This window comes from Ursus maritimus, unplaced genomic scaffold (genome assembly GCF_017311325.1).
Source record: "Ursus maritimus isolate PB19 unplaced genomic scaffold, ASM1731132v1 scaffold_3, whole genome shotgun sequence".
Lineage (NCBI taxonomy): Eukaryota > Metazoa > Chordata > Mammalia > Carnivora > Ursidae > Ursus > Ursus maritimus.
Genome location: NW_024425563.1, coordinates 60,450,685 through 60,594,863, shown reverse-complemented (window position 1 = coordinate 60,594,863; position 144,179 = coordinate 60,450,685). Strand labels below are relative to the sequence as shown.

Sequence of the window (144,179 nt, the reverse complement as noted above, 5' to 3'; positions counted from 1 at the left end):
AAAAAATTAAAAATTAAAAAATAAAACAACATATGTCTTTGTTCAATTTTTGTTAGTCAAGATGCCCCGAGACCTATAGAGAGAGACAGAGGTGCACCTCCGCGTCAACACAGCACGTCTATTTTTAATTTTTTGAGGAGCCTTCACGCTGTTTTCCATAGCAGCCACACCATTTTGCATTCTCACCAATAGTGTAAAAGCGTTCCAATGTCTCCATATCAACACCAACACTTAATGTCTTTTTAAAATTTTTATTGTAGACATCCTAACATGTGTGAGGTGCTATCCCACTGCACTTTCCTGATGATAGTGGTACTGAGCATCTTTTCATATACCTGTTTGCCGTTTGTATGTCTTCTTTGGAGAGTATATTCAAGTATTTAGCTCAGTTTTTCATCAGGTTATTTGTTGCTGTTTTTATTGAAGTGTAGGAGTTCTTTATATATTTTGGATATTAATCCTTATCAGATAAATGGTTTGCAAATGTTTTCTCCCATTCTGTAGGTTGCTTTTCACTGCATTTCCCATTCCCCTTGACATTTTTTTGCTTTTGTTTCTTGGGGGTTTTTTGTTTTATTTATTTATTTATTTGTTTGTTTGTTTATTTATTTATTTATTTTGTTTGCAAAATTTAAGTAGACTCAATTAGGTAATACCTATGGTCTTGTTCTTTGTCTTTTTCAGAAAAAGTTTGTCTTTTGTATATATTAAAATTTACCCAACATATTTAATGGTTAATTTGTTTTTTTTCTGATTGAGACAAAATTCACATAATTTCACTACTTACCGTGCTGAAGTGTACACCTTAGTGGTTTTTAGTATATTCACAATCTGGTGAAACCATCACAACTATCTAATTCCAGAACATGTCCATCTCCCCGCCAAAAAATCTTGTACCTGTTGGCAGTCAATCCCAATTCTCTCTTCCCATATCCTCTGCAAAAATTAAAGATTTTTTATTTTACGGTCACTGAGTTTGAGAGAGTGTGTTATATAGCATTATTGCAGATAAAGTGACTTAGCCACAGGTCTATAATTACAGTTATGTAATGCATGTCTAATTTGTTTAAATCTAGTGATCATTATGGTCTTTTTCCATAAACTGTTCCTCTTTTTATATTTCTTATCTTGGTTAAGTAATTTTGCATTATCACTGATGTGTTAAAATATCTTGGTGTGACATGAAAGACCTTTGCTAATATAACCCCAAATGATTTTTCTGGCTTTATATATCATAGTATTTCCACTGCTTCCTCACATATATAGACTATATGCCAGCCACACTGTGCTTCTTGCTTTGCTTTTCTCTCCATGTGCCAGTCATTTTAAAAAACAAAAATATTTATATCAGAATTTGAAAAGCAATTTGTCATTTTATTGTACAAAATATTTATTATTAATTTTAAAAAGTTGACATTTTCAATGTATCTCCAACGTAGTTTCTCTTCATTTACAGCGCTAGCTTACCACTCAATAGCATTTAGAATTCTAAAGGTCCTAAAGATCCTCTACTTAATGTTATTGTCAAACAGCACTAAGTTCTAGCACAAGACAAAGAAATTCATACTAGTTTGTCTCCTTATTCCCAAGAACCAGCACTGCTATATTATTTCCACTTAGCCAAACATAGTTTAATTGGTAATTTTCCCTCTTTCCAAGAGGATTTCAAATTCATCGGCATTTTCCAGTAACATCTTGACAAACACATTAAATTCTAGAAATGTGCCAAAAATTTCCTTGCCACTGATCAACAAAAAACAAATCCATGATTCTTATCCACAGATTCCAATGGCAGTAGTTACAATGTATTCGTGGTGGTTTAGGTGGCCATAGGTATCCCAGAAATAGCTTATGACAAATTCTACATACCTTCTGTGCCTTGGTGAAGTGTTGTTTACTTCCTTTACAACCTGGAATATTTTTACTTATTCTTCAAGATTGGCCCAAATGACTTTTCTTGTGACATCACTTCTGTTTTCCTGATAGAGTTAGCCCATCATTCTCCCTGTTTCTCACAGCACTATTGTAATATCTACCACATTATATAGATTTTATTTTTTGTTTTCACGTCTTTCTCCCAAGTAGCCCTTCATTACATAAGGACACTGATCTCAAGTCAATTATCTTTTACTTCCTAGCCCCTCGCACACTGACTGCTGGGACAAGGGTGCCCTTTGCAGCAGCCATGATGCTTCCCTCCCCCTCCACACACATGCAGCCGTCATTTCTGAGCTTTTCTCTCCTAATCCAGAGATTACATTGGCCTGGAGAAAAAAATATTCAATATACTGTTGCCATGGTGGCAAACCTCACCATCTGGCACGTCTGTTGCAGATTGCTACGTATGAAAACACTCTCCACCCAACGTACCTTGACTCCCAGAAAGGCAACGGAAGCAGAGATGTCACAAAAACGTTGCAGTATCCTGCAGAAGACCTCAACTCCAAATGGAAAAAGGAAATCCTGCAACCACCACAATCTGAAATGGAAGTCAACACATGGGAAATAAAGCCTCCCAATTTCAGTTATAAACTGTATACATCTTTGAGATTTCCAGAAAAGCCATCAAGGAGTATTAAGGAAGAACAAGGGAGTGGGGGAAAAAGGTAATTTTTGGGAAACAAGGCTTCACCTACCCAGCATAAGGAATCATCCCAAGAAGGCCAAATCCTCTGAGTTTATAACTACATTCCCACATCTGGAGTCACGTAAAGTGAAGTTAATGTTTGTGAAGAATCGAAAATATCCAAATGGTGTATACCGCAATCCCAAACCACATGACTTTTGACAGGTACAAAAGAGAGTTTGATTCAAAATCGTTTAAAACAGATAAGGAGAAATATATATTATTTTTTATTCATTTCTTAATTATGATTACTAATACATGAGCAAAAAAGGTATGTGCATATAATATGTATAAATCTGCGTCTTTATTTCCCATGGAACAATACAATTCAGAGTCAGCACTAAATGACAGAGGAGAGAGGTAAGACCTTGGTTAATGTTTTTGATGTGGTTTTATCTGCCAGGTGGAAAGACTGACTCTGGGATGAACTTTCTTAGTTTTTAGAACGGTTGGGACTTAGATACGATTGGCAAACAGACCTCAATTGCCAGTTTACAATCTAGAAAGTAATCAAATCAATACATGGAATGAATGGATGAATAAATACAAATTGACAAAGGGGGCATTATGTTACTTTAATGAGTTTTTCTAATGATTAATAATTTGAATAATACGTGAGCAAGAATTAGATTTATAATTTAAAATGGTGGTGGGGAATATATATTTAAAGAAATGCAAATGAGATCAAAATATAATTCCTCTAGAAAATAAACATATTCTCTACTTAGGTCTATAACACATAAATATGACTCTTGCTCAGTAACAAGAGAAGCAATAGCGTTAGTAACACACAAAAAAAATTAGCTACAAAAAAGAATAAATTTATTCTTGGAAAATATAAGAAAGCAGTGAGGAATGTGGTCTTTGAGATCAGATTATCTATGCTAGCCCTCTTATTGCTACTAATTTTGGACAAGTTTTTAAGCCTCTTACTTATTTATCACATGAAATAATACAACTTCATATTCGATATGGTTCTTCTAAGTAAAGCAAGAGATAATTATATACAAAATACTTACAACAGGGTCTGGAATAGCGAGGTATTCAAAGACTGTTAAGTCTTAGGAGGTCTTAAGATAAAAGTTGGAAAATTCAAGAAGACTTGATCCATAAACTTCTTTACTCATTTAGGGCATCTAAACCCTTCTATTTGCAGTCAATGAAGTATGACTTCGTTGAGGGGAAGTCAGTCAAATAGCAAATGTCATTGGTTTATTCAAATATTTCACTAGTTACAGTTACAATTACAAGACTTGAAGTAAGTAAAGTTCAAGGAATGGAGACATTTTAATTTTAGCTGAATTGATTTGTGGTTATGAAAAGGTCAGTTGGAGACTGTGTACTACATTGTGCAACCACCAGATGTCAGTATAATATTTTTAAACTAACAGGGCCTCACCTTTTATTTAATTAAATAGTGAAAAATTTTGTATTAGAGTTTCTTTTGGGACTTTTAATATTTTCCCATTTGCTTCAGTGGGATCTAGAATTACTCACAAAGAAGAGGACCCTGTCTGACTTCTGCCTGAGCTCACCCTTTTGTGCCCCATTGATTCGGCTTTCAAGCAGAGACATTGGTGATTTTTTTTTTTTTAATTAGTTTCTGGAAGTGTATAAATTCTATTTCAGTTCATATTAGTTCATTTAAACCATCTTAAAAAAACTACTTTGTGGTATAGTTTACTGAAAACAGTCAATAATTACTCTATGCCAGTCTCAGTAAATTATTTTAGCTTTGTTAAATATTTTTATACCCCTGAAATAAACCCAGCTCCAGAAATATAACGTGTAACCCTATTTGCATTCGAAAATAAATGCAAATTTTGAATGGATTCCTTTAATTTCATGCTGTTAAAAATATTTCTGACTTAGTCACACTAGGATATTTGAAGTACTCTGTTCCAGTATAAAATGAATTGGTTATACAGTATCTTGAAATAGATTTTTCTTTCAAATTTTCATATGTAAGTTTTAAATGCTATAACAAAATCATCAAAATTGCATTTTGCCAGTGAAATAATTAATACTTGTAAAAATCACATTGCAAATACAATGTCAGTAATAAACAATATTTATTAGTAATAGCACAATCTTCTCCTTACCTATCTACTACCAATATAATTTACCAAACTTTGTGACAACTTGTGAAAGGGACCTTTTTGGATTAGAATTTAAGTCCAGACACTTAACTACAGGTAAGTCACTATCGTAATGTTATGAATATAGCAAAAAATAAACTTTTTGCGTTATCTTAATAGTAATACTTGGGGGCACCTGGGTGGCTCAGTTGGTTGGGCCTCGGACTCTTGATTTCAGCTCAGGTCATGATCTCTGGATTGTGGGATCGAGCCATGCACTGGGCTCCTGACTCAGCACAGAGTCTGCTTGAGATTCTCTCTCTCACTCCCCCTCCCTCAGCCCTCCTCCCCACCCCCGCTAGTGCTCTAAATAAATAAATAAAAATAAAATCTTTAAAAAAATAGTAATACTTGTTAAAACATACAACTAAAATGATGTTTTTTACTTACCACCTTTAATAATATGGTAAATTTTTTTAAATGCCCACTTAATTAACGGAAACAATCCACTTACTTCATCATCTACAACTTCTAATATATTACTGAAGGCTGAGTTTTTAACTCAAAGGGTTCTGTATAGAAAACCAATAGAGCAAGTGCTTAAGAGAACAGACCAGGGAGCAAGCTGCCCCAAGTCACCTAAACTGTCTATCTATTGGTCTACCTATACTATAAATGGGAATGATAATAATTGAATCTATATCATAGAATTGTGAGCATTAAATCTGTTATACATACATAAATCACTTAGTAATATATATATATACAGCACATGTTATCTGGTACATGGACACACACACACAGTTGTTATTATTGTGTTGCCATTTGAATAGTGCTTGTCCAGAGTTAACTTTGTATTACCCAGCATTCCTTATTTGGACAAGGATGATAATACATACATTCTATATTTACATGTTATAATTATAAATCAATTATAAACAAAACAATACAATGTTAATAGTGGTTGTCACTGGGTAGTAGGGTAATTGTTGAATTTTATTTTCAACTCAGCCTTAGACTCTGATCTCAAGAATTGTGTAAGTAAAATTTAAGTAGAATGCAAAATTTGCCATTCAAGTCACAAAGCGCTACTGAGAAGGTTAAAGAGATTTCTGGGGAAATAAAAAGTGGGATGTGAATTGGAGTTTGAAAGATGACATTAATTCCAGTAAAAATGATGGGCAGGATAAGCAAAATTTTATTTGGATTTGCATTATAAATTGTCCATCAATTTCTCTCTCCTGGGCCCTGATCTCTAACTAAATTCTGAGAGATATGAACAAAGACCTGTGTGATTGCTAAGTTTCTCATTTGTCTCCATATCTATAGTACATGGGTGCCACTTGCTGAAAGATGATAAACAGAAGAACAGTATAGAAAGATTTATCACCTACAAGCCTCACGAATGCACCTGGGATTCAAAGCTAACTTTACTAAAAGCCCCGTGGCCCATTAAATCTGCTTCTTTCACAGTGAGCTTGACTCCTTCTCTACAGCTGTTGGGAGATGTCTCCAATACCATTATTTTTTTTTAAAGATTTTATTTATTTATTCGACAGAGACAGAGACAGCCAGCGAGAGAGGGAACACAAGCAGGGGGAGTGGGACAGGAAGAAGCAGGCTCATAGCGGAAGAGCCTGATGCGGGGCTCGATCCCACAACGCCGGGATCACACCCTGAGCCGAAGGCAGACGCCCAACCACTATGCCACCCAGGCACCCCCCAACACCATTATTAACGATTGCTTTAATGCAGGAGTTTTTAATTTGTTAGCGTATATAGGAAATGATAGTATCTTTAAAAGTAAAGCAGAAAGATCTCTGTTTTTTCTTAAAATGCAAACAGTAAATTATCTAGAATTTTGAATCTTCTTTTCTTATTACAAAGGCAGCTGGTATGGTGGATTGAGGCCTGAATATTGTAAGGAATTTTCCCCAAATTTACTCCCACCCCATTTGGAGCAGCCCATTGAGTGAATTGCACTCTGTAAGACCTGACAAGAAGACTTTGTCATCCATTCATAAAAAAGATGTTGAGAAAGCACACTTTTACCATTTGATGGCTCAAATTCTACCCTGGACAAGTAAACTGCTTCGTATCCTTTTACGTCTCAAGACAGCAAGATGTGCATTTGGCATATGGAGCATGTTTTTAAAGCAAAGATTATTAAATAGCAATTAAAAAAAATAAACCACAATTAAAGTCAGTACATGTTTGCTTTCACTGACATCCTTTGTGCCATCTCCCCCAAGAGACACAGAGGCGGCAAAATGAGTACAGTGGATTTAAGGATTGTGTAGAAGAAAAGTTTACCCAAACATGCAAGAACAGGTGGGCAAACACTTCAAGATTTGTTGTTGAACATTTACATTAACTTGTTAGAGTTGCTACTCAAATGATTTTTTCAATAATATGTACTTTATCCTATAGAAGCTGTATCATAAGAACTGTAAATGAAGTATTTGCACGATGCTTAAATCATTTTAAGTGGAGTCTGAGAGAACCCAGTCCCTTGATCAGATACATTATTATTTCTCCAGGTTCAGTGGAATTCTGGAAAACTGCCGGTGACTATGTCACAATTCCAAGTTTCGCCCATATCCTCTCAGACGTGATCATTCTAGAGCATTTCTGCCAAATGCCAAGAGCCAGCATCAGCATCACCTTGCCCAAGGCTCTCTGTGGCTGCTGGAGCTGCCCACAGCAACTTGGAAGTGCTGGGGGTTAATATCTCCCAGAAGCAGCCCTCAAGTGATAACAGAGGTGATTGTTCTACGGTGCTCCCCAGCATTCCCCCAGGGGGCTAAACTCCAGTTGTCCAGTAGCCTTGTGCACTTTGTTGGCTTCCTTCCTGTCTCACTTGCTCACATGCTTACCTTGCCACCATTTCACCTTCACTTGGGGACCACCTATGGTTTCACCAGAATCCTTGCTAAGCGCCTGCTTCTGGGGAAACCTTAATCATGACACCAAAAGGCAGTAGTATAATGATCTTAGAAGGCAGAAAGCCTGGCTTTGAATCCCAGCCTGGCCACGTGATCTTGGGCAGGTTACTCAACCACAGTCTCTCAGTTCTTCACCTGTAAAATGGGAGTAATATGTGCTGTCCTTAGATGCAGACAAGGAGGGGGTCTCTGAATCAACTTATAGCTTCTCTTCAATCTCTTTATGTACTTGTCAATGTCGTCTGTGGGAAGGGGTGGGAGGGCGGATTAATATAGTGAATAGAGTTTGAGTTTTGGATTTGGTCCAAATGGATTCAAATCCTAACCAAATCACCTCTAAATGTAATCTTGGATGGTTTGCTTACGTTTTCTCAATCTTTCTTAGGTTTTAGGAGAGCTAAGTGAAACCGTATATATAAACTGTTGGTAAAGTCCCTCATATCTTCATATCTTCTGGATTGACTTATTGATTATTATTGTTAATGATAATATAGAGATAGGGCTTTGCATAACCATAGAAAAGTTACTTGTCTATGGCTCAGTTTTCTCATCTGTAAAATGACAATAAAAATAGCACCCATTTCATAGAGTTGTTATGAAAAGTCAAAACTTTATAAAATATGTGGATCATAGCAATGACACTGATTACTATACAAGTATTTTATAAATAAAAATTTAAAAACTATACATCTTGCATGTATAAAACCAGTGTCTAGGGACTACTCAAGAGTTGACTGAAAGTAAAGAGAGGAAAAGGGGGTTGGGAATGGGAAGGGGAGAGGGAAAGAGAGAGAGAGAAAGAGAGAGAGAGAAAGAGAGAGAGAGACTCTTTAGTAAGATAAATTTATGGACTTATGTAAATGAGGGGAACCCAGAGAGTGAACAGTCAGCAGACAGCTATCTGTAAGAGGAACAGATTACAGATGAATATGTGAAGAGGAGATCAACGTCCAGAAAATTGTGTTCAAATGGACAAAAACTTATTTTATGTTTGCAAGTGGTAGGTATGAAGTCAACCTTCTATTGACATAGGTTGTAGACTTATTTTTTACAAAGTTTAGAGTGATTGTTTCAAATTGCAAAGATCCTGCTGTGCATAGAAGTGTCGATCACCATAGTGAAAGCAGGGGCTTCTCCTCTATAGATGATTTTGTACTTGAGCTTAGTAATTTAGGGACTCCATGCTCATTACTATCTTGTAGCCGAACACAGGCTCCAATCACAAAGAAAATGACAGGGCAGTCCATCACCAAGTTACTTCAATCAGTTACAGAAAATCATAGACTCCTGCTGGCTGCGGCATTAAGAATTAAGGGCCTCCAGTCTCCACCAGAACCTCGCCCTTCCTAGCTGCTTCCGCTGCAAAGCATCTTCACTTAATTTCAAGAGCAGATCTACCTCAATATTCCACAGGCTTCTTAAAGTAAAAATATTTTAATCCGAAGTCATAGTTTCCTCTTATTTTTTTCCTTTAAAAAATCTTTGATATAGTTAGCAAATTGAACCCTGTGATAGTTCAAGCAAAATGGCTTTATTTTTCTCAACCCCTTCCCCCCCGCTTTTTAATCACTTCATTTGTACCAGCCAACGTCATTTCTGTAACTTCAACTCACATTCAGCCATGAAAAAGCTCAGGCTAGGATTAAAAAGTATGTATGATTGCTACCTCATACCATCCGTAAAGAAATCGATTCATATGGATTATAGATTCAAATGTGAACAACAAAAGCCTGCCCTGGGGTCCGGGGTTTACAATGAGGAAGGGAACATCATCTCCTTTTTTTTTTTTTTTTTTCCCTTTTTTCTCTTTCTACATCTTCTCCCCATCACTCTGTTGCTTCTTGGTCTGCTTTTTATCTCCAAGGTGTTGGTGCCCAAAGGAGAAATGGGAGGGGCAAAAGGGAGGAACAGGGACAAAAGCGTAGGTAGAAGAGATTGCTGTAATCATTGACATCACCTCTGTGGCAGATGTCCGAACTGCGCGATGCTTGTGGAGCCCACGTTGTGCGTTCTTCTTTACCCTGTACGGGGAATCTCATTCTGCGCGGTCATTTGATGAGGACCCACGTCCAGTCTCCCGCCCTCAGCAGTCTATCCCGCTGCCTTGTCTCACCGGAGAACCCAAGTCCCGTGCGGGCAGCCATCTTGGTAGGAGTACCCACGGCGCGGCTGGAGCCTGGCTTCCTTATGAGTCCACTGTGTTCATGGAACATTCCATACAGCCCACCAAATGGTGAGTGTGTGGATGGCCCCATATTTCCTTTCTCCTTTCCTGACACTGTGAGCCATCATCTTTTAATCTCTAGACCCTTATTTATGATCAAATGCACACCCTCTGAAACTGCTGGGGATATAGATGAAACCACCCCTCCACCAGGAACTGCCATACAACGTTGTGCTGAGGGGCACCACAGTGGTCTCTGCATTTTCTACAGCTCAGCTGGAAGCCGTCCGTACCTGCCCATTTCTTCCTCTTGTAGGCAAACGCCATCTCTATTCTCTATAAATGATCATTCTGAGAATATCTGAATTGGCTTTGTGGGGATCACCATCTTTGCTTTCTCACAGGAACCAGAATGGGTACTCTACAATGCTTCCCCTCAAGGATAGTGATCCCTACTTAAAGAAAAAAAAAAAAAAAAGCCTTCAGAGTTTTAATAATTTACTTACTTAATTTGGATGGAATAGAGGATGAGAGTAGCAGGTCTGGCCCACCCACCTTTTAGAAAGCCCTGTGGGAATACATCTTCTAGCAGCTTCTCTCCTTGTGTTTTTGGCTTTGGGGATTTTTCCTTATTTCAAGACAACAGGAAAGATCCCACTTCTCCTTGCTGTTAACACTTGTATTCCTGGCTTCACCTAAGAGAGAAGCCTGGGGCGCACTCCTGTCAAACTCCTCACAGGTCTTTGGCCATTTCCTGAGAGTCTTTCTGCCAACATCTCTCCTAGGCCTTTCCATCCCACCTATCTTATTTGAATACCCCTCATTTACCCAGGGGCTACCACCACCCAGAGCATACCTCTAGCATTACACGCTTGTAGGTGATGTACCACTCTTTTCCCCAACTAGGTAATAAACAACTTCAGAGCCAGGCTTGATTTCATTTTATAGGTAAGTGCCTGGAATGTGGTATTTAAAAAACTTTGCTTAATGAGTAAATAGAAGACAGTGGTTGAGGTTCATTGTGAAGCACCGATATAGATTACTGGAAATTGGACATAAAATGGTCCACTGTAACACTCCTTGGTACCTTCCACCCTATTGCTGCTGATGGAAGGGAGATGTTTAACTCTGTGAGACACAATGTATTTAGGAATCCTTGACTTTGGCATTATCTAGTCATCTTTTATAAATCAAACTCAGAATGTGCAATCACTTTCATAGGCATAGCTTCACTCAGTTCCCTCCTGAGCACACAATGTTTACTTCGGTATCATCATCATCCTCATCATCATGGTTCTAATTTTCTGAACTAGGAAACTGAAGTCCTTACGAGGAACTTACTGTTCACAGCACTTACTCGCCATGATGCTCCAAACACAATGAGCTTCAGACCGCAGTGGCGAATGCACACTTTCTGATAAATAACCCAAAATAAATGTATATGGCCGAGACAGTATAGTTCTCATTCCTGATCATAGTTGGAGTTGTGCTCAACTATTCCTATAGTTAGCATGCTGTTATGAGCTTGGTTTTAGATGAATAACACTATCATAAGATAAGAGGACAGGACAGATGAGCTCTATCTAGTATTTGCTGTCAAGTTTCTGGTCCTGGGAGTAACGTACCAGTAAACCTCACCCATTTATGGCAGCTGAGTCAGGAAATTCTGGTCTTACATTTCTTTTTTGATCATTTAGATAGCTGGTGGACCGAAATAACATACAGCTTTGTGAAATCTCTCCTAAATGAAAGAGATTCATCTTCTGTGCATTTCCTTATGAGAGCATCTATGAATTTTGGTATCATGCTGGATTCTACAGAAACAAGCACTCTCCTGAAGTCATAAGAAAGTTCTAAAACTGTAAGTTTTTCAAACTAAAGTTGCCTAACTTGAAATTGTTTTGTTGCAACATAGATGAGAATACTATTAACAGACTTGTGATTTGTGAAAGTTACATCTTGCACCTTTGAGTGGAAAGCTGATACAATGTGTACTTTCCATTAATGCCCAAAGTTAAGAAATGCTCTAGTCTCAGGGCAGGCTAAGAAGAGGCAGGTAAATGAGAATAATGCTTACTAATTTGACCACCAAGCTTCTCTAACCAGGCATTGTGAGTTTTGTTAGCATCCTTCATATTAACAAGAATTTCCTATAAATAGCATGCATTCTCTTAAAGGATGAATATTATATCTTTGGGGGACCTATAGTTGGTTAAAGATAAAAAAAAAAATTTGACCTAAAAAAATAGAGAACAATGTAGCAACCAGAGATGAAGTAGTTCACATAAATTGGGCACTTTTCTAGTGGGATATTATCCAAAGGCAAAAAAAAAAAAAAAAAAAAAAAAAGAAGATTAATTTGTGGCACAGTGGTGTCTTTCTAAAGTTAAGTTGTTTCCAGAAGTAAATTTTATTTCAGAAATCTTGGGGTGCCAAATGGCCTGTAAACAGTATTATTTCTTAAGGGAAAAAAAACCCCCACAGAAACTCAAGAGTTATATGAATAACTTTGTGTGCATGTTTACAAAGTGGCATGGGGTGAGACAAGACAAATTTACTTTGCATATTTATGGCATATTGAATCAAAATCTGAAACTTTATTTTTCAGCTTTTTCCCAATGTATTTTTTGAAGTTTATTTGACATACTCAAAACATATTAAAAGAAAGAAGATCTCCAACTGACACAAAACATGTCTTTCTTGAGGATTGTTAGGCTTGGAGGATTTATAGTTCTGGGGGGGGAAGGGGTTCTTTCTTTTAACATATTAAAATAATTTTCTAAAATTTTGCTTAAAAATTTTGTGGGAAAGTAAAAAAATGACCTGAAATGTTTCTGTTTCTGACCAAGACTTGATAATTTTCATTTTAAATAAAAAATGAAAAGGCTAGAACCTCATGCCACTCACATTTTTATCAAATGAATTATCCTATCTCCTTTCCAATTTCACTATGGAAACTGATTGGAATAAAGTTAAATAAGGATTTAATAGCTCTGTTTACATAAGCAGCATTAAGTGGAAAGATGAGGCAATGAGTTACATCATTTCCCCAAGGATGTTCTGCATAATTCAGGTTCCCTGGAATTGTAATAGATACTCCATGAAAAGAAAATGTACTCTTTAGAAAAATAGATGTAGCAGATACTGGATTAAATACATCAGACAGGTGAATTTACTCAGGACATGTGAGTAGAAAGGTGGGAATGCTCCAGGGCTCATTGCTTGGCCCCAGTCTCTTTTCTATCTATATGCCCCCTCGGTGATCCCATCCACATGCCTTGTGGGTGGGAGGATGGGGTAACAGGGTGATGGACATTAAGGAGGGCACTTGATGTAATGAGCACTGCATGTTATATGCAACTGATGAATCGCTAAATTCTACCCCTGAAACTAATAGTACACTATATGTTAACTAACTTGAATTTAAATAAAATCTAAAAAATAAATGTCATCTACATGCCTAAGACTTCCTAATATATATCTCTAGCCCTGTCTTCTCTCCTCAACTGGACTTCTCCCCACAATGTCTAATTGCCCTCCCAAACTTAACATGCTCAAAACTGAGCCCTGATATATTTACCGATTCTCTCATAGTCTTGCCTATCTCATTAAAGAGCAACTCCATTCTCCCACTTGCTCAGGCAAGAAATAAAAATAAAACAGAGTTGCTCTATCTCTATTCTTTATTTCACACCACACATCAACAAATCCTGTCCTTTCTACTTCACATTGTACTGTAACCTCAGCTATTCTGCACTGTCTCTAAAAATACACGGCGAAAATTCCCATTATCCCTTGCCTGAATTAGTGCCATAACCTCCTATCTGGGGGCCGCCCGGAGGCCCACGCTTACCTTAGTCCATTCTCAACAGAGCAGTAGAGCTGTTTGACTCTTGTAAAATGCAATTCCTAAAGTGTCATTTTTCTGCTTAAAACTCTCCAGTGTCTTTTACATCTTAAGCCAAAGTTCTCTCAATATCCTGCACGGTCTTTTGCTCTCTTGTCCTGGTTACTTGACTGAACTCACCCACTACTGCCTTCATGTACTCTTCTTTAGCCATTAGGGTCTCCCTACTAACAGGAAAGGCCAGGGTTTTGTCAGTGTTCACTGCTGTGCCCCAGCGCCAAGTACAGCAGCTGATGCGTAGTAGATGCCCATTAAAACTCTGTGGAATAAATGGCTTCACTGGGTAATCTGAGCTGCAGAAGGCATAAATGACCTTGTTGTTGATTCCCACTGGTAGGAGCCAATGAAGCTGAAGTTACCCACCAGCAGTGGAGGCCTACTGGAGTACCTATATATTCCATGCACCTCTTTGCTTCTAGCTTACAATAGGTGGAAAGAACTGATTTCTAAATTAGTATCTTTGCAGAGTAGTATGCACTTACGTTGCTTTGCATTTGTCAGGAATGTTGAAATTTTAAGATTCTTGTTCATTGTACTTGAAATGGAAATACTATCCCTTGAGGTAAGAAAGGAAGCTTTTAGAGAAAATGCGTGCACTTCAGGGATTGCTAAGTCTATTCATCACTGCCTGGCAAACACAGGCTTAGCATTAAGGCTTGCTGGGAATGTTAATGATTAACTGCTCAAAGATGCATGAGAGAAGTGATCTAATTAACATAAATCTCTATGATACTGTGTTCACATCCTTGCAGACAATGGATAAAGGTCACGCCATAAACTCCTGGTTGTATTACTTTCAGCGAGTTGTTTGTGAATTGTGAATTGTAAAGTGACTTTCAGAATGTTGTTAAATTGTGTCCTAGCTGAATTTTAAGAAAAGCATTCTGCAGTTAATTTACAAAAGTCAGACTGTAAAGTTAAACTAATTCAAAGATTGTAAGCATGATAAGAACTTTTTTCTATCAAAGTATCGTTTTTTTGAAAAGTTGAGAAACACTTTCTTTCACGTGTACTGTTAATTGGAATGATCTCTTCTAAACCATATCTATTAAATCATTAGAGGTTTCATTAATGAAGGAGTCAAGAAGATGAGCTGGTTAAAAGATCATTTTAAGACTCGAGTACTTATACACATGTTTCTAAAATGTTGTAATAAGATTCCTAGGTTATTTAGAAAACTGCTTGCTGTCCTTCAGGGCAATAAAGTCATAACCTGTGGGGTTCTGTTTGCTATCAGAAGGAAATGATTTGCACTCCTACTGCAACTAAATCTACCAGTTACCGTGTACCTTTTCAGAGTCCAGGATTTAGTTAACTGTAAATAGTGAATCACACAAGGCTATATTCTCTAGAGCAACACCATCCAATAGAAATAAAATACCAGCCACAGAAGTAATTCAAAAATTTCCAGTAAGCACATTGAAAAAAAAGAAAAAGTCAAAATTATTTTTAATAATTAACTTTATGTAACCTATTATATGAAAACTATTGTCAATTTAACACATAAAATAACAAATTATTAATGAGATATTTTACATTCTTTTTTCCTTACTAAGTCTTCAAAATTTGGAGTCCATTTTATACTTCTAGCACATCTTAATGCTGACTAGCAAGTGCTCAATGACCGCAAATGGCGGGTGTTTACCATATTAGACAGTGTAGTTTTAGATGATTAAATAATCATTGGATGGACTTGTTAAACAGCGCCTCAGGATGATGTTGAAAGGTTGTGCTGTACTGCTTTCGCCTTATTTCCAACTTTTGAGTCTCTATACATAATATTTCCAACCAGGAATTGTAGTCTTTGGCTCCTAGGACATTAAATGATAGCAAATAGAATTTTTCTACAGCATAAGCTAATTTAGTATCCTAAATGTGTTTTTAAAAGTTATTTTAAAGGAGTTTTTGTTCATCATGTATATCATGTTGCTTAAGCTTTTAGCTTAAGATTCTTTACTTTAAATTATAATTGAATTATTCTAACAAAATCTATCACAGCACAGATAACTAAGATGCATACAGGGTTAATGAGAGCAGCTACTCTAAATCTCTTTATATTAGTTACTTAATTTAATTCTTACAAAAATTCTTTAAGATATCATTACCATTTTAGAGATGTGGAGGCTGAGAGTGTTTACCTAACTTGCTAAAGGCCACACGGCTTCTAAGGAGCAGTGGAAATAAAATCCGGCTTCTTAACTGCAAAGCCTGAACTACTAACCACTATGTTATACACAGGGATGACTTCAAAATCAATTATTTCAACCCATATCAATTAAATAACTAAACATTTGTTAAGCAAATTAAAATTAAGGATATGTCATTCTTTCTTTAGACAAGAAAAATTTTTTTTCCTGTTTTCCAGAATGTGTAGGAAGAATCTATACAAAAAAAAAAGTTTCTGTAATTATAGGAACGTATTATTTCTTTAACCTTTAAAAAAATCAATTATGTTGTACGCCTGAAATTAATAACAGTGATAATTATATGTCAATAAAAATAAATTAAAAATTAATAAGGAGAAAAGTTCATATTAAATTTTTTGTAGTGGAATAAAATTCAATGCTTTTGTTCTCTTTCACTCCTACTTTATAGGTTTGGTTTGTAAATTGCTCTTATTTCATAGGAAAAAAGCATAAGAGATTAACTCTGATTCTGATTCTCATTAGCACAAAATACAGTTTGGAAAACATTTTAAATTGAAATGAAAATAGAAAATTGAAATAGAAATGGAGTTAGGAAAAAGGTCCTTGCTTAATGGTTTTTCAAGGCAAAAATATTCTTGACAAAATGCAGCCAATGGAAATAAAATGTGGCTTCATAACAATAGTTTGGCATTTTTTTCTCTTGTCTAATTTTTTGGTTCAATCTGTATAAACTAGAAATTAGCACTCTTCTGTGAATACATGGTAGGAATTACCTGTAAATTTTTCCTTGTCCAGTGCTTTCTAATACAGAAAGCTCCCATCTAGTAATAAAATATATTTGGTGGCAGCTGGTTTATTCAAGTTACTTTTCCATCTTTTACTAATTTGGTCACTTTACATTTTTACTTTATTTGTCCATTTAATTTGGTTTTCTAATGCACTGTTAACTTGTTACCTACAGCATAAGTTGGTAAGTCTCAATATGTCTTTTGTACCTTTAGTTATTTTATCTACTTCATTCTGTGTTTTATTTGTTCCCATTTCCCAAATCGATTTTTTTAAATATATGTCTGGCTTACTGATATTTAGGGAAAAAAAGGAAAAAGAGCTTGCAGTTTTGTAAATCATATCTTTGTCTCCCAGTTCATTTAATGACATTCTCTTTATTATTTCCTTATTCTGTATTTTGTTATTTGTTTATTCTGTTAATCTTTTTCTACGTTCTTTATTTGAAGGCTTATATAATTTATAGGTATAGATATATCTATATATATTTATTTATTTATTTTCTAAATAGTGTTTTCAAAACCATCACATTTATCTCTATACATTGTTGTATTACCTCTGAATTATCTCCGAGGATAAGAAGTACACATTGTATGACAGTTCCTTATGTTTTCTTAGCTCCACTTGCTGCGTTGGTCTGGTGTTTATTTTTTTCAAATACTTGTCCCCTCACAGGGAAAATTGGCTCAATCATCTAAATCTTTTGTATAGCCTATTCATTTCATTCCAGATTCCCTACTAAAGCAAAATACTGTGCGTCTTTTCTAGAGCTGTGACCTTCTTTGATTATTTGGCTATTATACTTACTTAGCTTTCTCAAAGAGTGAGGAGCAAAATATAAAGGCTAAGAACTGAGAAAAGTTTTAAAAATTAAAAGCATATGAAAGGGATACATTCTACCAAAGGGTAACTGAAGATTATAAATTGACCTACCACCAGTCTCCCCAGATTTTAATGTTAAATCTCATAATTTTCGACTATAATAAAAGGAAATTTTAAAAAGAAAAATCATGTTCAGTATGATACTAATTCTGTTTAAAAATCATGTATGCATCCATATAAAGATTTAAAATATATATAAAAATATTTAAAGTTATTATGTCAGAATGGAATCTTTCTTTTTTTTATGTATTTTCTAAATTCCCTTCAATTTATATGCATTACTTTAGCACGTAGAAAAGAAACAATAAATGCCAATTAGGAAATTCTAGTTAAAACCAAGTTAAAATCATTCCTCTCAAAACAAACTTGTATCACAAATTATCCCTTGAAGATTATGGTCAAGTGTGCCTATATATATATATATGTATTTTAGGGATCAAATTGTGTTTTTCTACCTGAGCAAAACTGAGCATTTTTGTATCTGGTAGACATTTATGGATGGAATATTAAACTTTATTATTTTCAGAAGAAGTGTTGAGCCAGACCAAAAACTGAAGAAATTCTCTCAGAGCTTTGGGGAAAAAAATAAAATAAAATAAAATAATATATATATATTTACATATTTTTAATATATAATTATATATATTTTTATATATATATTTTATCTATCTATCTATCTATAAAGAAAAGGGGTGCAAAAATCATTCCTATCTACTGGAAATACTGTAAAACCTACAATTTCAGGGAAAGGCAAAAATATCTAGAAGAGGAAGCTTAACATAAAAACAGTACCAGCCAAATTGCTTAATTCAGACCCATGTGGCAGGAAATGTCATGGCAAGAGATGGTCTAGCCAGCTGATGCAATTTCAGACCAACCATGGAGCTTTAACATTCAAATCAAATGGCCCTGGGCTGGGATAAGCTATTTGGCTTTTTTGGTGGGGGGATTTACTCATCTGAATAGCAAGATGGGACTGTGGACCAAATAATATTTATTTATTTATTTATTTATTTATTTATTTATTTATTTATTTAGTAAATAATAATTTTTTATTATGTTATGTTAGTCACCATACAGTATATCCTTAGTTTTTGATGTAGTGTTCCATGATTCTTATTTGCGTATAACACCCAGTGCTCCATGCAATATGTGCCCTCCTTCATACTCATCACTGGCCTATCCCAATCCCCCACCCCCTCCCCTCTGAAGCCCTCAGTTGGTTTCCCAGAGTCCACAGTCTCACATGGTTCATTCCCCCTTCTGTTTACCCCCCTTCATTCTTCCCTTCCTTCTCCTACCGATCTCCCTGTTATTTCTTATGTTCCATAAATGAGAGAAGCCATATGATAATTGTCTTTCTCTGCTTGACTTATTTCACTTAGCATAATCTCCTGCATTTCCCTCCGTGTTGCTGCAAATGTTGGGTAATTGTTCTTTCTGATGGCTGAGTAATATTCCATTGTATATATGGACCACATCTTCTTAATCCAGTCATCTGTTGAAGGGCATCTCGGCTCCTTCCACAACTTAGCTATTGTGGACAATGCTGCTATGAACATTGGGGTGCATATGGCCCTTCTCTTCACTATGTCTGTATCTTTGGGGTAAATACCCAGTAGTGCAATTGCTGGATCATAGGGTAGCTCTATTTTTAACTTTTTGTGGGACCTCCACACTGTTTTCCAGAGTGGCTGTACCAACTTGCATTCCCACCAACAGTGTAAGAGGGATCCCCTTTCTCCACATCCCCTCCAACATTTGTTGTTTCCTGCCTTGTCAATTTTTGCCATTCTAACTGGTGTAAGGTGGTATCTCAAGGTGGTTTTGATTTGAATTTCCCTGATGGCTAATGATTTTGAACGTTCAGTAGTGTGGCAGGATACAAAATCAATGCTCAGAAATCAGTTGTATTTCTATACACGAACAATGAGACTGAAGAAAGAGAAATTAGGGAATCGATTCCATTTACGACAGCACCAAAGTCATACGATATCTCAGAATTAACTTAACCAGAGAGGTAAAGGATCTATACTCTAGAAACTAAAGATCATTCTTGAAAGACATTGAAGAAGACACAAAAAGATGGAAAAACATTCCATGCTCATGGATCAGAAGAATAAACATAGTTAAAATGTCTATGCTACCCAGAGCAATCTACACTTTCAATGTCATCCTGATCAAAATACCGATGACATTTTTCAAAGAACTGGAACAAACAGCCCTTAAATTTGTGTGGAACCAGAAAAGGCCCCGAATCAGCAAGGGATTATTGAAAAGGAAAAACAAAGCTGGGGGCATCACGTTGCCAGATTTCAAGCTATACTACAAAGCTGTGATCACAAAGACATTGGCCACAGCAACTTTTTTCATGACACATCTCCAAAGGCAAGAGAAACAAAAGAAAAAATGAACTTGTGGGGCTTCATCAAGATAAAAAGCTTCTGCACAGCCAAGGAAACAGTCAAAAAAACTAAAAGGTAGCCCACGGAATGGGAGAAGATATTTGCAAATGACACTACAGATAAAAGACTGGTATCCAAGATCTAAAAAGAACTTCTCAAACTCAATACACGAGAAACAAATAATCAAATCAAAAAATGGGCAGAAGATATGAACAGACACTTTTCCAATGAAGACATACAAATGGCTAACAGACACATGAAAAAAATGTCCAAATAATATTTAAAGTCTTATCCATCTCTCAATTTCTAGCTCTGACTTCACATGTATTTCACTATGAGGAAATTGGCTACCCAATTTATGTAAAGCTACATTTTTGCAGGCACCCTATGCCACAGTATTGTATATGTAGATTAAATATCTGAAGAACAAAAACAAAGCTATAAAATGTAATGTTAGAAGACAATAGGAGAGAATATTGTCAGTTTGGAAAGTTCCACTTAAAAAAAATGTAGACATTTTGTCCCCACCAATAGCTGGGGACAAATTATTTGGAACACATACATGAGAAAATGAATTAATACTCCTATACACCATGACTAAAGAAATATAAGAAAAAACCATACAAAAGATAAATATAAAAATAATATGAAAATAAAAGTTACAGAATACCTATAGATAGCCAAAAAATATTTTTAAAATGTGCTCAACTTCAATGTTAGCCAGGAAATGCAAATTAAAACCAAATGTAATACAATTTCATTCTCATTGGATTTGCAATAATTAAACTGATAGCACTAAGTGCTGACCAGGGCCTGTGAAAATGAATAGTCTTACACAGTTTTTAGAAGAATAACATGGGCATGATATACTTGGAGAATATTTTAGGCCTATCAGATTTTTAAAATAGAAATATAATTTGATCCATTGGTTTTACTTCTACAAATCTATTCTTCAGAAAGAGTGGTTTTCATATGCAAAGTTAGGCACAAAATCCTGTAGGTTTAAGTATTATTTGTAAAGCAAAAAGCCCAGAAAGGTACACCAACGTAAGTTAGGTACAGCAATGTAATGTGCCAGAGATAGTAATTTTTAAATGAGATAAATCTTTATGTACTTCTCCAAAAAACATAGTACATGGTAAGTAAAAATTGCAAGGTAAAACCAAAAGGCATACCACTTTGGTTCATATATGCCTATTTATATATATGTGTATATACGTATATTTGTGTGCTTATGATCATGATGACGATTATGTTGGTATTGATGATGACAGAGCTAATATCTACTGGTCCTTACCCTGTGCTAAGCCCTCCATAGGGACTGACTCAACTAATCCTCAAAAACTACCCTACCAGCTAGGAATTCGTTTTCTCCCTTTTTGAAAGACCACAAACAATTATACCTAAGACACAGAGTAGGTGATGGAACTGGAAATGATTTCAACAGTTTGTCTCCAGAATGTGTATCTCTTAAACCTTTCACTGAAATGCCGTGAACAGGTCCAGCCTGAAACTGGACAGCAGACCGCACAGCCTGGTTGGTGTTGTCAAGCGCTCAGTCGCACAGATGCTGGATTCCCCAGTGAGCCAGCCAGGAACATTTGGAGAGCCCTTGTGATTTTTTAAAGGCCTGGGTTCCTCTTTGTATCCAACAATAAGTAGTTGGATTGCCTCTTTGATGTCTCAGTTAACACCTCTAGGGCATGAAATGGAAAGTTAATGAATATACTAAAGTCCCTATTAGATAAGGAATAGTTTTGGGGGAAAATATGGGCACCTATTGGGTGAGAAGCTTTTTTATCAGAGCCACAGTGGTATCGATCTGAGAATATTAATAATTAAGAACTGAAAGCAGTGAGGAGAAATGTTCTACTTTTGAGTGCAGTTATACAACAGTGGTGAACTGGGGATGAGCCTGTTCACATTCTCACAGTCAGACAATTGCGTTAACAGTCGATAAAGGCCCAGGTGCATAACCTGCTGCTTGTATTTCTCTTTGTGAAAATTTTGAGCAATCAAGACACTATCCAAAAAAACAAAAACAAAAAAACACATTAAATGACATTTTTGTCAGGATTATGTGGAGATTATCAAGCACTTATTTTAGAAAAAAAGAGCAGCGATTTCCAAGGCTAATTCAAACCAGATGCAATTTGAAAGTCAAAATATTTTCCAGTGAGAAAACCGTCTCTTCCAGGGAATTTCAGGGCAATTCAGAATCATTCAACTGTGCAGATCCAAGCTGCATTTTTGCCTCATTCTGTACAACAAATGTGTTTTTTAAACTTCTTTTCAAAGCAATTATTTTGCCAGTGATACATATCTATTGCTGTGTATTTTAATCATTTACTTAAATGTAAATGCTATCCCAGAGCCAATAATAATTAATGTTTACTGGGCACATTCTATAAATGTGCTAGTTACTTGTTATGTATCTTTTGTGTACAATCTAATTTAACCTGTACAACAGTATGCCTATGTTTTTATATGTATGTGAGCAGATGGAGATGTTGAGGAGGATACTAATTTGCCAGAGGCCACACTGCTTATAAATGGAGCGTCGGAAAATAAAATCTAAGTAGCTTTGTTTCTTTTGTAATGCAAAGTCCAGATTCCTAACTATTAATACTCAGTGCCTCTAAGAGTCATAACCATGCAGGGGCAGGAAACAGCCTTCAAGTATCTTTCTCTTTCCTTCCTTCCTTCCTTCCTTCCTTCCTTCCTTCCTTCCTTTTTTAAAAGATTTTATTTATTTGGCAGAGAGAGAGAGAGCACAAGCAGGGGGAACAGCAGAGGGAGAGGGAGAAGCAGGCTTCCCGCCGAGCAGGAAGCCCAACGTGGGGCTCAATCCCAGGACCCTGGGATCATGACCTGAGCCGAAGGCAGCCGTTTAACCATCTGAACCCCCCAGGCACCCCTCAAGTATCTTTTCATCTCTAATTTTATCACTGGAAAACCGACTTTGCTGAACTGTATCTCCTAAACTACTAAGTATTTGACATACTTGTTTTCTATAAAATTTGACACACACACAAAACGGCTTTTTATTTTTCTTTGTAGGTTGAAGAATGTCTTTTCCATGTTTTCCAGGATGGGAGATTAAACGTCAAAGCCAAGATAACTACCATATTTTTTAACGACTGTGGAGGAACATTCCATTTTTTCTTGTATACAAAGCAAAAATACTCAAATGTCAAACTATTTTCCTTTTAGCAAAATAGAACTTTAAACTTTGGAATTCCAATTGCATCTTAAAACTTTTCAACTTCTCTTAGCAGATGGGTTGAGCGCATTCTGCAGAAAAGATTCACTTTTACAGTCTCATAATCCCAAGAGGGAAAGTTGAAAGCGAGAAAAATTGAAAACCTGTCCTGGTCATTCAAATGACACAAAAAAGTTAACCTCCTGATGACCTTTTGAAAGATGTGACCCTTTTCTAAAGAATGAGTTTGGTTTACTTGACATGACAAGTGAAAAAAGCCAGGTGGTTCCATGGTCCTATTGGGAGGCCTGCTTGGCACAGACCTCCAGAGCGGTCCTCCTCATTCTCCCTCAGATTTTAGTACTCATAGCTTGAAATGTTTAAAATTGTCACAAACCTTAACAATACATGTTACTAATTTCCAACTAGTATTTTAATGTAAAAAATCCTCCTTAAAACAAATGATGCAGTTTAAACTGCGCCAATAACATTAACAATTTCCCTCACTAATCTCTTTTCAGCGATTGTTTTCTGCAGTGTGTTTGGGAAACTGCAAACAAACAAACCCAACCCAACCCAACCCAAACCAAACCAAAAACCCTTTCTCTTCCTTTACAAGGTTACTTGATTATAATAAATATTCATTATTTTCTGGTTTAATTTGGAAATTGCTCAATGAGAGGGAAAGCAGGGTCCGTAGACAGAAACTGCCCCACACACACTCAAGAGAGGAAGAAAACTCACCAGTGATTACCACACATAAGAAAAAGCAGCCCAGCCCTGCCAGGTGTTTTGGAAATGAGAGACGTGCCCGGCCATACCTCATCCTGAATGTGGCTGGCCTTTTGGATGGCATCATAAACTCTTCCAAATGTATCCAGCCATGCAGCTCTAGGAGCTTTATTCATCTCATAAATATTTCAGAAGGCATTTATAGCAAAATCATTTTTAAAACCACACAAAGCCCAATCTTATTATTTTTTTAAGAAAAATATTTTATTTTTTTTAAAGATTTTATTTATTTCAGGGAGAGAGAGAGAGAAAGAGCACGAGATGGGGGAGGGTCAGAGGGAGAAGCAGACACCACACTGAGCAGGGAGCCTGATGTGGGACTTGATCCCAGAACCCTGGGATCATGATCTGGGCCAAAGGCAGATGCTTAACAGGCTGAGCCACCCAGGCACCCAGAAAAATGTTTTATAATGGAGAATTGTATCCTTACACAAAAGTTGGCCTAAGAGAATAGTGAACTCCTATATGTTCATCACTTAGTATTAACAACTATTATCACTTTACCAATTTCATTTTTATCTCTCTCTCCCCAACTTTCCTGGAGGATTTTAAAGTAACATTGTGTCATTTTATTCATAAATATTTTACTATATCTGTAAATGAGAATGGGATATTTTTACCCTTTTTACCTTTTGTCTCTAAGGAATATATACATTGAATTTTTGCCATTGTTTAAATAAATATGGCAGTCACATAATAAAGGCCATTTATGTAAGAGGACAGTAATTAAGACCATTAGGATATAGCTGAAAGAGAAGAAATATTTTCCTGCTTTTTTTTTTTTCCTTTTCTTACTTTAAGTACTTACTAAGCTTCTTCCTCTTTGCTATTTCCTTGATTCAGTAAGTAAATACATTTTGGGGTCATTATAAGTTTTGGAACTAGAGCAAAAGAAAGGCCAATACATGCAACATAAGGCATATTTTCCTTAACGATCATTGGATCTTTTTGTGATCATAGTTTGTAAGGCTGCAAGATTTCAGGTCACAGAAACAAGCATTTTTCTATGCATTCTTAAGCCAGATAGTAATAAAATAGTTAATTAGTAACCCAGGTTTTACAATTCATGTGAAACACTTCCTGAGTTAAAGGTTTTCCTTTTTGTCACACAGTTAAAAGAATATACCGGGATAAAAGGAATTAGAATCACTATATTCATCTCCAATAAGTCTCTCTCTGCTATTCTATAGGTCTCCTTAATTTCTTTAAATCCCTATGTAATTTTTTATTATAATAGGTCTAAGTTCTATATAACTATTATGTATTGATACACCAACATTTTAAAAATATATGTATATATCAGATTTTAAAATTTTGTTGCTATCTTTATTTTATTTATTTATTTAATTTGCCTTGGGATTTTGGATCTCAGGTGCACAGAATTGAACTCCTTGGGTCATGGCAAATTTTTACTGTCAACCAGTGTTTTATTTCCTGATTCTTCCCATTCATTCCTCCATCATCAATCCCCTTCCCACACCCACCTGGCACCCACCCACACGCAGTTAATTTGCACTCTTCCAAGCAACAATCCACATAGTTTGTGGTCATTTGTAAATATGTGCATCCTTGAAATTTCTCCCTTTCTTTCTCTCTTTTCCTTCCTTCCTTTTTCTTTCTTTCTTTCTTTCTTTCTTTCTTTCTTTCTTTCTTTCTTTCTTTCTTTCTTTCTTTCTTTCTATTTCAGAGAGAGAGAGAGGGCACAAGCAGGAGGGGCAAAGAATCTCAAGGAGACTCTGCACTGAGTATGGAGCCCCACATGGGGCTCGATCTCACAACCATGAGATCATGACCTGAGCCGAAAGAGAGTCAGTTGCTCAACCGAATGCACCACCCAAGCACCTCTGAAATTTATTTCTAACATAGGTATGCTTTTAATGGCATAAATGGTGTCACATTCTGTTTATTATTTTATTCAATTGTATAGTTTTGAAATATGGTTACACAGTTCATTCTTCCAAGTTGCTAATTGGCTCTGACACTACAGTATTCCTCTCATGCATAGCTATATACCACATTTTATGTATACAGATGCCTATTTTTGAACTCCTGGGTTGCCTTCAACTGCTTTCTACCACGATATGCTTTGGAGGGCATCATTGTACATGTCTTCTGGTACATCTGTGAAGAGCATCACTGGAGTGTAGACCCAAGAGTGAGAGTTTGGGGCACAAAGTGTGTGCCTACGATGTTTACTAAATATTGCCAGATCGTTTTCTATATGTCTACGTTGTGTTAGAGCTGTGCCTCTCAATACCGTATAAAATTTCTCATTTCCCCACATCTACAGCAGCCTTTGATGTTCTCTCTCAAATTTTCAGCAAGCTGATGGCTCTACGTTGTGTAACAGCAGCAGCAGAGTCACAGTGGTGGTAGAGATTAGGTGCGTGGACTCAAAGCCATCCTGGCTGGATTCAGATCCTAGCTCGTAACCATTGAATACTTGTGTAAAGTTCTGTTCCTGATTCCTAATCTGTAAAATGAGATCATAATAATATCTAGTTCATAGAGTTGCTGTAAGAATCGGGGCATTTATATTTTAAAAGCACTTAGAATAGTGCCTGGCCATAACAAGCACTCAAATATTGGCTGTTTATGTAGTTCCTCCTGTGAACATAAGGCCCAATTCAATGCGCACTCTTCATATATTTCGCAGCCATTCAAATTACTCCACAGCTTTGAATTACTTTTCTGTAAGGTTCTTTGACATTATTTTTGCTGAGTCCTTTTTCTTTGTATATAGTCTTAACATCATTAGTTTTTTATAGAAATTGAAAGATTTTCACACTCTACTGCTGGAGATTTAATTGTGTATTTGTCATCCTATTTTAAGGGCACATCTTTAGTTCAATGTAGTAAAGCTATCAATTTTCCCCTTTATATTTCATGCAATTTTTAGTATTGTTTAAAAAGTCTCAATTCTGAAGTTATACACACATCCAATTTTATTATTTATAAAATTTATTAAAACACTTATAAAATTAATTATAATAATCACATTATTTTATTTCTTTTGAATTTATATTTCATTTTATATCAATTACATTCTTTTTTTTTTAAGATTTTCTTTATTTGACAGAGCGAGAGAGCACAAGCAGGGGGAACAGTAGAAGGAGATGGAGAGGCAGGCTCCCCATTGAGCAGGGAGCCCGATGAGGGGCTCGATCCCAGGACTCTGGGATCATGACCTGAGCTGAAGGTAGATGCTTAACCATCTGAGCCACCCGGTCACCCCTCAATCACATTCTTCTAATCATTTGATAATCTTTTTGGATTTTCTTATTGGTTCTATTAGTTTGTTAGTAGATTCTTTGAGACTTTTAGATTTTCAGATTATCATCAGCAAGTAATGAGTTTTAATTCTTCCTAGCAATTCCTAATAGTTTTATTTCTTTTTTTGGTCTTCTCGTATTGTCTAAGAATTTCTGTGTCCTGTTGAAGAGGATTGAAATACTTGGTTTCCTATTTTTTTTTTCCAACCTTAAATGAAATCCTTCTAAAATTTTTTCATTTGATATGTTATTGCTATACTTTATTATTTTGTCATTAGAGTAAGAAAATCCCCTTTCTACCTAGTTTTTTAAGAAAGAATGTTGAACATGTGGGGATTTTATTTCTTTTTAATCTATTGAAATTATTATTTTAAAGAAAACACATTTTTTATTTGGTTGGATAAAATTTTATTTATAATATTAATGTTGATATTCATAAATGAAACTGAACCATAATTTTATTTTCTTGAACTGTCTTTATTGGGATTTGTATGCTATAATAACCTCATTAAAATAATTTTAGCAGCTTTTTTTTTCTGTTTTCTAGACAAACTAGTATATAATAGAAACATACATGGTAAAACTCAACTGTAAAAAACTTTCTAGAAGGAAAGTGTTTTAAAGCAATGTTGTTTATTCAAAATACATTGGTCAGTTAAGATTTTCTATTTCTTCTTGTGTTAATTTTGGCATTTTACATTTTCTAGAAATACATCTATTTGTTTTGAATTTCAAATTTATCGACATTTATTTGTCAACAAACTGGTTATACATATGAAAACATATACACAGTATATGGCACATAAAAATATTCAAAAGTGTTCTGTTTATTTACAATTTAACCAAATCATACCACTTTGTATCTTGCAATTTTTTTTCATTCAATGTTATTATGAAAAACTTTCCAATAACTCCATATTTTCCTAAAATGTAACTTTCAGTAGCTTCCAAACTTAATCAGTTTTTTAAATCATCTATTGATGTCATTGTGTAGTTTTTATTCCTTTAATTTTGAAGATGACTCTATTATTGGAATAGCAATATGTAAAAATAAAACTATATGTATAGTTATATACATATATAAACTATATATACAGTTATATGTACACGCATACTAATAGAACCAATAAGAAAATCCAGAAAGATTATCAAATGATTACAAGAATGTGATCGAGGGGTGCCTGGGTGGCTCAGATGGTTAGCATGAGGTTAGAAAGGACTTCCTAAGGAGAAAATAAAGGTGGAAAATAAATGATATATTTGTTACTCATGTGAGAGGAAAAATAGTCTTCACCTACAAAATATTAAAAAATGTGTAATTCAGTAGATATATATGTAAAAAATATAAGTATGAAATTCCCATAAGATATATAAATAGGTTACAAATACATAGAAAGGTGCTCAACTTCACTAATAATCAAATATACAAATTTTCAAAAAATGAGATAAAATATTCATGCATCAGAATGGAAGCAACTTGTTTTTCACTGAAAGATTAACATTAAGTGCTAAGGTACAGGAAATGGATATTCTTTTTTTTTTTATTATGGTGACCATTTTTTAAAAACATTTTCTTAATTTAAGTTCAATTAACATATAAGGTATTATTGGTTTCAGAGGTACAGGCCTGTGATTCATCAACCAAAGGCAGATGCTTAATGACTGCACTACCCAGGCGCCCCCTCTATTTGTTTCTTAAATTCCACATATCAGTGAGATCATATGATAATTCTCTTTCTCTGATTGACTTATTTTGCTTAGCATAATACCCTCTAGTTCCATCCATATCATCACAAATGGCAAGATTTCCTTTTTTGATGGCTGCGTAATACTCCGTGTGTGTGTGTGTGTGTGTGTGTGTGTGTGTGTGTGTGTGTGTGTGTGTATACACACCACACCTCCTTTATCCAGTCATCTCTTGATGGACATCTGGGCTCTTTCCATAGTTTGGCTATTGTGGACATTGCTGCTATAAACATTGGGGTGCAGGTGCCCCTTCAGATCACTACATTTGTATCTTTAGGGTAAATACCCAGTAGTGCAATTGCTGGGTTGTAGGGTAGCTCTATTTTCAACTTTTTAAGGAAACTCCATGCCGTTTTCCAGAGTGGCTGCACCAGCTTGCATTCCCGCAAACAGTGTAGGAGGCTTTCCCTTTTTCCACATCCTTGCCAACATCTGTCGTTTCCTGACTTGTTAATTTTAGTGATTCTGACTGGTGTGAGGTGGTATCGCACTGTGGTTTTGATTTGTATTTCCCTGATGCCAAGTGATGTTAAGCATTTTTTTATGTGTCTGTTGGCCATTTGGACATCTTCTTTGCAGAAATGTTCATGTCTTCTGCCCATTTCTTGATTATTTGTTCTTTGGGTGTTGAGTTTAATAAGTTCTTTATAGATTTTGGATACTAGCCCTTTATCTGATATGTCATTTGCAAATATCTTCTCCCATTCTGTCAATTGTCTTTTGGTTTTGTCAACTGGGGAAACAGATATTCTTATATACTGTTTTAGAGAATGTAATTTGATAATATTTTAACATTTTTTTAAGTATAGAAATCATTTGACCCAGAAATTCCACTTTTAGAAGTCTCTCCTACAGAATAGTGACATGTACATTTAAAATGTTCAAAAATTTTTTAAAACAACTAAAATTATTTAATTAGAAAAACAGTATATTAATACAATGAGGTTATTATTTTTAATGAGGTAAATCTATGCATACTTACCTGTAAGTTGTTCATAATCTATTAATTTTTTAAAAAGCAAGCCACACATGAGGGGTGCCTGGGTGGGTTAGTTGGTTAAGTGTCTAACTCTTGTTTTTGCCTCAGGTCATGATCTCAGGGTCTTGATCAAGCCCCAGGATGGACTCTGTGATTGCCATGGTCTGCTTGAGATTCTCTCCCTCTCCCTTCCCCACTACCTTCCCCCACCCCACGCACTCTCTCTCTTGCTCTCTCTCAAATAAATAGATAAATAAATAAATAAATATCTTTATTTAAAAAGAAGTAAAAGCAAGCCACATATGAATCTGCTCTCCATTTAGGTTGAAATGTGTGTAAGTATGTACATATGTATTTGTGTGTAAATAATAATACGCATTTATTGAGAATTTTACTCTCTGGCAAGAATTCTTTCAAGCATCTTATCTGTACGAACTCATTTAATCGACACAATGGTTCTACCATATCAAATGTCTCCCCTTGAGAGACAAGAAAACTGTGTAGCCAAGGGACCTGGCACAGCTACACAGCTAGAACTGGCAGAGCAGGAAACCGAACCCAGGACAGTCGGCTCCAAAGCCTGTGCCCTTAAGCACCAACACAGAGAGAGGTGGATGGATGGATGAACAGAGGTAGACAGATGGACAGACAGAAAGATGATGCATGAATATGTCTGTATCAACTCAAACATTTGAAAAGGGTATGCATCAAATTGTTAAAATGTTGCAACCTCTAAGAGGCAGACTTCCATGGGCCAAGGATAGGCATTCACTTCTTAATTAATAAAATGTTTGTCAAAATGGGGAGTAAGAAAGATACAGTTATGTGTAAGTGTAATTTCCTTATCATTTTTCAAATAAAAATAAAAGTTAAAATTACGGCATACTTCCAAAGACACTAAAACGACCTGTGATTTGTTCAATCCTAACAAGTCAGAGTTTCCCAGCGGGCAGGATGGGTCTTTTGGAAATTCTACATTGTCTGCAGCTCCCCCCTCCCCCTGCCAAACCAGTGAAAAGACTTCTGTACTACAGGGGACAAAACAAATTACAAATCAAAAGGTAAAGTTTCAGATCGTGATCTTAATTTTGTTTAAAAATGTTACCAGGACTTATTTGTGGATTGTGTGATTAGATCTAACTTGAATCTATTCATAGCTGGTACTTCAAAAATCGTCTTCAGTAAACATAACTATTGTAATGAGAAAAATTCACAATAAATATTTAAATAAAAAAAATAGTGGGAAAAAATTAAAAAGATTCTTGCCTTTCAAAAGTCTCCCAAGTATCTCAGGGCCCCACAACTCCTTTGGTGAAATAAACTGCCTTCCTTTTTTTCCTCAGTGGGCCTCAGTTGGAAGCATGAGCCCGAGTGTCTAGGGGGTAATTATTAAATGGCTTACTTTTAATCTTTGCCACTTCAGGAGAGGGACTGAGTAGATCTGGAAGTGATGAGGCTCCCTTTGCCAGGTTTCAGAGCAGTGTTCTCTGAAATACATAAAAAAGAAAAAAAAACTCTTCAAAAATCCTTCCAATCAATTTGAATAGTCCATAGAACCCTGTAATTTTAGGGAAGACTTAAAATAGTGAGGTAAGAGGAAGTTAATAGTAAAAGGAATATCCAATTGCTTAATTTAAACTCATACAAAGAGATATTGAGTCAAGAAGAGAATTTGCTAAAGGAAGTGATTTTTGGTAAGTGAGAAGCAGATCTTCATGCCTTAACTCTTTTAAACAACCTGCCATTTGGTTTAGGTGAATTAATTAACCTTATTTTGTATACATCTGCACACAAAATGATGATCTGCTCATGTTTGATTTCCATCATTCTCTAATTCATACAGTTCTGACATTCAAATATTCTAAGTAGTTGTTGACATAGTCCTTGGAAATCCGAAGTTATTTCTCACAGGCTCGTAAAGTCAGGGCTAGACACAAAACTCAATGAAATGTTAATTGTGATAATTAGTAAATAGATATATTTAGAAGAATCAGGCAAAAAAAAAGGCTGCTATAGTCTCAAGCACTTTAGCCTCAATTTTATCATATTTTAAAACCAGAATTATCTTTAGATCTCTATCTGCATAAACACAACCTTAAACCAAAAATTATCATAAATCATAAATCTCCGTGAGACTTTGGATCCTCAACCTTTCCCTTTGTCATAAGCATTCCCTAATATGTGAACTCCTAAAATAATGATGGTGTTTTCTCTCAATAGTATTGCAGGGGTTAGCTATTTCCTATATGATAAAAATAATAAATGATTTTCTATATATAATGAAGATAGTAAAAAGAAACTTGCTGAATCAACCTGCTGTAATAAGTAGGTTTACAAGAAATGAATTATTTAACAAAACAGCAGACATTCAAGACCAATAAAACCTTCACCATAGTGCTGAGCTATGACCACGTTTTCATAGTGTTATGTATAATTTTAAATTAATTAATGAAAGCGAAAGCTGTAGATTCTGACTAAGAATCTAAAGAAGCTAAAAAAAAAGGGTGAATTTTTTTTAAAGTTCTAGTTTGTCTAGTAAGGTCAGGAACAATTTAATTACGACTTCCCTAGAGTGCATTTTCTTTTTTTTTTTAATAAAGATTTTTATTTATTTATTTATTTGACAGAGATAGAGACAGCCACCGAGAGAGGGAACACAAGCAGGGGGAGTGGGAGAGGAAGAAGCAGGCTCACAACAGAGGAGCCTGATGTGGGGCTCGATCCCACAACGCCGGGATCACGCCCTGGGCGGAAGGCAGGCGCTTAACCGCTGTGCCACCCAGGCGCCCCCTAGAGTGCATTTTCACTTTAAGTAATCACACAGCTTTGATAGGTACTGGGGCTAAGGGCCCTTGCTAATTATTAACTGTGTTTATTGATTGTGTTCTCACAGCTTTAGCATACATTATCGCTTTTAATCCTCACAACACTCAACGCTTCTAACTCTAGGTTTCGTACTTAAACTCTCAAAAGTCATTTGGTAAATCAAACAAAAGTGATTGCTATTGAGCAGGACTACCAATAAAACAAATGTATTTTTAATTACATTATTTCATGATTTATAGAAAAAAGAAAGCAAGTAAATGTCAACCTTGAAGCATTTCCCTCTCCTGGGGAGAAATATATATACACTTGCTGTCTTCTTCATGTATTTAATTTCAACAATTCTGTGGTCACAATTCAGTGATGGAAATAAAATAAGATCCTCTGAGCTCTAAGATTCTGCAACTTGAGGAATGAAGATCACTGGGAAACAAATTTTTTGTGTGTGTGTTTTTATTTTTGTTTTATCAACTCATTCCAATTAATTGCACAAAGAATCAATTATATTCGTTAACACTGTTATTTATTCAAGGATTAAACTGTGCAACATTTCCCCTTGAGCATTAGCCTTCCAGAAGAACACCTGTCTGGAATTTAACCACAGTCCTCACACCTCAAATCCCCTGATTCTTGGTAAAAGACTTAATTATCTTGCCAGTTTAGACCTGGACTAAGAGAGTATTGGTAAATTGATAAAAAAAATAAAAAGTAATTTCATAGAAAATCAACTATTCAACCACACCGACTGAGCATGTATTACCATAAGGTCAGGGAAGAAAAAGATGAGGCACAAGTCACAGAGCGAGCCTACAATCTTGTGAGAGAAAACACACTTTCCAGTGGTAACTGCATATCAAGGGCCCTGGGAGTGCGCAGGATGCTGAAATTCAGTGGAGCCAGGGTAATAATGATGTTGAGTCTGTGTATCTTTAATTCAAACTTAAAGAATTGGTAAGACAGATATGGAAGAAGGGCTATAACACAAAGGGGAGAAAAGAATCCACTTTTAAGAACCTAGGATATGAGAGAAAATATAGGCATGGAAAGGAATTTGTTATCTGGTTTTAGGAAACTTCTTTGTATGGGAAATGGGCAGTCCTTATCTCAGTTAGACTTAGAGACATTATTCTTATAGGAGTGGATTTAGAGAGGTAGATTAGCCACTATCAATTTCAGTTGAATTTATTGTCACTTCTTATATGCCAGGTGCTAGCCTAGGTTTATATTTATTCATCCATTTAATATTCATGACAATCCTACAAGGTATTTTTTTAAATCGGTATTCCCATTCCACAGGTGAGAAAAATGAGACACAGTAATGTTAGGTAACTTCTCCAAGCTCAATCAGTTGAAAAGTGCAGGGGCCATTACTCAGCCTCAGTCAAGGCCCTACTATAAACTAGGCCACTCACTTCGAGGAATGCCCCTCCTGAAGATGGGACTCAAGAGTCATAGCAAGAAAGTGGGCAGCTGGGATGGACCGAGAAACATTTTGGATACCCCAATTGATTAAATGGGGAGATAAAATAAGAATGCTGAGTCAAAATTACATCATATTAATGAAATTAGGAAGAAGAGGAGAAGCATGTTTGGAGGGAATGATGCGATTGTTTTGAACACGCTGAACTTGAACCTGGCAGGATCAGTTTAGGGAGGTTTGTTGAGCAGGAAGCTGAAAATTTAAGTCTGGAGGCTGCTTAGCCAGGACAGATCTGGTGTGACAGGAGTTACTTGCCTCAGGCATAAAATTTAAGGGGAATGGAAAAAATGAATCAAGATCAATAATGTTTCAATGTGATACTTGTAAAAACATCAAAATTAATGCAAAAAAAAGGACAACCCAAATATCAACATTTTAAGTAAAGAAAAATCAGTATTTTTCCTTTGTCTTAGTCTCCAATATGGCCTCAGATAGCATTATTAACAATTCTACCTTTATTTGAAAATCTTTGATTTTTATCATGATTTTTGCATCAATTTTGATTTGTTAAAATACTGCCTTAAAAGAGAATTGATCTTGGGGTGCCTGGGTGGCTGTCAGTTAAACATCTGACTGTTGACTTCAGCTTAGGTCATGATTTCAGGGTTGTGATATGCGAGCCCTATGTCAGGCTCCACACTGGGCATGGAGTCTGCTTACGATTCTCTTTCTCCCTCTCCCTCTGCCCTTCCCCCCTTTCTCTTTCTCTCTCTCTCTCAAAAAAAAAAAAAAAAAAGAGAGAAAATTGATCTTGATTACCAAACTTTTTTGTTGCACCCCTAAATTTTGCATCCCAGGAGGGTGCTTCATTTGTCTTACTCTAGTTTTGGCCTAAGAAAGAGGAAATCCCACTTATCTATACCAAAGTTCTTTTTTATTTCTTCACTAAAAAGAAATTATTTCCTTTTATTTTTTATTTCTTCATTGAAAGGAATTCCTTCACTAACAGGAAGGAAATTATTACTAAAAATGAAACTGATCTTAAGTGATAACTCTGATTTTTAAGTTATCTTGTGTCCAGATCACCAGTTCTCATAATTTTTCACAAGAAGAAGGAAGAGAACAATTTCTCCTTTACAGACAAGGAAACCAAGACATATAACAACTCAGTGACAAAGTTAAAACTAAATTTCTTGGTGTTGCATGGGACATACTAGATCAGAAGCTTCTCTGGGGATAAATAGGAAGAAATAAAAATATGGGGATGCCTGGGTAGCTCAGTCGATTAGGCATCTGCCTTCAGCTAGGGTCAGGATTCCAGGGTCTTGAGATCAAGCCCTGCATCGGGCTCCCTGCTCAGCGGGGATCCTGCTTCTCCCTCTCCCTCTGCCTGCTGCTCTCCCTGCTTGTTCTCTCTCTCTGACAAATAAATAAAATCTTTAAGAAAAGAAATAAAAATATGAAGTATACTTATGTGAGCAAATCTTAGCTACGGAATTGGACTGAAAGAATGAGTTTTGGTAAACAGCGTGTGCTTCTTTTTTTTTTTTTTTTAAAGATTTTATTTATTTATTTGACAGAGAGAGAGACAGCCAGCGAGAGAGGGAACACAAGCAGGGGGAGTGGGAAAGGAAGAAGCAGGCTCCCAGTGGAAGAGCCCAACGTGGGGCTCGATCCCAGAACTCCAGGATCACGCCCTGAGCCAAAGGCAGACACTTAACGATTGAGCCACCCAGGCCCCCCACAGAGTGTGCTTCTGAATGAGACAGAGTGGCCTTGAATTCCTCCTCAGCCATTTACAGCTGGGCAACCTTTGACACGTTCCAAAGCCTTACTTAGTTTTCTCTTCTATAAAATTAGCCTCATTATACCTACCTTTTATTGTTTTGGTTAGGAGGGGGGAAAAGAGAATATAGCTAATAATATTTTCCAATCAACATCTCAACCTATAAGCACATGACACAAAATAGGAAAATCCCAGAAATTGTTTTTTTTTAAGGAGGCTATTTTCTAAAAAGAAAATGCACATGCATAAAAATCAGTTTTCTTAATCTTCAGATCCTGAGTGATTTGCTTTTTCAATAACAAAATCCTTTGCCATACTAGCTGTGGTTAAAATAATGCAAAATGAAGAGTAAACTTCCACGTGTATGGTACAGTGCAACAAAAGCAAAAACTGTAGGGTAAACAATAAGAAATCTGTCCCTTGAAGCCAGGTACCAGGCAACTCAGAAGGCAAACTGCGCATAATACCACAGACATAAACAACACAGCCTGAGAACACCCCAGGAGGAGGGCTATTTTTTTCAGTAACTTTCCTGGCCAAAGGAAGCAGGTGGCAAAAACACAGCTCCTGAACCCCAGGGGATAGGACCATCAGCCTTCCAGGTTTTCATCCTTTCCAAGGAACCTGACATTTTCGTTTTTCACAGCATTTTCAAATTGGAAAGATCAAGACAGAAATTTCGGCTATCAGGAATGGAGAGACTGGCCAGTGAAATGAAGGAGTTGGTGATGAAGATGACTGTTACCCGGACAGCCTTTTTTTTTTTTTTTTTAAAGAAGGATGCGCCCACCAGTTTAAATTGTTCATCTCCTCCACGTGTTACCAGAAAGAAACGTCCTTCCCTCAGACTAGGCGGCATTTTCAGGAATTTCTGTAAATGCCCTCCGGATCTCAGAAACACAAAGAGGGAAAAGGAACACGTCCTGCTAACTCGGCGTAGGGCGTCGGAGTTTGGTACTAGCCGCAGCCGTGAGCGCCTGGGGCTCGGGCACTTAGCCCCTCCCGCTTCCGAGCCCCGCCTCCACGCGGGGCGAGTCCTATAAAGTCCCGGCGAACAGGGTGTCGCTCCTGCCGGTCTCGGCTTAGTTCGACTTCAAGACCGACTTGATCCCGCGCCCCTTTCCCGGAGCAGTGCCCGTCGGAGCCATGTCCCAGGGGCTGTACCACGAGGAGTTCGCCCGAGCGGGCAAGCAGGCGGGGCTGCAGGTCTGGCGGGTCGAGAAGCTCGAGCTCGTGCCGGTGCCCGAGAGCGCCTACGGCGACTTCTACGTCGGGGATGCCTACCTGGTGCTGCACACGACCAAGGCGAGCCGGGGCTTCACCTACCGCCTGCACTTCTGGCTGGGTAAGGGGCTGCCGGCAGCGGGACCCCGACGCACCCAGGTCGGGGAGGGCCGAGGCCGCGGGAGGCTGAGACTTGCAGGGTGGAGATGGGGGTGGGGTGGGGTGGGGGGAGAGGGCAACCGCAAACGGGAAGGGCCTGGAGACCCGTCGCTCCTGTCGCGTCCGCTTCGGGCGGCCCCCTTGGAGCTGGCCTCCTTCTCCACACCAGAGTCCGCTCTTGCGAACGCGGCTGCAAACGCCGGGCACGGAGACGTCGGGAAGCGTCTTAGCGCCCCGGTTTGCCCTCTGTCAGGCGGGTCTCCCGGGCTTGGAGGCAGGTTCCTCTAGCTTCTCGCCCTTGCACCTCCCAGTTTGGAAACCCCGCTCCAGCCCAGGGCCGCTGCTTAGCGCACCCTGGCTCTGGCCAAGTCCCGCTCACCTTCCGACAAGTTCAGTCCTGGCTTCCCTGTCAGGGACGAGATGAAGTCAAACAAGTTTGTAGGCATCCGCCGCAGCTGGCGAGAAGTAACGCCCCCACAACCACCTCCGCCGCCCTTTTCTCTAGTTAATTTATTTTTATTTTCTGCCCTTGAGCCCCAGCTTATATTTCTCCACACGTTTCGGTAATGAGTGCTCTGGGTGACTTTAAATCAGAATCCACTTGCTCCGCCCTGCTCGGCTAACAGAAATTCCTGCTGATCAGGATGTGGGCGACCCTGGATGGAAAAGAGAAAAAAGTACAGATATTGTCAATATAAATAAATAGCTTTATATGGCATATGTATTATTTAAATGAGTTGCCTTATTATAATAGGTATTTTTATTATTATTATTTATCCATTTGAACAAGGACACAGTGTGAAACCAAACAGCTTCTTCAGTAGTAGTAATTATTTTGGGCTGCACTCGCGCCAGGTCGTCAGAATACTGGGCCTTGTGTGTTCTACTTTTTCCACCTTCTACTTTTACTCGTAAACATCCTGAATGTCCAACCTCTCCCTGTAAGATCCTGTGCCAGTGGGCACACCCCGTCTGACAACGTGCCGATTATCTGAGACTTATGGCCTTCTTTTACAACTAGCTTGCTTCCCCTGGACTTCTGTTTCTTTATTTTTAGCTTTATTCCTGAGCCTGTGGGGAGACCACACAAAACCACATACACATATATGCATTTTGAAGCCCTTGAAAAGCCATCGTTTTTATTTCTAACATTTGAAGATTTTAAGAAATAAAATGGCAGAAAACATTAGGAAGTGATGTTCTCAACGTAGTGCACACCTGAAACAGACACTCCAAGTGAGAAATACAAAGAGGGAAAAGGATTGTTTTTATTATAGCATTTGATATTAAAATTTTGTGCTTGCTTGACAAAGCTGAAGCCTAGTTCCAAACACATTTTGATTTCCCAAGATAGTGTCACTATTCCTTGTGATAAATAGACAGTGATCTATTTATATTTTATATGAGAAATCACTGAAACCTTAATATAAAACCATGTTCATGAATGAATGATGCCAGATAGAATAGTAATGTCCTCATCTTGGTCTTTCTATTCAGAACTTGGATCTAGAATGAATAAGTGTCTGAAATGCCACATTTGTAATTTTGGTGAATTAAGATGTGAAGGGCCTTCATATTTTGCTGTAGACAGCAGTTAAGCTTGTCTTTTCAGAAGACGGCAAGAGGCTTTGAGCACAGTTTGTGGGGGTTTTTTTCTTTTTCTTTTTTTGTTTTTGGTTTTTTTGGGGGGAAGGTGGGGGTGGTTATTCTCTGGGTTCTTTCTTATCCAAAGAAGCTTGCTCATTAAACAAATTGTTTTTTAGGTTTACAGATTCACATTAACTCAATTATTCATTTAGTGCTCACCAATTTCGAAAACTGTAATAGAAAACGCTTTGGACAAAAACACTTCATGATTGTAAAGATCTACTAAAACTGAAGTTAATAGTGTGTTAATTAATGAGATAATTCATTCAATAATTATTCAACGTGCCCAGCATTGTGTAAGGCATTTCTGCATGTGAATAATTTATGAAACTTCTCTGAAAGTTTATAATCTCAGATACAATAAGACAAAAAGTGATATAACACAGGTAGAACAGCTAAAAGCTGTGAGAGAGGCAGTGTCTATAGTTATGGGGAAGCAGGGACGGAGAGACACCTTGACAGAAAAAAGGAAAATGAGGGTGATTGGCAGGGGTCTTGTCCTAGAGACAATCATGGGGAACATGGAAAAGTTTAGAGTAAAATGGTCCACTGGGCCTGTAGATGGAATTGTTCAGCCCCTCTTCCTACTTCAGTTCCCTGAAGCAAGCTGGATTTCATCCAAAAACTTCTACCCTAAGACCTAAATTTGGATGAATTCATGAGAATTCATCAGAGAGACAGATTGAGAAAAAGTTCCAAGAGGGAAAGCTGGAAGTTCAGGGGGAAAGGAAGTTTAACTAAAGGAAATCAGTCGGAAGGAAGATGAAGGGGAGTGAAGTTAGACTCAGATTGGGATGGGAAGGTACACATGATGAAAATCAAAGAACAGGCCACGTAAGAGGAAGAAAGGGAAGCAAGAAGCAGCAGGACATAAAATAGAAGATGAGAGGGAGAGTCATCTTTCCTGCTCTCTGAGGCTTTCCATGATACCCTCACATATTTCAGATTATTTCCTTTTATTATTTTTTCTTTTATTTTCCTTACAAAGTAAGAATTTGTTGCAGATAAGTTAAAAGTTGTTCCACGGGTCCTTCCGTAGAAAGTATTTCAGCTTTGTAGCTAGCAGTTTAAATGGATCCACCTTCTGCTCCTCTTTACTTAGAGCGTCATGTCTGTAAGCACAGCTGGATGATAAAGCTAGTCAGTCCCATCCTGGACCTATGTCACAAAATCCCACCCTCCTCGCTTCTCTTTTCCAGTTTCAATGTATTTGAGAGCAGTAAACATTGGTGATATATCTAGTCTGTGCTAGGCTCTATGCAAGGCAATGGGAATCCAAAGAAATGGATTACAATATACAGTGTACAATTCAAGGAACTTATAATATACAAGGGCGGTGAGGACGCTGAGAAACTGGATTTTTATATATTGCTTAAGAGGGGAATATAAAATGGTCCAACCATTATGAAGAAGAGTTTGACAGTTTCTTACGAAACTAAACTTGCAATTACCGTATGACCCAGTAATTGCATTTATGGGTATTTAGTCCAGAGAAATGAAAATTTATAATCACGTAAAAACCTACACATGAATGTCCATAGCAGCTTTATTTGAATAGACAAAAACTTGAATCAGCCCAGATATCCTTCCACCATGACTGATTAATCAAATTTTGGCATATCTATAACAGAGAATATTACTCAGCAATAAAAAAGAACAAACTATTGATACATACAACTCAGACGAATCCCCGGTAAATTATTCTGAGTGGAAAAAAAAAATGCCAAAAGGCTCCTTACTGTATGATTCCATTTATAGAAAAGTTGAGATTTGTTGTTATCAGAGGTTAGGGATGGGGTAGGGAGGGGGTAATGCAGGTGGGAGATAGGGTTAGTTATATAAGGGCAACATAAGGGATTTTTTGATGCTGTAACTATACAGTATCTTGACTGGGATGATGAATACATGAATTTACAGGTGATGTAGAGAACTAAACACACATAGATGAGTACAAGTAAAATTGGGGAAATATGAGAAAGATAAGTGGATTGTATCAGTCTCAATATCCTGGCTTTTGCATTCTGTGCATACTGTGCTTACATGGTTGTGCTTTAGTATACTGTGGCATACCAGACTATACTCTAGTTTGAAAACTGTTACCATTGGGGGAAATTTGGTCCGTTGATCTATGTGTCTCCTCCTCCCAATACCATACTCTCTTAATTACTGTACCTGTATAGTAAACTTTAATATCAGATAGCATTATTCCTCCGATCTTATTTTTCTTCGTCAAGGTGTTTTAACTCTTTCAGGACCTGTGCCTTTTCCTATAAGTTTTACAATAAACTTATGTAGTCCATAATAAACCTTCCTATGATTTTTATAGGAATAACGTTAAGCTTGTAGATCATCTTGGGGAAAATTAACATCTTTATTGTATTGGGTCTTACGGTTCATAAACAGTATATATTTATTAAGGTCTTTGATTTTTTTCATTAACATTGTGTAATTTTTAGCATAGAGATCATGTACCTGTCATCATATCCCCAAAACAATTTTAGGAACTTTGCTGCAAATGGACAAATATAATGTAAGGCCATAAAATATAAAAGGACATAACACAAAAGAACATATCATAACTTGAAAGACTTTGGTAAAAGCATCAGAAAAGGGAAAATGAATGAGGTCATAAGCAAAATTCATGGAGTAAGTTCCTATGTTCCTGAACATTGCTAAAATTGCATCATGATATCACTGAATTGGATTCTAGTTTTTTCATTCAAAGGCTGGTATTGGCTTCTTTAGAATCTTTCAACTTCTTTAGAGCAAGGATTCTAGTTTATTCATACTGATACTCCTTGGCCCAGCACAGTACACAAAGATCAACAAATGATAGCATAATTTAATTAACTTACTTCCAGTTCATTCATTAATTGCATGCCTGTCCATTTACATCTTAAGAAATTTGTGTTTCAACTTGTGCTTAAGTAAGGATGTTTATGTCAAACACATTATCTTTAACACTTTTGATATTAACCTTGATTTAAACTTCTCTCTTAAAACATCTCTGTGCAAATCTACATCTGTGTCTTTATTAGTATTCTCGTTTATGGATGGGAAAGTGGGCAGTGTTCTTTCGGACTGCAAAATTGCATATTTTTTTTTCCTTTGACACGACAAATTTACAAAATGGATACCACGTCAATACTCTTACAGCTAGTGGATTTTTTTCCTGAGAAGATAAGTTGCTTTGCAGGTTCCCTTTCAGAGTAAGGGAGGAATGTAAAAAAATACAATTCTTTCATTAATATGACTGTTTCCCTTTCTCCAGCTTTGGTGAATACTCTCAATTGGGGTTTCCTGTGAACTGTAGTATTGTTACGGCTTCTAAATATTCTACATCAGTTACCTGTGGAGGAAAATAACCTAACCCAATCACCACAAAATGTGACTGCTAATGAAAGTCTGAGTATAAAAAACTATCGATTGGTATTGTAGTTTCTCAGAGCCTGTGCTCAGAGCTACAGAAACCTGCCTCTGTGTCGTGTTCTACCAAAGGTCAACTTTATGACCTCAGGGAAGTTACATGGACTCTCGAAGCCTTTACTGCTTCTGTTGTAACTTGGTAGAAAATATTTTTGCTCCATACAGTGTCTTGAAGATTAAATGAGATCGTCCATGTAAAACACTAGCACAGTATCTGGCCCATATCAGGGGTATTATAAATGTATAAATGTTCGCTGTTATTATTTCTAGAATCACTTATGATTTTTACACAGCTCAGATGTAATAAGGGTTTTGAAGTGTGTTTTCTAAAATTTGAGTTTCCCTCAGGACTGGCTCTGGTCCTTGTGCACACGGAAGACAATGGTGCTGAAGAATTGGTGTTTTGACCTCAGCGATGTTGCCCGGATGGGATTTATACTAGAATTAGTGAAAAGTAAATGTGTGTTGTGTGTTAAATTCATGGGTTGATAATGCCTACATTCACATTCAATAGATGTTGGCATCTCTTTCTTTTACTCTCCCTTTCCACTTAGAGAATATGATCTTAACACCAGTAAGATAATGAAGTGGGGGCACTAGGACTTAAAAATAGGGATAAGGTCAAGTGATACTCATTTTCCCATTCTAAAAACCACTTTCTTTTCTAAAGCTATTTATCTATGGCCTATGATGTTCATATTCCTTACAAATATTAACATATTGGCATGTTGGAAGCCTTAAGATTGATGCTAATAAAGGCTAAAAACAATTGGAAAATGTTCTCATAGTCTGATCTGATTAGCAAATGAATCTGAATCCTACTAGAATATAGTGCTGTATCTTCTTGAGCATATACAGACAGCAGTATTGTGGGTTTTTTTTAAAGATGTATTTATTTATTTTAGAGAGAGGGGGAGGGAGAGAGAGCATGAACGGGAAGGGCAGAGGCAGAAAGGGAGAGAGGGTCCCAAGCAGACCCTGCACAGTGCATGGACCCCAACATGGGGCTCCATCCCACCACCCCGAGATCAGGACCTGAGCCGAAACCAAGAGTTGGGACACTTAACCGACTGTGCCACCCAGGGGCCCCCAGCAGTGCTTCTTTTAAACAGTTTTTAAAAAGAAGCAAGAACAAAACAATTGTAACTATTAACAAAATAGTATTTTTATATTACACCATTTCTGTCAAAAGATTGTTCTGCTGAAGACTATTTGTTGTATTGATGTATGTATAATTGAAAGAAAATTTCTGAGCTTTTCTTATCAAAAATTCTGCCTTAGTCATTTTCCTGGCTTGATCAATGAAGTGCCGTCCTTCGCTGTTTCAGGAAAGGAGTGTACTCAGGATGAAAGCACGGCAGCTGCCATCTTTACTGTTCAGATGGATGACTATTTGGGTGGCAAGCCAGTGCAGAGTAGAGAGCTTCAAGGCTACGAGTCTACTGATTTTGTTGGCTATTTCAAAGGAGGCCTGAAATACAAGGTAAGCCTCTCTCTGAACTCTTTCCATTGTGACCCCCTTTCTCTTCCTATCCATCCACACATCATCTCTTCAGAGAATGAAAGTTCATCGAGGGCAGTGTTTTTTGTTTTGTTTTTGTTTCAATCTGTCTTGCTTACTGATATATACCAGTACCTGCTGGATACATAGTAGGTGCTCAATAAATGTTTGTGGACCATGGCTGTAATATGTGAAATATTCTGGATTGACTTCATTTAATAGGTTCATTTTTAATAAAGTTAAGAGCTTTTAGTAATGTTGTCACAAGAAAGCTCTTTAAAGTTTTGTGGAGTTACTTCAGTAATTAAAAATTGGCAACTTGGGTATTCGCAGTTTTTGTTTATGCTCTTTTAGAGAGCCTTTGAATTTGCCGCAAATAACCCAAGACTTGGGAATCTCAATTGTTCTGGAATGTCATAATGCAATATTTGTAACAATTATAATTCCAGTTACTAGAAAGAACTATACACACATTTCCCAACTAGTGTGGTTTGATCTTGGAGATGATACAAATGAAACAAACCATTGAGTTGACTGTCTGTGTGGTTCAGCCTCACGCACACATGAATGTATTTATGTGTTTTGGCCTGAAACACTGATCATCAACTGGCTTTTCTTTTGGGGGAAAAAGAAACAAAAACAAGTTAAGTAGTTCTCTTCTTTTAAGGCAACCTTCAGTGAAAGACAGGCTTTTTTTTTTTTTTTTTTTTTAGAATTCCCTCCATGACCCCTGTGGACTGGGCACCCCTCACAATCTCCCCTGCCCTCAGGAGTGTTCAGTTACAGTGTGACAAATACCTCCCTAGACCCACATATCAGAATCAGACACGCTCCGACGGGGCTTCTGCAGACCCACACTGCACCCTTTGAGCCTGTTAGCTTACTAAAAACGTAAAGCCTCGGCACTAAACTAGAATTCTGAATATATATTAAATTTATCTACAATGCCAGGGTTTATTTCTACTTTTACCTGATCAGAGCCTTAGTGAATATGTTGTGATGCCATTGAGATGAGGGTAAACACTTGCAAATTCTCTTCTTTCTTGAAACCATTTCTTCACTCTAGGTTATGAACAACCCTAAATATGAAACAATGTATGATTTCTCATTTTATTTAATTCACATGAGTTCCTACAGTTTATGTCAAATGATCCTGGAAGTTTCTTTAAGTCAGTGAAACCCACATTTTGAATAAGCTGGGTCTTGTAGTTATTAAAAGCGTGTGATATGACATCATCCTGGTTATGAACCCATTTCTGCTACATATGACTTGTTTACCTCAGGGCAAGTATGTAAGCTTTCTGTGCTCAGTTTCCTCAAACATAGAATGGGTATAACAACAGCTTCCTCATATAGGTGTTGTAAGGATTAAGGATCAAATTAAATAATAAAATATGTATATAGTGCATATACAGTCAGCGGGAACTTGTTATTAATCCTTCTGGCTATTAGCAGGACCTCTGAAATCAAACTTCTGGGTATATATTTAAAAGGGGACATGAAAAAGCAATTTTACAGTTTAGAAAGAGGATATTTGCAAATGGAGGTCAAATTTATCAGCAAAAAAATCTGTTCACTGTCGTTCAAGGTCTTATCATTAGTGACATTGAGCAGATGACAATGTGTGCAGTTGCAAGATACTTGATAAGAAATGTGGAAGCAAAGATAATTTGCCACCCAGAATAGCAAAGACTGTTTTTTAAAAAAGATTTTATTTATTTATTTTGAGAGAGAAGGAGAGAGAGAAAGTACACGGCAGGGGGGAGGCAGAGGCACAGGGAGAGAGAATCTCAACCAAACTCCATGCTGAGCTCAGAGCTTAACATGGGGCTCAATCTCACGACCCTATAATCATGACCTCAGCTGAAATCAAGTGTCAGATGCTTAACCAACTAAGCGACCCAGGTGCCCTGGAATAGCAAAGACTATTATGTTGTACTTCATTTCATACTAAGTGCTAAGTACTTCCTGTATATTATCTCATTTCATCCAAATAGCACCCCCATGGTGCAGTTTCTGTCATTGTCACCCTATTAAGTAAACAAAAGCTTTGAGAAACTATGGAACTTAACAAGGTCTAACAGTGGATATGTGACTGGGTGACCATCTGACTTCAGTACCTAAGCTGGTAATCATTATACTATGATGCTCTCAATATAAATAAATGGTCCAAATATCAAGATGAATTTTTTATTTAAGATTACTCTATGAAACAGTGTTTCGTGTCTGTTTGGAATGGACACAGTTTGGCAAAGCCTACCATTACCAAACCAGCAACAGCCATATTTCGTTGCCATGTGTAAGGTAAAGATTCAGCAAGGCAACGTTAAGACCATCTTCTCATGTCATATAGTTGACCTGAGATTTCTTTTTTATGAGCCTTTTTAGGCTGGGGGAGTTCATCCTTTTGTTTTTTTCTTTTTAAAGATCTTATTTATTTACTTGCCAGAGAGAGAGAGCGAGAGAGAGAGTGCGCGCAGGAGCAGGGGGAGCTGCAGGCGGAGGAAGCAGGCTCCTCTTCGCTGTGCAGGGAGCCTGATGCGGTCATGTGGGCGCATGACCCGAGCGGGAGGCAGAGCCGGAGGCAGACGTGTAACTGAGCCGCGCGGGCGTCCCTCACCACTACTTCCTTATATTAAATCTCTTTCCCAAACTCAACAAGACGCGGCTCTGAGCCATGACTGTAAATAGCGGCCGTCAAACATCCATCAGCCAGCAAAACCGTGTTTGTAGTGCCACTGACTTAGAGGGTCGTTCACCTTGCTCTCCTGCTTTGTGAAGGTAGAAAGAGACTGGGAGTTTCTAGGGTTAATTCAAACACTAGTCCAGAAATACTATCAGACACCATCATATATGAAAATGATAGTTTTTCTTTTGTACCTTTTTCACATCAAATATTAAGACAAAATTAGTTTTTAAAATACTATTAAATGTGCACAGACTCTTTATCACTCTGATGGTTCGTTATATGACAGTAGCTTAAATGTTATGTAAATATCCTCGGTCGGTTTTATATTTTATAACTTTCTTTCAGATCACAGCATTCCTACACTGCTTATCAGATCACAGTGTACTTATTTTTTTTAAAAGTGAAATGGCCAAGAACAATAATATATAGATGGAAACTTGTGTTTATTTTTATTGTATAATACTTAGTTTGTTCATTTATGGCAAACTTGATAAAAATTATGGACTGAGAAATTATTATGTATTTCATAAAATTTGTGGTTACAATTGTCCTGAAGTCAACTTTTAGCCTATAGTAATAAAACCTTTGGATTCATGAGGGTCTTTTCCTGGAGAATGGTGGAAATTTAAAGTCAGTGGAAATTTTGGGGCACCTGGGTGGCTCAGTTCATTAAGTTTCTGCCTTCAGCTTGGGTCATGATTCCAGCTGCTCCCCCTGCTTGTGTGCTTTCTCTCTCTGACAAATAAATAAATAAAAAAGTTAAAAAAAAAAATCAGTGGAAATTTCAAGAATGTGCTAATGATTACATAGGCAGCTTAACTTCTTTCTTTGGATTTACTGTACATGTTTATGAATAAACTTTTAAAAATTATTTTATTTATTGAGAGAGAAAGAGAGCATGCACAGGAAAGGAGCAGAGGGAGAGGGAAAAGCAGACCCCGCACTGAGCATGGAGTCTGATGTGAGGCTCGATCTCGTGACCCTGAGACCATGACCTGAGCTGAAATTAAGAGTCAGATGCTTGGGGCGCCTGGGTGGCACAGCGGTTAAGCGTCTGCCTTCGGCTCAGGGCGTGATCCCAGCATTCTGGGATCAAGCCCCACATCAGGCTCTTCCGCTATGAGCCTGCTTCTTCCTCTCCCACTCCCCCTGTTTGTGTTCCCTCTCTCGCTGGCTGTCTCTATCTCTGTCGAATAAATAAATAAAATCTTTAAAAAAAAAAAAGAGTCAGATGCTTAAGCAACTGAGCCACCCAGGGCCCCTATGAATAAATTTGAAAATTGGATCATTTTATAGGTTTCCTATACTGCTAATTTTCTTACCATATTATTTTAGGAGGCCTTTGAGCAATAAAAGTGATTTGCTTACACTGCATCTTTATTATGCACATTGCCTCATAATTAATTATGGAAATAAATAAAGATGATCATTTCTAGCACTTAATTAAAGGAAAAAGTGAAAAGGTAAAAGCCAATTTCAAAAAAGACAAGAAGATGTACTTGATATGGTTCATTATTTTGCTTAGCATTTTAAAATTGAATATAGTTTTGTTTTGTTTTGGGATGTGCAACCAAATTTAGGATATAAATACTCAGACCTGGCATAGAAAGGAAAAAAAGAGAGAGAGAAAGAGAGAGACAGAAGGAAGGAAAGAAAGAAAGAAAGAAAGAAAGGGAAAGAAAGGGAGAGAAAGAAAGAAAAAGAGAAAGGAAAGAAGGAAGGAAGGAAGAAAGAAAGAAAGAAAAAAAAATTCTTTATAATGTTAAAACAATCATAAATGGGATCCACCCATACCTGACCAGGACTCAACTCCCCTTCCCTGTCCTAACACTGTGTGGGGCATGGGCATTTTTGGGTGTCTAGTTCTCTCCTCACTTGCTCTTGTTACCTCTGACTCTCCTCTATCCTCCTGTCTTCTTCTTCCCTGAAATCTTGTCTGCCTCTCACTTGATGGTTTTAGAATCATTCATTCCCGAAGGACATCAGCTACTGCTTCTTTTCATTTATGTCACAGGTTTTATCCACGGAACGTTCTTAGTAAATACTTGCAATGTTAAATTGAATGATTAAAACAGGATGGGCAAAAGGCCTTAAAAGAAAAAAAAGTGTTGATTTGCCAAGGCATTCTCTTCTGCATACTTAATGTTTCACATGCTCTTAGGTGGCTATTTTGTCTTGGGGTGACAGGCACTTTTGGCACGTACACCTGTGGTTTTATATGTTTTTGTATCTAGTTAGAAGCCTCATCTGGTTTTGTTTTGTTTTCTGTCTTCCTCCCACTGATCAGGCTGGAGGTGTGGCATCTGGACTAAATCATGTTCTCACAAATGACTTGACCGCTAAGAGGCTCCTGCATGTGAAGGGTCGGAGAGTGGTCAGGGCCACGGAAGTTCCCCTTAGCTGGGACAGTTTCAACAAGGGCGACTGCTTCATCATTGACCTGGGCACTGTAAGTGTTACATATACGTGCAGACGTCTAAAGGAAAGTGAATTGTCGTCAGATCAAATCAGATGCACGTGCTGTGGAAGATAATCATGTTTTCTGCACATGGGGAAGAGCTCATGTTTATGTGAGAGGCAATCATATCATATGACGAATTGGCAAGTATTTAAATCGCACAAAGTGAGACTTCAAAGTTTTTATTTTCTTTGATAGGTTTAGAATGGAGTAGTGATTTAGTTCTTCCTACCATAGAACACACATTGAATAATTTTTAATATATTTACCCTTCTGTCTGAACAGAGCTTCTGTTAATTATTTTTGTCCTTAATTGGGTGTGGGAAAACATTATTTGAGGGGCAGATTGATTCCCCCTGAAAGCAAAGTTTCTAGGATTTCAAATGGACATGAGTCTAAACAGCCGGCCCGAAGAGTTTTTTGGGGTTATTTTGGTATGTATATCACACATATACTACACCGTACTATTTCAGACTTTTTAATTATTTTTGGGTATTAAAAGAAAAGGCACAAGTACAGATATCAAGTATCATCTCAATGGGATGGGCAATATCTGACTTATATTTTCTTCCAGGAAAAGAGGCCTCTCTAAGTTCAGGTATACTTAATAATAATTATCTTTTAAAAATTTTTAGTTATTTATTTTGAGAGAGAAAGAGAGCACAGATGAGGGGGAGGGGCAGAGGAAGAGGGAGAAGCAGACTCCCCGCTGAGCAGGGAGCCCGATGTGGGGCTCAATCCCAGGACTCTGCGATCATGACCTGAGCTGAAGGCAGATTCTTAACTGACTGAACCACCCAGATGCCCCTTATCATTATTATCTTGAAAAGAAGAATTATTGCAAGATCTTGTGCTAGACTCTAGATGGTGGGATTTGAGTTAGGTCTTTTAAACTTTGTAAGGTAGAAATAAAATAAAGTTGAGATAAAAGGCATTCTCTACCATTGAAAAGCCATGGGCAAAGCAGAGAAGGCAGGCGAGCAGAGCATTTATGACGCCTTTCTCCTCCTCATGGTCATTCTTCTCGTTGCCCCACGTACATCTGCATCCCACTTCTTGGCGCAAACACTTCTGCGCTCAGCATCATCCGGAGACTTGCTGTGACCTGTGTGGCTTCAGTTAGCCTGAGGCTCGCACCAGCTGTGCAGTTTGCTTCCGGCTGCACAGCCCGTGAATGGGGAAGCCAGGATCCGACCTGGGGATGTCTGATTCCCACCTGAGCATCTTATTTTACTGCCTCTTTATGGGCAGTAGTTTGGGGAAAAGCATCAGACCACAGCCAAAAGAGTTTATTCCACATGCATGGAGAAGGGACCTTAAGGATTTTGAAAATGGAGCCACACAGTCAAGGTTCTGTTAAGGCAATACTCACTTAGCAACAGCACAGAGATGAAGTGTGCTGAGGTTATAAATCACGGGGAAAATGGCCCCAAGCTATAAACTTCGTGGATTTCTCTCGGGTAGGATACACCTATAGTTTTATTACTGCTAATGTCTAATTAGACTATCTTGGATCACACCAGCTTGTGTGCCCAGTTGAGATCATCATATTATAATGCCCAAAGTACAGTTCTCAGTGTCACACTTAGACATCTGCACCCAAAATGGCAGTACCACTGCCATGAACCTATCCTGAATTTCTTGGAAACGCCCCGCCCCCTTTTTAAAAAAGATTTTATTTATGTATTTGACAGAGAGCACAAGTAGGCAGAGTGGCAGGCAAAGGGAGAGGGAGAAGCAGGCTCCCCACAGAGCAGGTAGCCCGATGCGGGGCTTGATCCCAGGACCCTGGGATCATGACCTGAGCCAAAGGCAGCTGCTTAACCGACTGAGCCACCCAGGAGCCCCTGGAAAAGCCTTTTTCAACTTTAAATGCTAACCCATTCTCCTAACCGGCTTCTCCTAACGTTTTTATAGCCCTTTATCCCTTGATAATTTATGAAGGGTTTTAACATATAAGATAGTATTTTTCATAGAAAAAAGAGACCTCAGTTTTCATCCAAGCTGACTTTAATCTTAGATTCTCATCTCTAAAAGTTGGGTATTTGATTAGAAGATCTCTGGGGCCCCTAAACAGTAGAGACACTTCCCGTTGATAATGTAATTCATCACTGCCATTACTTGGACACATTTCTTTCTTGAAATAACTTTTCATGTGTACTGTAATTGCCCCACGCATGCAGTAATCTCTTTAATTACCACCCGTGGCTTCCAGCTCAGCTTTCCAACTATGAACTCTTTAATCTTGAGCGAGTCATTCACCTCTCCAAAGCCTTAACTTCCTCATTTATTGTTTTCGTCTTGACTTTGCTTTCTGATGGTACTTCTAACCTTCGCTGACTATGATTCAGTCTCCCCTGACATGGAGTCACATCTGGAAATGACCGTTGTCATCGTGGTTTCACAAGAGAAAAAAAGCCAGAGAGGGGAGGAGCGAGTCATTTGCATTAATACACGTTGACTGGTGACCTGGGGTTTTCTCTTCTTAGTTTACATTCTTTTCACTCCCCTAAGCTAACTAGGTGGGATATAAGATGGTGTGGCTCTATAACAGAGTATCTTGCAACAGTTTCCGAATCTGCTCCATTCAGAATTATGTCTAATCTAGTTTAGAATCTTTTAACAGTAGTATTGTTAATGAAATCATTTATTATTTTGTTGAGCAAGTACTGAGCTTCCGCATGGGTTAGGTAGTTGGGTGCTGTGGTAGGCAGATGGTAGTTCCAGTGACATATTCTGTCTTCTGGTGGGTAATATCTGCCATGGGAGTATGACCCACAAGTACAGGGTCATATAATACACACAGAGCCTCTATTATGAGATTCAAGGACATTTATCTGTTTAATAGTAAATTATCTTTATTTTATAGAGTTAATTACCTTTAACGACTTTCAAGTTGTCTCCTGCTCTCATGCCTGGTTAGAGACATTTGGAATGATTTTGTTGTGGAGACAGTCGTTGATCTCTTATGTCGTAGAAGTAGACTGTACCCCAGGGGGATGCCCTGGTAGGAATCAAGCAGTCCTACATACACTCTCGTTTATTCACATGATCTCTTTTTATGTGACTAACCTTTAACCAGTTGGTATGTTGCCAACAATTTCTGAATGGTGATAAGATCTTGAAATTACCTTGGAGACTTTATTTTTGGGGTGTGTCACAGTAAACAAAGAAAGACATGGGACCAAAATTTTCTCTACCATAAAATCTTAATAAGTTCACGATTTCATAATGACTTTCTGCATTAGAGAGTACAAAAAGAAGCCAGTGCAATTTCTTCAAGTTTGTTTTATTATCCAGGTATGAAAAAAGTAGATTGGACCTCTAAAGTTCTCCTCCAGCTAGAGCCAGCTGGCTAAAACTAAGGTTATGGACATAACCTAAATCCTATATTTTGATTTTGTTTGAGGAAGTCAACTTTTTTGATCAACAATTACTATTATTAACATGATATGCCATGTACCTTCGAAACGTGCTCTTATAGGATTTTTGAGACTATAGTAAATATTTCCTAGATAGGGCCATGTAACCACCTCGATCAAAAGCATGAAATTATAAAATTCCCATTTAATCACATTGAATGTTAAGAAATCAACATTTTAGAGGATGATTTGGATAAGCTATCTTATATTTTAGTGTATTCTCAGAAAATAATATGGAACATGGCTAGATCTTAGCAATTTGGAATTTACTGAATCTTTGGAAAAGTGCTTTTGAGCTGTGTATTTTAATGTTGGTGAATTTATCAGTCATCTTTTTCCCACCATTTTTAAAGCTATGAGGTAGCTGAGGTAGTTGTAGGAATGACTAATAAAATCACGTCTAAATATATTGCAACAAAGCCATCAGTAACTACAGAAAGTGAATAATAATGGGAAGAGTCCATAATTTCAAAGTTTGGGATCTGGAGCTAACTCTTTCGGGAATACTTGTCAGAGCCAGCCACTAGTGGAGAGTTGGATTTCACAGGAGGAGGAATTTCTGTGGTGAGTTACTAATTGTGCTATTGGGCATGTTCCGTTTCCTTGTTAACTCGTTTGGTCAGTTATGCAGCTTTGCCCCACTCACCTTGCTATTTATAACCTATGGTCCCCTCTCTCATTGTTCCCTCCTGCTGCTTTGAAACAGCAGTCTAGACTTCCTCATTTACCAGTTGGTCTGCAACCCACGTTTCCTGACTTTCCCTCCCACCATTTCTTTGAATCTGTTCATCCTACAGCAGCAATGGCTTCTGCTAAATCCAGTGGACACTTTGTTCATTACCCACTCCATCCCTGAGCTGCAACTGACCCTGTTGATTACTCCCTTTTATTTTAGCCTCACTCCTCCCCTGGCTTCCTGCTTTTCCTCCCTTTGAAACCATTCTTTCTCATTCTTCTTCACATGGTCTGCCCAGCCCCTCAAGTTTGTTTGTTTGTTTGTTTTTTAGGATTCCACTTTTGATCATTGTCTCCTTATACATTCTTCCTGAGCAAACTTGCCCTCACCCAAACTTCAACTACTCACCCACTGGTAAATCTCAGTGTTATAGTCTCACTCAGAACTCTTACCTGAGATCTATGTCAGTATTTCAGACTACCTCCCAGATATTTCTTGTATCACAAGAACCTCAAACTGGACAAGTCTAAAAATGGAACTCATCAACTTCACCCTCTCATTCCAAAATGATTTCTCCTCTTATTTGTCTTATAATGTTGAATGGAGCTACCCATCATTCAGATCTCAAACTCCAAATATAGAAGTCATCCAGATGGCTTCTCCTAGGGGCTTTACCTTCAACTGGTCACTGGGCCTACTCTCTTCTACCTCCTGAGTGTCTCCTGAATCCTTCCCGGGCTCTTTATCACCATGATATTGTGTCAGTGTCCTGTGCATGACACTTCCCCTCAAGTCACCATGCTTTTGCTTTGTACACATTGTTTCCATTGCCTAGAATCCACTCTTGCTGTGCGTCACTTTTCTTTGGTAAGCAATCCGATATCATCTCATCCTTAAATATTCAACTTCGATATTGCTTTCTTTTTTTTTTTTTTAAGATTTTATTTATTTATTTGACAGAGAGGGAGAGACAGCGAGAGAGGGAACAGAAGCAGGGGAGTGGGAGAGGGAGAAGCAGGCTTCCCACCGAGCAGGGAGCCCGATGAGGGGCTCAATCCCAGGACCCTGGTATCATGACCTGAGCCAAAGGCAGATGCTTAATGACTGAGCCACCCAGGTGCCCCTTCGATATTGCTTTCTGATACTGCTTTTTTTATGGTGTGTTCCTTGGCCTCTTCCTCTCTCCTTCCCCTGTCCCATGTTGCACCCCTGTAGAATTAGGCAAGCCTTTATCTCATATTTTCTATCACCTTGCAGACTTGCCTTGAGCATTTTCCACATTGCCTGTCCATTCGTTTATTAACCCCACTCACTCACTTTTTCCTTAGTAGAAGGCCCAGAACTTACAGTCACTCAACAAATGTACATGTGTCCAACACAAAGCATACAGTCTCATGCAGTCATGCAGATAGAGATGTAATTTTCTTTTTTCACCTGTAGCTCAACCTGAGTTCATAGTCAAGCTTCTATTTCCACAGAAGGGTTAAAAATAAAATAATCTTGCCCTATTAAGGTGAACCTTGTTTATCATGAAAGCAAATCAAACTTATCTCACCCATCCCCTTCTCCACCCCTCAGGTATAGGGGATTGTATGTGCGATATTATGGCCTGAGGATGGGGGATCAGGTTGAGAATGGAAGCGAGTCTGTTTTATAGTGTTTAGCCCTCACTCCTCTCTAACATTCATTGAGTCTTCGTCATTTCATTCATTCTTGAGCTTTGGACTTTGGACTTTGGCCTCTGTCCCAAGACTTTTACTGGAAAATATTCATGGTCTTTTGATATGTCCACCCTTTCTGGTTCTGTCAGCCATTATAGTAGCCGCTCTGGGATTCTGCCTTATTTTTCCCATACCACATGCTGCGTGGGGACACTGTACCCACATTGTACCAGTGCCCATTGGTCTAACTGCCTGGATACTTACTGCCCACAGTTGTTTCTACTCTAATGCTCAGGGTCATGACAACTGTGACAACTGTGTTGGAGGGAAATGTACTGAGCTCTTCTCAGAGATTCACTGCATCTGATCAAGTTTCCTAGTTCTCTTGTAATCCCCATAGTTTTCTCGGACCTGACCAACCAGTCTTATACCATTTCAGTGTTGCCTACTGTGTGGTTCCTGCAATACACTTTAGTCCCTAAGGCCAAGACTCTGATGCTTCATATGCAAAACCAATTTTCTGTAAATTGCTGCATCCTCACTCCTTCCCTCAGAAAACTTTACTCTCACAAAATCAAGATTTTTTAAAATTAAACCTATGTTGGCTTTTGGACTTTTGTCTCTACTATGACTTAAAAAGGTTTATTTTAGAACAAAAGAACTGAATAAAGTCTTCTTTGTTCTGGATAAATTTGTCCTTATCTGAAAGTAATCCATTCCACTAGTTTTATAAGGGGAAAGCCTTGAGGCAATAAGAAAAGATAATGGGAAAAATAAACTTAATGTTAAATCTCTAAAATTTACCCTTCAACAGAAGTAGGGATGAATGGTATTTACTGTGCACTTGGTGTGTGCTGGGTGCTGGAGTATAAAGATGGAAACCAGATAGTCTTTGACTCCAAGTGCTGTGAAATGGTGAGAGGCACAGACACATACACAGCTTGGAGTATGACGAGTAGAAGGTGGGAAGGGCTGGAATGGAGACACAGACACATTACAATTAGAGAATAGACGAGGGCACTAGGAAAGACATCTCCTGAGGTATTAGGATTTAGGTTTTCATTCTCACAGTTTCACATTAGAATCATGAGGAAGAAGTTTTTAAGATACTGATGCCTGTGTGATATGACCCCTAAAGAATCTGATTTTAGTTTTGGGATAGGACTCTGGGGTAAGTACTTTTTAGGCCTTATCTCAGGTCATTTTATTGTACAGTTAACGTTGAGGACCATCTCAAAATGGTAAATGTCTAAAGGTGCTGGAAAATTCAGGGTTACATGTCTGAAAAAAGAGTAGATCAGTTAAAAATAGTTAAGTCACCAGTATGTGTGGCTGGCAGCAATTATTTTTGATGAAATGTGGCTATAAAACTTCTTTGATTTGCCAAATACTCTGCAGAGTACAGAGAATGTAATTGCACCAACTCTGCTTATCGCTGTGAAAAGAATGCTCCACAAGCTGTCACCTGGTCCCAGTAAGTGACATCACTACCAGCAGCCAAGCTAGAAGGGTCCAACTCATGTCCCCCTCTCCTTGTCCTCCAGTTTAGATCCCTTGATTCTTCTCTTCTCCATAGCCACTGCTCTGCCCTAGCTCACATGCAATCTCTTCCTTTCGGGTCACCAAGCCCTCAGTGGCCATGCACACCCACTCCATCTCCCATTCTTCAACCAGAGGTGTTTTAAAAATACAAAAATGTGTCATTGAATGATATTGAGTTGGCTTGGCTTTGAGCAACAACAAGATGGGATGTAAATAAACACTTGTTCATCCAAAAACTAAAAAAAAAAAGTCATGGTTTAAAGTTTAAAAATAGAAAAAGTAGATTCCTGGACGTTATCTCACAAGTCATTATGGTGTTTAAGTTATGCTTAGCCTCAGGCAAAGAGGATATCTGAATGCGCTTTTATATTTTGTTAACTGGATCTAAGGGAAAAGTAAGCACAGTAAAAATAAAGCCAGTAGGGGCAAGGGAGAGCAAGAGGTCTGGCCACCCTTCTCCTTTTATAAAATTGTAGATGTATTTAGAATAAATAACTTAGCAAAGGAGGAGAGAGTAACAAGTCTATGCTGAATTCTTCGCACATGTTATGAGTCAACGTCACATGGGCTGTTCTGGGTGCTCCTTTAAACTCTGCTTCTGAAATCTCGCTTCCCTTCAACGGTATCATTGAGTATTGTTATTTCTCCTCTTATTTCCTGCCCCCAAATGAGGTTTGGCTGTACTTTGATGTTTTACTTGTTAACTCTGACCACATAGTTTAAAGGAAATTTTAAACCTCTAGTCTGTCCACAGTATGGTTGTTTCCATAAATATCACTCACTGGCTATTATTTCTTATTATTGGTGCTCCAAACAAATTGCCCAGAACGGATTTGTCTTTACTCCCTTATTTACTTTTCCAGAGATTATTCCAACAGAATAATTTTGTATTCCTTTAAGAGCTTGTATACTAAGAGTTAGTTCTAATTTGGCAAACTTCAACTACAGGGTGTTCATGGGCAATAGTACATCAGCAAATTTTGGCCAAAATTTAAGTGCATTCCATTCCGAATTGAATAGGTACTTCCATATTGACAGGGGGCTTTATGTCCCTTCCCCCAAAGAAGTATAACATTTAGTGTTGGATTGTTAAATTCTTTAGACTCTTAGAGGGTAAATAGTTGCCTCTGAAACTGTGTTTGCTTTATCATTTTCAGTATCTCACCTGCTTAAATCAGATTTACAAAAGAATTATCTAAATCCCATCAAAGTATTATAAATAAAACAATTTAAATTATGAAAACTTTTTGTTGTAATAATACGTATTAACCTGTTACATTAGTTTGGGCATTTTTTAGCTCTGTGTGTAGCATTCTTGGGTTTTTTTTAGCTCACACCCGCCAAAAAACAGGGTAAGTTGAATTATAGGAGCGTTTTTCAACCACAGGGCCAATTGAGTACAGAGTTTCCTTGTGCACAGGGTAGAGAAGTGGTCTTACCCAACTACCTCTGAATAGAGTAAGTGTTGGCACTGCAGCTTATTAATAATGCTATACACATTTATTTAGCACAGTAGAGCTTTGTTAAATGAGAAGTCCTAACCACATCATCCATCCATGATAGAATTTAAATTGCTCAGATTTAATGAATTGCTATAATTCTGTTTAAAATCTAAACAGATTTTCTATTTAAAATCTAAAGCATGTTTTAATGTGTTGCTGCCGTGATTGAATGAAATATATTTGCAGGAAAACTTAAGTAACATTGAAAGAAAAGGGTTTTTTAAATTAATAGACCCCTTTAAACAATTCTGGCTTTTGGCAATTTATAATTAAAGTCCGTATTTTATTGTATTTCTTGTCTGAATTCACCACTGAAAATTGAGTCTAGGAAATAAGAGAGTATGTCACTTTTATAGAAATAGTAGCACAAAATTAAGTGAAAATAATAAAAGAGTAAGGATAACACAAAGCATTCATTTTCCTGCCCAATAAGAAATTTTCTGTAACACTTTTAGTGATTGGGTCATCTTTGAGTTAGAAAGGAAAATTTTACTTTTAACAGTTTTATTATTTTTATGAGCATTTCCTAGATATGTTTTTGCTATTTTAAAATTTTTTTATTGAAGTGTAGTTGACATATAATGTTATATTAGTTTCAGGTGTACAACATAGTGATTTGACAGCTCTATACATTAAACAGTCTTCACCACGATAAGTGCCCTCTGTCATCATACAACGTTATTGAAATATTATTAAGTGTATTTCCTATGCTGTACTTTTCATTCCTGTGATTTATTTATAACTGAAAGTTTGTACCTCTTAATTTCCTTCATCTATTTCACCCACCACTCTCCCCTCTGGCAACCACTAATTAGTTCTCTGTATTTATGATTCTATTTCTGGTTTTTGTGTGTTTTATTTTTTAGAGTCCACATTTAAGTGAAATCATGTGGTATTCGTCTTTTCATTTCGTTGATAGTTTCCTTCACTGTTCAGGAGCTACTTAGTTTGATGTTGTCCCGATTGTTCATTTTTGCTTTTTTTCCCCTTGCCTGAAGAGACGCATCCAGAAAAATGTTGCTAAGGCTAATGTCCAAGAGATTCCCGCCTGTGATTTCCTTTAGGAATATAATGGTTCCAGGTCTTACATTTAGGTCTTTAATCTATTTCGAGTTCAGTTTTGTGTATGGTCTAAGAAAGTAGTCCAGTTTTACTCTTTTGCATGTAGCTATCCAGTCTTTCCAACACATTGAAGAGACTGTCTTTTCCCCAATGCATCTTCTTGCCTCTTTTGTCATAGATTATTGACTATATAAGCATGGGTTTATTTCTGGGCTCTCTATTCTGTCCTACGTGTCTGTTTTTGCACCTGCACCATGCTATTTTGATTACTGTAGCTTTGTAGTCTATCTTGAAATCACGGATTGTGATATCTCCGGCTTTGCTCTTTTCGCTATTTTAGAAGTAGAAACTGAGGTCTGTCAGTGATGGTGAGGAATATTTTCTACCACTAAATTTATCTGTGAACTGATACTGCACATAAAAACTCCCAACCCAAGCTAATATCATAGAAAATATTTGGGGATCCATGGAATACTGTAAAATCTACATTAAATAATAATTATGTTAGTCAAATTATTATCTACAGTTCCTTCTAAACACACTTTACCAAGCTTTCATAATACTTTACAGAAGCTAATAAAATTTAGTGTGATTTTATATAATCTTTTTGAAGTTGGTGAGAGGTCACTTATATGGAGAACATTAACATCTGTTGGACAGTTACATAAATGTAGAGCAAGTCAGTAGTGAAAGTTGCTAATAAGTGAGAAAGCTAGAGATCTAATCTTCTGATCTATTTCCTGTATTTCGCTGTAATGTAAATATTAGAAGTTTGCTTTCTCAGACCCACTGAGAAAAGAATCATTGGCAAAATCTCACGGGATAAGATAGGACAGATGTCTGAGCCAAGAGCCTAGCTGTACCTAGCAGAGGAGCGTGCTGGGCTGCCCTGGGTAATTAGATGTTGAAGATTCTCTGCGAATGCCTGCCAACTGCGCTGTGCTCAAGGCCGCCATCAGGGGTTCTCATCCTGAGTTGAATGCTAGAATCATCCAGGGAGCATTCAAAAAACAGCGCTGCTCAGAACACACCTGACTGTCCCTAAGGGTAGTGCTCAGCTTTCTGTATTTTTAAAAATCACTTTTCTGTGCCACAACCTGATTTTAATGCACAGTGATCGGCATTGACTAATCGTTGGGGTCCATTTGTTTTCGCTCTTTGTAATTGCTGAACCTGGGCATAGTATTCAAATTGACCAAATGTGAGTCTCATAGTCAGATGCCCAGATGTAGAAAAGAAATTAGAGAGGAAACAGCAGCAGTGCTGTTAGCATTCTTCTAAAAATGGAAAAGAAATGCCCCTTGACCACGTAGACTAGTTCAGATTCTAGAGTGAAAGGAGTTGCAAGGCATAGTCCTTTTTATTTTACTTCTTATAAAGACTTGAATTTCTAAAACATATATTTTATTCTCAAAGAGGAATATGGAATAAGTGAATCAGGAACCTGGGGCAGGGGTGAGGGGCCAGAGAGTCTACCCCAGGCCTGTGTGATTCAAAGCTGGGCCTCCAGGGCCTGGAAGAGAGCCCATTTTGGGCCATCAGTAAACTACCTGTGAATGAAGAAATGACTCTGGACTGGAAATGTTTTATCATCAGAGAAAAGAGCCATTCTCTCTATGGATGCTTGGGTGCTCTTTTATTTTGCTGTTGTTAATTGATGTGCTCTTTTAAACATTGCAAACACAAGGTCGTATAGTCATTAAGTTGCAGCCTGGGTCTGTCTCCTTCACATTTAACCACTACGCTAACCACCTCTCCAAGACGGACTGCACGCACTGTGTGTGGAAGCATTTTGAAAGCAAGTGTAGAGCAAATACATTATTATCATTGGATGTCTACATGTCAGTTTCTCCTTGCCAGCTTTCTCTTACTCTTCTCTCTATCCCCACATAGCTCATCACGGGCACTTAATAAATGTGACATTAAAAAAAAAAGAAAAAAAAACTATCAGATAAAAATTGAAGGCTCTCTTTCTGTGTATATATGCCTCTCTCCATCTGTTAAAACTGTGTATCTTTAAAAATCTTTTTTTGCAAATACAGAAACGGAACTTATGTTTCTGTTTCCACTTAAATGGAACTGTATTATTCTGTAGCTTTATTTTATTCTCGATGGTGTACCTTGAATGATTTTCTGTGTCGGTATTTAAACACTTTTCTCAGTTTTCAGGCATTGAAGAATAGTCTGCAATCTCCATATAACAACATTTAAACAGCCATTGACCTACTGATGGACATTTGTGGGGTTTTTGTTTTGTTTCTTTGTTTTTTTAAACCATATTTGACTAGTATGGATTCCTAGAAATAGAATTTCCTGACCTAAAAGCACGTGTAATTTTTTGATACGATCCCAAACTTCCCTCAGAAAAAGACTGTCAGTTTATACAACCCAAATAGAATGTGATAATGCCTATTCCCACTCCCCCACCAAGCCTAGGCACCATTAAATTTTTCTTTCTTTCATTAAAACCACACTTAATGGAGAAAATGATATTTTATTATTAGTTTACATTTGTATCTATATCTTTTGAACACTGTACCCAAGTCTAAAATATACAATATTTTAATCTAAGTAGCAGCTAATATAATCTGTTGACTTTAGAATACATCAAACTTTCATTCTATATGTATTTTTATAAATTTCTATGTTAAAATATAACTTTGATGTTAAGTATCTGTTTTTTCTCTATATCATAATTATATAAAGCTATTATCCTATTATAGAACATTTAATGTCTTCTCAATGCCTAACTAGTATAATTATATAGCAATAAAAACCCTTGTACATATGGTTTCTTCCTAATCTTTATGAATAATTTATTAGGATGAATTCCAGATAGTGATATTACTGGGTCAAAGGTTTTAATTCTTTTTATGGCTTTTGATAAGATTCATTAAATTGCTTTACAAAAGCATTTGATCAATTTTATAATCATCAAGAGCACATTACTAAACAGATTCTTTATTACCTTTCTGAAATATGATAAAATTATTATTTTATATTTAGGTAATACAAGTTTCATAAATTGTAATTAGTGGATATACACAAAGCATGGTGAGATATATACTTATATTTTCCATGTTTAAAAAATGGCTACTTTATAATGCTAACTGAAAGCAACAGGATACAGAATGAGGTATAAGAATGTAAAATTAGGGGCGCCTGGGTGGCTCAGTTGTCAAGCGTCTGCCTTTGGCCCAGGGCGTGATCCCAGGGTCCTGGAATCGAGCCCTGCATCGGGCTCCCTGTTCTGCTGGGAGCTTGCTTCTTCCTCTCCCACTCCCCCTGCTTGTGTTCCCGCTCTTGCTGGCTGTCTCTCTCTCTGTCAAATAAATAAATAAAATCTTAAAAAAAAAAAAAGTATGTAAAATTATATATACCTCAAGAATATATAACTTCCATTTTATTTTTTATATCTTTTTGTTTTTTCCTAATACTTACAGTAAGTATTACAACAGGGCTAAATGTTCTCCACATATTTCTGGGTCAAAAGATCTGTCTCTTTCTTTTAGGAAATTTACCAATGGTGTGGTTCCTCGTGCAACAAATATGAACGTCTGAAGGCAAACCAGGTTGCCATTGGCATTCGGGACAACGAAAGAAAAGGAAGATCTCAACTAATTGTGGTAGAAGAAGGAAGTGAGCCATCAGAGCTCGGAAAGGTATTGTGATTGTGTTGTTTTTAAAGGTTTACCTACTGTAAGTGGTGTGTGTGTGTGTGTGTGTGTGTGTGTGTGTGTGTGTGTGTCTGTTAGTTTTAACAAATTCTCTAATACTGGGCCTAGGCTAAGATTAGGTAAGAGAAAACACCAGGGTTATCTAAGTCATGATACAGAGAAAATGGAGTCATGACTCTTTTCTTTCACCATTGGTATGACTACCAGAGGAAGATCTGATTCCATCTTCTGTTGTATAGGCGGACAGATGGGTAACACTTCGGCATTGACTGTAAGAATGTATTTTGGAAGGAAAATAATAGTTTATTCATGTGGGATTCTGAATATATATATATTAATGCCATGGTAGTCTTCAATTTTAGCATTCATTACTTTATTAAAAGGATGAAATAAAATCTTATTCCAAGAGAAAAAATATACCAATATTTTAAATATTTTAATCATTTTAAACTAAGAATTCTTGGCAAGACCCTTATGATTTTAGTATAGTTGTTGAATTAATTTAAAAATTATCTCCACGGCTCTTTATACCTTTATTATTTACTTAACAATTATAGCAGTCTTGGACATTTAGTTGTGACCAGTTTTTCCCCTTTAAGAAAACTGCAGTGAGTGCCTAAGTATGTATATTTTGTATTTTCCCTTAAGATTATGAGTCAAGGGTATAATCATATTCAGGTGTCTTGATACATGTTGATACATTGATTCCCATAAGTTTGTTCCACAATATTTATTGAACCCCTATGGTATGTCAGGCACTAAATGTTTGTACCAATGTTTGTTCCCTCATGAATTCGCAGAACCCTATCAAGATTTACTGTTGTAATAATACCATTTTGAATCTTCCTGCGTTTAATAGTAGCAGGTGGTATCTCTGTGAGTCTTTATTTCTTGGAATAGTACACATTTTCCTCAATAACGTTAGCTATCTGCACTCAAGTTTTTCTAACAACTGTCTTGTAAACATGTTTTTAATAATTTTGATTTAGAGCAGTTTCATGCATTAGTTACTTGATGTAATAATAGCCTACATAGTCCAGTGATCAAAAATTATATGGAATAATTTTATTGTCATAATGTCTTTAAACTTTATTATTTTAATAACTACCGAACACAGACTTTCATGTTAATGATGTTTTAAAAATGTCTTTTATTCAGTGGGAAAATGTTCATGGTCAAATGCTGAGAGAAAAGGCAGGATATAAAATTTTATATACAATAATATCTTAATGTATAAGTTTATATGTAGGTATATAGCTATATATTTGTATATACATATATATCTGGGAAGAAATATGAAATATTGCCAATATTACCAATATTGTCTTTGACTTTTGGGATATGGCCCTCATTATTTTTTTATTTGTCCTTGCATTTTCAAAATTTATTACAATAGGTGTATATTCCTTTTATTATTATTTTTTATTTTTTCATGTGTTTTCCTTTTATAATTGGGGGGAAAGGCCAACTAAAAAAAAACAAAGTAAAATTAGGGATTAACTGGGTTTTCAGTAGTCATAATGACATTGCTAATAAATTAGACCTCGAAAACTATTCAAAACAATTTCTTGAACTTTTAATATTCTTTCAAGGCCTCTGTTCTAGAAATGTAATCATTTAAGTCTTCCAGATTTCATATTTGGAAGTAAAAATCTATAAATAAGATGTATTTCTAATTGATTGTAATGTCTTGTTTCAATAACTGTGCTTTGCTGTGAGTGGACCCAGGACCAAGATTTGTCCTGGTGGAGTAGTGAAGGGGGTGCTCTGTTAACTATCAGACTAGCTTCTCTTCTGTCATCTTGGGTCCCAAGTAAGTCCCTTAACCTCTGTTGTCTCAGGGTTAGACGAAATGGCTTCTATGGTCCCTTTAGTTTCCGATGGTCTGTGATCCCACCTTGTCTCTTGGGCAGTTTCTGTGTTTAATTACCACATAGTCTGTAGTTTGTACCAGGAAGTGAAGCCACAGGCTGAGGGCCCAAACTGTGCATGTATACATTTGCTTGCTTATTGGATTTCATTTAGAGTTTTGAGGAAAAAAAGGTTAAGCAGTAAATTAATACTTTAATTACTACATTACACTGTTAAAGATGAAAATGTAAACCTGAAGAGAAAAAATTTTAAAATATAATTTTAATTTAAAAATATTAGTGATAGAGATAAGGGACATAATCCTTAATGTCAAATGTGATGTTTATGTGTTAGGGGATTATCATTTTTTGGTTTTTAAAATATTCTAGGAAGCACCTACCTTGCTTTTTTTTTTTTTTTTAAAGAATTTATTTACTTATTTGACAGAGATAGAGACAGCCAGCGAGAGAGGGAACACAAGCAGGGGGAGTGGGAGAGGAAGAAGCAGGCTCATAGCAGAGGAGCCTGATGTGGGGCTCGATCGCATAACGCCGGGATCACGCCCTGAGCCGAAGGCAGGCGCTTAACCGCTGTGCCACCCAGGCGCCCCCCTACCTTGCTTTCTTTTCAGAGCATTCAGTGTATAGTGCATTTTATTTGACAGCTCTCATTTACACAATGACTTTTCACTTTTCTTTCTTTTAAAAAGCATTTGTTGGGCTCTTTGTTTTCACAAATGTTTTGTAGCCTGGTTAAATAATTATTTAAATAGTTGTTTGATGAATTAATTATGTACTTATAATAAACTGGTTTGACTTTCTAGGCTTTCTTAGTATTGTACCCAAAATGATAGAATTCAAAGAGGTCATGAACTTGTTTGGAAAAAATTACTTTATTTTCACTAACTTTTAATGAAAATTTTCTCCGGTTGTGAATATAGTTGATAAACCAGTAGCATGAGCAGAATCCGTGACTTTTCAGATCACATTATAGTTATTTATAGATAACTTTAAAAGTTATTTGTCTTCATCACTTCTTGGTAGTTATGGTAGCTATTAGACCTGCTGTTCAATAATATTATATAATGAGTAAATGAAGAAGCTCATATGGTACTTTATCACATTTAGAAAATACATTTTGATAGCTGTATTCCAATATAATTTTATGCATTAGAAAGTATTTATCTTAGAAGGGGCACAAAGACTTTGAAGTTATCCCAAGTCATTTCTATTACACATACACAAAAGATTTCCTTGTTGAAGACAATAGAATGTCATTTCTTTTTCTGAGACTCTAATGCGACAGTTGATATTACTAGAGAAGGACTCCAAAAATCTAAAATTCTCTCAAAATATCTTTTAAAACTGTCATTTTAGGTGATTCATTTTTAATAAGACTCTTTTAAAGTTATTTATCTTCAAAAACTTCCTACACTAGCATTTACAATTATTATAGACTTCATAAGTGTTTTTTTTCCACAGGATGCCAAAGTCGGGATTTATTGTTGTGATTTAGGCTAGCAGATTCTGGGTTTCTGGGGGCACCATTCCGCAGGGCTTGGACCATAGGTCAGGGTGAAAGGCAGCTAGGGGCAGCCCTGACACCAGGCTCCGTGCTGATGCTGCATTCTATACTTCTGGTGAGGCTAGGATTTCCCACGGGCCTCAGGTCTTGGAAGGTAGAGACCGTTTGGGACACTCAGGGCATGGAGAGGCTGAAGGACTGGGGTAGGCAGGTGACCAGAAATCTGGATAGGCGTATTGTAAAGGAGGGACTGGAATCCTCCCCCAACACCACGTCCCTAAGTAGATGGCCTCTACGGCCTGGGTTCTTTCAGGACCCCATCATTTGATTCTGTAGGTGAGGAAGTACCCAGGTCAGTTGATAACACACAGGCTCTGTGCCCTTGCTATCTGCACACGGGCATGGTTTCACATGTACACAGAATGATGTCAGTCCAGGGTCCAATGAGCAATGCAGACGGCCAAGGTTGGGAACGGTCGGCCCTGCACAGAGGAGGTGGGTACAGAGCCAACAGAGGGGCGGGGGGAGAGGAAAGGCATTCCAGGCCCAGAGAATGGCAGCAGCAGAACTTGGAGGAGAGAATTAACCTGCAGAATGAGGAGGAGGGATACAAGTGAGGAAGAGGAGGCAGTTGGACCTGGCTAGTCATGGAAGTTAATAATCCACTGCCCGCAGGGAGATGGCAAAAAAAGGAGTAAAAATATTACAAGGAGTTTGTAAGCAAATGCTATATTGCTTAACTGTTGTTAGCTTTCTCGCTTTTATAAAAACACTAAGGCTGCCTGGAAAGTCATGCACAATCATTGTTTAGGAATCTGGACAAAAAGAAAAAAAAATGGAAGGAAAGTTGGAATATCATGTTACATCTCAGTTAATAAGTGCTTATTGAGCACTGGGTTGGTTCCCAATGAAGCTCAGAAACTGCTTATTTTATCGTCTGATTGAGATAAGCACACACTAGATCCAGACGGAGAAAGTGGGAGCAGATCGTGAGGATCCACAAACACCAGAAAGCTTAGTTGGGATACCACCATTATTGAAAGCCTTCTCACGATGAAATTCGTGTATTTTAGACTGTATGATAATAGCATTTGGCTAGATTAACCCCCAAAGGATCTCCCAACATAGGACTTGTATTCATCTTATTATAAGTCATAATGGACACCTTGAAAATAAAATAATCCTTTTAGTCATTCTCTTGGCAAGTTGATTGGATATGTATGATGTGTCTATCTGGGTATCTTGTAAGTAAAATCTAGAGTTGAATAGCAAAAATATTTTTTAAATTACTCTTTAGAGATGTCTATTTAGGCTAAAAATAAAATTTATGTTTTGGGGCACCTGGGTGGCTCAGTCAGTTAAGCATCTGCCTTCGGCTCAGGTCGTGATCCCAGGGTCCTAGGATTGAGCCCCACATCAGGCTCCCTGCTCATCAGGGAGTTTGGTTCTTCCTCTCCCTCTGTCCCTCCCCCTGCTTGTGCTCTCTCTCTCCCTCAAATAAATAATAAATAAAAATCTTTAATAAAAAAATAAATAAAATAAAATTTATATGTTATCGCTGCCATGCTAAGTTCCTTGAGAGAAGGTACTACACTGCCTTTATATCTGTGTCACCTTTACAGCTCTAACTCATTGCTCATTCATATTTGAATAATTGATACAATTAACTGTGAGCTACATGGTACCAGAAACCCATTACATTTGTTTCTCTGTTTTCTAGAGGATAGTAGGACCTCTTAAAAAACTTTCCTATTTTTTAGATAATAGTGTTGGTGAAGATTAAAAAAAAAAGAGCCATACTATCGATTGCTTTAAAATCAACTGCATTTATATAAGAGCAGTTGGTGTGGAGATAAGGACAATTCATATATTCTGCTAGTCTTCTATCTGCGGGCGGATAGTTACAACTAACCTTTTGGAAAGTCGTAACTGAATCTTGGGCTTATTTATATTTACTGCAATACCTTCCCACAGATTAGGCTGCATGTACTCCAGGTGAAAGCATGTAGCACAGTAAGAAATGGGTAACTGGTGTCGAAAACTTTTCATTCTATGATAAAAATGCGTGCTCGCCAGAGCTGTAGTTGGATACCCGTATCTGTAGAATCGTCCCTCCCAGGTCGGGTCACCGCCCCACTTAGTGTCCAGCGACCACAAAAACCCACTTCTCTCGCTGTCTAGCACACAACAGTGCTGTCCACTGGTCTTGACCATTTTACTTGGCTGTGACCCACAGTCCCGGTGCTGCCCCTTCTCATCGCTAGATTAAAAGTGAACATGCCCCATGGACTCCAAGGAACTACAAAAGTGTAGAGCTTCATTTTTGAAATCACCTAATATATTTGTCTTATTCTTCCCCCAAACTTAACATCAAAAGGCTGTGCACATTACTAATGCTTCCCAAGTTCTCATATAATTTACATTTACAGAAGAGTCAAACCAGAAGTGATTTTGAACATTTAATAACCTAAGCATTGAAATAGTCATACTTCATCATGTAAAGTAAGATTAAGAAAGAAAGAAATTGGAATTTGAAAATTTAGAAGTCTGTCAACATTCTTTAACGTTTCTTTGTGGAAATGTTTGTTTCACAGCATAATCTTGGGTTCATTGGATTTACATGGGATTGCATTTTAATCTTTTAACTTAAATATTATTGTATGCTAAACCAAGATGATCATTTTGACCATGATGCTATAGCGAGTGGGAGAGACTATTTTCTGGGGATAATCTTTGATTAGATAAATCAATCCCCATTTCTTGTAGAATAATATCAAATGAATCTTAGAAGTTCCAAAAATAGAAATGGAGAGCTGTTTTGAAAATCCCCCTCATGACCATTTTGGAGCAATGAGTATACAGTATTTTTTAACGGGTCTAAAAATTTATAGAAAATAACACAAGAATAAAAATCACATTGCTTTTTAGCATCTGGGAGCAACCATGGGTATTGTGAGACCTGGGATAAATGTAAGACCTAGGGTTGTTTTGTAGGTTTGTAATAGCCACACACACACGTACAAATCACTCAGTAAACTCTTTTCTGTTGCCTTCTTATTGATTTCATTGTTAGTCACAACTCTGTACTTCGTAAGGGCAGAAATTTGAGTAGCTTGAGATATTAATTCGGTCAATAGACACAGTAAACACTTTGACACTAAGGGACAAAGATTTTGTCAGAGAAAACACTTCTCCTGTGTGCTGTCCGAGTAGCTTTATCTTCCTTGTTTATCCCTCCTTTATTTGCCAGGGTCTTTTTGTAAATTCTTGGGAAATTGAACAATGTCTTAATTTGTAATTTCCCATTCTTGGAGCGTGGTATCTGGGACATAGGTGCTCATCAGTATTCATTGTCTGAAATAACGTTATTATGCCAGCCATAGAGAGAGAAGAGGTCCATTTATGGGCTTACCCATTCAAAGACTTTTAAGTTAAAAGGATTCAAACTCTTTGCCACTCTCTCTAGTTTAGTCCTGCCTAGAAAGTATTGGAGGATCAGAAAATAGGAATCTTTCCTTCTCTCTGTTGTATTATAATTAAATCATTTTCTCCATTTTGTTTTACAACCAGGATTCTCAAAATCCAAAGAATTACAGTGACAAGTAGCACATGCCACAGGGTTATAATGCTTTCAAGACCACTGTGGTTGCTATAGCTCTTTTCTTTTTTGTGGTATAGCTAATTTTATCTACCATTTACTGATAGTTCACTACATGCTAGGCACTGTTTGAGGCAGCATTCATCGTTGTCATTTATTTTATTGAATCTTTTATTTGTATTTCTAGTATTTAATTCAGGTACTCATTTTGTTCCTTGCCAGTTCATCGAGTGGGGGAAGTTGAAATATTCTTTTTTTTTTTTTTAAGATTTATTTATTTGAGAGAGAGAGAGAGAGCCCGCACACACGTGCATGAGTGGGGGGAGGGGCAGAGGGAGAGGATGAATCTCAAGCTGACTCCCCACTGAGCATGGAGCCTGATGTGCGGCTTCATCCCAGGACCCTGAGATTGTGACCCGAGCTGAAACCAGTAATCGGGTGGTCAACTGTCTGAGCCACCCAGGCATCCCAGGAAGTTGAAATATTCTGAGCAAAGATAAGAAATACAGTAGCAGTATAGTTAACCATATGCTGCGATATAGTATTTCAAATAATTTCCCCTTTGTCACACCAAAGTTCAACACGAAGACTTGCGACCTTACTGATCAGGTGTCACTTTTATTTAATGAGCCCAAATTAATACCACTTGGCAGTCATTTCTGAATGCGGTAATTTTTCCTTTAGTTTGTGGCTGAAGTGAGGGAATAGTGTGATAAGACCTGTATATAAGATAGATAGTACAATTCTAGGACAGATGGACTATATAGAAGGATAGATCTTTGTCCCCACAAAGTCCATATTGGAATTGATAAACTAATATAAACATTAAACTAGAATGGCAGGTTTCATTTTCTTTTATTATTCCTCGTGTTTGTTATAATATTAGTGATACTGTATAATAAAAGAACTAACAGTAAAAGTATATTTTCTTTCAGGAATTTTAGGACAATTTCATCTTATCCCGATATATAGATGTGAATATATGTGTGTGAGTATATAAACATATATGTGTAATCTCTATAAATACGCATATACATATTTATTTATAAAAATGATTTTAAGGTGACTTTGTCAGGAAAGCATGGTTCGTTCACGTAAATACAGTATATTTTCAGGGGAAACCAAGAGGCTATCCTCAGTTCTGTGTATAACATTCTACTAAGCAGGAAAAAAGTACTAACATACTGTTAAAAAATATTAAAATATTTAAGTACCCGCACGCAGACAAACAAGAGCCATGCAAATATATGGGGAAATGAAGTCTTATGCCATGCATAGTGGAGAAATTAAGTATCAGTGCTCAATTTCAATGAATGCTGGCAACTAAAAAGCAAACCAAAACTGAGTATAGATTTTAATGAAGTCTGACAGAGTGCATGTGGACAAGACAAATATGTCAACCGAAACCATTTCAAAGCAAGCAGCAGATGCACTACAATTAAATATCAGTTGCTGTGGTATTCACTGTCGTGAAGCTCTATTGCCATGTGGTGACTTAATTTCTCTCATCTTGCTGTCCTGCAGGGGTAAAGGCAAGTGGCTCACTGGCAGGCTGAATTTTCCTTGTGTTCCTTTAATCTTCCTAGTTGCACTTTCTTTATATCATACAAGTACTTATCATTAAACCAGAAATTCCATCACCTAAGAAAAATTTTGTGATAGTTGTTTTTTGTTTGTTTTGTTTTTTGCCGTAGAGGCGGTAACAACAGCCACTGTCATGGCAACCAGCCAGTGCCTACCATGTGACGGGCATTCTTCTCTGGGCTTTACAAGAATGAGCTCATTTAGTTCTTACCCCAGCCCCAGGAAGTGGATACATCTGTTACCCCCTGTCTTGGTTTGTGTTCCTCCAAAAGCCAACAAGGACTTGGGGGGCAGGTGTTTGTTTGGAAGATGATCCTGGAAGCAGCAAATAGGAGTAAAGTGAGGCAACACTTTGTAAATAAGTAGTTTAGTGCTATGGGGCACTGGGGATTAGTGCCTATGAGAAACTCTCGAACACCCTTTCAGAATCAGCCCACAGGTGGTTGAGGTTGCTGCAGGATTTAGCCAGTAATTCTCATCCTTCATGGGTTGAGGGTCACTCCTTGGGTGTTAACTCCCCAGATTTCCAGCCTTCCCTGTGTGTGGATACAGTACAGCTCGGTGGCCAGATAAGCCCATCAGACCTTGAAGAAATTATTCCCAGATGACCTCTGAGGTAGACCAAGGTGAGGTGGGCAGAGCATTGATGGGGTCCGTATATCCTCATTTTCCAGATGAAGGAAGTCAGTCATGGAGAAGTTGCCTAGCTTGCTCAAGGGAAAATGGGGATGGGAGAGTGGCGACTCCCCAGGCAGTCTTTATTACAGCGCAACCATCTTAAACATACAGAGAGATGGGAATCCCATCTGCTGTGAAGTTATCTTAGAACTTCAAGAATTATGCCACATGCTTTTGACGATCATACCTATTTTCTGTATGCCATATCATAATACCTTTAGTAATGTTTGTACTCAGCCTGGCTTGTCCCTTTGTTTCATATCTCTCACTGTTGGCATAAAACCTTTCATCCCGACTATAGAGGGTAATACAGGGTAATTGGGGTAGACATTTTCTTGGAAGGAAAATACATTTTTTAATGTGAGTATAGAAAGTATGGAAATATTTTTCAAGCACCTTCCAGTGTATATGAAAGCCATTTTGAGTTTGCGCGGTTAAATTTTCGTGTTGGGAAATTTTCTGAATTATGTAGATGGAGAGCAAGTTTTCATAACTCTCCTGCCATAAAACTTGGCTTAATCCAATTAAAGGGAATTTATAAATCAGGTTTGCTTACCCCTCCCTAAAGCGATAGAAGGAGATAAAATGAAATAAATCTGTGTAAATACGTACATATGTGTATGAAGGTCTGCGTCTTCTTGTCACCTCAAAAGAAGAACCTGGAGAAGAAAGGCAGTTTCTTCTTCTCCATTCCTCCCCTCACCCAACCAATAGTAGTTTTCTTCTGGTAATCTCCAAAGTTGGTGAAAATGAGCAGTAAGTGATGAGGGGAGAGGCCCAGAGGCATTATGTTAGAGAGCCAGTCTTGAGAGAAGGAGGGTGCTCCTCTCTGGACAAGATACACTCTCTACACATCCCTGAATTTGAGAATCCTTAACGCTATTTTCATGTATTTAGGGTTGAAAACAAATGGAATGTGTCCTCCCACTTCCTCTACCTGTCCATGAGTGTAATAACTGGCAGATCATGTTAAACTTCCTCACTGAATTTGGAAGCAACCTCAGAATCTCCCTGCAGACTCCCCCAGCCGCCTCCCATATTTAGCAAGGACGGGCGAAACCTATTTAGCATCTCTGCACTGAAAGTCAGCTAGCTCACTGAGGACAGGGGCCACAGCTTACTTATTAATCATTATAGCCCCAACTCTTTCCTATGGTGCTGATATATCATAGACACTCCATACATCAACCTTACTGATCGATAAACTGTAACTGATGTGTGCTGACTCACCAAGATCAGGTCATGTGTACAGGACTAAATGAGGAGATATGATTGAAACACATGGGTAGACCAGAGAATCCGCTTTATAACCAAGGACTAATGGCATCCTACATACCTCAATTGTGGAGAAACTTCAAAGAAGAGAAGAGATTACTCTGTCTTATTTTCCTTCTCAGCATTAGTAATTATTCCCTTGCTGATTCAAGGAGATTATTCTTCAGGTTTTGCTTGAAGAGGGATATTAGATTTGTCTTCGTCTTGTAGTTTTAAGTCTAAGATATAAGACTTTGACAAGGGTACACTGTCAAGACATAGAGACTACTTAATGACATTACTAGATTGAGACATTAACAAGTAATGAGTGAATAAGTAAATGTAAGTCCACAGGAAGGTGCGTGGCAAGAAGTTCAGTGGTTAAATCATCAAGCAAAGTATCAGAGTAGTGATTGGCAAGGTCATACCAAGGAGAGAGAATGACCCTTTAAACAAGGCAAGTTTCATTCAATGTATATAAGGGTGGAGAAAGGATTAGACCTGACTTTTGTGGAGTTCTCACAACGTGCCAGGTATAGTGACAGTCACTTCACATACATTATTTCACTTAATCATCATGATGTTTGTGAATGGTATTAATTATCAGACCATTTTAAGTGTGGAAACAAGGTCACAGAGTCACCCAGTAGTAGGTCCATCCGGCTCAGAGTGCCAGATCCTACCAAATGAGGATTGTGAAGAAGAAAGGGGTGATGGTCATTGTGAAACATACAGATTAGAAACTCCAGAGGCAAACAATGGGAGTGTCTATTCAAGCACTAATCAGGTAGAAATGTCCAAATGGGTTTGTGGCCTTACAAAAAAAAAAAAAAAATTAATGATTTCCAGAAAAGGCAGGTAAAATCTTTACCTGAGATTTGCTCTGCGGCAGCGTCCTGACTGCCAGGCCATGACAATTTGTTCAGGGAGGGGTTCCCTGAGAAGCTATTTGAACATCAGAAATGCTTGGCAGACCTGTCCTGATGGTTGAAATGGATGAACCAGGTTAATATAGCTGATGCCACCAAAAACTTGAATATATCACAGAACCAGGCCCAGAGGGCTTGAAAATACAAAAGTGCCAGGGCTTCAATCAGAATTTTGGGCTCAGATTCAGACTTTAGTAGTCATTATCATAACTCCCCAGAGGGTTCTAACATGTAGCCAGTTAAGACAACTGCTTTAATTTAATAAGTTGGCATTCTGGCTTATGTATTTTAATAATGTGTGAGTTAGCCTTTTCCATGTTATAGTATCTTGTAAGTTAGCTTTCCATAGTATAATAACTTGTAAATTTATTCTCTATATTATAATAACTTAGGAGTTGACTTTCTTGTGAGTTGGACCCTCTAAATCTAATCTCTAATATGGTGATGTTACTGTCACACTGAGGATCAGACCTGCATCATGGTGAGTTCTCCAAGGCCACAGTGGTCCCTGAGCCCTCTACAGCTACACTGTCAAATACAGCATTGTCAGACACAAATGGCTATTTAAATTCTGATTTAAGTTAGTCAAGATTAATTAAATTAAAAATCTGGTTACCATGTTACACTAGCCACATATCAGGTGCTCAGTAGTTGCAGGTAGCTAATGACTACCATATTGAACAAGACAGAGATGGAATATTTCAGTTACAGAAGATTCTATTGGACAGTCCTGGCCCAGATTATTAAATAACCAAACCTCTCTTGCAGACTCGTATTCACTTTATCCTTTTATCCAAACATGGACTTGACATGTTTTCTCTCAGTCTAAAATAACTTTACCCACTATTTGATATATTAAGTTACCCTTTTTTTTTTATTTATCAGTAATGGGATAGAGGTATTTCAGAGGCAGGGAAGCACACACTGAGGTCAGGAGAGCAAATGTTGGAAGATTAGGTGGAACTAGCTAAACGGGGTCACAGGTTTTCTCAGAATTGTCTGTAATTTTGTATCTCTGTATGTCTTTCCTGATATCAAATATTTGTCTGACCTAGGCCATAAAATTCCTGGAAGCAAGAAAATAAACCAAACAGGGCTATATATCACCTTTATAATTTGTCTCTATTCACCATATGTTAACAAGTGACAGATTTTTTTTTTTCCAGTTAGGGAAAGGAAATAAGACAGAAGAATTTCTAGGTAATTAAAATGTTAGCTCTTAGGACCTGAGAGCTTCCTTTGTTTTTGGTGAGAGTACAAAGAGCCATGCATACTAAAGTGATGCGGGTAAGAAGACTGTGATGTCTTCTTTGCTGTGGGGGCCACTGCGGTGGGAGTTGGGAGGCTTGGGGTTTGCGTCCTTGCTTTATTCTTTATAAGACTTGCACTTCAGGCAAAACTCCTAACTTCTCTCACCCTCATTTTCCTGATCTGTCAAGCTGAAATCACAGTTGAGAACCATATAAGACCCTCTATGTTAAATGCTTTGGGGACTTGACACCAACTTGGAACATTTTCATCCAGAGTGATCTGGAGTCTTGAGTTAGGTATTGTCCTTCGTCCAGAGCACATATTATCCTTTCTTTTCGTACTAGGCATTTTGATCAGAGAACAGAAGGTCTACTTTGGCTTAGAACAAAATTTTATTTCCACAAATTTCCAACCCCTCTAATGTACTTAGAGTAGTGTCTTAAGTTGTTAAACATTTCCATTATGTTATGGACAAACAGAGAGAAGATAAAGATATTCTCATTTTTCTACCCATATCACATCTGTAACAAAATAGCACCTATGACCTTTGGAATCACTTAATTTCTAGCTGAAAAATTAAGGCCCCTTTGTCACTGGTGGCCACTTCTAGGTCTTTACATTAAGAAAAGTTTCTCTGATCAAAATGCCTAGAGCATTTAGGAATCCATCAAGAATAGTTACTATGCTTTGATGAAGTGAATGAGGAAGCCTAAGGGAGAAGCCTAAGGTAGATTTTAAGTTAAAAGGCAGTTGTAATTACTCCATTTGAAGTAATGAAGTGCCAGCTGTTTCCACTGGGGAGAGAAAATAAATAGAAAAACAAGAGGTCAGTATTTTTTATTTAATAAAAGCGTTTACAGTTTTATTTATAAAAAGACATATATCTGTTATTGAAATTTTGCAAAATATACATAGTCACAATAGAGAAAAAATATATCCCCAAGTCCCACCTTTTGAGGAAAAAATAACTAAATCCTTCCTAATCTTTGTTTTCCTGTATGTATCTCTGCTTTCACAAGAAACAGTTCATACTGTAGATAATGCCTTGCAAGCTAAATTTATACTAAATATTATGAACATTTTCCTGACCATCACATAATTTTTATAATATTTTAATGTCCTTCTATCAATACAGCCTAATTTATTTAATGAATCCCTTTCATGTTGGACATTTACGTGGTTTGCATTTTTTAATATTATAAAATGCTGTGATGTATTTATTAGGTTGACTCTTTGCATGTATTTTAATTATTTCCTTGGAATAAACTGCTAGAATAGAATTATTGGGTTTCTGTTACCTACTTCTAGGCACTTTCGAGAATTTGCCTTCTCACCAGAGAGTGCTTGGTAGAAAGCAGAATCTTTCCCAGCATCGGATGTTGTCAGTTGTCTCCTAACTTGTAACAATTTTATGGGTAAAGAAGTATTATTGCTTAATTTTACATTCCTTGGTAGCACTCTCAGGTTGGTTGAACACTGTCATATCTTATTTGAAGAGCTGTTTGCTCTCATGACACCCTGATGTGATGGGAGACCTTCCCTCCAGCAGCCTTTGATGCCCACAGCATGGGCAGAGCCGCTAGGAAGGGGAGTGGAGAGAGGATTTGGGGAGAGTTGAGAACAGCTGTGGAGGGAAGAGGGCGAAACACTATCACCGTATTAACTAGCGTGTGTGCGGTGCAGTAGACATGCTACTATTGCTCTCATCAGAAAGGGAGAACTAAGAGTGTTCCCTGTACAGTCTTTGCTGCGAGACACCTTCTGCTTTATCTCCAGAGACTAGGCCTACACAATTAAGACCTTTTTGAAGTGCCCACAGACGCACACAGCGTGCTAGTTAAGGGCACCCACTCTGGAGCCAGAGTTCAAATCTTGACTTTGTCAGTTGTAAGCTCTGTGACGGTGGGCAAGTTACTTAGTCTGTTTCTTGAGGCATAAAATGGAATAGTAACAGTGCCCAGTTGACGTGACGATGAAATGTCTTAATAAATCTAATGTTCTTAGACTGGTATCTGGTAAGTAGGGATATGTAAGCATATTTTATTTTTTTATTTATTTTAATTTCTATCTTTTGAGAGAGAGAGAGCACGCAAGAGTGGGGGCAGAGGCAGAGGGAGAGAGAGAATCCAAAGCAGACTTCACACCCAGGGTGGAGCCCGACGCAACACTCAGTCTCACGACCCTGAGATCAGGACCTGAGCGGAAAACAAGAGTTAGCTGCTTAACCAACTGAGCCACCCAGGCGCCTCTGAAAGCATCTTTTACACAAAATTTATAAAGTCCCTGGCATGGCACACAGTAGCACTTGAGAAGGGTTAGCGGAACACATGTAATACACAATAAAAGGCAATAAATATATAAACAGAGTTCAATACATGTGGTTTAGACAAGAGGGTACTAGGTGTTAAAAGGTGGTTTCAAACAAATACAATCATGACTCTCATATCAATATAAAATAACCATATCAAAGATTTTATTTAAGTCATTCATTAATAAAAAAAAACTAGTAAAAGGCACCTGGGTGTCTCAGGTCATGATGCCGGGTCCTGGGGTCAAGCTCTATGTCAGGCTCCCTGCTCAGTGGGGAGTCTGCTTCTCCCTCTCTTTCTGCCCCTCTTCCCTGCTCACGCTCTCTTTCTCTCTATCTCTCAAATAAGTAAGTAAAATCTTTTTAAAAAATAAGAGAACTAGTAATATATTATATTAGTTTGAAGAAGAATCCAAAGAACAGACAAGTGAATGGGTGATCAGTGTTGAGATGAATTTGCTGATAAATGCCGAGCTGGCGTCTTCTCCAGGGCAGAAATCAGTTTTATCTCCACCAGACAAAATTCCTGTGCATCTCTGTGGATAAAATCATTTGCTGCTATCAATCTTCTACTGAATTTATTGAGTCTAAATTGCATGTTCTAAACTTGAATTTGTGCTTATGTTATTATAAAAGTCATTGTTTAGAGTAAGTTTATATTTTTTTCCTGTCCTTAACGTTCTATATTTGTGTCATTTAATTTGGTCAAGTTGCTATATATACCTCTTTTTTTGTGATTGTAGTGTGTGGAAAATCAAAGCAGATTTAAATGTACTTTCTACTAATGCTTTATGTACTTGAACTTTGGGATTGTATCATATATGCAGAAAATAAATACATTCATTTATTCATCTGATAGTTACTTATGGAGCATCTCTTATGCTCCAGACACTGTTCCTAGTGCCAAATATACAGGAGGAAATATAGCATCGTGTAGTCAAGAATTTGCCCTTTATCTAATGTTAATGGTACTCTACCCTCAAATAGAAATTTGATCCAAGATTTTTGTAATTAAGCCTATAGATTGCTTCTAGAAGCAGAGGTCACAAGAAGAAATCTGTTATGGAAGTGAATTTAGAACTCATATTTTATAATTTAATTGATTCCTTCTAGTCTTCAATAATATGAACATCTATGCTTTCAAGTGTAGGATTTTACTTTCTTGGAAGTTCACATCATGAGCAGACTCAGTGTTAATGCAATTGATTCATTTGATCCATGCAGTATGATTGGTGAGAAATGTTTGAGCCTGGTCATTTTAATTGCAAATATTTTATAATCTATGTCTTTAGAAATATAAGAGTTTACTTTTTTTTTAAAAACTCTGCATCCTTTAAACTCTGCATCCTTTAATGAGAGGTCCGTATCTTTTATCTGTTCACTTTTTTCCAGGTTTTAGGGACAAAGCCGGAGCTTAGGGATGGAGACGATGATGACGACACTGTAGCAGACATAACCAACAGGAAAATGGCTAAACTCTACATGGTGAGTTCACTGTTAGTGAGTTCTCTTGGTTTTATTAGACTAGATACAGCCAGGAGACCTGATCTGGAAGGGACTCTGCTACCGTTGATAATTCTCGTTGCTCTCAAAGAGCACTGTGTAGGTGGAATCCATTCTTTGCTCTAGTCTGTTTGTTGAAATTCCTCTTTTTATTACTTTTTGTTATTTTTATTAAAAATGTCAAATAATCAGTGAAATTATTGCTACAACTTAAATATAATTATATAATGTTGCTGTGCTAGTTTGCAATAATATGTTTTGATATATGACATTCAAGAAAATGTTTCCCTCATGGAATAAAAATACTCAGTAAGTTTTTTCTTATAAAATTTTGATAATTATTTGAAATATCCTGTTTAGCCATGATAAAGGCTTTCTTTGTTACAGGAGGGCAAAGCTATCAAACCAAACAGCTGGGAAGAAACAGGGCAAAAACAACCCTGTTCTGGGCATTGGACACCTAGTTCCATGTCACCTCTGTGGTGATGACCCACTGGATGACCTGGGGCAAGATATGACCATGCTGGGTCTCAGTTTCCTTATCTGAAAAAAAAAAGAGAGAGAGAGAGAGAGAGACAGATGCCATTAGAAGATTATTCAGGCTCAACTCCAGAATTTTAAGATTTTATTTCTGGTGAAGGTAACAGAAGTCACAGATATTCCCGTGGAGGAGACCGCTCAAATGGGATCCTTCAAGAGTTCCCTCCCCCTTGTAACTTTCCAAGCGCGTGATTTGGAGCAGACCATTAATCTCCCTGCAGAACTAACTAGTCATCAGTCATCACAGGAAGGAGTTACATTTGCTGTTCTTTAAGGGAACTTCTAGTTCAGAAACTGATTGTGAATGAAAATCAGGTTACTAATTTGTGTCTAATAACTCGTGTTTTGTAAAGGGGAAGTGGATTATTTTCTTCCTAGACGGCAAAGGAAAATATGGTTATGACTTCTGCTAAATACTGATGATTTTAATATAAGCTGCACAGAAATTGTTATTCTAAAGACCTCGAGGGGGCGCCTCGGTGACACAGTTAGTGGAGCGTGGGATTCTTGGTTTCAGCTCAGGTGGTGATCTCGGTGTCGAGGGATCTGCATCTCCCCAGGCTGCGAGCTCAGTGTGGAGTCTGATTGGAATTCTCTCTTACCTTTCCCTCTGCCCTTCCCCCTGCATATGTGCTCGCGCTCTCTCTCTCTCTCTGAAATAATAAATAAATAAATAAATAAATAAATAAATAAATAAATAAATAAAAATTAAAAGATAAAGACTTCATGGCACCCTTGTTTTCCATTACTGTTTCTAAAACCCATTTTCAACAGCGTAGCAAGTATCTTTTATGCCACATCATCAAATAAAACCATTCTCCCTCTTGGACAGCATTAACAACTAAAGAAATGTTTTAAAATGTGAAGATGTTAACCCTGCATCATTGCTCCCTCTGGTGGATATATGATGTATTGCATATATGTAAAATACAAAATCTGAAAATACTTTAATTTGGGATTGCAGAACAAAGCTGGGAAGCAGAGTCACCTAGGCAATTTCTAAAAAAAAAAAAAAACAAAACCCGAATTCAAGCTCCACCACAATGCTGCAAAACTCCAGCACTGATCTAGGGAGAGTCCTGGAATCTTCATATTTATCAGGTGCCCAGGTACCTTGCAGCTACAAGCTGGCCTTTGAAAAACAGGGAATTCTAACCCGGGCATTAATATCACTTTCAGTTTTGCAATACCACCTCCAGCTTCAAAAAATTGTTCTTTTTAAAAAATATTTTTATTTTTAGATTTTATTTATTTGAGACAGAGAGAGAGAGAGAGAGAGAGAGTGCACACAAGCAGGGGGAGGGGCAGAGGGAGCAGGAGAAGCAGACTCCCTGCTGAGCGGGGAGCCCCCTGCGGGGCTTGATCCCAGGACCCTGATATCATGACCTGAACCGAAGGTGGACACTTAACTGACTGAGCCACCCAGGTGCCCCTAAAAAAAAAAATGTTCTGTGGTTATTTCCAAACTTCAAGAGTCTAAATAAATAACTATTTGTGACAGAGGAAATTTACTTTGACAGTTTACACAAAGTATACTTAAATTACAGGACCTAATTTGAAAATAGTCTATAAACATAGACTGTAATGTGCCAGTACCTTCTTAGCATAGTGCTGGGTATATGGTAGGCACTCAGTAAATGTTCAATAAATAAATGTTTAAGCTTTAGCTTTTGTGTGTGTGCAATGAGTGTAAGATTATTACCTAGTTGAAAAGATTGGTATAAAAACTAGTAAATAATTATGTAAAGTTCATCGCTTGGTGCCTATTATATAGATATCTCAACAAACCTTTGCCGTTACTATTATCATTATTATTTTCTGATGCTTTAGGTCCAGTGTTGAAACTTAACTTTTTATTAATGGTTATTTTACCCCAAAAGACTTTTTTAAAATTCCATATATTTAACATATAGAGTTATCTTAGTTTCAGTTGTATAATATAGTGATTCAACAATTCTATACATTACTCAGCGCTCATCATGATAAGTGTGCTCTTAAACCCCTTCACGTGTTTCCCCCATCCCCCCCACCTCCCCTCTGGTAACCATCAGTGTGTTCTCTATAGTTAAGAGTCTGTTTCTTGGTTTCTTTCTCTCTCTCTTTTTCCTTTGTTCATTTGTTTTGTTTCTTAAATTCCACATATGAGTGAAATCATATGGTACCTGTCTTTCTCTGACTTATTTCACTTAGCATTATACTTTCTATATCTATCCATGTTGCTGCAAATGGCAAAACTTCATTCTTTTTTATGGCTGAGTAATACTCCATTGTTTATATACACACAGTATCTTCTTTATCCATTCATCAGTCAATGGACACTTAGGCTATTTCCATAATTTGGTTATTGTAGAGGATGCTGCTATAAACATAGGGTGCATATACATCTTTTTGAATTAGTGTTTTCATATTCTTGGGTAAATATCCAGTAGTGGAATTACTGCATTATATGGTAATTCTATTTTTAATTTTTTGAAGAACTTTCACACTGTTTTCCACAGTGGCTGCCCCAGTTTGCATTGCCACCAACAGTGCATGAAAGTTTCTTTTTCTCCTCATTCTTGCCAACACTTGTTTTTTCTTGTGTTTTGATTTTAGCCAATCTGACAGGTTTAAATGATATCACATTATGGTTTTGATTTTTATTTCCTTGATGATAAGTGACGAAGAGCATCTTTTTGTTTGCCTGTTGTCCATCTGTATGTCCTCTTTGGAGGAATGTCTGTTCATGTCTTTTGCCCATTTTTATTTGGACTATTTGGGTTTTTTTGGTGTTGAGTTATATAAGTTCTTTGTACATTTAGGATACTAACCCTTTATCAGATATGTCATTCAAAAATATCTTCTCCCATTTTATTCCATAGATTGTCTTTTAGTTTTGTTGATTGTCCAAAGGCCTTTTAAAAAGCCTTTTAGGGTATAATTTGGCTCATGGATCTTTGTTGTTGTTGTTGTTTTTTAATAGCTTTGTTGAGATATAATTTACATACCCTACCCATTTAAAGTATACAATTCTATGGTTGTTATTACATTTACAGAGTTACATAGCCATCACCATAATATAATTTTAGAACATTTTTATTACCTGCAAACAAGCTCATGGTTTTTATATTAGGTTTCAGATGCCAGTGGATCTATGAGAGTGACTGTGGTTGCAGAAGAAAACCCCTTCTCCATGGCAATGCTGCTTTCTGAGGAATGCTTTATTTTGGACCACGGTGCTGCAAAACAAATTTTCGTATGGAAAGGTAAAAAATGCCATTGACAGTGTAGCTGTGCTTCAGATTTACAACTATTTCTTTGAAAAGGTAAAGAAAACATATTTTCTGATTAAAAAAAACAAAGCCTATCATTTTGAGACTTGATCTGTAAATAGCTCATATAAAATGCAGACATCAAAACCATGTTTTATTCCTACTAGTATCATTTGTCAGGAATGATGGGGTTAAAGAAAGCATTAGGGCAATATAAAAAGAATCTTTTGTGTATATATATAGATAGAGATCATTATGATATTATTAAATATATTTAACATACCAGGAAATTTTTGCCATTCTCAGTGTCATATTAAAATTAAATTATAATTATGTTTATTGCTTGGTGTGCGAATGTTTTGTAATCATATAATATATTCCCTCTCTGAGATTCTGTCTTTTTCATTTATCTTCCATTTTAGGTAAAGATGCTAATCCCCAGGAGAGAAAGGCTGCAATGAAGACAGCTGAAGAATTCCTAAAGCAAATGAATTATTCCACCAATACCCAAGTAAGTGTGTGTGGAAATGAGCTGGCTAGAAAAAAAATTTTAAATGTGGGAGCTCATTCTATCTCCACAAATTTCATGAGAGAATTTGGTTCAAAGTAACATATGCATGGAAGTCATGCTTCCCTTATGTGTGTGCCACATTGTGTCCCGTGTCCCTAGAACCATAGCTTTGTAGAGGACGGAATTTTGCAGAAACTGGAGATCAGACCTTCCATGGGGCTGCATGATGAAAAAAGACCCCATCTGCTTCCTCCACAGCATTTCAGTTAAAATAATTGACCACAGTTGAATGAACTGAGAGCACTTTCGAGTTAATCCTTAGAGCAAACTGTGCAGACATGGGCTAATACCCAGATAGTATTTGGCTTCATCAACATCAGCTTAGACACCTGACTAGTTACTCTTCCCTTTCTGAGTCTTTCACCCTCATCCTTTCTCTTCAGTTTTGTGTCCTGGCACAAGGAACACAATGAAATCATTTCTTCCAGGTCACAGATCTCTTATAAACTGAATGCAGAAAAAAAGTCATACGTATTTGACTATTATGAGAACATGAAAGAACTTTGTTCTTACTTCAAACATCGAAATTCAGTGGCAATCACTTTAGTTGTGACAAAAAGCAGAGTTGGATTGTTTGACCTTCATATCTGATAATCTTCCATTTTACATTCACTTATGGATCCCAGCTTCTAAGTTTACATCTGTCATCACAGAACCCAAGACAGTCTTTTCATTTCCTTAGCTTTTTCTCCACTCCTGGATGAATGTTTTTCCTCAATCTATTTTCTTTTTATAATAATTTTTGTTGTTTTCAATTTTAGATTCAAGTTCTTCCAGAAGGAGGGGAAACACCAATCTTCAAACAGTTCTTTAAGGACTGGAGAGACAAAGATCAGAGTGATGGCTTTGGGAAAGTCTGTGTCACCGAGAAAGTGGCTCGAATAAAACAAATTCCATTTGATGCCTCAAAACTACATACTTCTCCGCAGATGGCCGCCCAGCACAATATGGTGGATGATGGTTCCGGCAAAGTAGAGGTATTTGGCTATTTCTGTTTGTGTTTGTTTTCATCAAGCCCACTTATGCCGGTACACCTGGAAATGTAACTTCAGAAGACTACAAACTTTGTCATTTTACTTGTTAATTTTACTTATTAATAAAGGTGGTCCATGACTGTATGTTAAATCAGGGAATTTAAAGCTGGAAGAGATACTCTTTGACTTTCAATCCTATTTTACAATGTGTGTGTTGAGATTCCAAGAAGTTAGGTGATTTGTGCAAGATCACCTCATCATCATCTTAGAGATGTGACGTGGAACCCAGACATCTTGTTGCCTGGTCCAGAATTGCTCCGGCTCCTGGAACTGGGATTGTCCAGTGAGGGCAAGTTGCTCTGAATGTACCAACGACCATTAGTTATTCACAGAAGCAAACTGGGCATGTGCTAAAAGCACAGATATTTTTAGAGCATTCAAATTATTTGTTGATTATTCCCTTTTTTTGACAAAAATTGCTAACAACCCCCTAATAATTCTCCCTAATTCAACTCTCCTTCACCCTGTACTCTTGAGTCACCTAACTTAATGAGTTAACTGGGTAATGTTACATCTTATTATGAAATATTTTAATGGCTCTCCATAGTCTTCCTGAGACTGTCCATCTTCAGCTGGACCTGCAAGGTCTGCCAGGATTTGATCCTTGCTCTCCTCACTGTCTCAACCTTCCACTGCCTGAGGGCACAAGCTGCACCTCTTTGAGAAGCCTTCCCTCTGCCCTGGAGCAGCCTTTTTCTGTGCTCAAACCACAAGCAATATTTTTCACAGAACTATCATCTAAGGACTGCAAAACTGTTTATTTTTCTTCCTAGCCCTCTCGTTAGTTCCTTGAGGGCAGGAATTGAGTATTTTATCTTGGAACAATGTTTGGAACAAAGTGTATGGGAAAGAGATTTAAAGAAGTAGTTTTGCCTCTTTTCAAAGACGTGAAGTGTGCATCTAAGCCATCCAGGGGTTGTGGGAAGTGCAAAGGGGGAAGTGGCCCTCCTGGCCATTGTCCAAGGAATATCAGCTTCTGGTCTCACATATGCTTTTCTGCAGCTCAGCACAGCAGGACAGCCTCGTGGCAGATTTGCCTCCCCAGCACCATGTCCCAGCTGTAGTCTCCTTTTGTCAGGTCACGTTGTCTCTGAGAAGTCCTGAGTCATCCCAGGACTTCGGAAGCCTGGGGGCTTTCTCTAGGCTTTTGAGTTTAGCCTGGCAGTGCTGTTGGTTCTCCCCTGCTCACCAGGATGTTGTGCTTCTCTCGGAAAGCACTATCGTTCCTTCATCTCCAAATTTCAAAGCAAGGAGTATATCCTCCCACCCACCCACCCCCCGCCGCCGTCCCAGGAGGGGCAGGCGCACAGTGCTTGGCACGCTCTCCCATGTTACTTTCCTGGTCCATCTATAGCTCTCATCTCTCCAACTTGAAGGGTCTTTAATCTGTGATGAAGATGAGAAACTAAAAAAAAAAAAACTGGTTCTGCCTACTTTTATCTTTTCAGTCTTATGCCTAGGTGGTGCCTCTTGAAAATAGTCAAGCAACTGGCATCTTGATTATTTGGTCCCGATCTGCCACTCTTGCCTAAGGAAATAATAGTTTCATGCCTTACTGTGCAGGGTAAAAAATTGTTTTAATAAACAAGTTATCTCCCATTGGATGAAATATTTTATGCAAGTTAAGAAACATATTTCTGAGCTAAATATTTTAGTTCATTGTTCCCCTGGAGTCTCGTGTTATTTTCACTAATCAATCAAAAGGTAGGTATGTATTAATACGCTCAGGACTGAGTTAAGTACTATGGAGGTTACTATATATATATATATATATATATATATGTATATATATATAGTATGTATATATATAGTGTATATATATATATAGTGTATATATGTATGCACTTAAAAAATCAGTGAACAAACTGTCAAACTGATAAAATTTCTTCTCATTGCTTAATTTTTAAGCTAGTTAGAAAAGTAATTTAAAAGTTGTTTAACAATAGATGTACACCAAAAAAAAAAAAAAAATTTAACTCCTGAGAAGTACTATTAGATCAAGAAAATTTTAATTTTGGTACACACATTCCGTTCCTTTCAGATTTGGCGTGTAGAAAATAATGGTAGGATTGAAATTGACCAGAACTCATATGGTGAGTTCTATGGTGGTGACTGCTACATTATACTCTACACTTATCCCAGAGGACAGATCATCTACACGTGGTAAGTTTTCCTCTTTCTTAAGATCTCAAGTTCCAAGGAGGACAGATTTTGCTCCGAAGTTACATTTCATTAAATTCTGTGGGATATGGGGTAGAATTATCCGATAGTTACCCCAGTGAGATTTGTATAGCATGCATGTGGTATTTTCTTTCAGTTATGACTTCTGACTATATTTTGTAGCTCTTGTCCACAAGCAGGAAGGGTTAGTTAAAAATCAGCCTTTGTAGGGGCACCTGGGTGACTCAGTTGGTTAAGCCTCCAACTCTTAATTTCAGCTCAGGTCATGATCTCAGGGTCAAGATCTCAGGATGGTGAGATCAAGCCCTGGTTCAGGCCCCCAGCTCAGCGGGGATTCTACTGGAGATTCTCTCTCCCTCTCCTTCTGCCCCTCCCCCCACTCATGTACATTCAGACTGTCTCTCTCATATAAATAAATAAATCATCTTTAAAAAAATCATCTTTTCTAGTCTAGGAAAAAGATTTTGGTATCCAAACATAGTGTTCTTTTAATGAATGTGTAGTTGAATATCTCACTTCCTATGCAAGCTAACTCCAGTTGGCCAGCACTGGCTACCACGTATTCTTATTATTAAAATGCATAGAAGTCCATCCTAATTGGAGCTGCAAAGCTGCAGTGAGGCAAACCCTCTAAGGGATATATGTCATTTATGATTCTGTTTCATACTCTGGAGACCTCAAATTGATGCATTTTATCCTTGGTCCTCATGAAATTTGTGGCAATAAATGAGAAAAAAATGCCAGTGTATCCACATCTTACATGGTTTTGCATAATGATTTAATTGAAGGTTAAATTTACTTAAGAGTCCAGTGCCAAGACCCTGATCAATGGGGAATGTCCAATCTGGTAAGTCAAGTATACATACCATGCTGGGCTATTCCAAAGGGATGGGGATTTTGCAACAAAGCATATAGTGTGGGTTTCTCAAACTTTTTATTAAGTGAAATCGGGTAAAATAAAATAGTTCTGAGGAGATTGGAAAAAAGAAAAAAATTTTCAGAAAAGATCTTAAAACTGAGAGGTGTGGGTAGAAGGTACAAGGGTGAAGCAGGATCCTACTTTTTCCTACATGGTGATGGCAATCTTCAGTAGGTGTCCTGAGTGTACATGGACACAGGTTTTTGCTGATATGGTGACATTTCTCTATGGTGAACGTCCTACCAGATGACAGAGTCACCTCCATCCTCTTATAAGGATGAAGGTCACACATGTATGTGACCACTTATCACTTACACTGACCAGTGCCTTGAGCCCAACCAAGTTCAGGAGATGGGATGATCGTCTTTATCCTAGAGGGTGTTGGTACCCAGAGGGTGGTCCGGGAACCAGAAACATCACCATCACCTGGGAGCTAGTTAGAAATATAGAATTCCAGTACCCACTTTTGGCCCACTAATGCAGAACACACATTTTAACAAGATCCCCAGATGATTCACACGCACTTTCATGGTTAACAGGCACTGCACTGTCTTAGGCAACGGTTCTCATCATATCCTGTCAAAGATTAATGTATTTAGCCACTTAACTCTGTGTTTATGATGTCATCTTCATAGCAACCATTTTTTTGAGCAGCATGTTTGTGCCAGCAAAATGCTAGATGTTTCCATTTATTATGTGTCTTCCTCACAACCAGGTTATTTTCAAAAGACAAAAAGGGAGGGGAGAATCAGACAGATTAAATAACTTAACCCAAATTCACAGCTGTGGTAACTGGTGAAGTAACATTTCACACCTTGATACACAGCTCTCTTTAAGTCTAAAGCTGAGTGCAGCTATACTGTGATATAAGCTATGTCCTTCTTTTGCAATTTCCTCTTCCAAAATTTTAATTCAGAGAAGTGTTTGTGCAAAGTATGGCAGTCATAGGGATAAATCAGTCATTCTCAGTCAGCTTTTCTTTTACATTCTGTTTCTTGGTCTTCCTCTTAACTCTCTTTTGTATATAAAAAATATCATTGATTGTGGCACTTAGAGCAAACAAGAAAGACTAAACAAGCAATTCAAGAGACTATTTTGAAAAATTAACAGTTTGCAATCTACATAAATAACTATGTGGCTGTAACTAAAACAGACTAAATCAGATGATAAATGTTAAATGCAGTTACTATTTCTCAAATCGTTTGAAAGTATTCATCGAGCACTTTCTATGTGCCAAGATATGTGCTAGATAGATACTAAAGATACAGTGGTGAAAAAAAAAATATCCATGTGCCAAGATTTTATACTTTAAAAAGAAGCAGGTGATTAACAGGCATTTCAATGAAGTGTGAAGGATTTTAAGATAAAACCCAGCTGATCTTTGGGGAATTCTAGATAAGACACCATGCCCATTTGTAGGGTGCCTAGAAGTGACATCTAAGTGGGAACAGAAGTAGCAGCTAGGCAGGCAAGCGAATTGAGAAATTGTTCTAAAGCAATGCAGGGAAAGTGTGTTCTAACTTACTAGTAGCGACATATGGCTGGAGCCAAGTTAGGGAGCAAAAGATAAAATCAGAGAAATCAGAAGGAGCCAACCTGTGAATTGGTTTGTAACTATCCTGGGGAGGATGAACTTTATTTTCAGGGCATTGGGACCCAGTCAAAGAGTTTGCTCGGGGGAGCGGTATGATTGGCTTTTCCTCTACAGAAATTACTCGGTTGACAAGAATGGGCTGATGGGAGAAGATCGGTGGCCATTGGGAATGTGTTGCTGTAATCCAGCTGAAGGATAATGTGGCCAGAACTCAGTGTTAAAGCAACAGGGAGGGAACGGATAAGATGCGTTTGTAGTATTAAGGCCTTGTCATCTGAAAGACTGGCCGTGGGAAACAGGAAGGTGACCAAATCAAGGGTGACTCCAGATTTCTGGTCCAGGCACACGAGGGTAGTGTTTCATTCACTGAGATAAGAAACTTAGGAGGAGGGCAGATTTGGCCCTCACTGTAAAAAATTGAAAGGGAAAAGGTGAGAATATGCCACACTCTTAATAGTTACTTTCTTTGGAATGGGACTGGGGTGGAGGAAGAAGTCATTTAGTTCTTTCCAATTTTACATGTTCAGGGTTTCTATGATAATTTATCATTTCTTGTGAGATATCAAGAATATAAGTTAGATATTTGAAAGTCTTTTGAGAGTCTTTGACATTTAATATCCTGGATGTTATGTAAGTTTGTCAAAGTATGGTTTGCAGGACTTCAAAAGCTTCTGTAAAGGCAGCAAAGAGACATTTAGAAAATAATCAGATCTCTTGAAGATTAGCTTTCAAATTAAACAACTCCTCAGTTTATGTGATACTTTTGATGCAGGGATGTAAATAGTTAAGTCCAGAGGCACAGTAAAAGATGAAGGACTAGAATTAAATTGACTACTGAATACACATATTTGTTGTGTTGTTTTTTTTTAAATTTCTGAAACCACTTACATTCTAGAATGGTAGGAGAAAAATAATTTCAGCAGTGATCTTTTCTCTGGAATGTCAGGGAGTTGAAATTGAACAAACATTGAACAGTGGCAATGATGAATCTCTTAAAGCAGTATATTCTATTTTCCTGCAGCATTTATTTTTAATGAGTAACAAGTGCCAAAGGTTTATAAAGAAGAAATCATGTCAGAGTAGATTGCCCCCCACCCTAATAACACCCCCCCACCCCTAAGCATAGGTTTTCAAAACTAGAAGCAAAGAGCAACTTTATTATGTCTTAGTTGTAGTGGAGCATTCAACCCCCTGGGTCATAGATCCATAAAGCAAATTAGTCTGAATCTGTGTGGATGGGAGCAAGGGTCACTTTGACATGAAGTGGAAGAGAGGCTGGAAGTAAGTAGTGAAAAATTTATTGAGAGCGTCAGAAGGCAGGAGTTTGGTGAGGCTTTCCAGGTTTGCTGGTTGAAAGACATCAGGGAAAAAAAACGGAAATAGAGACAAAAGTTCGGTGATATTGTCTATAGTCAGTTGAATGTTTTCCTACAGAATGAAAAAAGGAAATAGAGAAATAGGCAGGGAACTGCAGATGTGACCGAGAAGGGACAGGTGGTGACAGACCCATCGGTCATCCTCAGCTCTGTGTTACTCCCCACTCTGTGCTCCCAGTGGCTCACAGAAGTGTTTGTTAACATTATAGGCTCCTGAAAAATTTAGGCTATTGGCTTTAAAAGACTATATTTTTATGAGTGTCTTTATTAGGGGAAATATTTTTTATTTTCTTTTAAATGTGTGCCTAACATGAGCGTCTTTTTCTCTTTCTTTCTTTCTTTCTTTCTTTCTTTCTTTCTTTCTTTCTTTCTTTCTTTCTTTCTTTCCCCCCTTTGTAGAACATTTGTATATCATTTGACTCTGTTGGTGCAATGAAATATTCTGAAATAAGCAAAATATGTTTCCTGTACCCAGTGTTTTGGGGTAATGTGTATGTGTTTGTGTATGTATGTATTGCCCAAGATGGGAGGTTATTGCTAATCTATTCTGGGTATTGGACAAGTAGGTCACTCTTAAGGTTTCAGAAGAAAAGATATGGTTAACTTTTTTTTTTTAAGATTTATTATTTTAGAAAGAGAGAGCGAGTGAACCTGTGTGTTCGAGTTGGGGGGAAGGGCAGAGGAAGAGGGAGAGAGAAAAGCTCTAGCAGATTCCCCACTGAGCAGAGAGCCCAACTCAGGGCTCAGTCTCATGACTTCAAGATCATGACCCGAGCCAAAATCGGGAGTCGGGCACCTAACCGACTGAGCCACCCAGACGCCCTGATATGGTTAACTTCTGAAATCCGATTCCAGGATTAGTATTTTTCCTGCTAACCCCTAGTCAGACAGAGATGGGAGAATTGGCTAGAAACAAACCATGCCCAGTGCTTCGGCTTTTCCACCCACAAACTCATCAAACAAGCAGATCTCCCAAAGGTTGCTTTACAGGTTAAGCTAGTGACTAGGGTTATAGCCACAAGCTACCTCAGAAAGAGAAATTGCAAATGAACTGGACAAACTGATTTATTGACCTGTATCTGGGTCTCTGGTAGTTCAGCTACTCCTACGGTTTTATGGATAACTCCTTTAAAGAATTGCTAGAATGACAAAACGGGGCCACTCCATCACCTACTTCTGATGATTCTTTCCTTGATTTTTCTGGGTCCAGACATTTGTTACTATGGTCACCAAACGTTCATGTGAAGATAGGATGCTTCTAATATCCAGCCTAATAGATGAGGCTCATATTCTACTCAAATGGATTAGTTTTACTGTGGAGATGGTTTCCCAAAATAGGCAGCTCCAACTTGAAATGAGACAGACCCGATTACTTTGCTAAGCTATGTAAGGAGCTAAGCCTCAATTTCTTTACCTATAAAACGAGGATAAAAATATAATTATCGTGTGTCATTCTAGGCAATACACAGGGCAATTCATGGCTCAATGTTAGTGCTTTCAAAAAACGATATCTTCTATGGCCGTATCATGTCAAAACAGTTTCATCTTGATCTTTCCTAATGACGTAAGTCTCTGAAATGCCTACACTAGAAAGTCTTAAAACTTAAATACAAGCTAATTTACTTTACTTTGGTTCCTCCAGGCAAGGAGCAAATGCCACAAGAGACGAGCTGACAACATCTGCATTCCTGACCGTTCAGTTGGATAGGTCCCTCGGAGGACAGGCTGTGCAGGTGGGGGTAGTTTCACTCCCAGAACTCACACACATTAAAGTTTTGCTAACCCAATGACTAGTTGGGATGGGAATTTGACATTTTCTAAATATTACATTTTTTTCATTTTGCAACTTAAATGTTCCTACTCTTATGCCATACTAGTTCTCACAGATTCTGGAAAAGAGGGAGCAAACAAAATTGAAAAAGAAAACAACAAAAAACAAAAAACTATTAACAGATCTAAGGAGTCAAAAGAATTGACAGTTATTTGACATAAAACTGTTCTGCCCAAGTTATTATGTCCAGCTGATCACTTTCCAGTTTTCAGATCTTTGTAAGTGTGTAATTACTTCTTAAAAGATAACAATTAAACAGAGAGGTAAGTCAGGTACTTCAGTACATAACATCTAAGATGTGGATGCCAGATCTGGTCTTCCAGCTGGTTTCTTTCCCGTCTTGGTACTTGTTAGTCGATATATAAAGCAAGTTAGATCTAAATTTAAGGGTTCGTATTAACTTTTTTATTTTTTTACCAACTAGCAAGATGACTGAATTCTTTAAATGCACTGAACTCTACTTTCCCATGAACTATTATATTCACTTCTTGAATGAAATATTTCTAGCTATAGAATAGAACTATGAGTGTCATGAGTGTCATTTAATTGATCTGTAAAGTGTTGCTTACCAAATTATGCAAAACCTTTGAGGACATACATTGTGATTTATAAATTCTGTATTTTGTAATAAAATATTTGATATACCCAATGAATGAATTTCCATTGCTGTTAGCCTGTCAAATCCTAAATTCACAATGAAATGGTAATGTTTAGTTTAATCACTAGATGGCAGTAGTTTACAATAATGTATAAACCGCTCCAGTCCTGTACTGCTCTTCTAAATTCCTTTGTAGAGTATGTTAACAATAGTGAAAATTTTTCAACTTACCCTTTATCTCTTTTATTTTAATTTAACAGTGGAAAATGGGTCTTAATCATTGTTTTTTGTTTTTTGTTTTATGTTGGCAATTGAGGTTTTCTCACTGTTATGGGAAATGCCAAGCCAGCAACAGTTTTAGGTAATCGTAGCTAACCTCACCTCAAGCTTTGGGGTTCTGACTTAAAAGACATTTCTATAAGTTGCTACTTGCTTATTTGAATGTCTACTAATTGGAAGATATCTGTGGGGGACGCCTGGCAGTTTTGGTCAGTAGAGCATGTGACTCTTGATCTTGAAGTTGTGAGTTCAAGCCTCATGTTGGGCAGAGAACTTACTCAAAAAATTTTTTTAAACAAAATGAAGAAGAAAGATATCTGTGAAGTTAATTATTTTCAGTGCTCCCTAGGCCTCCCTGCTATGGTATGTGCATCAGCAGTCCCATTTACTTGGCTTCTAGAAAAAGACACACCAGGGTGCATAAGACAGTTCAATTTTAGCATAGGGCAAAATAATTGAAAAAAAATAGAGAGCTGACACGAAAGTTGAACTCTTTATGTAAAAAACTGCATCAATAATTTATGTAAGAAATAAGAAACTCGTTTCTAATCCAGTATGTGGTGTTAAACTAATAGGTGAAATTAAATAATTTACCATTTACTTTCTTCAATTTCCTTATCCTGAAAAGTCCTTAAATTACATATTTTTAAAGTGCTTATATTCAGCAAATCTATTACCATTTCTATGAATAAAAAGTAGAAAATACATTCTATTTATTTTTGCAAGATTTTTGATGTTCAGAGGCCAGATTGTCATCATTTTTTCATCTCATAGTTAGAGAGATGTAGAAATAATGAGTATGCTTTGGTGTCATCTTATTTTTGGAAGCGTTTAAATGCACATCTCTTTACCTTCTGAACAAGATCCAAAACATTTCAGAAACAAGTGTGTCACTACACAGCTGTGAAGAGTTGGTGCTCTTGAAAAAAGAGTAATTTTTACCAACAATGGCGTACATCAGCACTTTGGTGTTTTTTCTCTTGGGGAGATGTACATGGACATGCTTACAGCTGTATACATTCTGGAAGCAGGAAGCGCTGCCATACGGTGATGGTTCCCCTAGAAGCGGCTTGGCGAGCTGTGTCTGGAGTCAAAGGCTCTTAGGTCAGCCAGGAAGCTGTGCGTGATGAGCATTAACCTATGTTTTCTGTTAATCATCATGCCTCCTGCTCTTGATTTCTTATTTATTTTTTGTTTTGTTTTCAAAAAGGAAAATAACACATGTGGAAATACAACCCTCCTTCATTGCACCCTTCATTACATTTCTTTTATCCCCTGCCCCCCAGATCCGAGTCTCCCAAGGCAAAGAGCCAGCTCACCTGCTGAGTTTGTTCAAAGACAAACCGCTCATTATTTACAAGAATGGAACATCAAAGAAAGGAGGTCAGGCACCCGCTCCCCCTACACGCCTCTTTCAAGTCCGGAGAAACCTGGCATCTATCACCAGAATCATGGAGGTAATGTCATGCGTTCAATAAAATGTGCCCTGTTTATGGACTTCCCAGTGGACCTGAGCCATCAACAAATATTAGTCTTCAAAAAATTGGCAAGCAAATCCCCTCTATTTCGATAATTAATCCATTGTCCACAAAACAAAAACCAAAACAAAACCAAAAAACAAAAGCAGGAGAACCAAGTAAAAAGTTAACTCCGGATATCACACTTTTCAACTGCATTGTACCAAAAAAAAAAAAAAGAAGAAGAAGAAGAAGAAGAAGAAGAAAGAAAGAATTTCAAGAGTCATATAACAAATCAAATGGTCAAAGGCCTGAAGCTTTATCACTGAAAGGCCTGGAGAAAGATGGATGGCAGGTGATGGTCAGGTGGTCACACAGGGGAAACTCTAGAGGGAAATCCCTTGTTTGTACAAGTGTAATAAATGTGGAAAGCAAGCTTCACCGTATCGGGCCAGAACCATAACTCAACCGGCCAAATAAGCTGTCTCTGACAGCAGCTGAGAAAGAAATCAAACCCTATGTCACAGGTCAGAAGACAAGATGACCTCTAGGTACAGACAAGCTAGCAGGCCCAGGTGTTTATATGGCTGAGTGTTTTGACCTTCAGGACCATCCATCACATTTCATAATCCAGACATCGCCGTCGCTATTGAAATCCAAGTCTCCCCAGTCACCCCTAAACTGCCCAACACATTTTGTAATCCCTACACCTGGACCCACTTGCCAACCCTTCCCCTTCACAGAAGCCATTCGGCTGAGCCCTTGAAACCAGCTGGGTCATGGCATACCCTCCACCTGCAATCTCTTCTCTAAACCAGCCTCCCCCTTTACCTTCTTGCTCTGTGGCTATCCTCTGAGGACACAGATTCCCATGCAGCCCTCACGTGCAGATGTTGTTTTTCCTCAATGCCCTCTTACCAGGTAGGGGGGTGGGTGGGGTATCCTCCTTGCTCACTCTTGCCTCCTTAACTTTTGTCCTTCTTACAGACTCTCCCTCCCTCAGTGTCCTTGTGCCATCACCCATGGAACTGCCAGACCTTCCCCTCTTATTCTTTGGTGGCTTTAGCCATTGTCTCACTAACTCCATCCCTCTGGCCTCTCTCATCCAACAGTTTTGTCCTTGACCCCTTATCTCACACTCACCTGGTCCTGTACTAAACCTTGCTATAATTTTAGCACCTCGGAAAATCTGTTTCCGACATCTAATCTCTGACCACCCTCTCCTGTTGTTTGACCCCTTTGCTCTAGGATGCACATTCCAGCAATTTCCAGTTTCAAACCTGAATCCACGAACCCTCTCCATCTGTCACACTCTTTGTGTCTTCCCTCTCCAAACCTCCAACATGCCTACTCTCCGCTGAGCACTGAGTCAGAGTTCTCAGAGAACATAAATGTAATCACACAGGAGTCACCGTATCTACTCCCCTTTGATGTCACCAATGTGCCCCTGTCTGTACATATATATTCTCCTTCCTGCCTCTTTGGTGAAATAAATGTAATTTATTTATATTTAACAATTTATAAATATTTTATAATACTTACATATAAATACTAAATTGTTTTATAAATTAATACCAATATACCCTTATCCATAAATTAATATTACAAAGTAATGTTTGTAAAAAGTAATATATTGGTAAATAAATTAATACATATTTATTACATAAACAAATAAAATGTGACTCCCATCCTAAGGCCAAATTTCTACCACCACCACCACCCCCGACTTCTGTCCAGAACCCCCCGCCCTCTTGACTTCCTACGGACTCTCTGGATTTCCCTCTGTCCCCTGTTCTTACCTCACCTCCAGTTCATTATTATGGCTGGCGGGCAGTAATCTCCCTTCTCTTCCCTGTCTTCAGGGTATTCTTCTCTTCTGGATCATTTACTTCGGAATACAAGCATGCCTTCAAAAGACTCCCGTTTCCCATTAAAAACTATTTCGTAACCCCTATCCTCCCAGCTGCCATACCCTTTCACTGCCATCCTTAAGAGCACAGACCCTCAAAAGCAGTGTCCTCACTGACTCCCTGTCCCTACATGGTTAAGCCTCTTCTTTGTAAAGCCACTCTCCCCGGGTATCGGGTATCGTTCCAGCCACTCCCAGCCTCTTATCTAGTGCCAGCCTTTCACCGAGTCAAAAGTATCTTTTCTAACCCCTTTCTTTAACCTTCCACGGGCCTTTGCCACAGTCACCCTTTCCTAGCTTCTTGAAACGCTATTTTTTTTTCACTAGGGCCTCTGAAGCAACCACACTTACCAAGATTTCTAAGAAGCTTCTGAAGAGTGTTTTCACTCCGCTTCTCACACCAATCCAGTTTCTGCTTCTCTTCCTCTGTGTGTCCTCCAAACCCCCAAGGCTCAGTCTTGGCTCTTTCCATGGCTATCTCATTCAGTCATATCATTTAAAGGCTAGCATATGTATTGACTGACCTCATCTAGAACATTCTGTACATGGATTCTCATGTGTTCGATTATGACTAATTTTTTAAAAAAATCCATCAAGTTAACCATTAAGCTCTCCTCCTCAGGCACTCTCAGCTGATTTCAGGTGGAAGAGTCGAGAATCCTTGCATTCCTGGTCTCTTCCCAGCAGGGACATCTTTACGAGACATGTGAGCTGTATGCGCTGTGGTTCCTTTGTTTGCTTGCAGCCTCTTAAACTGGCCTTTTCATTCCCAGCCTGTCTGAAATGCGCTCATCAAAATCATTCTTTGTAAGGCTTTCTGTTTTCATCTCCTGGGAAGCTAAGCTTTATAATGTTCTATTTTGGAACTACTTCCGTGATGCCACACTAGTCTGTGTGTGGGTCTGCTGTCCCCTATCATCCAAGCTCTTCCCTCTCTACCAATAAGGAGATATTTGGATGAGAAATTGGCAGTCCTGGTTCCTATCAGTCTCCATCATCGTATCTGGTAGATTCCTTTGAATCTTGGTCCAAGAGGCATTGTTCCTACTGCAAAAAGACGATACCTACTTTCCTGAATGTTACCAGCCCCTGGGACACATCTTTAACATTTCCAACAGATTGTCGACTGTACTTTAATTTAAAAAATAAAAAATTAAAGTTCCAACAACTACTCCTTCCTCCTCTAGTGCTGTCTCTGGAGACAGGGTCCTGGTGAACCTGGTGAAATTCCGCTCTCCACGTAGTTGATGGCAGCTTGACCCAGTTGGCCAAACACCATCACTGGGCAGCTGAGCACAAACTTCTTGAAATGTCCTCTGCACTTGGCCCTCAGAACACCACACTGGTATTTCCTTCCTCTCTCACAGCTGCTCCATCTCAGACTTGCCCACTGGTTCTTCTTCAGCACATTGAGTCCTACGGTGGTGCCGAAAGTCATACACATCCTGCCATAGTCACGTAGTCATATGGTCAGACAGAGGTTCTCACAGAGTCTGACAAGAGTCACAGAATCACAAGATCATAGGCATGAAGGCACACGCCCATCATTGGACCCTCGGACTCACTCCCAGGCCTGAGACTGCACCTGCTTGTCCTGCCCTGATGTTCCGCCTTCAGCCTCCTCCTCAGGCCAGAGTCCGAGCGCAGGTGGGTCATCCTCATTCCTGGGTGGCCACAGGGAGCACAACTGTGCTCACCTGGCTGATCCCAGACGGTGGCCACAGCTTCTTGGTTGAAAGGAAGGGGCATGTCAGCGCTGTGTTACTAATCCGCAAGAGTCTTACAATTTGAGTTATCATTTATCTGAGCCTGGAGAATGCTTTAGTGAATTTGCATTGTTATCTTTTTGCCAACATTGGACTCCAGTCCCTGTTTTATGATTTTTAGGTGTCCCTTGGTGGGGTTTTTTGTTTTAATTTCAGTATAGTTAATATGCAGTGTTATATTAGTTTCAGGTGTACAATATAGTGATTAAACACTTCCATATAGTACTCAGTGCTCATCAGGATAAGTGCACTCTTAATCCTGGTAACCCTGTTTGTTCTCTATAGTTAAGGGTCTGTTTTTTGGTTTGTCTCTTTTTTTTCTTTTGTTTGTTTTGTTTCTTAAATTCCACATATGAGTGAAATTACATGGTATTTGTCTCTGACTGGCTTGTTTCACTAGTATCACACTCTGTAGATCCATCTATGTTGTTACAAATGGCAAGATCTCATTGCTTTTTATGGCTGAATAATATATATACTGCTTCTTCTTTATCCACTCATCTATCAGTGGACACTTGGCCTGCTTCCATATTTGGCTATTGTAAATAATGCCTCAATAAACATAGGTGTGCGTGTCCTTTCGAATTTGTGTTCTTAGATTCTTTAGGTAAATACCCAGTAGTGCCATTACTGGATCAAGAGTAGTTCTGTTTTTAGCTTTTTGAAGAACCTCTGTACTGTCTTCCACAGTGGCTGCACCAGTTTGCATGCCCACCAACAGTGCATGAGGGTTCCTTTTTCTCCACATCCTCACCAACATTTGTGTTTTTGATTTTAGCCATTCTGGCAGGTGTAAGATGATACTTCGTTGTGGTTTTGATTTGCATTTCCCTGATGCTGAGTGATGTTGAGCATCTTTTCATGTGTCTTTTGGCCATCTGGATGTCTTCTTTGGAGAAATGTCTATTCATGTCTTCTGCCCACTTTTAATTGGATTATTTGTACTTTTGGTGTGGAGTTACTTAAGTTCTTTATATATTTTGGATACTAACCCTTTACTGGATATGTCACTTGCAAATATCTTCTCCCATTCAGTAGGGTGTCTTTTAGTTTTGTTGATTGTTTCCTTTGCTCTGCAGAAGTTTTTTTTTGTTTGTTTGTTTGTTTGTTTTGATGTAGTTCCAATAGTTTAGTTTTGCTTTTGTTTCTCTTGCCTCAGGACACATATCTAGAAAGACATTCTTATTGCCAATGTCAGAGAAATGACTGCCTGTGTTCTTTCCTGGCATTTTTATAGTTCCTGGTCTCATATTTAGGTCCTTAATCCATTTTGAGTTAATTTTTGTGTATGGTATAAGAAAGTGGTCCAGTTAATTTTTTTAATCTTTTTTTTTTTTTAAGATTTCATTTATTCATGAGAGAGAGAGAGGCTACCCATGGACCAGGGAGCCCCATGTGGAACTCGATCTCAGGACCCTGGGATCATGACCTGAGCCATCCAGGCACCTGAAAGTAGTCCAGTTTCATTCTTTTGCATGTAGCTGTCAGTTTTCCTGACACCATGTGTTGACGAGACTGTGTTTTTCCCCTTGCATATTCTTGCCTCCTTGGTCAAAGATTAATTGACCATATAAGCATGGCTGTATTACTGGGCTTTCTATTTTGTTCCACTGATCTGTGTCTGTTTTTGTGCCAGTACCATGCTGTTTCGGTCACTACAGCTTTACAATATACCTTGGGAGTCTGGAATTGTGATGCCTCTAGTCTTGTTTTTCTTTTTCAAGATTGCTTTGGCTATTCAGGGTCTTTCGTGGTTCTATACAAATTTTAGAATTGTTTGTTCTAGCTTGGTGGAAAAATGCTGTCAGTGCTTTCACAAGGATTGCATTAGATCTGTGGATTGCTTTGGGTACGTGTCCCTTTGACTACTTGGAAACCTCATTAGTGGGGAGAGAAAAAGAGCGTCTTTGCTTTATGCGTGTTGTTTGTGTCTGTCACACCCGCTTTCCAAACTTCGATTACAGCCCATACTTGTTCTTATGGTTTCTCTGAATATTATCTTTGTTACTGCTCACTTAGGTTTGGCTAATTTTATTCGTAGAGCCCCGTGCTGCTGTCTGTGGGCAGTTGAGCATTCAAGTGATACAGAGCGAAGTGCGACTACTGTTTCTAATGCCAGAGTGTGTCCTAGTGCCACCCTGGGATCAGGACAGAAGGCAACGGATGGTTTGTCCCTGTCACAGCTTCTCAGATGTGTTTATTGAGGGAGTAGCAATGAATTTGAATTACTGTGTTATTTTTCTTTATACTCTAGGTAGATGTTGATGCATATTCTTTGAATTCCAATGATGTTTTTGTCTTGAAACTGCGACAAAACAATGGCTACATCTGGATTGGGAAAGGTGCTAGCCAGGAAGAGGAGAAAGGAGCAGAGTATGTGGCAAGTGTCCTCAAATGCAAAACCACAAGGATTCAGGAGGGCCAGGAACCAGGTGTGTACCGTGGGGTCAGGGACACTAGCCAGGACTTGTATTTGGTATAATTGCTAATCATGTAATTTATTTATTTTTTTCATAAATAGGACCTTCGTAACAGTTAGAGGGCATTACAAATCCTTCCATTAGTTGCAAAAGTAGGTGATGGTACCTGCTATATTTAAGTGATTTCTTAACATTAAAGTCAAGGTGAATTAATATCATTTGTTAATGTAAGGCAAGACCAGCTCTGTGCTCCTGGAAATGCATTGGGTAACTCATTGTGTTTTTCACAGAGGAGTTTTGGAATTCCCTTGGAGGAAAGAAACACTACCAGACCTCCCCACTGCTAGAAACCCAGGCTGAAGACCATCCACCTCGGCTTTACGGCTGCTCTAACAAAACTGGACGATTCATCGTGAGTGTCTTGCAGAACACTGGGGTAGAACGGAACAGCACTGGGAGAGGCATTCTCGTGTGGCTCTAACACTTTGCAGCCTCGTTGGTGCTCTGATTCTCAGTGTTAGCTTGCTTATCTGCAAACAGATGATCCTCTTAACTCTACACAGGCTCCTTTTAAGAGTCGACATAATGGATGTGAAAGCAAAGGAATACCGTAAAGTACTCTATAAATCAAGCCGCTTTTAAAAATATCAACTACTTTGCACCTGTGTCAGCATGAGGTTGTTGCTATATGAATATGCATATGGTTGAATTTACTAATTTAATAATTTGACACTTTCTGTGGGAAACCATGGTGGTTTCTGATCAAACTGTGTCAGTTTCACACTTAAATTTCCCAGGGAATAAAAAGTTTCACCATGTTGACTGACTAGAAATATTATGAAAATATTATGATTACTGGGTAGAATCGTAGAAAGCTACATACGTACCTACAAATGGACTGAAATCAGCAAGAAGCTTTTATTTTATAGTCACTCACAGGCTTTGAGTTCCACACATTTTGAAGTATCTAGTGTACAAGACTGATTTCATATTGGGCTCCAAAATATCTGGGAGTGCCCCTCATCTCAGTTTAAGCATAAAAATTCTGTTTTCTCTGTTTGACATGTAGGTTTTTGAGTAAATTTTTTGTTTAAAGGACAAACTTCTTTCCTATGTAAAATTCGATCTAAAGATTTGGTCACCATGTCCTGGTGAAGACAAGCTTTATTTTACAAACACACACACACACACACACACACACACACACACACACGAAAATTGTCTAAGTCTTTTCCCAGCTACAGTACTTGGTAGAAAGAAAATGCTTTGAGGAAGAAACTGCTCATGTTCAAACCACACTTGAAGACTTTAAGTGATTTGACCTAAAAATTGAAGGTTCAAAGTAAAGATTTGAATTGTGATAAATATTTGGTTGTTGGGCACCACAACTGCTCACCTACTTTCTAGGAAATCCTTGTATTTTAGAAACTTGTCAGAAAAAATCTGTTATTTTACTCTTTTGCCATAATTTGATATGGCATCCAACCAACTTCTTTTTCAATGAATGCTTCTGTAATGTCTAATTAGTATTAATTGCTAATATTGCTGTAAATGACATGCTTGTCTCCAATGAAGATGTATTTTACAAAAATAATACCTAGGCTTCGTTCTTAGGTTTAAAAAAAATCTGTTAGTCTTGTTTTTGTCATGAACATATTTAAGGGAAATACACTTTTCTCCTACACCTATTCATTTTCTTGTTTGATATTTGGAACTCCAGCTATTCCCTTCACAATTTAAGGAAAAGAAATGTCACTGACAAGTATTTGATCTAGTTATCATAATCAAAAAGCAGACTTTAGACATATAGATTCACACGAGACAGCAGAGACTATGGGTTAAAAGCACAGGTTTTGGAACCAATCTGCCTGTGCAATATCACTCACTTGTGATATTACTTACTAGCTGTGTGACCTTAGGCTCCTTACTTACCCTCTCTGTGCTGCAGCATTCTCACCTGTAAAATGGGGATAATCCTAGTACCCACTTCATAGAATTGTGTGAATATTAAATTAGTTGTTCATACAAAGAATTTAGAACAGTGTCTTGTGACATTGAGTGATATTTAAATTTTTTGCTTTTTAAAATCATTATGTGATTGGTAAATATAATGTAAAAAAAGATAATACAAAGTTTTTGCCTTCTGTAAGTAGTTTTCATCTGTTTTTTGTATAACAGTCTCAGAATTTCATCAGGTTACAATAAATACGTGTTATGCTCAGAAGGCTGCAGATTGCCTGGGACCAAGTTTATCTAGGCCCAGCCCAGTTGGGAGGTTCTCCTTTGGGCTGCAGGTTGGATTCATGCCTGTTTTTCCCACGACTGAGCCCAGGAGTACAGGAGGGCCCCAGGAGGCCAAGGCCACCTCCACTTAATCAACTGTACTACAAGTCACACAGCAGAGGGAAGGAGTGAAGTACTAGGAACTATAGCCCCATCTACCACACCTTCCTAAGGCTCGGGGGATTCGTTATCCAGAATCCTTTAAAAATTTGAAACTTCGGATTAATACCTGCTCACTGGTAATGGGTGCATTAAACTAACCCTCCCTAGTCAACTTCAAAGTTAACTACAGAGGGGCGCCTGGGTGGCTCATTCATTAAGCATCTGCCTTAGGCTCAGGTCACGATCCCAGGGTCATGGGATGGAGACCGCATTGGGCTTCCCGCTCAACGGGAAGCCTGCTTCTCCCTTTCCCTCTCCCCCTGCTTGTGTTCCCCCTCTTCCTGTCTCTCTCTCTGTCAAATAAATAAATAAAATTTAAAAAAAAGAAACATATCTTTTAAAGTTAACTACAGAGAACATGATTTAACACATTTAAAATAATAAAAATAATAATAAAAATAAAACTTTGCATATGGAATATTATATCATCTTGTCAAAAATTGTTGATTTAGAAAATGACCAATGACTATTGATTTTATTAAAATAGTCTTGACCTACAAAATAAAAGACAACTGAATACTTAGACCATACACTCAAATGTCTTTAGGGTTGAGGAAGACAATGGAAATCTATGAAGCAGCTTGTTGCAAGGGACTGGAAGAGGAACTGTGGTCCAACTGCCTGTAGCCTCCCTGAGGCATTCAGGTGTCGTGTTCGTAGTCAGCACCGTGCTTCCCAGAGAAGATTCCATCAGCTTGTGATAGACGATTAAACAAAGAAACAATTATCTAAATCTTTTTTTTTTTTTTTTGAGACTTTATTTATGAGAGAGAGAGCGAGAGAGAGTGAGAGAGAGGATGAGAGCAGGGGGAGGAGCAGACTCCCCACCAAGCAGGGAGCCGGAAGTGGGGCTCAATACCAGGACCCTGGGATCATGATCTCAGCCAAAGGAAAATGCTTAACTGACTGAGCCACCTGGGTGTCCAACAATTATCTAAATCCTTATTACCCAGAAAGAACAAAAAATAACTACCAAACTTTACTTTTGTGGTACTCTAAAATAATACAATGCATTGGTATCCTATATTTTAGAAAAACGATTGCTTTACTGTTTGATCTTAAGGCTTTTTCATGCATTTCAGATTGAAGAAGTTCCAGGAGAGTTCACCCAGGATGATTTAGCAGAAGATGATGTCATGTTACTGGATGCTTGGGAACAGGTAAAACTGTATTTGGTGAACTTATACTTGGGAGCTGGCAAAACCTGCTTTGTAAAATGGCAAGTCTAATAATAAATGGACCTATGGATTTAGGCTGTATTTTAAAAAGACTCACAGTTTGGCAAAAAAATAAAACTGGTACGTATAGCAAATTGATTTCTTAATGTGGAAAAAAGTTCCATGCTACCGTCTGTGGCTGTATAGTTTTAGGCGAAAAACTTCTATTTTTCATTTATGTGTAAAATTTATTCACTCCTAATTTCTTCATGCATTCATCCATTCATTTAACTAGTAAATGCATTAGCGGGTACAATGCCGTGGGGGTACAGTGCCATGGGGAAGTCAAAGATTCGGAATTCTTCTTGAAATCTGACAAGAAGTCTCCACAGGGAGCCTTTCCCCTGGGGAAGAAACAGACACAGAATAGTTTTGAATATACACGGAAAGTATGTTGCTGTTATGTATATCTTTATTTGGGAGAAAATGAATGGGGATTTGGAATGCCATATCTGATAGTTGGTTTTATTTTTTATTGTTGTTTTTTAGCCTTTGTGTAAACTGATAAGAGTGGAAGGGAAAATAAATATATTAGGAACTAAAATGTATAGAACAATTATGAAACCTGTATCTGAATTAGGCCTACTCTTAGAGTCAACCCCAGTAATTGTTATTTCTAGGTCTGTTCTTAGTTGCTAAAGTCATTTGGTTATATTACATGTTAGCTTCTTAGTCTAGAATTACCATATTTGAATTTGGAATCTAGTCACAGATTCTCCCCAGGTGAATGGAACAGTTATTTGTAGATGTGAAATTTAAAACGTCATGTCAATAAAACATCTTTGTGTATTAAGAATTATAAAATAAGGGGCGCTGGGTGGCTCAGACGGTTAAATGTCTGCCTTCGGCTCGGGTCGTATTCTCAGCGTTCTGGCATCGAGTTCTGCATTGCGCTCCCTGCTTAGCAAGGAGTCTGCTTCTCTGTCTCCCTCTGCCTCTTCCCCCTCCCCCTGCTCGGTTTCACTCTCTCAAATAAATAAAATCTTAAAAAAAAAAAATTGTAAAATAAGAATGGCATTTCCTTATTCAGAACAATTTAATTATTTCCATTTGTAGTCAATTCTATAGTCATGGATACTTGAGAATATTTCCCTTGCTACATTTTATTTTTCTAAATCATATTTTCCATTTACATGACCAAGCTGTCATGGTTTGTTCTGTGCCCTGCAAGCAAATATTTCAGTACTTTTGGTATGAATTAGAATACAATCGAAACTAATCTGGCCAAAATTTCTCTGCCAACAAGTTATTTTAAAATGATTTGAATGTAAGGTAATTCAAGGGCGCCTGGGTGGCTCAGTTGGTTAAGTAAGCGTCTGCCTTCTGTTCAGGTCATGATTCCAGGGTCCTAGGTTTGAGCCCCAGGGAGCCTGCTTCTCCCTCTCCCAGCTTGTGCGTGCACTCGCACTTGCATGTGCCTGCTCCCTCTCTCTCTCTGTCTCAAATCAATCAATCAATAAAATCTTTAAAATAAATAAATATAAGGTAATTCAAGAGAATGTTTCAGCATTGAAGTTCATAGCCTATACATCTAACAAGAAGGATACATACAGAATATGTAATTATATCAGTTAAACAACTCAATATTGGGGCGCCTGGGTGGCACAGTCATTAAGCATCTGCCTTCGGCTCAGGGCGTGATCCCAGTGTTCTGGGATCAAGCCCCTCATCGGACTCCTCCGCTGGGAGCCTGCTTCTTCCTCTCCCACTCCCCCTGCTTGTGTTCCCTTTCTCACTGACTGTCTCTCTCTCTGTCAAATAAATAAATAAAAAATCTTAAAAAAAAAACTCAATATTTAAATACTAAACATTGTAGCACTTTTACCAAAGTGTTAGAAAATACAGTTTTAGGTGTACACTACAGGCTTAAGGCAGAGGCTTTGCAAGGGAGGCTGAGGTCCCCCCAGGATGATAATAATAATATGGGGATAACGACTGCCTTCCGTACCCTAAAGGGGCGGCTGCAGCAAACAGCCAATATGTTGTTTTGAGAAAGTGTATAAACTAGAAAATACTATAAGCCTGAAATCTCAGAATGTGGATTCTGGAATCAAACTGGCTGGATATCAGTTTAGAGTATCTCCTAGTAAGTGCAAACATTGGGAAAGTGATGGAGCTTCTCTGCACCTCCTTCCCCACATCCCTAACTTGGGGACTTGCTGTGAAGATGAAATGAGCAATGTGTGAGAAGCACTTGGCACAGGGCTTGCACTGAGCCAATACTCCCCAAACAGTACATATTGTTATTGTTTCATTTTTCAGATTTTTATTTGGGTCGGCAAAGATGCCAATGAAGTTGAGAGAACAGAATCTCTGAAGTCGGGTAAGCGGGATCCCGTGGACAATGATGGCATTTACCCTGAGTGCTTATTATGAAGTTCCTGACTGCTCTTTTCACCACATTCTTCAAAACCACATATTAAAGCAGAGCAGAATCTAATAAGCTTTCATTTTCAGAACTAAAGTGTAATGGAATTTTTTTTTAACTGAAGAATTTCAGAATAAGAATAAGAAAAATGTTTTGTTACCTAATTTAGAACATAATTACATCAATTTATTCTGAAAACTTTAAATTCACTTAAACAATATTTTAATATAGAAATAGTATAACCTGTATCACTATGATAACCTAGATTTTTTAAAATTCTTTTTGAGTAATGCCGTTCTTTCTGGCACAGTTTTTTTTTTTAATTTTTGAAAAATACAAGACTAATTATGCCGTAAGGATAATTCTATAAAGTTTGAAATCTTGGGGGGCAATCATTAGACTCTCATGTGCAATCCATGGCAGATGAGAGAAATCAGTAAGGAATTGTTCAGATGGAACAGTATTTGGCTACTTCAGGGGCAATGAAAATTTGATTCATTATTTTTATTGGGAGACTTTTCATTCCATAGTTATTTTAGTTTAATCAAAACTAACTGACCCTATGACCCAGCAATTGCACTACTAGGTATTTGTTCAAAGGATAAAAACATAGTGATTTAAAGGGGCACATGCACCCCAATGTTTATAGCAGCAATGTCCACAATAGCCAAATTATGGAAAGAGCCCAGATGTCCATTGACAGATGAATGGATAAAGAAGATGTGGTGTGCGTGCACACACACACACACACACACACACACACACACACACACTGGAATATTACTCAGCCACCAAAAAGAATGAAATCTTGCCATTTGCAACAATATGGAGGGAGCTAGAGTGTATTCTGCTAAGTGAAATAAGTCAGTCAGAGGAAGACAAATACCATATAATTTAACTCATATGTGGAATTTAAGAAACAAAACAGATGAATACAGGGGAAGGGAAGGAAAAATAAAGTAAGAGGAAAACAGAGAGGGAGGCAAACCATAAGAGAGACTCATAACAAACAAAGTTGCTGGAGGAGGGGTGGGGGGGGATGGGGTAACTGGGTGATAGGCATGAAGGAGGGTACTAGAAGTAATGGCACTGGGTGTTGTATGAAACTGATCAATCACTGAATTCTACTCATGAAACTAATAATACACTATATGTTAATTAAATTGCATTTAAATAACAATTTTTTAAAAAATACAACTAACTGAATGTTTTTGTCTTTCAATTCCGTATAGCCAAAATGTATCTTGAGACAGACCCTTCTGGAAGAGACAAGAGGACACCAATTGTCATCGTAAAGCAGGGCCATGAGCCACCCACATTCATAGGCTGGTTCCTGGGCTGGGATTCCGGAAGGTGGTAAACTGGTTTTTGTAGGAAAAAAACAAACAAATATTTGGAGCCACTGTCCCATTGCTGTTTTGAGGGGAAGAAAGGTTTTCTTCTTTATTTGATTAGAAAATTAACCTCGGCTCTATGACTATTTTTTAACGCCTAGGTTTGGTGTGAAATTCATTTTAAACTAGAATTTTCTTATGTTAGTATTTTTAAATAACCTAAAGTAAATTTCTATTATGGACCAACATTAGTTCTGCTGGACACTGATTTTTATCTTTTCATATGACCTTTTAAAAGTTTGAAAAGCCGCGCGCATAATCTAGGGGAGTTTAGCAGGGAATTTTGTAATTCAGGAATGTTTAGCCAAACTTGTTCTTTAATATGCCAGAGAAGTAAGCCATAATGCCTTTGAGGTTATTCTCCTTTCCATGTGCTGTGTTCAAAAGAATTGTATGTTTGCAGTAACGTTTATGTTAAGATGGTTTAAAACTTCGTTGTTATTTGCCACCTTCAGCCAATGTGACTCTGCTACCATTCACTGCTAAGGATCATTTTCTAAGAGTAACTACCATTTTTGCCTTTTTAAAAGCCTTTGAAATCACAGCTTTTTCATGACAAAATAATTATAGTCTATCCGGTTGGATATATGTATTTGACAGTACAAGTTTAATACCACAAAGGTTATGTACAAAAAAATTCACTAATGCTGTCTTTCATCATTAAAATGCATCTCTTTTGGAAAGGTTTTTTGTTGTGACATTTTATTTAAATATGACATGCGAGTTAATTACACAATTAGTTTTAAGGTTAAATACTTTTATGCATAAATAAATATGAATTTAATATTTCTTAATTCATCCTCATTAAGTAGTCAAACAACTTTTCCAAGGTTACATAATTATGAGAGATTTTAAATATCAGTGCATATGAAATCTGGGCCCTGTTAAAAGATAAACTGAGGCATATCAAACATTTCAAGAGTTTATCTGAACAAAAATCAATTTGGATTGGGCAATGCCAAACTAGAAGTGGTTAGGAGCACTCTACCAGCAGGAGGGCAGGGCAAGACTTTTCTAGAGAAAAAGTAAAGCAAAGTACAGAAATTCTTGATTGGCTAGGCTGAAAGCCCAGTTGGCTGTTTGTACTTCGTTGTGCTCAGGTTTTGATTTTGTGACCTTGAGGAATTTATAGGCTTATGGTTTGCTTACATAGGTCTCCACAGCATTAGAGCCACATCAGTCTAATGGCCTCCTTGCTTAAACAATTCAGCAGACCCCAGTAAACAGGAGTCAGGGCAGAAGGTGGAGCGCCAGAAAAGCAGAAACCAACTTTGGTGGTAGGCTAGGAGGTGCTGGTGAAGGAGGGGAGCCACATTTCCGTGGAATGGGCAATCAGAGCCAAGGAGTGATCTGAGGAATTCACACACTGTCTCTGGGGGAGATTAATGGTGGATGTGTTTCAGCCTAAGGGCTGGCATGGGTCCTGACGTGGAGAATATGGCATCCATATTCCCAGTACCAATATGGTGGAAAAGTGAGCGGTCTTGTGGGGATCTGCAGCTTGTGTGAGTGGTGAGGAAGCAGCGAGAAGCTGCACTTCCCGAGACTGTTCAGTCAGTCAGTAAATATTTTTATTAGGTATCTGCTGGGTGTGGGGCACTATTCTAGGCACTTTGGATCCAACATGAACGAAACAGACAAAATCCAAACTGTCATGCAGTTTATATTCCAGGGAAGAAACTAACAAAAACAAAGCCAGTAAGTAGATACAGTCGTCCCCACTTATGCTCGGCCTTGCTTTCCGTGGTTTCTGTTAACCGTGGTCAGCTGTGTTCTGGAAGCAGATGATCGTCCTTCGGATGTGTATTCAGAAGGCCCATAGTAGCCTAAGGCTGCGACACAATGGTCTGCCGTTTGCTTCACTTCGTTGCGTCACACGGGCATTTATCATCTCACCTCACCACGGAAGTAGGATGAGTGCTGTGCAATATGAGGTCTTGAGAGAGAGAAAGCCCACATAAACATAGCTTTTATTACAGTATATTATTATTGTTCTATTTTGTTGTTACTGTTGTTAAGCGCTCGTAAGAGCTAATTTATAAATTAAACCTCATTAAGAGCTATGTATGTACAGGAAAAAAATAGCATATACAGGGCTCTCACTAACCTTAGTTTCAGGCATCCACCGGGGATCCTGGAATGTATCCCCGGCGGATAAGTGGGGACTACCGTGTATTATAAAATATATTAGAATATAAGTTCTATGGAGGAAAGATATGTAGGGAAGGAGGACAGGAAATAGATGAGAGTGGGGCGGAGTACAGTTTTAATAGGGTGGTTACGGAAAGTCTTGTTGGGTAGATTGATAAGGAAACCCGGACTTGAGGGGGAAGGAATCCCAAGTGCACCGGCGCAGGGGTGGGAGCGTGCCTGACAGAATGGCTTCCTTCCGTCATGCCTGAGTTCTGAAGAAGCGGGGAGATCCCTTAAGGTTCTCTCCTATCGCCAGTGGACTTAGAACAAATTCATCTTAAGCGGAACTGCTGTTTTAAGCCTGAGCTATGAAAAGACTGCCTTCCTAAACGCGAAACCCAAGTACTCAGAGGCAGAGATGGTGACACGGAAGCAGCCAGCCGCGTCGTCAGCGCAGGCGCTGTGGGGAGGACCGGTCTCCCGGGCAGCAGTGCCCAGCTCGAACACGGAGGTGGCCGCAGACATTACCGGCAACTACAGCTGCTGTATCAAGAAGACGTATAAGCCCTACCTTTAGTAAGTGGAGGGCAGCTGGTGGAGGGATGGAAAAAATAGGATTTATAAAAATTACCTGGAAAGGGTGAGCTAGGGAGTTGCTGCTTTTGAGTTTCACACCCAAAGCTGCGATGGCTTGAAGAAACACCTGCAAATCACGTAAAATCATTATGAGGAGAGGGGAACCGTCTACTTCTAAAAAGGTGATTGGTAGATTATAGAAGGGTGGTTATTCTATGATATTGTGTAGTCTTAAAATTCAAGTTATATGTAAACCCTCATAGAAATTAGTCTTCTGGATTTAAAATGCAGTTTCATACAGCCTAATTGATAGATATAAAAGTTCCATAACTTTCTATTTTTTCTTGAATGGAGCTAGCTATTGCTTATTAATTTTTTTAAAAGATTTTATTTATTTATTTGACAGAGATAGAGACAGCCAGTGAGAGAGGGAACACAAGCAGGGGGAGTGGGAGAGGAAGAAGCAGGCTCACAGCGGAGGAGCCTGACGTGGGGCTCGATCCCAGAACGCCGGGATCACGCCCTGAGCCGAAGGCAGACGCCCAACCGCTGTGCCACCCAGGCGCCCCTGCTTCTTAATTTTTAATATGAACTTTAGATTTCTTTCTTCTCTTGAATTTTCCTCAAAGATTTTTGGGACGAAAAACCAAAACAAATACAGTTGGTCCTAAGTGACTAGCGCTTTTACAGACTTTTCCTTGCTTCAAATAATATAGCACATCCTTTTTCTGTAAAATGTATGACTAGAAAACAAACAAAATTTAGTGAATCCGGGAAAACCAAGTGCTAACCAGAAATAAGTATTCTAGTCAGAAGTAACACATATCAGGAATTTTATTTTATTTTTTTTAAAGATTTTATTTATTTGAGAGAGAGAGAACACGAGGAGGGGGAAGTAGGGGCACAAAGAAAGAGGGAGACCCCTGACTCGGGGCTCAATCCCAGGACCCTGATATCATGACCTGAGCTGAAGGCAGACGCTTAACCAACTGAGCCACCCAGGCGCCCCAATATCAGAAATTTTAAATAAGAAATCAGATTGTGACATTAACTTTGAGCAAAAGACCAGGAAACAAGGAACCTATGGAGAATGAACTATTGTTTTGTCTTACTGTTTGTTTTATTTTGAAAGACCACTAGAGAATTGGCTTCAAAATAATTTCCACATTGCACAAGTTATTCAGAGGGAAGGAATTCTAGTCAAAATAAAGAAAAGAATAACAATATTCATTTTATATATACAGGATGCATATGTTGTAGTTCAAAAATGTGTTATCGAAACTTTTTTCTTGTTCTTATTTTTTTTTCTGCAATATGATTTCTTCCCTTTTAAAGACTTACATTAGATATTTTTAAAGTATGCTATGTATTTTACAAATTATCTAAAATAATTTTCTCTCAAATACCATCCTTACCATACTACCTAAAATATTGACGATGAGCTACTTTGGTGCTGGGAGAAGAAAAAGAAAAGGTGGTATCTACATTTTAGTGTATGTGCCTAGATAAAGTTCATATGGTTCAAAAAGATAAACTGAAAAGGAAACTATGAAAAAAACAGAAGAAAACACCGAATTATATTTCAATGGGGAAATCATCTCTCAATAGCTGATAGAGTGAGAAGAAAATCAGTAAGGACCTAGAGGTCTCAAACAACATTCTCAACCAGCTTAACCTGACTGATACGTACTGAACACTCCACCAGTAATAACAGCATGCATATTTGCTTTGTAAGGGCATTTAAAATATTCACCAAGAGAGAAAATAATACTCTGGGCCAGAAAACAAATTTCAACAAATTTAAGGTATTGAAAAATCATACAATGGTCTCTAACCACAGTGGAATTAAGCTAGATATGAATGACAGGGAGATATCTGGCTAATCTCCAAATCTTTGGATGAAAGGGAAATGAGAAAATATTTTTATTTCAGTGAAAAATGGAATGCAGCCTATCGAAAGTATGGCTAACTCAGTGTTCAAAAGGAAATTTATAACATTAAATGTTAACATAAGATAAATGGAAAGACCTTCAGTCAATGATGTAGGCTTCCGCCTTAAGAAACTGAAAGAGCAAACTAAACCCAAAGAAAGCAGGGAGACGGGAATGACTAATACAGACTCCTCCAGAAAAGGGGAAGAAATATTAATTACTAATATCGGAAAAAACGAGTCCATAGAAACTATGGACACTAAAAAAATAAGAAACATAATTTTATGCTTATAAATTTGATACCTATTAATAGGCAAATTCCTTGGGAGACAGACTAGTAAGGCTAACTCAAAGGAGCATAGCCACCTTGAATTCATAGTTACACCTCCTAGCAGAGAAAAGCCTAGGCTTAGTTGGACTTCACTGGTAACTTCTATCAAACATTTAAGAAAGTAATAAAACCAGTTCTGTACGAACTCTTCCACATACTAGAAGATGATGATAAGAAGAAAAAGGAGAGAACATTTCCTGATTCATTGATGAGGCCAGTATTACCCTGCTATCAAAAAGAAGCAGATTATAAGAAAGAAAAACTACATGCCAGCATTTCTTAAAATGGATATCAAAACCTTTAAAATACATCAAATTGAATCCAACAATACATAAAAATTAAAGGAGTTTATCATGGAACCCATCTTAACATTTAAAAATGTGTTAAGAATTCTCTATATTAACAGACTAAAAAGGAAAAACCATATGAACATCTGAATAGATGCAGCAAAGCATTTAATAAAATTCAATAACCATTCGTAATAAAAACTCTCAACAAAGTAGGAATAGAATGGAAGTTCCTCGATTTTAAAAGGGATATCTGCAAAAAATGTACATCCTGAGAGAGGAAAACAAATGTTTCCCACTAAGATCTGGAGCAAAATACAGTTGTTTGCTCTCTTCTTTTCTATTCCGTATTTTACTGGAGGTTATAAGCAGTCTGATGAGGCAGGGCTTCTAAACCTTGGCACTGTTGACATCTTGATAATTCTTTGTTTTAAGGGGATTGGCGGGGGGGCTGTGCTGTGCATTCCAGGATGATTAGTAGCATCTCTGGCCTCTGTTTACCCGATACCAGTAGCACTCACCTCTTCCACCGACAGTACCATTTTAATAAGATAAGAGAAAGAACTAAAAGGCTTAAAGATTGAAAAAGAAGTATTCTTGGTGAAAGTGATCTGAGCATTAATAGTCTTTAAATGCTCCCAGGTGATTATAATATGCATCAAGTATAGAGACCTAGTAGAACCTTCTGCAAATCAAACACAGCTCTCTGCAGCTCTAGAGCCCTCCCTCTTCGTTAACCAGGGAGCATACTTTTATTATTTTCGTATGCAGGAACAGCAAAAACAATAATTATTTATCTTTCAAACACAGTATTTGATAACTGCCAAACAGCCCTTTGACTTAAAATTTCTGTGCATGTCCTACTCTAGCCTCGAATCAAATCTGAGGCAGTGAGTACTCCGTAAGAAATCTACACCCCAACAGCGTAAGATTTATTCTCTGTTTACTCTAGAGATAGATTTTTACTTTAAAGCAATAAGAATGGAAGTTATCTATTTGTAACTTTCCTCAAATTCGTGAAAACAATGTTCTGCCTGATTAAAACAAAAATTAAGACATTTTTAAAAAAACTTTCAGAATGTGTACATCTAAACAGCACAGTAGAGGGCACTCTTTCTCCATGTTAATAAAGACAGACTTGCCTAGGTGGTCAAAACACTGAGAAATACAGTCATATTTACTTTTGTTTTAGATTGAAAAAGAATAGTGCTTCTAGGCAGGTCAAATGTGGCTGTCTTCTCACTCTAAAAATATGTTATACTATCTTCTAAATTTGAGGATCAACAGAGTGCAATCATATATTGATTTTAAAGTGTATTTACTACATGCCAAGATAGCCTGGCATGTATATCCTAGCATATCTGTCTATCTATGTATGTATTTATCTATCTGATATATATATATATATATATATATAATACTACATCTATATAGTATAATATGTCTATATAATATAGATATAGATAGATGTCCAGATAGATAGATGTCTAGATAGATAAATCAATCGATTGATCCTGGTATATATTGTTGACCTGGTGATACAGCAGACGGCAGATAGTTAAGGATGCCCTGTCCTCAATGGAGCTCCCGTTGAGTGGATAGAGACGGAAAAGAAGCAAATACTCAAATACATATTCTGCTGTAAAGCAGTAAGTGTTATAAAAAAAAGTCAGGCCAGAGAGGATAGCATTTGTGGAATGAGGGATTCTATTTTAGATGGAATGAATAGGAAAGGCCTCTCTAAGGTGACATTTGACCAGAGAAGTAAAGTGAGGGGAGAGTTTGTGATGGTTAACTTTGTGTCACCTTGACCCGGCCATGAGATGCCTGGATATCTGGTTAAACATTGTTTCTGGGTGTGTCTGTGGAGGTCTTTCTTTCTTTCTTTCTTTCTTTCTTTCTTTCTTTCTTTCTTTCTTTTTTTTAAAGATTTTATCTATTTGTTTGAGAGAGAGAGCCCAAGTAAGAGAGCACAATCAGGGCAAACAGCAGGAGGAGAGGGAGAAGCAGATTCCTTGCTGAGCAAGGAGCCCGAGATCGAGATCGATGCAGGGCTTGATCCCAAGACCCTGAGATCATCACCTGAGCTGAAGGCAGGAGCTTAACTGACTGAGCCACGCAGGCACCCCTGTGGAGGTGTTTCTCAAAGGAATTAGCATTTGAACTGGTAGACTGAGTAAAGCAGATGGCCTTCCCCAGTATGGGTGGGCCTCATCCAATCTGTGGGGGCCTTAATAGAACAAAAATGTGGCAGCAGGTTGAAGTGGCTCTCTCTAACCGCTTGAATTGAAGTACCAGTTTTCTGTCCTAGGACTATGATTTATTTATTTTATTTTTATTTTATTCTATTTTTTTAAAGGTTTTATTTATTTATTTGACACAGAGACACAGCCAGCGAGAGAGGGAACATGAGCAGGGGGAGTGGGAGAGGAAGAAGCAGGCTCCCAGCGGAGGAGACCGACGTGGGGCTAGATCCCAGAATGCCAGGATCACGCCCTGAGCCGAAGGCAGACACTTAACGACAGCCACCCAGGCGCCCCTGTCCTAGGACTATGATTTATACCATCGGCTCTCTTGGGTCTTGGTACTCAGATGGGAATTTACACCAACAATTCTCCTGGGTCCCCAGCTCATAGACAGCATCGTGGGACTTCTCGGCCTTCATAATCACGTGAGCAAATTTCTTAAAGATAATTCCCAGTTATACACACACACACACACACACACACACACACACACACACATCTCCTATTGGATTTGTTTCTCTGGAGAATCATGACTCATGACTAATGCCATGGACATATCTCTGGGCAGATCCAGAGGAGTCTTTCCAGCAGAGGGAAAAGAAGCTGCTTGGCTTGTTCAAGGCACTGTGAGGAGGCCAGTGTTACTAGAGAGGATTGAGAGGGATGGAGAAGTGTGGGAGATGAGGCAGGAAAGTAGTAGAAGCATATCACATAGAAATTGTGGAGTTTTCATTTCCCTCTGGGTGAGCTGTGGTGGAGTGACATGATTTGTCTCACATTTTAAGAGGATTGCTTTGGCTGCTGAGTCAAGAAGAGACTGAGGATGGCAAGTCTGGAAGGAGAGGCAGGCGAGTAGCTTTGATTATAATCCAGACCAGAGCTGACGGTGGTGGTGAGGAGGATCTGGATTCTGATATGCTTGGAATATGAAGCCAATAAGAGGATAGTGGATTTGATAATGGGTGTGAGAAAATGAGAGAAATGGACTCTCAGAGGAGTTGCCATTTACTGAGCTGGGAAATGCTGTGGGAGGAGAAGTTTGGGAAACAGGAGTTGAGCATGTTCCTTTTTGAGATGCTTATCCTACTGGACTGTCAATGGAAGTTGTCAGGTAGGCTATTCAAGTTCAATAGAGAATTCATGGCCAGGGACATACAGTTGCTATGAGTCAGCGCATGGATACATTTAAGGACGTGAGAGCAGACGTGCTGACATGGGGTGTGAGTGTAGATAAAGAAGGCATCTGACAGGATAGCTGAGTCCCAGGATGTTCCATCATGGAGAGGCACGAGAGGTGGGGGGAGCACAAAGAGGATGAGAAAAAGATCTCAGTGAGGCAAGAAATCCAAGGGTGTCCATGATGGTGAGGATGTCGGCCTCCTTTTATCACACAAAAACCCATGCCTCTCTGATAACATTCCCACAATATAATCATATTCTTGTGAATGTTGTAGTGGATGCTTAAGGGGTATTTATCACCAAATTGTGCATTACCTAAAGCAGTGACTTTCAACCAGAGCTAATTTTGCTCCCCAGAGGACACTTGGCAATGTCTGGTGAAATTTTTGGTTGTCACAGCTAGGGAACATCAAGTGTTACTGGCATCTAGTGGGTGGGACCCAGGATGGCACCCCACCTCCTACAGCACAGGGGAGCCCCTCGAAACAAAGGATTATTTAGTCCAAGCGTCAACATCACCAAGGCCAAGAATCCCAAACCTAGAGGAACTGTATTTCAAAATGGAAAAAAAGTAGTGAGTTACCACAGAGAAATTTTAAGGAGAAAAGCTAAAATGAGATGTTACCCCATGATAGGACAGCTGCGTTCTTTTTTTAACATATTTCACATAAAGGACAAATAAGATCTTCAAATTAATTAACTAAAATTTGTCATATTCTTATCATCATGAAATGGACACCCTATACCTAAGACTTAGTTATTTAGCAGATACTAAAATACATGGACACAAGCGTGTGTGTAGATACTTTTTTTTTAAACACTACAATTTTGAGATTCTATGTTTAAAATTGATGTTGAATCATGGTATATTCATTTCCTATTGCTGCTGTGACAAATTATCCCAAATTTAGTGACCTAGAACAACACAAATATATTGTCTTCCAGTTCTAGAGCTCAGAATTATAAAATGGATCATCAGTGCTATGATCCTTCCAGAGGTTCTGGGGGGAGAATCCCTCTCCTTGCCTTTTCCAGCTCCCAGTGGCCTCCTGCATTCCTTGGCCTGTGGCCACTTCTTCCATATTTAAAGCTAGCGGTGTAGCATCTCCAAAAATCTTTCTCTCTCTGCCTAGCTGACCTCTGCCATGTGATTGTAAGTAACGTCTCCTTCTCTGACTGACTTTCCTACCTCCCCTCTTCCTTCGGTTGTAAGGACTGTTCTAATTACATTGGGTCCTCCTGAATAATCTCCCCACTTCAAGATCCTTAATATAATCACATCTATACAGTTCCTTTGCCACGTAAGGTAATATATCCACAGATTCCAGGCAAGTTGTGGTCATCTTTGAGGGTTTGGTTATTCAACCTCCCACACTGAGTAGAAAGGTATACAATGAAATCAGTGTGCTAGTGGTTGGCATATTGGGGGAAAGCTGAGAAACTGATAGATTTTCTGACTCTCTTCCATCTATTCCACCTTCAGCCTTAGACCCTCATTTCCAAAATAGAAAATAAATATAATTGTAGCTAGCAGGATATCTAGTCAGTGTTTCATCTCTTTCCTAATTCTTGCCAAGTTGCTCTTCTTGCTCCAATCTGAAAATCTTCTATGGAGGCAGAAAAAATCCCTCACCCTGGGCTTCCATAAGGCAGTCACTGCCTGTACAATTATAGTAATACTACTTGAAAAGACAAGAGTAAATAGGGGACAATTTTGGGGACCAAGGAGTAGATACAATATTTCACTGGGCTTTAGCCAAAAACAAAATATTCTGAACAACTAAGGATCCAATTTAATAAGAGATTTTTGAGCTTTAGTTTTTGAGAGTGGCATATTTCTATTCTCAGGCACAGGCTATCTGCACATTCCCTATATTTGAAGATACAGTAGAGACATTGCTAGAATGATAATAGTCTCAGCAGGTCATCAGTGAGGTCAGCCAACAGGCTTCTAATGGTACCTAATATTCAATCCGGGTTTGAATGAGAAGAATCATTATTTGAAATTTTGACTTTGGAATATAGAAGTACTTCAGAAAAGGTCATCTTTTTATTAGGTCAAGTATTATTTTACATGAACCTTTATGAGGGCCCTACAGATAGCATCTGGTTTTACAATCCTTGAATCAGCTGCTCATTTAAGTCTGTATTTTATACTTGCCTTTGTAATGTTTTAGGCCCCAAGAGGTCATCAGTTCCTCAAAGCGGAAAATTTATATAATGCTTAACTGTCCATACAGAATCCGCACAATCCTCTGCTTTCTGTTCCCATGATGATATTCCTTCAGAATAGAGGCTGCTGCCGAATGCCATATTTTCCTCAAGGAATTTTATAAATGATCCATAGGAGCAAATCATTTCATATTCTAGTACCAAGACTGCCACAAGCTTAGAAGAATGTGTAGGCAAAAATAGCCACAGAAGAATGATTCCACAGCTTTTAATGGAAAAACATTAATAGCAAAGTTATATGTTCTATTTCCTGGTAAGGATTACAGGTACTCTGTAGTTAGTTAAAATATTTCATGCTCCTAAAGTTTCTAGCTCTATGGGTTTTTATTTTTTTAGTGTATTTAGTACTTGTTGACTTTCAGGATGATAGTTACATGAGACTGAAAAGGAAAGGGTGTAATTTCATTCCAGGCATAGTTTTTCCCACAAAAAGAAAACTATTCAGTCTCAGGAGAACCAGTTTCCCTCCTGGGCATCCCTATGATGACACCTAATACAAATATAATGGACGGATTACTGATCTATTGGATTGCCTTTGCTTTATCAGAAAGCAGTGTGGTTGGTTATGAGACCAACACCACACTAAAGAACACTACACAGTGTCTTGATAGGCCCTTTAACTAAAAGAGACATTAGGAAGAACCCTGGCTCTATCATTACTAGTTGGGACGGGTATATTAGGTAAATCGCTTAATTATTTTTTAACCTCGGGTTCTTTAATAGGTAAGCATGCACTTGCTTGCCTACTCACCTTACAATCCACATATAAGATAGCCTTCACTGTGGAGTGGGGATGTGGGGGAAAAACTCCTGAAAGTCAGAGGTCATTGTGCTGCCGCCCAGGCTAAGCCAAATGACAAAAGAAGGAGACAATGAGAGCGTGGCCAGTCTCCCATGTACAGAATATGGAGAAGACAAGATAAACTGTGTACAAAACCAAAATTAACAGACGTGTCAAAAAGTGTATATGCTGATGAATGGAGTTATAAACATGATTAATTACTCACAACTCACAGAAACCTTGGCAAGAAAAGGAGGGGGTGTTGGGAGAAGCTCAAGGATTAAGTAGAGTAAACAAAACAATAATGATGGTGAGGGTGGGGCGATGATGAAGAAAACTGAGCGCCAGAAACTCTTACTGACTTGAAGTACTTTGTGCTCAATGAGATTTTTATATATGCAAAGGTGAGAAGTAAAAAATTAAATAAACAACACCTATGCAGAAGGTAGGGAAAATTCCTTCATTAACGGAAGAAATTTTTTGGGAAAGTATTTTTTGGAAGAAAAATATCCACCTCATATAGAAATGTTATTAACCATTTTATATATCCACTCACTTTTTGCATTTACCAGATACAGTCTTCTACCAACAAGCGCATGAGTAAGACATTGCAATTATATTGAACATTCAGAAAGTAGAAGTTTAGAGAGGTATTCTCACTAGCTCTGAAAAAACAGAGTGGAACTTAAAGGACAAAGAACAATAAAAAAATCAGAATGTATTGCAAATAAATATTTTTATTAATAGTGACTTGATGCTGATAAATAGTCTGAATATTCAAAAGATGAAATCTAGATTGTAAATATGTAATTTTGTATGTAACTTGGGAGCTAAAAATACTGTTTCTAAATATGTGTGCTATTTCTCTCAAAGTGATGTCAAAAACACAAGCAAGGGAGAAACAAAACACATTAATGTGGTATATGTATCCACTAATCAGTCTGTATTATCCGTTCTCCCCTTTTTCCTTTTAGTAATAGAAACCCACCTACGTGCTTTCATAGTCCATACTCTTCTATGGTCATCTGACTAAATTCTGGCCAATGACATAAGAGCAGAAGTTCTTTGAGTTATTAGGACAGGTTTCTAGTCAATTCCTTAAAAAAGAAGTTCTCTGTCCTCTACTTTTCTATTCCCTTTCCTACTAGCTAGAAAGTGATGAGAGCTTGAATGGCTACCGTGGGCCCAGAGACAGAAGCCACGTGTAGTAGATGACAGACTTTCTCCACTATGACTTGGATCTGCTTATTTTAAGATTGAGAGATAAAAAGAAAGAGCATTGTCATATTTGAGCCACTGTATTGTGGAGTCTCTTTAGAGCAGTTCAGCCTGTACCCTCATTACTATAAAAACTGATATCAGAAGTAGAGTTTTTCATAAAAATGTCCTAATATATGGCATCCTGCCTTAATGACACACTTGCGAAGAGTGAGTAAATAGATATTGTAGGCTGAGATGCCCATAATCCTTTATGTGGTAAAACAGTAAATAAAACTGTTACCAGTGGTAACTAAGAAGGCAGATCAGATGCCTGCCAAGGTGGAGAAAATGCAGAGTGTTAATATGTGTGGGCTGTTCCTTGCAGCTTTTAGCGGTGTTCTCTAAGAGAGAGATGAAGTCAGGCAAGAATTAATCAGTTTAGAGCAGAGATGAAAGGGGATCTTAGTCTGCTCTCTTCTCAGCAGGTGGCCTTTAATCTAAATTGACTAAGGGATTAGTAACTTGGAAAAGCCAACTGTTTCTATAAACAAAATAACAGTAGATAAAGTTGTCACTCAGGACCTTATTCAAGAGCCTTCCTTTAAGTGTTCTCAACTAGGAATGTGAGCCAATCCAAAATCAGATTAAGGGTGTTTTTGCACTCAATATAGCTGCTCTTAATTTAAGGGAGAGAGGGATGATTGTTACGGTGATATCCAGATGAAGACTCTGATTGTGGTTTCTTTCATATATAGCTACCTGGAACCAAGTAGACAAGGCGTGAGTTCTGGTTTTGAGCCAATTATACCACTAAAGAACTTAACAAGTCTAGTCTACAAACATTTGCGATTATTTAACCATAAAGCACCTCCTGAGATCCTCTCAGCAGAGAGCTGAGAAACTCGTGCTACATTCTACTCAAAACCTAGAACTCCTTGTCTATCATTGCATCTAGAGTGGAAGAGAAGGTATGCCCTCCAGCATGCATAGTAGCTGTGTCCCAGGGGATTATAGCCAGAGGAGAGTTTGCAAAGAACAAAGTCTGGAGACCAAAAAGACAAGGGATTTTTTCAGAGAGCAGAGCAGGATTTCATTAAGGAACTTTCTCCACCACTATTGAGGGTTGTCTTCACACTTTCTGCCCAGCAAGATCTCAGCACTGCTCTAGACAAGTGATTCTGTATGTTTCCCATTCTTTGCATGTCCAAGTAGGATTTTTTTTCTTGCAGTTTTCCTGGTTCTATTTCATCAGTGTATGTGAGGGTATTTGCACTTGCGTGGGGACTTAGGGACTGGGGGAATGGCAGGGAAAGTATCTGCTAGTTTATAGGTCACAGGAATCAGACAAAATCTCATTGGGGTTCACGGAAATAATTTTGCATCACCTAGATAATGGAGGATAGTTGGAAGAAAGGCAGGCAGGGGTAAGGGATCCCGTCCTAAGAAGAAACTACCCTTAAAAGGAAAAAGACCCCATCCTGTTATTCTACTCCACCCTGGAAGGAGCCCTCCATCCTTTCCCATGTGAGCAAATACCTGAGAGATAGATGAGCGTGTGGGCAAAAACCTGACTGGGTGACATGTGCAGGGAGGGTTAATTAGATTAAAACAGCCTGCTAACAATCCCATAAAAATCCCTAGACTTAGAAACTCCAATGGTAATCCTCTCAAGTCCCCTCTGTCTTCGGAAGCTTTGCACTATCACTCAATAAACTTTGCTTTGCTGCCCACAACTCTTCATCTGGTCTACCTCTTCATTCTTCCCAGCAGCATGACGAAGAACCATGGGCACTAAAGGAAAAGAAATCCTGCAATGTAGCCATTCTAGATTTTGAGCTAAACTGGATTGGACTCTACATTGTTCACTCTTGGAAGAGACGTGTGTGGGATGAAAAGGACAGGAGATAACTGGGTTACCATACAAATAGGTCATGGTAGAAGCTACTTAGTGTCCCCTAGTAGTCAGTATTCCTTAATTCCTTCTAATCATAGAACTGACCAAAATTTTAGCAAATACATGGCTGACCAGGTAGAACTGACGTTTCTCAGCTTTACTTGGAGCCCACTGTAGCCACGTTTACCTAATAGACATTTACCTAAGAAGTAATCTTGCTACAGAGGCTTAACCAGTATACTAATGAAGATGGCATTTGAGCATTTGACAAAAATGATACAGGAAGGCATTTAACTATTTCTAAGAATAATAATGGAATGAAAAATAATAAAAATATATTTATAAGTATCAGGCAAGCTTAATGTTATACTTGTTTAGGGCTGGTGAGAAGGAAATAGAGTACTTTTTCACAAAATTAATAAAGAGCAAGATTAGTGACTCAGTGTAAATTCCGTTTGACTATGGTTCTGTAGTTTATCTCATGGCTTTTTCTTATGTCTGATTTCTAGGCATATAGAAGGATCTTAGACAGGATAGGTGGCAAGATGATAAGGTTGAGAAAGCCTAAGATGATTATTCAGTTTTGTTGCAAAGTTGTTACCTGCCCAAAAGAAGAAGAGAAGAAATCACAGCTATATGATTTCTGAATGCATCACAGCAAACACATGTGTTCTCAGAAAGCATAAAAGAAAAAAATATGATACATTTTCCTACAAGAAAATACAGCCAGTCAGAAGTGCTCTGCCTTGGAGAGCCATTTAGAGATCGTCTGTACTTATTCCAGCATAATTCTTGATATTCCTATCTCCTGTCTCAGTAGCTTAGTGAATTATTCTTCACACCACCTACTTCTAACAGTCCCGGTAAAGCGAATGGCCTCCATATTGTATTTTTAGCAATGTTTGGCCTCCAGTAGTGGTGAGAAGCCCACTATAGATTCAAACATTAAGCATCTGTCCACCAGGCTCAACGTTCAGGCATGCAGCGCCTCTGCCAGCCGTTTCCCAAAGCTCCAAGCTGTGAACGGATACTGTCGTATGGAGCAACCAGCCCTTCGACTAAAAATTAGTAAGTGGAAACTTACTTTGAATTAGAAGGGAAAAAAAAAAACTTTATTTTAAGCCTAATGCATTTGAAGAGGGTTTGAATTCAAAGGCCTGCCTATGCCCAGCCTATGTAGAATGACCATTCATTCCAGTTGGCTGTTGTCCCTGAGAAAGACAAGCAACCTGGGAGTGGGACGAGAGGCCTATAAATGGACGTCACAAAAAACGATAAAGGAAGCCATTACACCTATAAGAAGTGCTTCCACTTCAGTGTTCATTAGGGAATGGCTAAAATCAAGTATTTTACTTGGCAATCCCGAGTAAAACTACTAGCAAGGATGTAGTGCATCTGGAACTCTCATCACTGCTGGTTCAAATTTCAACTGATACCTTGGTTTTGAAAAACTTTCGCTTTCGATTAAAATGAACATATCCGTACATACCCCAGGACCCAGAAATTTCACTCCATGGTATATACCCAACAGATATGCATACAAAAGTGCACCAAAAGATATAACTGAATTTTTATGTGATAAATTTATTTTTTTGCACGGGCAAAGAAACGAAGATACGGATTAGCAATTTCCTTGTATAATGCAATCAGTGGAAGGCAAATCAGAGGTATTATTTGCTTTGTGCTTTGCAACTTGTGTTTTTCTCTTTCATATTGACGTGAACAGCAACTGACTTATTTGACAACACTAGTTCTGTATTTAGATGTCATTTTCAGCACAGAATGGATTACGTAATTTGCATGTATTTCATTTGGTCTCCATCTCTTTGGAATGATGATTTCCAGTACATTTTCCTCCTAATGCCAGAATGAGAATTCAGTAGTCATAATGTTTTCTAGAACCTCTGAAAAAACAGGTCTTTTGATGTAGTTACTATGACAAAGTCTGTTTGACTTTGATATGATATTATGATAAAAATGACACCTTTATTAAAACTGTGTGATCATAAAATGCATTTCCATACTGATTGCGAACAGTAATGAATTAAAACATTATTCCTGCAAATTTACTATGACACAGTCTAAGATTTTAATAATTCATGAATTAAGATTAATGTTGATGCTATCCAAATTATTCTGGCTAATGACAACTCCTAAGTAAACAAATAAACAAGAATGAGATCATTTCAATTTTCCTAATTATCTGACATTGGCCTTAGCTTGTGCTGGGATATATTTATAAAATCTTTCCTCCCAGGGGACCGATGATCCCTGGCTTCAGTGGAGCAAGAACAGCAGGGGATGACCCTCAACTCCTTAGAATGGTCAAAGGAAGAGATGAATAGGGACAAGTTTTCACTGGAGCATTGACCCACCAAAGATGCTATACAGGTAGAAATCCCGCCTGCCTCTTCCTTTTCCAATGAACTGGAAATAGTAACTGAATATGGAGTCTTCAGTAACAAATCTTCTGGAAAACGGTCTTGCTTAACATTTTAGGTGTTTGTTATGCATCGCAGAGCTCTTGTCAGATAGAATTCAGGGAATAAGACGAAAAAAGGCAGGCAGGCAATTGAAGTGAGGCTGACTGTCTCCCTCATTTTAGAAGGATCAGATGCTTGGAAAGGGGGATTGTGATGAAAGCTGATGCCAAGGCTCATTCCTGCGATCTGTCTCTAGTTTGCTGCTTCTCCCTGCCCTTTGCCTATGGGAAGGAGTCCTGGAGGTATTTATATCAATCCTGTCATTTCTTTTAGATACAAATTGCCTCACGGTATCAATGAAGTCAGAGAGTTCATGGAATATGAGAAATAGAAATAGTAGTTGCTAGAGAGCTTAACTCATTCTGGGTGGAGCTGCTGTATTTTTTAATTCAGTACCACTGCATATGCTTTTTGACAGCACGTTTACTGACCCATTTGTCAATGGACTGAACCCACTTCTCTATGGATGGTAAACAGTAGACAGGCAAATATGGACTTGACTGTATCTGAACACCACCTTTAAAAATCAGAAGCCACACGTCGGATAGCTAGACCTGTCCATGGAGTCGGGAGATTGGCTGAACTGGTGATGTCTGGGGTGGAGAGAAGTGTGCTAGAGCCATTTTGGTGTGAATACATAGCACCACCATGATAGCTTTGTATTAATGAAGGAGAGAAAATCCAGAGTAAGTGTCTCTATGGTCATCCAGGGGAAGAAAATGGTTTAAATAATCCATTTTACTACTACTTGACCTGGAGACAGATATCACGAGTAAACATAATACAAGCCATTGTCCCTATTCTAAACCATGTTTAATACGTTTAATACAGCCGTTGGCTAAAATGGCACTGTGGCAAATCCTGGCCATAGGTCGTCCCATGCAAAGTGTACAGCCCCCCACTTTACACAGGTCACACCACACTTAGCCTTGGAATTTTTGAATATGCAGCCTGCTGTATGTGAGTATTTGGTACACTTGATGGCCTCACTCATTCAGAATCAAATGGGAATTAACAAAAGCAGATTGTTCAGAGCACGGGTATTCTCATGTTTGGGCCTCATCGGTACATTGGCTGCTGGGATTTAAGGGGTTCCATAATATAGCTATTGCTGCTGCTATTGTTGTTTTGGGGAGACATCCTGCCTGTAGATTATGGCCCATTGGCTAATATATGCAGGCTATGGGGCCAAAGAAGGAGTCTGGGGGCTAACTGCAGCTGCACTAGGCTACAACAGATGATAACTGGATTAGTGCTACAGAGCCCAGAAGGCAGATTTGACAGTAATTTCCATTTTTAGATAAGGGAATAATACGTTCGGAGCCAATTTCCCAGGCAAATCATGCAAGGATAGAAGCTCTCAAGACTAGCAGAAAACATCTGTTGTCCAATTGGAGGTATTGATCCTTGTGGTGTCAGTCTGGATGGGTCAGGGTGCCCCTGGTCAGGGCGGAAGTGAAAGAATCTTTTCTTTTCCTGAACATCTGTAGACGTCTCTGAATACAAGATAGTAAGAGTATCCTGGTGTTCACACACACACACACACACACACACACACACACACACACCATTTTGTTTTGTCAAGGAGAAATTACCTTTATTTTCTGGTTATAAAAATGTAGCCTAATTGAAGTGCCCCTCACCACCACACTCATCTCAGCTAGTAATGCAACCTAAAGAGACAAAGACCCAGCTCCAGGAAGCCTCTGAAATAGTTCCAGGCTTTGTTGACATTCTCTTGAGAAGGCCACAAAAGAGGGTTTAATATAGTAGAGCGTAGAGCAGGCCATCCCCAAAATCTGCTCTTCACAGAACCTGCTGTATTTCTTACTTACTCTCTTCCCACCCTCCCAGTCCACAGCCTCCAGCCCAATTCCTGCTCTCAATGCCACTCTCCTTTTCACCCTTCAACAGGATCAAGCACAAAACCAACAAAAACAAACAAGCAACAATAGTCAGCTGAGCTGACACCAAGATGCTTGCCTCCTTAGAAGGGAGGGGAATCGGGAGGATTGCAAATCTTATAATTTAATTGTATTTATTTTATTACTCTCACAAATTGTCTCCTAAGGCAACCATCACAAATTACCACAAACTTGGTGGCTTAGAACAACAGAAATCTATTCTCTCACAGTTCTGGAAGCAGAAACTCAAAATCAAGTTGTCCTCTGGGTCATACTCACTATGAAGAATCTAGGGCAGAATCCTTCCTCCTTTTTCAGATTCTGGAAGCTCCAGGTGTTCCTTGGCTCATTGCCAGTCTTTCACAAGGCCTCCTTCACTGTGTCTTTTCTTCTTATAAGGACACTTGTCATTAGATTTAGATTAATGCACGATGATCTAATGTCAAGAGCCTTAGTTACATCCACAAGAACCCTTTTCTGAAATGAGGTCACATTCACAGATACAAATGAACACTACGACTCAAATTTCCTTGTATGCACAGAGTAAAAGCCTAGATGGATGTATGTCTTCCCCTGTTATCTTCCCTAAAAATGTCCAGGGTGGAGGCTAGTCAAATTGACTGAGCTGTGATTTGAATGCGGAGCACCTACTTTTGACCTGTGTGCCCCATCATTAGCCAAAACCCGTGACTGTCTAAGTGCTTCTACCTGGTAATTAAAACTCTCCACTACCCAGACCTACACTAGAACTTGGAACACTTTTTCCATAGTTGAAATACAGAATATAGTTCAGAGCAGGAGTTCAAAGATGGGAGTGTCTTCCTATATCAAGATAGTTTCAATCAGCCAGGACTAAGTTGATACCACTGTCCCATCCCTGCCTTTGTCAGGAGAGGAAGGGATTTGCTTCAACAACTTGAGAAATCCTGAGCACATCAACAATGGACCATCTGTATGTTTATCTCTCAGAAGTTAGGAAGACTGTGGCCTTGTAACAGCTCAACATGAAAAATGTCCTTGAAACCTTCTAAGAAAAGAGACTGGACAAGGTGAGGGGTGAGTATGGCTTGGCATCCAGAGTCCATGTGTCCCCAAATACATATTTCAGGGATTCTGAGAGGCCAAGGGTGTTGCTGACCAGTAATCAGCCTGGGCAAAGCAGGGCTACCACATATCACTCTGACTTCTCCAGAGACAAGCCTGAGTGATGCATTTATGACACAAGAGCATCTAAGGGAGGGAAAAGGAAGGCTCTTGCGTGTTATCAGTGGGCAGATTTTTTTTTTTTTTTGAGGGAGGTTTAGTTATAAGAGAATGAATTTATTTGGACTAGAAGAAGTAAAACATTTTGGATAGTGAGAGGGAGAAACTACCAATAGTTTGGTCTCCTGTTAGGAAATATGGAGCAAGGTTCTGCTAACCTCTGTGCTCTTTTTAAGACACCAGGCAAATAATAGCATAAGGATAGGAAACTGAAGGTGAAGTTCTTCAACCCCTAGTAGAAAACGGGTTGCAGCTGAGAAGCACAGCCTGGCACGGAAGTTGAGTTGAAAGTGTCATAAGCATAATTAGAGGATGAATTAAAATTAAAGCTGTAGAAAACAGTCTAAGAGAATGAGCAGAATCCAAAGCAAAAAGTTGATTAAAGAACAATAAAAGCACAAAAAATAATTCCCCTGGCAGAGTCTGGCAAGTTCTATGGGGAAGCAATGATGTGCATGGAGGTAGACCTTCCAAGGGCCAGTGGAGCTAATAAGGGCTCTGAGCACTTTGGTGGTAGCCCACTGAAATGACTTGAAAATAAAGAAAATTCAGAGGATGTAATATTTAACATGCGGATTATAGCTAATAATACTGTAGTATATACTTGAACTTTGCTAAGAGAGTGGATCTTAAATGTTCTCACCACAAAAAAGGTAGTAATCATTTTGCAATATATAAATGTATCAACTCAACATGTACATCTTAAACTTACACAATGTTAGGTGCCAGTTATACCTCAATAAAGGAGAAAAACAAAATGAGAGAAAAAAATGGGGAAATATTGGTTGTAGGTTTGGGAGCAAACATTTGCCCAGAAAAATCCAGGAGACCCCTCATATTACAGCATGTGAGAAATTTAGATGAAGATATATAAAATGCATAAGTAATGGTTTATTTACGAGTTGACTTTTGACTTCACTTATACCTTCAAGTTATTCTTTATTTAATTGTTTTCATCATGTGTTCCCGACCTTCTGATAGCTCACTGAAAATACAAATGCTTTGCCTCAGATGTCATCACTTAATGCCTTACATTATTCATATTAGTGAAAGTTTAGAGTTAAATTGTTTATTTGATTCGAAGCTAAGGCTCATGTTTCCAAAGCCTAGTCTCTGCTGGCTGTCCCACTTAGAATGACGTGAGCAAATATAAACATGTCCTGAATCTTACTTTTCAGTTTATATTTTAATTTTTCTTTAATTTTCAGAAAGCATTAATTCATAAGTAATTTACTAGATTTTGAGCCCATGTTTAGCGAAAGGGAGGATTTCTGTGTTAAATCATCAGTACAGATCATAAGAGAGTGATTAGCAAAGAAGTACAGAATTCTGCACTGAGAAAAAATTAGGCCTAAAAAGCCTCCTGGAGTCTTAGCCTTCTGCACGATCCAATATGAAAATCCCTAGACAAGAATTTCTAAGCTAAGTTTTATCAAAGCTCCATTATTTTTCTCCTAATATGAGGGAAAGTCCACTTTCCTGGTACCTATTTCATCTAAAAAATACTTATTTAGTATCTGCTAAGATATTGGCAAGTGTGAGAGGATGCATAATAACATTCGAAAGTTGATGTTGATAGTTTCAAACATGAGTACGAATTCATAAAGTGGAAATAAGTCTATTTTCTTCTAGGTAGGAAGCTTTCATTGCCCAAGTGACAGAGAGAAATATTAGAATCCCCCTTTTGATCCATTACCTGATATAGTCTTTAATCCTGATCCTTATATTAGTTGTTCATGTCTTCAAAGTAACTAGCTCTTTTGAATCTCGTTGATCTGTTTTAAATATACTAACACCTGAGTATGATACCTCTGAGAAAAATAAGCAAGCAGCCCAGAGAAGGATAATTCTAGTACCATGATGGAGCAGACGGGTATATTAGTAACTGCAAATAAAATTAACATCTCATATGATTCACCCCATATTTATTTTCAAGTATCTTCTAATTTTTTGGATCTCTTTACACAATGTTGATTATATACAACATATTATAATGTGTATATATATATATATTGATATATACAACATATTATAATGTGTGTATATATATATTGATTGAAAAGATGTCATGTTTAGCGAAAGATGTGTATATATATATATTGTGTATATATATATAATGTGTATATATATATATATATATATATATATTGATTGAAAAGATGTCATCTTTTCAATCGCTAGCCTATTCATGTTTATTCCCATCTATTCAACATTTTCTATTGAGTACATATACTATGTGCTATGAACATGCAGTGGTGGTCAAAATAGGCACAGTCTAGTGGAAAAGTCAGAGCATTAAAGAGAAAGTCAATCATGCTGAGAGTAGTAGGGAGGCTAGTCTGGGATTTGAGGGAGAGTAGGATAGGAGGGCCTCACAGAAGATGATCCATAGGAAGTGACATTTAAGCTAGATCTGTAGTATAAGTAGATGTTAGCCAGGCAAATAAGTGTCATGAAAAACTGTTCCAGGGGAAAGAGTAACAGGGACAATGACAAAAGAGAGAGAAAAAACAGAGAATGTTCCATATTTCAGGAATTCAGAGAAAGCTCCCAGGGTAAATGCTATTATTTAGTTCATGCGTAATTTTTAAAAAAGATCTTATTTATTTGTCAGAGAGAGGGCACAAGCAGGCGCAGCGGCAAGCAGAGGGAGAAACAGAATCCCTGCTGAGCTGGGAGCCCCATGCAGGGCTTGATCCCAGGACCCTGAGATCATGACCTGAGCAGAAAGCAGATGCTTAACCAACTGAGCCACCCAGGCATCCCCAGTCCATATGTAATTTTTACTTCTTATGAACAGACCTCTGATTTTATTCGAAGGAGAAAAACACCTAGGTTGAAAGATATAAAAACAAACACACAAAAAAAACTCTACATGTTTTTGCTTGACTTACAGTTAAGGGCCATTTGGCAGAGTTCTGGCCAATGAGACAGAAGGAGATGTTTAGGTGATTTATGAGTAAGTTTTGCTCTCCTGATATAGGAGGTCTCTTCTTCCTTGTTCCTCCCTCATCTGTCTGGACTATGGATGTATTTCTAGAGGTGGAGCAGCCATCTTGAAACCATGAAATAACCATAAGGAGAAAAGCCCGAGCTGTGGGTAGTAGTGTCCAAAGATATAATAAGAAGCCAAGGAGGTTGATGATATCGTGGTACCACTGTTCTAGCTCTGAACTGTCTACCCCTAAATTTCTTGATATGGTAAAAAATAATAATTATACACGCCCCTCAATTTTAGTTGTTTGGGTCACTATTTACATATAGCTGGTGTAATCGCATCTAGTGCAGACGGCTGGGGCATTGTGTGTGAAGATTAAGGCTGACAAGCAAGCAGAAACAAGATCAGTGAAAGACCTTAAAACATGTTAAAGAGTTTGGACTTTATCCTTGGAGCCTTCGGGATACCACTAAAAGATTTTAGATAAAGAAGCCAGTAGTCAAATTTGCATAATAGAAAGTTCCCTTGGCTGCAGTGTGGAGAATGTACTGGAAGGGGCAAGAATGGAGGCAGACCACCACTGAAGCTGGCAGCCCTCCAGACATGAGACAGTAATGGTAAAAACTAGAGTAGTCGCTTCAAGGGTGGAGAGAAGTGAATAGTTCTGAGAGATACTGAAGTAGTAAATCAATAGGAAGAACTTTGCATATGGCTGGATGTAAAGGGTGAGACAAATAGATGAGCAGAGGTGATGGCAGTTTTCTGGCTTAGTCAGCTGAGCGAGCGGTGTTGTCATTTCATGAGAGAGAGCGTGTGGAAACAGGCAAGCTTTGAGGGAGGAATATGAGCTTGGTTTTGACATTCTGAGTCTGTGATGCCCGTGAGGCCATGCAAGTGCAAGTGTTGGCAACACAGATCAGGAGCTTAGGCTGTGTCTCCAGGGTATAGACCTGGGACTCATCATCATTTAGATGATATTGGGAACCATGAGAGGAAATGAGGAAGCCCTAAGAGGTATGTGGAGAAAAAAAAGGTGAGGGCGAGGTCAAAGGCTGGGANAGAGTAACATTTAAAATATATGGTGGGGAAAATAAAGGCTTCCGAGGGCACTCAGAAGAAAAGGCCAAAGAAGGAGAGGAAAAGAAGACTGTGATATCTGAGAAATCTGGGGGAAAGAGGTGTCTTCAGTCTCAAAGCCGCTGAGTGATCAAGGAAGGTAAAATCCAAGCACCGTCTGTCAGATGCTGCTCTAACAGTCTTTGCTGACTTCTGTGAGAGCAGTTACCGTGGGAGCTCGGGGGCCAAGGAGGCAGTGTGACGTGACATCATAGAAAGAGCGAGTACAGGAAATCTTGAAAGAAGTTTGGCAGGGGTTTTGGCTGTGCAGCTCCTAAGCCAGGGACTCTGGCTCTCCCGCAGATTCAAAGAGCTATCTGACATTTTTATATGTTCCCTTTCTGCTTGACTGAGTGGAACTGATTTCATTTGTTGGCAGCTTGGAACCTCAACTGCTGCGTGCAGACCAAAGTGTTGGAACTGAGGGTTTCCTGGGGGGGGGGGGGGAATGATTTTCTGATGTAATCACCTGTAATTCTTACCTCAATGATGGCTGTGATTCCAGAATATCGGTGGATACGCAGAAGGTCCCGTCATTTCAGGAGAGTCCCCAAAGTTGCTCTGGCAGATAATTTTGGATATCTTAAAAATCTAAGAAAGAACCAGAGGTTTCTTCCTTCCAGGTGTGAAACGTTTTGTCAGAGCTCCTCACGATGGCAAACGAGAAATCTGGTGTCCTGGTCTTTCAGTCACTTAAAGTTATGTACATAGAAGAGGCACAGGGGAAAACCAAGCAAATTTAATTTTTAGGGTTCTATGTATTTGATTAAATAATTTATAGTGTGTTTAGCACTAACCTCATGGAGGAAGCTAGTATGTGGTGAGATCTATTGTAACAATGGTTAAAGAACATCTTGTATTTTTTACGTTTTTTTCTAAATAGGTATCAATATGCATCTCATTTCCTCAGAGCCTAGCACAGTGCTGGCAAGAAAAGACTCCATAAATATTGTACATATGTGCAGATATACTCTGCCTTTGTACACATGCATGTTTAATTTCCAAGACATAAATATCAGGCTGCAAAAGGAATTCATATACATAACACTGTCTGTGTTTATGCCAAAGTTTTACCAGTCACATGAGTGTTCAGCTTGGTAAGGAGTCTGAACGTTCAGCCTGGATTAGAATGTATACAAACACAGCTGCCCCAACTGAGATCAGTGTCTCCATCTACCGGCACAGTAGATTGCCAAATACCGTTACTTAATCTTTGTTTAGTCCTCTTCTTTGATGTTGTAGCAGTGCAATTTTTATACTTTATTTGGAGTGACTTATCTGTGAGATGAAAACGCATAGTGGACACAATCCTAAACTGAAACCCCCGAAGGCATTCTGTTGTTTTGGGAAGTCTTGCATATGTAACTGAAACTGGATCATGCTCGTTATTTCCCTGTCAGCCAATCACTCTTCAGATGACCAGATATTTTGATACCAAAACTCAAGATCTATTAAAGCCTAATAGTATTTGCCTTTTGAAGTAAAAGAACTGTGAAGAATTCAGTCAAATGTCTGTTCTTCTGAACACACCATGAGTGGTAGCATATACATCTATCCCGGAGAGCTGGAGTAGAAGTTTTTGTTTTTGCCACTCTTAACGTACTAGATTTAGATATCCTTTATCTCGGCGAGTGTGCAAGTCTTTTTAAAAGAAATATGATTGGGGCGCCTGGGTGGCTCAGTCATTAAGCGTCTGCCTTCGGCTCAGGGCGCGATCCTGGTGTTCTGGGATCGAGCCCCACCTCGGGCTCCTCGGCTGGAGCCTGCTTCTTCCTCTCCCACTCCACCCGCTTGCGTTCCCTCTCTCGCTTTCTGTCTCTCTCTCTCTCTCTCTGTCAAGTAAATAAATAAAATCTTAAAAAAAATCAATTTTAGAACATTTTTATCACTGTAAAAAGAAACCCCAGACCCATTAGCAGTCACTTACCATGTTTCCCCATCCTCCTCTCTTCCCAGCCCTAGGTAACCACAAATAGACTTTCTGTCTCTATTGATTTGCCCAAACTGGATATTTCATATAAATGGAATCATACAATAGGTGGTCCTTGTGACTCACGTCTCTCACCTGGCATGTTTTCAAGGTTCATCCATGTTGTGGTATGCAACAGTATTTCATTTATTCTTATTGCCAAATAATATTCCTTTGTGTGGATACACCACATTTTGTTTATCTATTCATCCTTTGATGGACATTTGGGTTGTTTCCACTTTTTGGCTATTATGAATAATGCTGCTATGAACATTCATATCCAAATTTTTGCATGAACATGTTTTCATTTCTCTTGAGAATATACCCAGGGCTGGAACTGCTGGCTTCTATGGTAATTCTGTTTAACCTTTTGAGGGACTGCCAGACAGTTTTCCAAAGCAGCTGCACCATTGTGTATTCCCAGCAGCAGTTGCATATGACTTTTTAATATCCAAATATTTACATATTTGGGGAATTCATTAAAACTTTGAATTTCTGTATCTAATAATATCATCTTTTATGTTTGTGTACAATCTAAACAAACAGGATGTTTTAACTGTTTGGAAATTATAGTTTTGAATCCAAAATATTAAATGATAGTTGATTTCTAGAAGCCTGATTTTAATATTCATTTCTTCAAAGAAGGAAACAGGTTTTTTTTTGCTGTATTACATATGATTATTCTTTGTAATTTTACAAGTTGTATATGAACTTCAGAAGATCGAATTATATTCGACTCTTCATTCCTGCATTACAAGCTAATTGAATGCCTTCCACTAACCTCTGACTAAATAAATGGAAACTCCATTTACTGATAAAAAGTAGAAAATATTAACCATGTTCATCATGTATAATTTCATTTTTAAAACAGAATATACAAAATTATTTTCCAAATATATTTCCCATTTATATGTATGAATAAACAGAACTAAAAATAAGTATAATTTTACTTTTAGATACAAAACATTGCATTTTAAATTGATCTTCTGATACCAATAGTTTAGCAAATATTGTTAGAATCAAATGTTAACGTATTTTGGTGGATGATTTATACTTTTTCTGTACCTCTGTTTCAGAACGAAATAAAAAAATTTTTCTGGTATGAGAAAAAAGGATAGGATTGGATTTTATTTTGTTCTATATTACAAGCAGGATTTCAAATTGAATACTATTTATCTTTGTAATAATTCATATGCACAGCTTTCTAATATTTCAGATTTTTTGTGAAACACAACATTGCCTTATTAAACTTAGTAGGTAGGCATCATGGAGACAAGTTTAATTTCAGCATTATAGAAATGTTTGAGAACCTGGTGTGGTACACTCTTTGTATGTAATGTCTTAAGTTATAACTTATAACAGAAGTGATTTCTCAGTCTATAAGGATGATTTAATTTTAGATTTCTGACGAAGCATATTGACTCTCAGTTTAATAAGCCATCCAGCACACTTTCAATTTATATCACAGAGAGTTATTATTCTAAAGAACATTTGAAGGCCAATTGGTGATCACATGTGGCATCAAGAAAAGCCCCAATTTTCCACTAAAAGGCAGTGCTATCTTTAAATAGAAGATAGCAGGACAGTCCCTCAACACTAGTTGTTTCTCTATGTATTAAGCTTTAAACTTGATTTCATTGCCCTTGATTTCATTGAAACCACATCTGGATATGCCTTAAGACCATACAATCCCTTTGGAGTGAGAACATCATAAATTTGCTACCAACTCTCAATAGATTCCAGACTGATAGTTATTAATCCTCAAGTACTATATCTTCATGATAAATGAAGCATACTAAGAATTAATGCGCTAAAAACAGAAAGTGTACTTTCAAAACAAGGGCATATTGACTTTTCTTATTTTTTTGCTTCCCTAATCTGTTTTCCTGGAAACTTTCTGAAATAACTTCCCTTCCTTGCTCTCCACATCCCAGAATTAAGTCAGCAAGTGGTCACAGACAGAGTTCTTACCTGGAGTTAGCCAAGTTACAATTCCAAAACACTAGTTTTGTGGGACACCTAGGTGGCTCAGTCGGTTAAGTGTCTCTTACCCTTGATTTTGGCTCAGGTCATGATCTCAGGGTCATGGGATCAAGTCCTGTTGGGCTCTGGGCTCAGCAGGGAGTCCACTTTTCTCCCTCTCTCCCTGTCGTTCTGCCCCTTCCCCACCCCCATCCCCATAAGTTCACCCTAAAATAAATACATTTTTAAAAAAAGAGAAAAACACTAGTTTAGTGACCCTTGGCAAATAAATCACTTAACCTCACAGAGCCTCAGTTTCTTCATTTATAAAATTGGGACAAATCACACAGATCTTGGGACAAATCACACAGATCTTGCTTATAAGGCAGTTTGGAGGATAATTGATGAATGGGGAAAAACCCTTTTTAAATAAGTTTGTAGACTGTAACTACTTATCCCATATTTATTTAGCAAATTAATTTTTATAAAATGTTAATGATTTATCAGATATCAAATTTAGGAGTCAGTTTGTTCATTAAATTACTCGCAAATAGCCAACAATTTTATCTTTCTTTTCAATAGGCCAGACATCATGCTGCATCTTTGCTCAGTTTACCTGTTTTATGCCAAAAATTTCAGTAGTTTAGAGTAATTTTTAACCTCTAATTACTTATAAATAAAATGCTTTTAGGTAATAAGTTCTGTGCTCTTCAGGAAGCTAAAAAATGAAAGTAATCATATATAAATAAAATACTGTTTTTATGCTATGAAATCATATAAAATAAAGTACTAGTTCATCTAGCATTGTTGGTGTAATACATAGACTAGCTTCATTCAATGCCCCCAAAACAAGCCAACTGAGGAAGTGAGGCACAACAAAGACCCCGAGGCACACTTAATTTGCTTATGTATTCACTCTCCGAGTATTTTCTAGAATATTTTCTAAAGGCCTCCATCCGTTAGTTGACAGGGGTGGGACTAGTAGAATTTTTAAAAACGGTTGTTTGAGTCTTCCTCAGATCTGGTCCCACCGACAGTGAGGGTGCCCTTTCACTCCTGTCTCCATTCCTCACTGTAGACTGATTCCACTTCCACAGCACAGCCTGGTGGGCGGGGCATGCCCTTCGTTCCCTTCTAATGAAAGGGAGACTAGTGTATCAGTACTTAGCAGTGTTGATTCGTGGAAGCTGACTAGTAGCAACTCCTTCCTGGGCCTCTGCCCACGCCCTCTTTCTGCTCTGCACACAAACATCACAATACTCTTACAGCCTGGCCTGGATCATATGCATCGTGGAGAGGCAGTCTCCCCTGCCAGGGCGAACATACCTCTTCTGACTCCCATCTCTTCTGACCGCTTCCTGACAGTTGAACAATTGTACAAAGTAATGCAACTTTTTGATATTTCTATGAACGTGAAAACACAGGCTTTCCTCCAAGTTTCTGTCCTCCCCTTGTCTCTAGTAATTACACCTACCCTGCATCTATGCCAGTGACACGAAATTTATTCTGTACTGACTTCTGTCCTCAACGTCAGTCAGTGGTTTCCAGCTACTTTTCATTCTACAAGTTTTTTAAGACCTTAGCCTTAGATAGTCTGATTTGGTGGATGTGGATGGGAAAACTGTAAAATCTTTTGACCGTACACTAGAGTTGTATTCCTAAGAGACCATGCATTATCACAAAGTATGGTATGAAAGCAGACATTTCAATGAAAAGTTAAACAAGAGAATTAGAATCTAAAAATTTTTAGTCACATAAAAAAAAATTTTCCTGCACCTTTTTAAAAAATGATAATGGGTATGGCTATAAAATAGATACAAAGCCAAGCAAATCCAGATATGATTTTACATAGATAGCTTACTATTGCCCTTCCAGAACTCTTATTAGCACAGGAATCCTTATGTACAACTTACACTTTAAAAAATTATTGACATAGGAGGCACAAAGCCAATGAAGTGGCTGTTGCCCAAGAAAACACCTTTTATTTTAATGCCTGCTGCTGGCTTCCAATCGTTATTTCGCTGGTACTTTCTGCTCATGGTCATATTCTCATCAACGGCATTTTGTTGCAGTGCAAGGAAATCAAAATGAGTTACCTGCTTCATCAATTGTGACATATCTAACTGTAATCTAAATATTCCAACTGTCGTAGAAATTCCTGCATTAAACAAACCAAGAGCCCTCACCAGGCGATTCTGACGACAGTTTCGAAAACCACGATGCTACACTGCCTTGTGTGTGTGCGCCTGCATCGCCCACACGTCGGGCCTGCGTTCTTACCTCAGTCGGCTCAAATGCTCCCGGGCTGATTTCACTTTTGTGCTTCCTATTTTTTGTTAATGGTTCCAACATTTTTCTGGTTGCTCTGGCTAAATACATAAGCGCCATATGACACCCTTCTCACCTCATGTATCAGTTTCTAGGACGTGTCAATCTTCTCTCCAAATTATTTAACTCGTATTTTCCCGTCAAACCATTTTCCCTGTTACCTTATTTAGGACTTCTGTTACCTCTAGCCAGGAGTCTTACCAAGCTGCCTGACTAGTCCTCCCCACTCTATTCTTAACCAATTTTTTTTTTTTTTTGCCAGAGTAATCTTTCTTTTTTTTTTTAAAGATTTTATTTATTTATTCGACAGAGAGAGACAGCCAGCGAGAGAGGGAACACAAGCAGGGGGAGTGGGAGAGGAAGAAGCAGGCTCACAGCGGAAGAGCCCGATGTGGGACTCGATCCCGGAACGCCGGGATCACGCCCTGAGCTGAAGGCAGACGATTAACCGCTGTGCCACCCAGGCGCCCCCAGAGTAATCTTTCTAAAACACAGATCTGAATTGGCCGTCTTCAAGTGAAAAAAGAAAAAAAAATCTTTGACTATTCATTCTGAGGTGGGACCCACCTCAGGAGCTAAGGGTACAAGGAAGGTCCCAGATCTTATTTTTCAAAGTAAGACCACCTCAGAATCAAATATTAGGTTAGCAGGAAGACCACTTACTTCCTCCTGGAGCCTCTTCTCTCTCCCTGAATGATCCCATAACCATAGGAACTTAATTTAAAGAGCCAGCCTTTCTTTGAAATACTTTGTGATAATAGAGGCAAGGATAATATGACCAGTCTCCCATTGGCCTGAATTTCAGCCACCTTGTTTTGGTCTGTACTGCAGTGTCGCTGTTCCAAACAAGACCTACTACCCATAATGTGATTATTGGTTGAGATCTCTGCAAAGCCTGCAGTAGTTCTGACATAAAGTAAGAGTGAGCTTACATCCGGAGGAAGTCCACCATGCTGGGAAGGCAGGATGAAGAGGGCCTTTTGCATTCATTCACAGTACGCACCAGAACTGGGCCTTTCTCCCATCTCCGTTCAAACCCTGCTGTTGAGTCCAGGTCCTAGTGCAGACCCTCCCCCCACATCTCAGAAGTTCCCACTTGAAGCCCCTTCCTGCTATAGACCTTGACTGAGACCATGTCGGTCTGAAAAAGAAGATTCAGTAAGATACAAGGTCTTTTATTCCTTTTCCACCCAAGAAGTTCCTTGGCTTCAGACACTGTTTTGTACCTTTCCCTAAGTAACGATTCCATCTGGAGTGGCAATACTGTTTACAAAAAAGGGCCCTATTCTGTCTGGTTCCCTAGGCAATTTTTTCCTAATTGCCTTGCATTTATTTAACTAAAAAGGGCATTTAAACTCCTTCTTTACAACCAAAGATATGCCTCAAGGAGACTTATACTCACTCCCACTCAGAGAGGCAGCTGGCAACTTTTACATGGCAGATGTGTCTGGATTAAAAAGAAATAATCTGCCTAATAAATCACCTTGCTCTGATAAATTCTGTACCAGTATTGCACAAGGCATTGGAGATCAAAGAGTCTAGCAGGAGAATTAGACATGAAAACAGAATTTCAAAGCGGTGGGTGCTTAAGTGGTGGTAGGTACATGAAACCAACGTGGCACAAAGAAAAGAGTGATTTACTCTGATTAGGAAATCGAGAAAAGCCTCACCAAGATGCAGGCTCTGGAACCTTGCACTGAACAATAAATAGATCTCCAAGGAGACAAGGGTCAGTGGAGGGCTAGAAAGGGGATGGACACGGGACATTGTGGGCATCGTATAAAAAGGATGAAGGCATGAATTAGTGTGGTATGCTAGGAATACCTGGAGAAGTAGTGGTTCCATGTGGATGGAGCACAGGAATGAGGGTGGGCAGGTGGGGATAAGGGAAGGGTGGCAGATGAGGTTAGAAAGCAAGCCAAAAAAATAGTAATCCAAGCTCGGCAAAGTGGAGTATTACAACTTTGGGGATACACGGAGGTTTTTTGGGGAGGTATTCAAATCTGTAGTGTAAACATGATGCATTTTGCTGAAATATTAATTTTACTTTCTGATGGGAGGAGTAATTTATGGGGATACAATTGTTTTTGTCTTTACACTAAAATTTAATCTGTTTCTTTAGTAATAACTAGAGTTGTTATATTGACCCTTAATTGAATGATATTGGGGTTTTTTTTCCACCTCTACTGAAACTAATCTCCGGGAGGTCCTCAGTGACCTTTCACATGGTAAGCAATTTTTGGCAAGTGACCATTGCATCCAAAAGTTTATTCAGCACAGTCCAGTATCATTCTGTAATGACAGCTTATGCTTCTTTTTTCTTTTTTATTCTTACTTTTTAAAAAAAGCATAAAATGCCTACAAAAAAGCACAGAAATCGTAAGCGTGCACCTTGGTAACCTCTAAAAAAGTGAACACGTCTTTGTAATGACTATCAAGAAATAGAACAGTATCACTTACTTTTAAGGCATTACTACTCTGGTCAGGCACTCTACTAAGTCCTGGATGCAGGTTTTGGAACTAACTTGGTGTGGGGTGATAATACCAAAAACTCATCAATGGCGGAAGTCCACCTTCCTTACCAAGATATTCAAAACCCTCCACTATCAGGGTCAATTCTTGTTTCTCCTTTCCGAATCTGGCTTATGTCACAGAGCCCTATATTCTTGTTTGTTGACAAATTACTTGCTATTTCATTGGAACACATCCTGTTTCTCTCCGGTGCCTTTGCTTATGCTGTTCCTTCTTTCTTCCTGGAATGCAGCTCCTTCTCCTGGCCTGTTCCTTGGTCCTGTCTATCTCCAGCACACGCAGGCTCCAAGCCTTCCTGGGGCACTCAGTGTCAACAGCACCTTTTCAGCGAGCTGTGCCTGCTCTTCCTGATTGAAGGTAAGTCCATGTCTTCAGACATTTTCACAGCATTATGTGGACCCCTGCTACAGCCATTATCTTTTCTGATATTGAATTATTTTTATTTATTTATTGATATCTTTTCTGATATTGAATTATTTTATTATTTTATTATTAATTTTATATCAATTTCATATCATTTTATATTCACTTACTGCTAAAATAGCATCTCAAAGGATTAGCCATAGTATTTTGTACATGCCATTTTATCAGAGATCCCTTATATTTTTAACCATAAAAAAGCTCTCTGTGCTCGGCAACATGAACATCAAAGTACAATCACCGATGTCATACATTTGGTAGCACGGAAGCATTCGATATGCAGCTCAGATGCGCGCAAGGATTTCCTCAGTGTAAACTGGAATGTAAAATAAAATGAGTAGAAATTGAAAAAAAAAAAGTGTAGAAGCCTCTTTCTATTTTGGGTTAGAGTTTAATTATAACTTTTGCATCACAACAGAAAGCTCATCTAGGTTTTGTAATATTCTCCATAGCAACCAAAATATATTATTTATAGAGTGGAGGGATGTTGATATCCAAATACACGTGACATACTTTAATTGTCTTCTTTTTCTCAATTAAATAATCTTTTCTTTTTATCTGTCAAGAACAAAGTTCCCAGCAAAGCATGTTGTTTTTCATTAGTACATGAATGGAAGAGAAGATTCTACCTGACTTATAATTTTAAAATAAATCAAACTTAAAGCTGTCCTTAAATGCTAAGTGTAAGGCAATGAAAAAGTAGTTTATTATATTATTTACCATCATAAATTAGTTATTCCTTCCTCAGGATTAGTAAATTATATTTAATTACATAGCTTATCCTTTGTCTTCCTTTCAGCTTATAACCTGCCTCTCCTGGTCAACTACTTTAATGCCATTGTACACACTCACACAGAGACACACACTCACACACAGACACACAGACACACAGACACATCACACACACCCTAGGGCAAAGATTAGCTTGTGGTTTTCTAAATATCTGTTCCAGTACTAGGCTACTGCTCTACAAAAACCTTGCGAAATTTGTGTTTGAGCAAATGAATTAACAAACACCTAGAATGGGCTTAAGAGTAGTGTAACAGAACTTTCTCTTTTCATTTTCCCTAGGATATTAGGCCAGAGTTTTTCTAAATTGTCCCAATAAAATTACTTACTAGGTGGTTTTTTGCAAAGAGAACTAATCTACTGCTTATGTATATTCATAAAGCTCATTTAAAGATACCTTAAACTGTTAGGATTTGTTTAATAATGGGGACTTTTTGAGGCAGTGTTTTGACGACATACCATTTTGTTAGATGTTTGAATGTTTTGTCTTAATTAAAGCACCCAAAGTGCTATGATATCAATTCTATTTTGGGTAATATCTAATTTCCCTCACTAGCTATACAAATATTTCGTTTACTTCTTTTTATTTTTTATTTTTAAAGATTTTATTTTTAGGTAATCTCTACACCCAATGTGGGCCTCCGACTGACAACTCTGAGATCAAGCATCACACGCTCCATGCCTGAGCCGGCCAGGAGCACCTAGATGTTCGGTTTAGATTAGAGAATTTGAAACAAGTTATCTAATCCTTTATTCTGTGTTTGACAAAAGAGGGAGCACTTCAATTATATATAGTTGTTCTAAGCAGTCATTTCAAGAGTGATTGTTACGTATTTTACATGAGGCACATATGAATCCTTGAAATTAAAAGTATAAGGATACATTTTGAGAAATGGAAAAGGGGAATTTCTGCCCATTCTTGACTCAGGGTAGAAAATGTTTTTTACTCCTTATCTAAGAGGAAAAGTGTGACAGTGTTAATGAAGTGTACTCTGATAACTAGGCTCCCGCCCCCACCGCACGATAACTACCGCTAACAAAACAAAGAAGCAAATATTCGGTGACAGCAAAGAAATGGAAAAGCTGAAAACAGAAGAGTCCGGCTGAAACTTGAGCTAAAATAGTTGAAACAGGGATGGTTTGAAGGTAGAGGAAATTATTATTCTCAAAATGATAAGTAGTTACTGCCTCAAATGTTGTAAAGATCTGAACACTACTTTGGGTCCCCCTGCTCTTGGGAATGAGAAAACCACTTGAAGGGGTCCGTTAGTAATAAAAACAATAAGTACCTGATGACTAGCCTCAGGAGTAGTAAAATAACTGTTAAACTTAATGAAGACATTTTACACAGAGAAGCTAAGCATTCTGTTTTGTCATAATGGTGCATTCAAAGCTGTTTCTATAGGATCTGTTACCTATTTAGTAATAAATAGGTACAAGTTGTTCAGG

At 38.1% G+C, this 144,179-nt stretch overlaps 2 protein-coding genes across 2 annotated transcripts; both read left to right on the top strand.

Moving 5' to 3' along the window:
- Positions 1 to 2,379: 2,379 nt before the first annotated feature.
- On the top strand, positions 2,380 to 7,665 carry LOC121105905 (uncharacterized LOC102725191 homolog). The gene is given in 6 exon segments (XM_040644563.1): positions 2,380 to 2,598; positions 2,600 to 2,791; positions 4,737 to 4,821; positions 6,034 to 6,176; positions 6,959 to 7,035; positions 7,314 to 7,665. Coding segments are annotated over 6 exon segments (963 nt in total). The 5' UTR covers positions 2,380 to 2,484.
- Positions 7,666 to 37,015: 29,350 nt separating this feature from the next.
- Positions 37,016 to 108,915, top strand: SCIN (scinderin). The gene is made up of 16 exons (XM_040644235.1): positions 37,016 to 37,305; positions 43,745 to 43,899; positions 48,894 to 49,055; positions 62,442 to 62,591; positions 78,976 to 79,068; positions 82,739 to 82,871; positions 83,300 to 83,388; positions 84,210 to 84,425; positions 86,524 to 86,645; positions 92,195 to 92,285; positions 94,547 to 94,717; positions 100,647 to 100,824; positions 101,103 to 101,224; positions 104,340 to 104,417; positions 106,737 to 106,797; positions 108,075 to 108,915. Exons 1-16 carry the CDS (start codon positions 37,107 to 37,109, stop codon positions 108,200 to 108,202), a joined length of 2,148 nt encoding a protein of 715 aa, XP_040500169.1. The 5' UTR covers positions 37,016 to 37,106; the 3' UTR covers positions 108,203 to 108,915.
- Positions 108,916 to 144,179: the final 35,264 nt, after the last annotated feature.

Bases quoted from the DNA above. Each gene is read 5' to 3' on its own strand.
- SCIN (XM_040644235.1), top strand. From the start codon at position 37,107: ATGTCCCAGGGGCTGTACCACGAGGAGTTCGCCCGAGCGGGCAAGCAG. The intron at 62,592-78,975 runs GTATTGTGATTG...ACTTTTTTCCAG, and splicing joins AGCCATCAGAGCTCGGAAAG to GTTTTAGGGACAAAGCCGGA. The intron at 92,286-94,546 runs GTGGGGGTAGTT...CCTGCCCCCCAG, and splicing joins TCGGAGGACAGGCTGTGCAG to ATCCGAGTCTCCCAAGGCAA.